Below are 144179 nucleotides of genomic sequence, written 5' to 3'. Positions count from 1 at the left end.
CTTAATTCAACACTATTTATTTTGTTTGTTTAGATGTACTTGTTATGTCTTGCATCCAACACTTCTTTTCCAGTTCAAGATATGTTCATAGGCCCCTGAAATCTCTTGAGGCCTAGACTCGTACCTAAGTGTCTGACAGATAAAATGAGTCTCTGTTGCCCCAACTCTAAGATTCCAGTAAGGGACTGAATATACAAAGAGACAGTGGCCAGACTGTATATGACAATGGAATTCAGAGCCACAACCTCCACAGCAACAATCTCAGAACAGTCATGACTTGGTCATTGACGGCTGGTTTCTCACTGCCCTGTCTTTTCCAATCAGATGTGCCTAAAGCCTTCTCTTTTTTTCCACTATGTAATTTTCTTACTTCCTTACCTGCCTTTAAGTCTCTGCCAAATGCAAGGGACAGTGGCCTATTGATTTCTTTGCTATAGCAAGCTCTGAATAAATAGCCTCTGCATGTTCTTACTGGAGTAGCCTTCCTTGATTCCCAGACAGTGAAGAAATAGTGTAAAGGGGCTGGGGAGTGAATCTACATCCAACTTCAAATGGTATCTCTCATTCCTGCTTGCATTTATGTTTTTAAAAAAAGTCTAGGTGATATTATACAATCAATGAAGGAGGAATAAACCAGTGGTTTCCACTGTATGGACTGAAGAATTTGTTGACTTTATGCCATAGAAATTAATATTGTTTTAATTGATAAAAAACTAAATGCATTTTAAGATAATAAGGTTCTTACCAATCAGATTTGGAAACAGATTAACCCATAAAGAAGTGGCTCATATATAACAAGCTAGATAAGCCCTGCCCAAAGGTAAGAACAATTTAGGATCATCTAAATCCAACTAGTAGTAGCAACACAAGGGGAAATGGCTGTCAATGAACTGAAGGTCAAAATCGTTTTTATTTGACAATTTGAAAAAAAAATCCTTAAAGCCATAATAGTTTATATTAATGAACATAATTAAGTGAAACTAGTCTAATGTTAACCCATTTATTATCTTACCTTTATTTACTGCCTTTCACTATATTATCATTCTCAATCCACTGCTAACTCTATGAGTATACTATAGGAAGTCAGCAATTATCCATTACCTGAAAAGATAATAATGAAGCTGTTGTAATTTATACACGGAAATTTACTTGTCTGTAAAAGAAAACCTATTTCTGTCCAACAGACTATCATTTTACATAACTAGCAAATAAATGGATATACGGAAAGCATTTGGAACAATGGTTGAGTCACAAATTCTACATGAATAACAAATACAATAATAATGTGGATTTAATACCAAAAGAAAAAAATTACTACCTAATGGAAAACTTCTCAGAGGTGTAAAGTCAAAAGTCTCAAAACCTGAGAACAAGTAATTTTCATATATTATTTTGTAGCTGGATGTTAAACCTACCCTTTCCTATGAAAAAAAAGAGTTTTAGAATCAGAAAGATTCTAACTGGGGCCTAATGCTATCCTTCTTAGATGGCTCAACAAAACCATTCATTGTTAATCAGGTGACTCCTTTGAGTTAAACCCGTCTTTGGAAGGAATCAACAGCTCTTAATCCAACAATGCCAGGGTTGTTAATGCACAAACTGTAGGGTCAACTTTATCTTAACGGAAGGATATGCTTTTCTTATATGAGACCAGAATGTGTTTTCAGATACAACAGCCTTCTTAGTAACTAGGGAGAATGTTAAACCTAACTTATCTTCCTCACTGGCCCAAAGGCTATGCCTCATTAGCATTTAGCAGAAGACCAAGGAATTTTTTTTTCACTTTTAAAACTAACATTGTTCAATGTGCTTTTTTTTTTTTTTTGCAAGTCTATTGGTAATAGTATTATCTCTTCTTTAAAAAATCTTTTTTCTTAATTTTTCAGAAAAAAAAACTAGAATTTCGAACATGAGAGCTTCAAAATCGTCATTTCAGGAACAGGAGCTATGAAAAGGGACCATTTCAAGCTGCAACAACTTCAAATGATTAGCCTTTTGAGACAGCAGGTGTTAGATTCAGCAAGGTCCTAATGCCAGGAACACATTTACATTCAAATTAAACTGAATGTAATTAGAAGTTATTTCTTCAAAGTAGGAACCCCTTTGTGTAAGAAAATAATTGCAACTCCCACTTCTGCAAAATTCGAATTAAATTTTTACACTTAAAACACCCATCTTGGCCATACTAATAAGGATGTCAAAAATTGGCTCAATATTTTTCCCTTTTGTTACTACCTACTATGTATTTAACCTTCTGTTAACATTCTTATCATTTACTTTGAATACCAATGTGAAAAACCAAAAGCATACGTCCATAAGTAAGACAGTGACTAAAAATCTAGTTTTCATTATGATTGTCAAAGTTATTTGAAACTTTTTGAGACAAGGAGACATAAGCTTATGTGGCTCAAGTAAAACTCATCTTCCTGCCAGCAGCCACTATCCATACCTCTACTGAAACAGGTAAACTTCCGCAAGTGTGAAGTCTGATGGCAATTTGTGTGAACTAATCTCTTTGCAGTATTGTCCTGTGATCCCCTCCTTAGAAAATCTCTTTCATGTTTTACTGTCTGCTCTTTCTTCTATTTCTCTTCTTCTATTTCTATCTATTCCAGTCCAGTCATCTTGGCTGGCTTCTCTTTTCTTTATTGCCTGTACTTTGAGTCCTTCCCAGAGCTCTGTCCCCAGTTGATGTCTCTTTCCAACCTTCACCTACAATCTCACACCACAACTTTGACTCTCATTTCTGCTGGTCACTTTCACCTTTCTGTCTTCTAGGACATTCTAATTAGCTTACATGCTCTACTTTCCTTTTCTTGACCAGCAGATGTCTAGGGTGATTATTTTTGAAGGTACATCTGCTGCTCATTTATAACTCAATGTCCCACAAAAACTTAAATTCAGCCTATTAACACTGATCTCATTTTCATATTCTACCTTTATCATCTTCTCATCACAAGAGCCTGTTTCAATAAATTATGCTGCCATTCACCTAGTTAATAAATATTCGAGTCTTCTATGCTTCCTTTTGTCTTCACTCTCATGACAAGTCCAGTCTAGTATTCTACTGCTAGTGTTTCTTTAAGCTGCTCTTTTTTGGCGACTACAACTTCCTTTGGGTTGTCATCATTTCTTACCAAGATTCTGTATTAATTTCCAAACTGAAGTCCCTGTCTTCCAACTATGTGTCATGGTGGGCAGAACAGTGACCCTTCAAAGATGTCCGAGGCCTAATCTCTTTTATTTGTGGATACATTACCTTTTTGGCAAAGGGACTTTGCATATGTGATTAAGGTCAAAGGCCTTGGGTTGAGAGGTCATCTGGGATTTGTGAGCTATGCTCAATCAAATCACACAAGCAATTAAAAACAGGACATTTCCAGGATATAGCCAAAGAGAGAGATGTAATGACAGAAGAAGAGTCAGAGAGATGCAACGTTACTGTCTTTAGAGATGGAGAAAAGGGCCAGAAACCAAGGAATCCAGCTTCTCTTCAAAAGCTGGAAAAGCCAAGGAAACAGGTTCTTCTCTAGAGCCTCCAGAAAGAAATGCAATCTGCTGATGCTTTGATTTTAGTCAAAAATCACAGTTTTTAGTCCTGTGTCCATTTTCTGGCCTATAGAAGTGGAAAATAATAGATTAGTGAAGATAATAGATTGATAATAGTTTGTGGTCATTTGTTAAGGCAGCGGAGGAAACTAACACCTATCTCTCTGAATTATTTTTTTTTACCCCACTATCGAAGAATCTTTCTAAAATGCCAATATGCTCATATAAACACGTGTGTTGATTTTATATGCTGTGTAACAACCACAAACAGCTGCTAGAAAACAACACACATATATTATGTCAGTTTCCGTAGATGAGGCCAGACTTAGCTGAGTTCTCTGCTCCAGGTGTCATCAGAGTTGGGACCTCATTGAAAGCTCTATTCATCTCCCAAACTCACTAATCTCAGTTCTTATGGTTGCAGAATGGAGGCCTTTAACTTCTAGAAGCTTTGGGAAGTTTCCTGCCAGGGACTCTTTCTACATACCACAGATTGTTCAGGTCAACAAGAGAACAGCTATTATTGTTTCCCTTTTCTGTGACCTCAAGATATTTTCTTAAAGGGCCCCCCTGATTAGGTTAAACCCACCCAGAAATCTTTTCCTTTTGTGCGCATGGGGGTTTTGTTTGTTTCCGGCTTCAAACAACACAAATTTATTTATCTCACAGTTTCTATGGGTCAAAGATCTGGGGACAAGTTAGCCAAATCCTCTGCTCAGGGTGTCACTAGACTGCAATCAAAGTGTTGACAGGGTCTGTAATATCAACTGAGGCTCAAGATCCTCTTCCCAGCTCATAAGGCTGTTAGTAGCTGTGTAGCTGATGTCCCCATTTTCTTGCTGTCATGGAATGGAATGGAAAACTACAAGAACCAGAAAAAAGACAGAATGATAGAGAATTCAGATCATTTGGGAAAGAAAGATTGGATCACTCCACCAAGTAAGGAACCAAGAACAGTTGGAGTTCTGGCTGTAGGCAAGGGAAACATGGAATAGATAGTTGAAGGTAGAAACTACATATATCAACCATGGCTTCATGACCAATTACAGAAACCATGACCAATTACCAGGGCTCTGGTAGTTTTGCATATTTTGTCTTTGCTTGTTAGATATGTGTGTTTATTTTTTCCAGCTTTATTGAGATATAATTAACATGAAGCATTGTGTAAGTTTAAGATGTTCAACATATTTACATGAGGTTGCAAAATGACATCACAATATGGTTAGTTAACACCTCCATCACTTTGCATAATTATCATTTTATGTGTGTATATGTGTTTGCATAGTGAGCAATTAAAGGTTTTCTCTTTTAGCAACTTTCAAGTATATCATACAGTATGGTTAACTATAACCACTGTGCAGTACATTAGATCCCCAGAAGTGATTCTCCCTATAAGTAGAAGCTTGTATCCTATAACTAATATCTCTCTAACCCCTGACAACCACCATTCTAATCTCTGTTTTTATATAATGAGGCTCTCAGGGGGACCAGGCAGGTCTCCCTAGCTAGTGTGCCATGGCTTCAGGGAGCAAGACAGGTAGATTGGTTTGGAATTTTTATTGTGTTTAGGAGTTGAAGCCAGGCTGAGGGACCCCACATGCAGGCAGGAGCTAATGGGGCTTGAATTTTCCACCAGTGACAAAGCAAGAAGAATCCAGGTTTTCCTAACTTCCACGGATATAGAGAAGAAAATCAGCAATTAAATGTCAAAACCACAGAGTCCAATCATTTGTTGCAAAGGAATTTGGAAGATTTAAGGAGATTGCCAAAATATGATCCTAGAGATGCATTTGCAGAGAGATACTATAAAGACATATATCTGAATTATTACATGCACCATATCTAGTTTTGCATTACCTACTCAACTCCCAAGGCACACAGGAACACAAGTAATTGCCTATTTAACATGCATATTTCTCAGCACTAGACTTTGAATAACCTTAGGGCAAAAGGATCATATTTTATGTGTCTTGGTATTTCCAGGTTCTAGCATAATGTCTGGCATATAGTTAATGTTCAATAAATGTTTATAGAATAAATGAGTCTATCAATTCTCATACGCTATAACATTTATTTTTAAAATACTTGAGCATAATTAGTGTGGTGGTTGGTCTAACAGTTCAGCCTATGGGCAATTTGATAAAATGCACAATATTTTAATCAGGATTACATACTCTAAAGTGGTTAGTTAGCATTTTAAACACTCTTATCAGGAGTTTTCATTCCAGAGGCAGCTTCTACAAAAGCTTTAAGTATCTTTATTTTATCATAAGCACTTAAAGGGTGGCATAATGGATTTTAAAATCTTTAATTAGTTGAGTCCACAAAATGTAGATTGACTAGAAACACATCATAGGCCCCTCAGTCATGGCATGAATGTGGTATAGAATCTAATACACCCAGTAGCCTGTGATGTTTATTACTTAAGGCTCTGATCAGCCTTCTGCTTAAAAATGTACAGAAGAGGGACACCTAGGTGGCACAGTTGGTTATGCATCTGCCTTGGGCACAGGTCAGGATCCCAGAGTCACAGGATCAAGCCCCACATCCGGCTTCCCGCTCAGCAGGGAGTCTGCTTCTCCCTCTGACCCTCCCCCCTCTTGTGCTCTCTCTCCCTCTCTCTCTCTCTCTCTGATAAATAAATAAAATCTTTTTTAAAAATGTACAGAAGAATCTGCACCTCAGGGCTCCTGGGTATATTCTTAGGTGGCTGGCTGAAGCCCAAAGACTCAGAGCTAGGGTCTCATGGAGCTTAAAAGAACAACATAAATGACTGCTTTGGGGTCTGCTCTCTAAAATATGCCTTTAAATATGCAAAGTTTTGTCTGTCACTTGCTTTGCTTTAATATACAAACACATAGTGAGATTGTGTGGGAGCCTACGACCATCAGCTGCTTCTAATAATTAAAGGCTACTGGTATCAGCAGAAGGAAATACAATACATAAACCACCAAACTGGCTTAGCTAAGTTCATAAACATCCCATCTCTAAAATATCCTACTTTATCATAATAAAAAGGAACATTCCTTAAGACCCTGTCAGACTCATAATTAAGAAATATTTCATGAGGAGGGTCTATATTAATTTCCTGGTGCTGTTGTAACAAAGTAATACAAACTGTATGACTTAAAACAATAGAAATTTATTGATTCACAGTTCTTGTTGCTAGAAGTCCAAAATCAAGGTGTTGGGACTCCCTCTGAAACTTATACAGGAGCCTTTCCATGCTTCTTCCTAACATCTAGGCTTGCTGGCAACCTTTGACATTCTTTGGCCTGTAAATGCATCACTCTGGTCCCCAGGCATTACATGGCTGTTATCCTGCATCTTTGTTTTCCCATGCTGTCTTCTTACAAAGACACCAGTTGTATTGGAGTTAGGACCCACCCCCTACTCCAATATGACGTCTTCTAAACTTAACCAATTACTTCTGTAATAATCCTACTTCCATAATAATCCTACTTTTAAATAAGGTCATATCCTCAGGTACAAGAACTCAGGATTTCAATATACTTTTGTGGGAGGGGACACAACTCAACCCCTAGTAGACTCTGTGAACTTGCCATCTGAGTTTCAGTTCCCAAAAGAGAGCTGATTTTTAATTTTTAATCAGGGGACATTTTTTTTTAGTTTTTCTTATGTAACAGAACTAAAATCTTAGTCCTTGTTTTTAATGAGTTGTTAGTCTCATGATAAGGCAAACATGTAAGCAAGTGAATACTGCAAAGGCACTGTTCCAGTGAAGGAATATGCCTCATTATAATGACACATAAAATTTGAGAGTTGAAAATAATTATAACAGATTGTGTTATCCCTTTATTGAAAGTTTTAAAACACACACACATACATACACACACATACACACACACACATTGCCCTGAATTCTAAAATGCTCTAAACACCTATTAAGAATTTTCATTTCCCCTGAAAAGAAAGTAAGACTTTTTTAATATCTTATCTCAGAGAGAATAAGGCTAATAGCATAGTAAGATGATTCAGCAATTTAGAAAGTAGTTTTGAATGCAGAAACCCAGCATCAGTTTATCAGCTCCCACCTTGCTTGTGTTATAGGAAATAATCAGCACTGTCAGCCTCAAAGAGGAAAATACGACAATAGTATTTTTGTTTTCCCTGACAGGTCAAATCATGTTCCAAGCCCTTCACCAACAAAGAAAGCCTTTCCTTTGAAATATAATTTCTAATAAGTTGAATGCTTGTATAACCCCTATTTACCATGCACTTAACATCAGAAAGTCAGGCCAACACATTCATCTCCTATGAAGAAAAAATGAAAACAGTAATAACAACAAGAAAATCTCAATTTTGCTTCTCAGTAGCATGGATGAGTTGGGTCTCAAAAGGGATTTCAGAAAAGATCCTAACTCCAGGCTTTGGCCAGGGGTGGCAAAGCACAGAATGCTCCAAAGACAGGAATCAGGAGCTCACTCACTGAGGTCCCTCAACAGGTGAGCAGCCTGGTTTTCCTGCCTACAGCCTCCTAGGCCCTTCCCAACTCCCTCCCTCTCCCCCTGAGACTCCTAAACCTTTTCTCTCTATCCTCCCTCCCAGTTATCTCCTCTCCTCAGCCTTAGAGCCAAGGGCCCAAGTATTTCTTTTCAGCAGCTTTATTTTCTTTGATGCTGAAAAGGACTGTAGAACCCTTTGCCTGGTGGCATTTTTTTCCCCTGCAATATGCTGAAAATGCCTGTGTCTGTCTTTGTTTTGAATTGTATTGGATTGATGGGAGCTCTCTCTTCCCTTAGTATTCTTAACCTGGGAAATATCTGGACCCAGAATTGGAATTAGCAAGTACCCTTCCCCAGTTACAAGGGAAAAGGAGAGAAAAATTCTTCCACACTCAATTTTGGGGAAAAATTTAATGTTGTATTCAACTTAGGCAGGTGCACATAGAGATTCCAACCATGTCCTTTTACACTATAATTTTTGTGTATATGTGTCACAGGAAGAGGCTCTGTGAACAAAGGAGAGAAGGAAGAAGGATGAAGGGAAGAGGAAGAGAGGAGGAGAAAAGCAAGGAAAGAGGGGGGAAAATAGAAATTATCATTTAAGAATATAACAAAAAGGTTTTTACTAATATTGACATTTTGGGAGATGGGATGAAGGACAGGCATTTCCATTATGAAATTAAGATATGAAAGACTAATATGCCAATGCTGACCATCTTTCCCCCTTTGCATCATTCATGGAAAAGTTAATATGCATCACTTTTTAACAGTAATATTGGATATATTCCATTTATTTTTAAGTAAAACAAAAACTCATGTTAATGATTTTTTCAACCTTATGAATATCTTCTAATATCCTAAATGTCTTAATAGTCTAAATATTTTCTCTTTTTTTAAGATTTTATTTATTTATTTGAGAGAAAGCACAAGCAAGGGGAGGAGTAGAGGGAGGAGCAGAGGAAAAGGGAGAAGGAGACTCCCTGTTGAATAGGGAGTCCAACACTGTGGGGCTCCATCCCAGCACCCCAGGATCATGACCTGAGCCTAAGGCAGACGCTTAATCAATTGAGCCTCCCAGGAGCTCCTGTTCTACATATCTTCCCATTCTAAGAAGTGTTAAAAAAAATTCAATTCTCTCTTCCACTTTCACCTTAAATAATTTTTCTGAGCAACTATAAGTTAATAGTAAATAGTCTTTACACCCCAAGACTAGTTTGTGCAGAAAATGTCAAATGGTGTGATATAATTATCACATATGATTATAAAGCAACTGCTCCGAGCCTGATGAATATTAATTAACAGGGAGTTGTCCCATGCATATGGTGCTTGGATGAAAGGATTTATCCCCTAGCAGGATCCTTGCTGGTAAGTTTTTACATTCTCAATGGTCCATTTGCTACCCACAGATACAAAAAGGTTTAAGTGATCAGATTTACTCAAGCTTTCATCATAAAAGATATCTATTGAATTGCACCACTCTGTGAGTAAGATACTTCACTGGCATACATAAAGATCATAACCATTTTCCAAGATATGTTCTAAAATGTATTTTTTACTTCAATATGAACTTGGTAAGCAAAATAATGCCCCCCCCCCAAAGAGGCTATATTCTGCTTCTCAGAACCTGCAAATATATTCTTTTACATGGCAAAGAGGACCTTGAAGGTGTGACTAAAGTAAGGCTCTTTCACTGGAACATCACAAGGTCTTTATAAGATGGAAGCAGAAGGGTCAGGTGGGAGGAAAAACATCGATAGGAATGCACCATAGGCTCTGGAGAGTGGAAAAGGCAAAGAATGGATTCTCTTCTTCAGCCTCCAGAAGGAATTCAGCCATTGATTTTAATCCCTAGACCCCATTTCAGACTTCTAACCTCCAAACTACAAGGCAATAAATTTGTGTTGTTTTAATCCACTAAATTTGTAGTGATTTGTTACACTTGGCATTAGGAAACTAATACAATGGATTTTATCATTTGACATAAAAGAATCAATAAAGTATAGTATTTGAGAACTGAGGCTTTGAATTCACACAGGCCTAGTTAGAATATGCTGCTCCTGCCATGTACTACTAGGCTCATTAATTAATATCCTCAAGCCTAAATATTTCTCATTTGTAAGATGGGTATTAAAAACGAAGTTTTTGAGAAGATTAAAGGAAGTATTTGTAAAGCACTTTAAATAATTCTAATTCTTAACAAGGCCCTGCTATAAATACTAGCCACTGTAATCATACACTATGAATATATTATATTTACTATTTTTTACTGTTGTCAGGTGAACCCGGGAACCACCTTGTCTTAGGTAACTGTTATTATCTCCTTGTTGCTGTAAAGGAAATAAAACTGCAAAACAGAATTGAACCAAGTTATCCAGAGCCACTCTCAGAATTTTATGGTTAAATATGAAGCAAAGATAGAAGTGCTGAATCTGGGAAATATGATCCATCTATAATATTGCAAAATGGAGGGAAGAATAGAAGATTAAATTGTAACTTGGATCACATTTTTTTTTTGAATATTCTTTTTCGGAAACAAAAGCATAATCAGGCAATTTGTAGTCAGCTTTCTATTATAGATACCAAACCATACTCTTGGAAAACTTGAAGGTAATTGACTTTTTATTCATTTTTAAATACCTGGAGTCATAACTTTAACCTACCTTATAAAACAAATGTGGCTTTTTATTTTCACATCAGGATATTTTTAAAAGGTTAGTGTGAAGTGCCTATAAATATGCAAAGATTTCAACAGCTAAGACAAACATCTCAGTAAATAACTTAATTGAGCTGTGAATATTTAGTGATTGAAATCCGATTACTTTGTGGCGTAATTTGTGTACTGCTTGACTGCTCTGCAGTTTCAGGCAATTTAACAATGTAGACAGTATATGAAGATGGAATGTTAAATAGTGACTGAGGCATTCTAAGTAAAAATGTCTGTGTTGTGTTCATTTTTTTAAGCATACCACTGAGTAGGATGCAAGCTCAATTCAAAGATTCCAAGTAGACAGAATATATAAGTCATGGAAGACACAGATTCTCTTCCCCCACATCTTTGGATAATTAGTTTTACCTTCCTGTTGAATTTTGGCGATCATTAGACTCATAAAGATTAATAGCATAGCACACAAAATCACCTTCACTCCTGTAAAATATAGTTCTCTCTATGGTGGAAAACACATCAGGTCAGTGAGTTTTTGTGATGACCTAATGCTTTCAGAAGACATATAGAGCTACAGAGATTGGGGAGATTTCTTGTTGTTCTTAAACCCAGCTAAGTGAGTTTCTGATATTTTACAAGACTGTGTACCCAGCCATTGAATTTTAAAAGATTGATAATAAATTAGGTCAATAAAGAGAGCAAATTTGGACACGGCATGTCAAACAAACCGAGTCTTTTTCCTCAGTTTGTCTTTTTATAAACAAGTTCCAGAATATGGCTTCTATCATCAGTTCATTTTATTCTTTCTTCAACATAAAGCTGTAAGTTCTGTCCATCTCCACCCTCGGCATTCTACATAAGCCATGTGGGTTAATGCAAGAATTCCAGTTTTCTGCACCAATCTCCTGTCCCCTTTAGTTCATTCTTTTCACGGAAGCCAAATGATCTTTTCAAAAACCAATTATGTTATGACCACCTCAAAACCTGTCAATATCTTCTCATTAAGCAGTTAGGAAAAATTCCAAAGTCTTTACTATAAGCCTCAGGGCTCTGCTGCCCACCATCTTTATTTACTCAATATATCCACTTATCATTATTTTGACATGTAATAATTTCACAATATCAATAAAATATTTCATCTTCCTTTTGTCATAAGAACTCTCCAAAAACTAGATCATTACTCTTTTTTTAAAAAATGATTTTATTTATTTATTCATGAGAGACACAGAGAGAGAGGCAGAGTCATAGGCAGAGAGAGAGAGAGAGGCAGACTCCCCACAGGGAGCCCGATGTGGGATTCGATCCCAGGACCCCGGGATCCCAACCTGAGCCAAAGGCAGACAGTCAACCAGTAAACCACCCAGGTGCCCTTGGATCAGCACTCCTAATTCAAGTTGGCCACATCTCTACTACTTAATAGCCACATGTGACACTCATGCTGGATCGCAGAGTTTCAGAGAACCAACTAGTTGATGTCAATGAGTGAACCAGATGAGAAACCTAAGTCATCAAATACATGGTTTCCAGGCAGCTTGGGTGGCTCAGTGGTTTAGCGCCACTTTCAGCCCAGGGTGTGATCCTGGAGAGCCGGGATCGAGTCCTACGTTGGGCTCCCTGCATGGAGCCTGCTTCTTTCTCTGCCTCTCTCTCTACTTCTCTCATAAATAAATAAAATCTTCTAAAAAAATACATTGTTTCCTTCACAAGCAAGAAAATACTTTTCCAGAGTCAAAGAAAATGCCTAAGAAGTAAAATCTTCTCTCCAAACTATTAAGTATTCATTTCTAAGCTAAATTATTTTATGTCAAATAAATTACAATTAACCATCCAATACATTCTAATACCTTACATTTAATAGTTGTTCCTTTTTTGAGTATTAACTTTCGCTTTGTAATGATTACATATTAATATAACAATGAAGTTTCAATATAACTACCTTACACTAAATGTCTTTACCAACAAAGAAGATTTCATTCAAACCATTTTGGCATTTATAATCAAATTAAAGCCACAGCAAGCACAACAAGTTCATAATTACTGTGATAAATATGGACTGATTGAAGGGACTAATAACATCCATCCTTAATATATTGTAACACTGCTATAAAGGGAACTTCAAATTAATTTAAACACTTTCTCATTTCTAATTTCAATCATTTTAAAAGACTGAAAACTACGAAAATGGATTGCAATGTGCACAAAACTACATTCAATTCATTCTGCCCTGAGTTCACTTTTTGTCTGGTTGATTAAACTTTTTTGGCTTTTATAGCACTGAGAACTCAGCAATTGTTCAGACGTGAAAGGCCATTTAAATTTGGTGGTTTTAAATGGTCGTTTGGACTTACTAAATAAAATTATGAATGCCAGTATCTAAATCGCAGTGATCATTTAATAAGTAATGGATCATCTCTTTCTATAGCAGAAAAAAAAAACCACTTCTTCAAATTAATAAATGTTCACAGGCATAGCCAGAATAGAATTTTAAGTATAACTTCAGCTAAACCATCTATATCTCAAACACAGAATTAATATGAATCATTGACACCCTGAAATGAGAAGCTATTGTTGGCAACTTACTAGGATGGAGCCCAGTTATAAGGATTTGGCAAACTTTGTGTTCTCCATACTAACATGTTTTAGCTCCAGCCTGAGCAGGCTGGTTTTTGAGTTCTTGATATAAACAAGGTTTCCTTGTCTGTCAGTCAGATGTAATTTCAGGCTTCACATAGAGATTGCTTTCTTAAAAGCCACCTGCAACCCCAAGCTGCATGAAATTATAAATGGAGTCCCATACACTCCTCTGCCTTGGGGCTCCATCCTAGGTACAATTTCATTGTCATTCTTCCAGCTTTATCTGGTTTGATTCTAATCTTTCCAACTTTCTTTTCAGTCTCTTAGGTCTTCAGATGATGTTTCCAGATTCTCTACCATTTCCACCTTCTATCTTCATTCACACTTCCTTTCCAGTGATTATATTAGCCCTAAATTTCTGCCTATGATCAGTATTCCTCTCTCAGTAAGTTTTTGTAGTAGATAAGAATAACCTTCCCAAGATCGATAAGTACACCTACATATTCATGAGGAAACCTGTTACCTTGTTGAAACAGGTGTCCCGGTTGTCTTTAGATTTTGCAGAAGAAACAGAAGTTTCTCCAACAGAATGTGAGGAAGAAACATACACTGGTGTCTGTAAAACAGCACTTCTTAACCTCGGCTGTATGTAGGAATCACATGCTGGGACTGGGGTGTACCTCAGAGATTCTGATTTAAGTGGCCCCAGGGTGAGGCCCAAGCATCTGTATTTCTGAAAGTGATTATAATGTGTTCAAGGGTAAAAATCCACCCTCAAGGGTCAGATTGCAGCACTCTGGGAAAAAAAAAAAAAAAAGCCTTAAGTAAGGAAAGTACTACAGATTTAGACATCATGGAGAGAAAAAAAAGGTGCAGAGGACAGATGACGTGCCAGAGACTTGCCTAAGAGCAGCACACTGAGAATAACAAGTGATGCTGGCAACCAGAGAATGCAGGAAGACTGTCCATGTTAGGACTTATGAGCCCTTGCTGAGCAATTTATACTCAGAATTAAACCAGAATTGTTAATAGAAAGATGCCAGGGAGGTATTTAGTGACTTAAACCAGAAGCAGAGTATAAGCCAAACTAATGCGTCAGGCCAGAATAATTAAAAATGTATCTCATCATAGGTTCAAGAAGAATAATTAACTCAGAGATACGCTCAAAATTAATGTGCAAACAAGTCGACAAAAAAAAAAATTCTTTCTCTGGACCTGTGACTGCTTCCACCAATTTGCCTTTTCTTCCTCCCACAGCCCGGCCAGCATCTCAGAAATATTGTCCTACTTCATAGCCTCCAATTCACTCATCCATTCACTGGGATGCTAAAGCCACTTTCACCAAGGTTATCAGTGAACTTTTTATTGGTAAACCCCATGGATCTCATTCAATAATCTTACAGAGCCTCGAACAGGTTCGGACAGAGTTGACTACTCTCTTCAATTCCTCTCTCTTTCGTTGTCTTTTGTGATGCTACTATCTTGATGATCATCCTCATCTACCTTGGAAAAGTCTTCCAATGTTTTCCTAGGTTAACCCGTCCCTTGGTGTCCTGTTCTTAACGTTGTCATGTATTCAGGATTCTGTCTTTGGCCACACCTTACAAACCACACTTTCCTGAGGCATTTTCACCAACACTTATGGTTTCAACCACTCTCAAGAGGCTGATGGCACACTCAGCTTTGTCTCCTGCCCAAACATCAAGGCCAGCCTCTAGAACTTGCATGTTGACTCTGTCGTTCTCAGCCACTTTACACTCTACATGTTCAAAAATGAATTTACGATCTTTCTCCAAGTTTTCATTACCAAACTCTTAGTCATCCTAGTTGGAATTTAGCAACCGTTCTTGACTTAAGTACAATTTCATCATCATACATATATATATGTATGTATATATATGTGTGTGTGTGTGTGTGTATATATATGTATATATATATATATATATATATATATATATTCTTGCTCAACAAAGTATGCTTTAAGGATTAAAAGCTTTGACATCATCTGAGAGTTTGTCAGATGTGCAGATTCTCAGCCCGCACCCCAAACCTGCTAAATCAGAATTTCCTTTTTTTCCCCCAATATTTTCTGTTTATTCTCCACACAGAAAAGTTTAAGGGGCACTGCTCTATAATATATGCCTTAGAAACTCTCTGATTCAACTTCCATGTCTGCTACTACTATTATAATCTCATAATCCGGACCCTGATTCTGAAAATTAGCTGCATGTTATGATCACTTGGATATATTTTTTTAATATCCATGCCAGATTCTATCCCTGGAGATTCTGACTTAATTAATCTACAGTGGAGCCCAGGAATCAGTAATTTTGAAAAATTCATCAGGTTATTTTACTATGTTGCCAATGCTGAGAACCACTCATTAAGGCCACAATCACCCTTCAACGAGATTATTACAATAGTCTCAACTGGTGTCTCAGTCTTCAGTGTTTCCAATTTTCCTTCTTTCTAATAGAATGATATTTCTTAAAATCTAGGTTTAGAGCCTCTCAGTGGCTAATGTTGACTACATGTTAAGCACACACACTAAAGGTGGACACTCATGGCCCTTCATCATCTGTCCCCTGTTTATTCATTCAAAGCCATTTCTCATCTTGACCTTCCTTCTCCTTGTGTCCTGCATCACAAAGTGAATTGTTTGCAGTTTACCAAATGGGCCATGGTGTTTTTGCCTCTGTTTCCTGCTTTTTTAAAAAACACATTTATTGAGATATAAATGATCTACAAAGAACTATACATATTCAATCTGTACAATTTGATGAGTTTGGACATATGCGAACACCCATGATACCATCACCACAATCAATGTAATAGACATTAACAGATATAGCCAACATCTTTCAGAGTAGCCTTGTGTCCCTTTGTTTTTATGTATATGTTTTTTTGGCTATCTGTGTGTTTTTGTATGAGTGGCAATAACACTTCACATGAGATCTACCCTCTCAAAAAATGTTAAAGTACACAACTTTCAACAATTTCTAAACCTCACTGTGCTCACTTATAGTGAAAAGACTGTTATCATAATAACACAAAGTAAAATGAACTATTTTGATGCAGTGTTTAATTTTGGTAATAATAAATTTCTAGTTTCCTCAACTAGTCTCTAAGAACTGTACCCGTTGTGACCTCCCTATCCAAAGGAGACACCATTAATCAATTGATGGACACTATCTGAAATAGAACTTGGAAAACTTAAATATCTAAGCTATATTAAAAGGAGGAAATGATGTAACATAACAAAATTTTGTTACAATGCATTTATTAAATATTTATTGAGGACTTCCCTATGTTAGGCACTGTAGAAGACGCTAAACGAGTTCCTGACATTAAAGATGTTAATATGCAGGGAAAATAAAAAGTGCATGCAACAACATGTAATATCAACTTAATACTTTATGTTAGTGTATATAACCCTCATTTTAACTCTAGAAGACAGATATGATTAAAACCTTTGTATTATATATGAAGACAGCAAAGTTTCTTAATTTTCTCAAGGGTACCAACTAATAAATGCGGGAGGTCAAATTCAAACCAAGTACCATCTGATTCCCAAGGCCCCACTCTTATGCACAGCCCTCTGCTAATTCTTTATGATCACGAGATGATGGCTAAATGTCATCTGAGTGCTGCATGCATTGGCAGTATAATAATCTCCCAATCTTACAGTCAAACAAGAAGCTAATTATCCTAAGATAAAAATTCACTCAGTCTTTCGATGCTGAAAATTTTGATACTTGGACACATCTGGTTGATTCGCAGAACTTTTACTTTTTATCCAGATTGCTTGTCATTATAAATGCTGTAACATAAACACAACCAAACTTGAACTGCTCAAGCTTTTCTAAATGGACCTCAAAGCACTCATTGCTCTTTCAGAAGTGTAATGTTGATTTTGATGCACTATCAGCTTCTGAGTGATATCCTATAATTAAAAACTTACAATGCCTCATTACGAGGATAGTAATGAAACAAACCAGACAATAGAAAGTCGTTGATGAGAAATCTTAACATTTCGTTCTTTCTGAAGAGTCTAGGAAAATGAGGAACATCACTGGTGTTGCAGTCACCTCCATGGACTGAAGAGGTGTTATATTCAATACCTCATGCTCTAAATAAGATGAATGGAGGTCCAGACTCCTAACACTGAAGGCAAAACACAGCAAAAGAAAAGTTATGGCAAAAAAAAAAAAAAAAAAAAAAGAAAGAAAAGAAAAGAAAGAAGTTATGGCAACAAAATCTACCCACTAGGCAGAAAATAAGACAGGAAAGTTACAGGATTAAGAACCTTTTTTTTTCCCCAAAAAAGGACCGAACATGTTGTGTCCAGGGTGTATATAAAGTATAGAGCAACCTGGTTCAGTAATGGCACCGCCCTGTTATTTCACAAGGTCTGTTCCTGGGTAAGACATCTTAGAGTACAGATGCTAGCATTAAACTTTTGCTTGAAGAATATCCTAACGAGTCAGATTTTTCCTTTGTGTGGAGCCTCCCACACACCCTATTCTACTACTTTGATAGTTTCACTGCTTTTCCTTCCTAAGAAAGGTTTTGGCTATTTGTATAACTATTTGCCTAGTAGGTATTGTTACTCATACACTTATATGTTCTTGTTTTATTTTTTTTGGGGGGGGAGGATGTTGAGTTTCAAAAGCTCTTTTTATATTTTGGATACTAACCCTTTATCAGCTAAGTCCTTTGCAAATACTTCTCTAATTCTGTAGATTGTCTTTTAGTTTTATTGATGTTTCCTTTGCTGTGCAGAAGCTTTTAGTTGTTGTTGTTGTTGTTGTTGTTGTCCCAGTAGTTTATTTTTGCTTCCACTGCCCTTGCTTCAAAAGACGTGTCTAGAAAAAATGTTGCCAAAGCCTGTGTCAGAGACCTCACTGCCTGTGTTCTCTTCTGATATTTTTATGGTTTCAGATCTAACCTTTAGGTCTTTAATCCATTTTGAATTTATTTTGTGTATGATGTAAGAAAGCGCCCCAGTTTCATTCTTTTGCATGTAGCTGACCAATTTTTTGAACACCATTTGTTGAAGAGACTGTCTTTTTATGATTGGACATTCTTTCTTGCTGCATCAAAGATTAATTCACCATATAACTGTAGGCTTATTTCTGTGCTTCTTTATTCTGTTCTATTGGTTTATATGTCTGTTTTTGTGCCAGTACCATACTTTATAGATCACTAGAGCTTTGTAATATAATTTGAAATCTGGGATTTTGAGAAATATGTATCCTAATTACAATTTGTACATTGGTATCAATATGTACATTGATGTTAACCTTTAACTCAACTACCTTTATTAGGTATACATGAAATTCAACCATATGATTCCATTTATTTTCGATTACTTCTGGTTTTCTTCTCTTTATTGAGATTTTTAATGAGACCATTGTAGATTCACAGATAGTTGTAAGAACCCTTGTACACTTTTCATTTTCTCTGGAATAAATTCTTATGAGTACAGTTGCTGAGTCATATAGTAGCTGCATGTTGGTTTTATAAGAAACTATCAAAGTATTTTTCATAGTTTTATTTCACTTTTTGTTTTAACCATTCTGATAGATATGTAGTGATATCTTGTGGTTTTAATTTTCATTACCTTGATGTATAATCACATTAAATGTCTTTTCTTTGCTTTTGTCATCCATTTTATCTTCTTTGTTAAAATATCTATTAATGTCCTTTGCTCATTTTCTAATTGTGTTGTTTGGTTTTATACTGTTGAATTGTGAGTGCTTTTTTATATACTCTAAATACTAGTCCTTTGTTGGAGATGAAATTTGGCAATATTTTCTCCCAGTCATAGTTTGTCCTTTTTCCAATTCCCATGGGCTTTCCTCAGAGGAAAAAGTTTACATTTTAGTGAGTACCAATTTATCAACTTCAATTGTGCTTTTAGAATTCTTTGTCTAGCCCTAGATGCCAAAGATTTTCTCCTATGTTTTTTTTCTAAAAACTTTATAGCTTTACATTTTACATTTAACTCTATGATTTATTTTTTAGTTAATCTTTGTATAAGGTTTGCATCTAGGTCAAGGGTCTTTTGGTTTGGTTTCTGCTTTTGTTCATATTTTCCCCATGCATATTCAACTGTTCAGGCAGCATTTGTCGAAAGGCCATTTTTCCTTCATTTAATTGGTTTCTTGCCTTTGTCAAAAATCAACTGGGTGTATTCCTGTGGGTGTATCTCTGATGTTCTATTCTGACCCATTAATCTCTATGCCTGTTCTTCCACCAATGCCACATTGTCTTCATTGCTATAGCCATATAGTAACACTTAATACCAAGTAGAATAATTCTTCCCACTTTAGTTCTCTTTGTCAAAATTGTTTTAACAGCTTTAGGCCTATGCCTTGCCAAAAGAAATTTCAGAATGAGTATGCCTGCCTCACACACACACACACACACACACACACACACACACAAATCTTGCTGAAGTTTTTTGATATGATTTGCTTCATTTTGCTTTTATAATACTAAGAGCTATTTTAGTTATTACTAAAAACTGGTTTTTAAAAAAGACAGGTTCATACATAGATGCAGGTATCTTGATGAATGCACTCTCATTCAGATGTTCCACAGATTATACAAGGGTATGGCTAGGCTTTGTTAGAGTAGTAGGAGAATAGGTCACGATGTTATACATCAGGTAATTCAGTAATCAGTATTTTTTTTTACTTTCATACAGACAGCCATGATATAAAAACAAGATGAGCTTTATTGTTCTTCAGACATACATGTTGTGAAAAGGGAATAGTAAACCTGTCTATGTTTATACTCTCATAGAACTAAGATTAGGATGAATTTATCTGTTCTCTTCTTTGGAAAAAGGAACTGGCATCTTAGCTAATAGTCATTATTTTACAGTGATTAATTTTAAGCGCTTATTCACATTCATCATAATTAAAATCAGAATTCTATGTGAGGTACTAGTAGCCTCCTTTAGAAAATCAAATGGATTGCAATTAGGAATTGATGAGAGCTTTGGCAGAACCATGGAGCCTTCTGGGTCACTTTTGGCATGTTCTTTGTGAAGAGCCATCCACATGAAGCAGCTGGAGTTCCAAAAGAACATTTGACTGGTAAATTGACTTGATTGATTCAAATTTGATTACATACCAGAAACACATTTAGTTCAAGTTAAGCACATTAATATATATCAGTTAGAATAAAGACCCAATTGCTTCTTTGTTATTCATTAATGAAACTTAATGACTTCAACAAAACATTAATGAAGAAAAAATATTGGCTTGCATAATTCATTTGGAAAAATTAATTAATTGTTGTATTAAGGGCAGCCTGTTCCACAAAGTAATTACGGAGGCTTTGATGGAGAATTGCTTTATGTTATTTATTTAGCAAGCTGTTGTTTACCTTTTTCATTTTATATTGATTAGTTATGCACATAGTTTTTTTCCCCTACAGAAGCAAATAAAGTCAATTTACAGTGATGATGTAACTATGTTCTTATAACTGATAAGGTGACCAGTATTTTACTATGTCTACTAAACTCAACAGGCATTACAAAGATGGTAATGTTCTACCCAACCAGATTTTCAACAGTAATATCTTGCAAATAATATCCTAATTAAGTAGGTGACTAGAAGGCAGAAATGGCATAAAATAAACTTTAGCCAGTTAGCATTATGGCTCTTTTTTTGATTAGGCAAAGCCATTGTTTGTTAATATTGTAACATAAAAGTGCCAGAAATAAATATTTAATAAGAAAATCGCAATATTTAAAGTTTTCTGAAATGTAATATCAAGGGCCATATGAATGAATAATTAAACATAAGGCTGAATCAATAGTTTAGAATTCTATTTTTTTCACTTCTGTTTCCCTCTATGACTTTGATCTATGCACTAAAACTCATCATATCTACTTATGTAAAATAGAAATACTAATAGAAAAATTGTCCCTAAGTATAGACTGACTGACTAATGACTTTAATTGGTTGGACAATTAATACAAGAGTAAGAATTAATATTATTAAGATTAATCCTTAATATAATGCTCATTAAGTAATTTTTTCATTAGATACAACTAGGAAAGAGCAAGTAATTTGTTTTAAATTAGAAACAGGTGATCAAAAGCTACCCTTCTTTTAGAAGATAATTCATTATCTGCTGTGAATAAATGAAAGTATTTCTATATTGAATTGCCTCAAAGAGACTTCCATTCCATCACAGGGTAGATTATTTTTCAGGTAATAGCAAGACCACTTGCATAATGGCACCATGTTTCATTAAGATAAAAAAAGATAAAACCTGAAGTAGTCGCATTCCAAAATAAATCAGCCCAGCTCTCTGCTGATCCGCTTTAGCTTTTTCATTACTATATGGATATGATGGATATTTTTCAAAACCTAGTTTAGACAAACTGTTCAGAAAGGAATGAGTTCTCCTGATCAAATGAAAATTAAGGTGAAAATAGATGTTCTTCCTTCCTCCCCTTCCCCCCCCCCCGTGGAAATATTCACGAATAAGAAACAATTATTTCTCTGAACTGTTAAGTCCTCTCAGGACTTTTCTCCTTCATACATTATGCAGCAACTATTTTAAACTCATCCCATCTCAGAGGGATGAAAGACAGAGAAAATAAATGAAGGAATGCCACTGAATATCATTCTTTCCAGAGACAGGGCACAGGTCTGCTCCTGTCCCTTAGTCCTGTTTTTCCCTCCTGTCGCTCATTCCTGTTATTCCATAGAAGCAAACAGCTCAAATCTTTTTTTTAAACATGGGATCTTCCCCACTTCATTCATTTCTCAAGTAACCACCGGATGGCAGCATAGGACGATAAATCAAAATTGATCGCTTCATTCAAAGCCATCCACCAGAGGTTATTAATCAGACGTGAATCGTTTTGGTGCCTAACACATGGAACTGGTAACAAATTCATTCGTGGGGAAAACGTGTGTGATATTTAGCCCACCCGTGTGTGGTTGCAGTGACCCCTCACCAAGTAAGTTCTCAATTGAGTCCAGCAGAAAACAGAACAGCATCTATCTTTCATGCTGCAGCGTCTTGTAGGGTCACGGCGTTATCAGTGTGAACACGAATTTGTGGTGAGAAGTATTAGAGCTTCAAGCAATGTTAAATATCTGTCGTACAGCCTGCTTTTGAGAAACCGATACCCAGTCTGCTGCCCCTGGTGCCACTCCGCCTCATAAGAAAGAAACCCAAATGTTCAAAAATCCATTCCGATTAGGTCACGTTCTTTCGCCTCATTAACGCAGGATTTTTAATATTCCCACTATCTTCTTGCAGACGGGATATAATTTATCTTCGAGCCGGATGAACTAGCCAATGAATCTGAAGTTTAAAAATTGCTATATTTTCAAAAATTAGTTTAGATGTAATCCCCCTACATTCTACATTTTGTTACTTCACATGTGTTTCCTATTTCCTTCACATGCCTACAATCACTTCTTTTCTTTTTTTTAATTTTTTTTTTATTTATGATAGTCACAGAGAGAGAGAGAGAGAGAGAGAGAGAGAGGGCAGAGACATAGGCAGAGGGAGAAGCAGGCTCCATGCACCGGGAGCCCGACGTGGGATTCGATCCTGGGTCTCCAGGATCGCGCCCTGGGCCAAAGGCAGGTGCCAAACCGCTGTGCCACCCAGGGATCCCCAATCACTTCTAATCATATTAGTTGTCACGTTTAGAACTCTTTCCTCAGAACCCCATTTTCCCTCGGATGCTAAATACTAATCTGTAAGGAAATGTTTCATAAAAAAATGTTCCACTCTAAGGAATTCTACAGACTTTTCCTTTTGAGGAAAGGAATACATATAAACATATTAAATCTCTGAAAAGTCTTACTAAGAAGAATTAGTTTATCTTGTATGAATCCAGCTTTTAATCCCTGCTACTATCATGTACTAATAAATGCTAATTTAAAAAAAAAAGAACTCAAAACATTAAGATTACACTTCAAGACCCATAATATGATTCAAAACTGGCATTTGACATCACAAATACTGACCATCCAATCCACTTGGTTGTCCGCCCAAAATATATAACCTTGAAAATTTCATCAATTCTAAAATTCCTGAGACAATTTTAACTCTACTTCAAAAATTTCTCATCTATATTAAAATAATATAAATAATTTAGCTTATCTAAAATAAAATTTAGAAAATGAAATTAATTTTTATGTGAAAATTGTGCACTATGTAATAACTTGGACTTACCTTGAAAAATAACTTATCAACATATGTTGCCATCTAGTGGCCATTTCTGAAATCATAGTTTGGACTAAATGGAGCGGACATTTGGCTCAAAGGTATCAGGCAGCGATTATATCCAGAAATAGAATTTTAGAGTAGATCCTCATTGAACTCCAATTAATTTATAATCTGAATTAAATTACTATGAGAATTTTATTCCAGAAACCTTCTATTCAGTTATTTCATTTGTCAATTTTCTAAATATATTGAGTGCCACTTTAGTGTAAAGAAGTTTACTATTTCAAGGAGGTTGGATGTTAAACTGATTTTGATCTGCTTGTTCATACATATTTCTACTTATATGCATTTAATCTACAAGTTTGCCAATCACACCAAGTTAGTGATTGTCACATTGCCTTTCAGAAGAAATGATGTCAGAATATATCAGCTGTGAAAATTAAATGTGTTCAGTTCCTCAAGTGATGGAATGTGCCTATCTTAAACCTTAAAAAATAATTACAATTTCATTCATTCAACAAATACTTTTTAAATACTAATTTTATGCTTTTTAATATGTTAGTTAGTAGAAATAAAGAATGAACAGGATATACTCAATCTCTGCCTTATGGGCCTTTACAGGAGAAAGCATGCTTTTAGTGATGATAATGCATAGAAAGTACTTACTTAGAATTTGACCAAAGAATCAGTTCCATCTACTCAATAGCCACCTTCCTGAGTATATTGAGGCAGAAGGGGTTTTCACACATCCACCTATTTGTGTACCAGTAGCTATTTCTCTGCCTCTATTCCCTGCTGGTCACAGCGTGTATCATCCACTATCACTCAATATGGTGTTGCTGTCAACTACAGGACTTAATCAATGTGGGATAGCCCACTCTCCTTCACTGGTTTCCATATATATATATATATATATATATATATATATATATATAGAGAGAGAGAGAGAGAGAGAGAGAGAGAGATAGGTATATATAGATACATATAGATGTCTCAGAACAGACCTTTCTGGGGTTAGACCCAAGTTTCTAGAAATGCCATTCTGTCCTCAGGTTCATGTTCTTCTCAGACACCTCCTGACTTTGCAAACTCTTACACAAACCCGTATTGTCTTTAGGAAAATCTCACACTCTATCATCAGGGGTTGGTCTTCTCTAAGACCCCTTAACATCCAGCCAGGAACTGTAACTCTCCAGCAAGACACCCAAAACTGTTTAGAGTGGATGACCCCCTCCCCCCGCCCAAAGTCAGTTCCTACTGAAACCTGTCCACAGGGAGGCGTTCCGAGGTACTTTGTTCTTCTAGGCATCCACCGGCTGGTGATGAATCCAACACAGGCTTCCCAGTACACAAGCATACACACGCACTAACTCTCAGGGCAGTACAGCCTGAATTTACAATACGAAAAAGACATCTTTTCCTAAAGCAATCCCTCAGTTGCCCTACAGTACAGGCAAAATTTTATGTATGCCAAAGAACAATGGCAGTTCCCTTTTGGTTTTTCTTTCCTTTTTTCTAAGCTACGTCCCAGAGCCTCCTACTGTGTAAGACAAACAAATAATAAATTGAGTCCATTATAGGACCAAACACCCTTTGATGGCTATCTTTTAGATACATAGAGACACAGAAGACATTTTGAAACTAGATTTATTGGGAGCTTTTCCCTTTTATATGCCAGATCAGGTTTATGAACAATGCATCCTCTGGCCATTTGTTTAGGTAAAAGGAAATAAAAACTACTTCTTCCTCTACCCACTCTTCTACCTAAGCAACACGTAGAGGTAGGTGCTAGTTAGTGATAGTGATGATGGTCGTATGGTAGGGAATAGTGGGTGAATATCCTCCTGTTACACAGTTAGAATAAGCATTAATGGGGATATCTAATCCAATATTAAACATTTGGAGGACCATAACATTTAAGATTCTTGAATAATTAATAGAAATTAGTTTGAATAAAGGGGATCAGATTTGTAAGGGAATGGGAATTCTAAATAGACCAAAAAGCATATTCAAAGGCCTCAGTGTAAAAGGAGCATCAGTTAGTAATAAGTACACATCGCCATCCTTAGCAGTATTATGATTACTTCAACTTTTTTTGGAATATGTATTTCTTCCAGGGAATTGTATTGACTATGTTATGTTACATCTCTTTGTGTTACTAAAATTCGGGCTTGGTTATACTCCAATGGTATCTACTCCCCATGTTCCTCAGACAAAGCACACTAAACTACTCAATCCACCCCTGAAAGTACAGAAATGAGAGTCCAGTTGCAACCACATATCCACTGCACCAGAAGCCTGCTTGGAGATTCAGGTGCTGGGGACATTGTGGAGCAGAAATCCTCATGAGATAAGCATTGTGGTGTAGCCTTAAGTCATTGCAGGCTGTTCATCCCACTCAGCTATTGGACATGAAGTGCAAGTTTTCTTGGGGCAAGTGATGTGACACTTCCACTTACATGGGAACAGGACAGTTGACAGTTGAGGGCTCTTGATATAATTGTATGACCTCTCTACTCACACTGTTCATAGCTAGCATCTAAGAGTCTCTCCCACAAACAGCAAAAGGTCAGCTTCCAAGGCTGACAGTGGCGTCACTCAAAATGAAGCTGACGCACTCTGGATGGGTTCATCTTGCCCTAGACAGTCACCCTCCCTTCAAGAATAGACTAAATATCTTTCTTCACTACAGCCAGAGTGTAGGAAAGTTCTCATAGCTTGTTCACCCGGAAAGAAGTCCAAAAGTAGTTGATAAGCATCAATTAGCAAGTAAGAAAGTAAAAAAGTTAGATATGTAATAAAATTATGATAGGAAATGATGCGAGGCACCTGATTTTGGCTCAGGGTCATGAGATCAAGCCCCATTGGGCTCCATGCTCAGTGTAAAGTTGGCTTCAGATTTTGTCCCTCTCCCTCTGCTCCTCATGCTTGTGCTCTCTCTCTAAAATAAAAGATAAATAAATCCTTTTAAAAAATGATACATAACAATGGTAATATGACCACTGACTGAAGTTTAAGACAGTTGGCCTATGAAACAGTGCAATGAAAGGGAAAATGAGAGACAGAGACAGATTGTTATTTTCAAAGTGATTATTCTTAATCCTTATCCAACAGAGTTTCAAATTTTCAAAACTTGGCTAAAATTATAGGAGTGTCCCCATTTGTTTCAAATACTTTAATCTTTGGAAGTTTTTTTAATCTTATTTTATTGTGGTAAGAACCCTTAACACAAAATCTACCCTCTTAACATTTTAAGCGTACAGTACAGTATTGTTGACTATAGTGTCAGAGTTGTACAGATCTCTAAAACTTTATCATCTTGCATGACTGAAACACTACACTCACTAAACCGCAACTCCTCATTTCTTCCTCCCCTAGTCCCTGGACACGACCATTACACTCTTTGTTTCTCTAAATTCAACTATTTTAGACAACTCATATAAGGAGAATTACACAATATTTTTCTATGACTGGGTTATTTCACTTAGAATAATGTCCTCATTGTTCATGTATACTGTTGCATATTGCAGAATTTCCTTCTCTTTTAAGGGGAAATAATAAATATTCCAGTGAATATATGTAGTACATTTTCTTTATCCATCTGTCAGTGGAACCTTGGGTTTTTCTACATCTTAGCTATTGTGACTAGTGCTGCAATAAAATAGGACTGCTACTATGTCTTTGAGATCCTGATTTCATTTTTTAATAAATACCCATAAGTGGGTTTGCTAAATCATAGGGTAATTCTATCTTTAATTTACTGAGGAACCTCCACACTGTTTTCTATAGTAACTATAATTTTACATTCTTATTAACAGTGTAGAGGAGTTCTAATTTCTCCACATCCCAGCTTATTGTTGTTTTTGTGATAATGGTCATCCTGAGAAGTGTGAAGTAATATTCACTGTGATTTTGATTCACATTTCCCTGATGACCAATGACACTGAGCATTTTTCATATACCTATTGGCCATTTGTATGGCTTCCTGAGAGAAGTATCTATTCAAGTCTTTTGTCCATTTTTATATCAGGTTATTAGGGATTATTTATTATTGAGTTGTAGGAGTTCCTTGTATATTTAGGGGATTAACCCCCTGCCAGATATATAGTTTGTAAATATTATCTCTCATTCTGTAGGTTACTTTTTTATTTCATTGTTTTCTTTTTCCCTCTGCTGTAAATCTCTGGAATCCTAAACTAAGATATTTGGAAGCTATCAGACTCCCAGCCTGCCAACAAAAAAAGTGAAGTGCTTTTTCAATGTACATACTAAAAACTTAATACAACTGAATAAAAGTAGGTAAAAAGAAAATATCTATTCTTGAATAACAAATTATCCCAAAACTCAATGGCTTAAAAGGACACATACGTATTATCTCACAGTTTTGTTTTTTTTTTTTAAGAAATCCAGGACAGCTCAGCTGGCTGTTATGCTTTCAAGTCTCTCACATGTTGCAGTCAAGGTGCCAGCTTGGCTGTAATCATTACAAGGCTCCAATGGGCAAAGATATGTTCCCCAAGTTCACAAGGGTGTAGGTAGAGTTCAGTTACTCATGAACTATTAGAATGTGGGCCTTGGTTCCCTTCTGGATATGGGCATCTCCAACATGGAGGCTTGCTTCATCAAAAAGTGCAAAAAGTACAAGAAGGCAATAGAATCTTCAAGCAAGATGGAAGCCACAATATTTTGTAACCAAATTATAGAAGTAACATCTCATCAACTTTGTTGTACTGTATTGGTTAGAATCAAGTCACTATGTCCAGTGCATACCCAAGGATGTGAATACTAGGTTATGGGTGTTATTGGGAACCATTCTATGAATCTTCCTACCACAGATGGGATGAAGCTTCTTGATGAGGTTTATGGTCATCCTGAAGACCTGTTTTAGTCTCTTACTATATATATTCATACACACAAGAGACTGGAATCTGCCCTTCTAACTGGAATGATGCATCTACCATGTCTTTGAGGCCTGAGAAAATGTCTTAAGTCTCATTCCAAAGGAAAAGTAAGGATGTGTCTCAGCAATTGGATAATATGCAATCCACGCACACTAGTGATATCTGCCGATGTGCACATGTCAGCAGCCGGCCTCAGAAGTTTCAGAACCACCTAAAGTCAAGCCAGTATTGAACTTTATCAATATTTAATCACACTGATTCAATCACCAGTAATATTAGAAGTTTGGACTCATCATTGAATAGGGGGCTGTATGCGTCAGGGTTTAGGGAAAACAATACATTTAAGCTAGTTTTAGCAAAAGAAATAAGGGAGTTAAGTGCTTACAGATTTGTGAAGCCTGAGGAAACAGATTGATTGAATTGAACTGCACCGAACAGTTTGAATATGTAGGAAATAACAGAGAGCCAAACTGAAGAACAAAGGTACCATGGGAGCTGCTTCTACAGTGCCTGCCTGGCTCTGAGAATAAGCCACCACTGCCACATTTATGAAATTACCACTATCAGGACAAAGCCACAGTCAAGAAGCATCAATTATCAGGAAGTTGTCAGAAGAAAATGAGACACCTCTAAAAGACTTATTTTCAGAAGAAAACCATGGAAGAAACAGAAACCAGGCCTCTTCCTGCCTTCTACCTTTCAGCATCTGTGCAAAAGTATCTGATGAATGGGAACCTAAATTGTAGCCAAAACCCAAAATGCAGTAGGGGCTGAGAAATGTAGCTTTTATTTTTCTAGCTTGTACACTATAGGACAGTGTAACAGAAGGCAGAGGGAATGGATGTTTTGAGTGGTTCTGGGTCAATATGAGTGACAGCTTGTCAGGCCTTTGAATCTGACCCAAAGGAATTCCTGGCACCATCAGATGAAAGACTATAGCCACATGTCTCTTTGCTATCATTGTATCAGCTTCTGGCTTCCCTTCCCTGTTTGTGTTCCAGGAGCAGATGCTAGATCATCCATATCTACATAGTAAATAGTAAGAAAGAGAACTAAAAAATGCAATAAACTGAGATCCATGTCCACTTACTATACACTGTATTTTGGCTGTAACCAGTGTGCTTCAGGTTAAGAGTTTTTAAGCCATCACATTTGAAGTCAAAGGTGGTTGCAATTGTTACATTTACTTTTAGTAAACTATTTAGAAGCAAGAGAAAACCCATGTGATATGGAGAAGAGTTCATGGTCATACATAAAGATATAGACCTTATCCTTTAGCAGCCAAGATAGAAATTGAAGAAGCATTCACAATCAGTATTACATGATGGGGTCCAGAGTACACACCCTGATCTGATTTGTTGACTAGATTAATTTCAGTTTCCTCTTGATAACCAGCACTACCTAATATCTTGCCACTGGACTGTAGACTTTTCCCCAAAATTTGATTTTATGACAGTTGCACCTTCCTCCCACTCTTCCTTCCTTCCATCCTTCCTTCCTCCCACTCTTTCTTCCTTCCTTCCTTCCTTCCTTCCTTCCTTCCTTCCTTCCTTTTTCCTGCGGTTCTACATGCATTGCTGTTTTGAGTACATAGCCACATCAACACGTGAGTCCAAACTCACGGTTTTAAATTAGCTAGCTGGTTCACCTGATATATTTTTTTAATTATAGCTGGCAATTTCCATCTCCCTCCCCTATTTTTTCTTTTTGCTCTCTTTATGAAAATTTCTTTCCCTTTGGGCCTCAGTAAAACCAACAATATTTTTTTAAAAAACAGAAACACAAAAGTATAATGAGATAATCAGAGATACTTACAAACTATATGCACAAGAGGTTTATCATGATACTAAGTAGTGATTAACTCATTGGGGCATCAACAACTTGACACACTTCTATATGCCATCAAAATCATAAAGCAACTCAACTCTCTCCAGTGTTTATTCCTTGTTTCATCATTTAATCCTTTAAAGTTGTCTGGTTGGCCATTCTCTCAAAATGACCCCTTTATTCTCAAAGTCATATTTGTACAAATTTTTATCCATGAAGCACTTGTAAGTTAATTGAAAAGGTAATTGAAAACAAAACCAACTTTGAAGCCTACTTGTGAAGACATCTTATAATTACAACATTAATTGAGTTGATAAAATCAACACAATTCTGAAAACTATCTTCACAAAGATAGTCCCCATGTTCAAGTATTATGGTTTCACTTTCAGAGAGAAAGTGCTCTTTAAAAAGAGAAATATAAGAAATCTCCAAAAACAGAAAAAAGAGATTTTAAACATGAAGGCAATACTACTAGATATACTAAATATTTTAAATTGTATTTTAAAAAAGAGAAATAGGGGCACCTGGGTGACTCAGTTGGTTGAGCGTCTGACTCTCGATTTCAGCTCAGGTCCTGACCTCGGGATCCTAGGATCAAGCCCCTAAGCTGGGCTCCAACTCTTCGGGGAGTCTGCTTAAGGATTCTCTCTCTCTGTTGCCTTCTGTCTTCCCCCCCACTCATGTGCACGTACTTTCTCAATCTCAAATACATAAATAAATAAATAAATAAATAAATAATCTTTTTTCAAAGAAAAAAGAGAGAAGTAATTATTCCTTCTTTTAAATTGAAAGCAAAAATGAGGCACTTGGGTGGCTCGGTTCCTTAAGGATATGACTCGGTCATAACATTGAGCTCAGTGTTGGGCTCCATGCTCAGGAGGGAGTGTGCTTGAGATTTTGTCCCTCCCTCTTCCTCGTCCCTCCCACTCATGCTTTCTCTCTCATAAATACATAAATAAATAGTAAATTGAAAGCAAATAATGTTATGACTTGAAATAAAATGTAAGCAATATATGAAGTTCATATTAAAGCATTTGAAATATAAAGATACTTACCAACTCTATGGGAAATCACATGCAGCATCATAAGATGTTTTACATAAATATTACACAAATCAGAAAACATTTTATAAATAATTTCTGTGGAAAAATGCTATCATTGCACCTGAATCATTAGGACTTACTATTTTACTTTTAGCACAATAGAGAAAAAGCTATTCTTTTGCACAATAAACCATACATCCTTTGATTTTGTTTTTATTCCCAAGCTCATCTTTCCACATATGAAATGCCAGAAAATAGGAAGAAACATGAAAAAAAAAACTGGAATTATTTGGGTAGCTAAAAACCCTTACAGAATCCAACATCAGCAAAATGGCAGATTAAGATGGTCCTAATTTTCCTTCTCACAGAAAACATTGATAAAACAACCCATAGCTACCTAAGTCAATTTTTTAAGAGCTCTGGAAACAAAGGATTGCTACCTAGCAAACCCCCAGTCAAGAGAGAACAAATTCCAAAATGGCGGGGAAGTTTTATATTTTTATTTTCCCTCACCCACCACTTCCCTGGTCTTGGGCAGCAATAGCCCAATTCTCAGATACCCTAATCCTTGGACATGATTGTGTATGTCTATGCTAATAAGGCTGCAGGATATCTGTATAACTGACTTGTTAGTCTGTCTCCTGTAACTTGGAATGTAGGCATGAAAAAGTGGCAAACACTCCTCATAAAAGCTACAAGGGGACTATCCACCCATGATATCTAGATTATGGGCAAAGACATATAATAGATTGATCAAAAACCTAAATGTAGAGTGAAAACTATAAAATGCTTAGAAAAAAATATAGAAAAAAATCTTTGTGACTTTGTGATTTGGCAATGAGTGCTTAAAAATAAGACCAAAACTATAAGCTACAACATAAAAAATAGATAAATTGTACGTCATCAAAACTAAAAATGTTTGTATTTCAAAGAATACTATCAGGGATGCCTGCCTGACTGGCTCAGTCAGTAGAGCATGTGACTCTTGATCTTGGGGTTGTGAGTTCAAACCCCATAATGGGTGAGCAGATTGCTTAAAAAAACAAAATCTTTGAAGAAATAAAAAACAAAAAAGAACTGTATCAAGAAAGTTAAAAGGCTATCCATAAAATGAAAGAAAATACTTGCAAATTACATTTATGATGTGTATCCAGAATATGTAAAGAATACTTTGAACTCAATAATAAAAAGAAAACTTACTTTAAAAATGAACAAGGGATGTGAATAGATATGTCTCCAAGGAAGATATACAAATGGACAATAAACACATGAATTAGATGCTTAACATTATTAGACAAATAAAAACCACAATGAGATATGATTTCACATCCTCTAAGATGGCTACAATGAGACACATAATAAACATTACTAAGGATGTGGAGAAAGCACAGCTCTCACCCACCGTTTGTGGGAATGTAAAATGGTACAGCTGCTTTGGAAAACATTTTAACTGTTTCTTGAAAACTTAAACATAGAATTACCATGTGATTCAGTAATTTCACTCCTAGCTATATACCCAAGAGAAATGAAAACATATCCACACAGAAATTTGTACATACATATTCATGGAAGCATTATCCATAACAGCCAAAAAATGGGAAAAAATCATAATGTCCATCAGCTGATGAATGAAAGAACAAAATGTGTATATCCAGACAGTGGGGTGTTTTCAGCCATAAAAGGAATGAAGTAATGATACCTGCTACAATCTTGATAAACCTTTAAAATATTATACCAAGTTGAAGAAACTAGTTACAAAGGACCATGTATTATATGGTTCCATTGAAATAAAATGTGCAGAATAGGCAAATCTGTAGAATAGTCGGCTAGTGCATAAGGCCAGAGGTACTGGAGATTTATAACTAATGGATATGAGGTTTCTTTTGGGGGTGATGAAAATTTATTTAAGTTGATTGTAATGGTGGTTGCACAACATTGACTATAGAGTAAACTATTCAATTAATTGCACATTACAAATGCATGAACTGTATGATAGTGAATTTCTTATCAAAAAGCTATATAAACAAACAAATATATATATTTGAGCCAAAAGCAGACATTCAACCACTGAGTCACCCAGGTGCCCCATAATGAAACAATGTTTAAAACCTGAATTAATTAGGAGTGCTGTGTGGCTCAGTTGATTTCAGCTCAGGTCATGATCTCAGGGCCAAGAGATCAAGCCCCATTTCTGGCTCCACACTGAGGTGGAGCCTGCTTGGAGTCTGTCTCTCTCCCTCTCCCTCTGCTCCCCACCCCCTACTCATGCACTCTTTCTCTCTCTCACAAAATCAAATCTAATCAAATATTTTAAAAACTTAAAACTGAATTAATTAAAATGAAATCATGGAAAAGGAATAAGGTAACAAACAACAGACAGGATAAAGAGAAAACAGCAAAATGGTAGACTAAAACTCAATTATAAAATATTTGATTGTATTAAATGTGAATGAATTAAACACTCCTATTAAAATATAAGAATTTTCATTTAATATGAGATCAAACTACATGTTATATGTAAGAAATACACTTTAAATAGAGACACAGGTGTGATGAAAATAAAGGAGAAATGCCATACAGTTAGCAAAAGAAAGTTGATATAGCTACATTGCTACTACACAAATTAGAATTTAAGGCAGAAAAATATTACAAGGATAAAAAGAAACATTTCATAATGGCCAAATGATCAATTCAACAGGAAGATATAAAAATTCCAAATTCATATGAAACCATCAAAGACATGAAAAAGACAAATCCATAATGACAGTAGGAGATTTTAACATCCTTACCTCCCCCAGTACAGACATGTGATAGAGTGAGCAGACAAAATATGTGGAAAGAAAATACAATATTTGGACAACTTGATTACCCATATGGACCTAAATGACATTCACAAAAAGCCAGCTATGGCAACCTCAGGATGTGCATGTTTTCCAATTCTGAGAAGCAGTAGAATACCCCATTTTTGAACAATGTCAAATAATGAAATGCTGACTGTACTGATCTGAGAAGTTTCCAGTATGACTTACAGCATCGTAACCACTTAGGAACGAAAAATAGGGTAGAAACTGAAGAAGCATCCTAGGGAGAGAGATGGAGGTTTGAACTTGAGCTACTCCAGTCCCATGCTCTTCCTCAACTATTTCTCTGGCTTGGGGCCAGTTCCTTAACCTCTGACCTTAGGCTTCTTCATCTAGAAAATAAATATAACAACATGTCTGAATTAAATTCTAAGCTATCCAACATGTACTCAATGATACTAGTTTTCTTCCTTCCTTACCTCTTCCCAATCATCCTAAACATGATGGATGCAAATTATAATCTTATGCATCTAGAAGGAACAGCTACAACAGAAAAATGCCATGTGTTTGGTACATAGATGTAAGATGTTACATACCCAAAATATGTCCTATAGAAATATGGCTAAAGAAATTGTATCCCTCAATAAATCATTAAAACTTCTAGCAATGGGCTTTCAGGGTTTTTTTGTATATTTTTTTTTCCTAGAGCTTGATATGCCAACATATAGTATAGCACCCAACGCTCATCCCATTAACTGCCCCCCTCAGTGCCCATTACCCAGTCACCCCATCCCCCTGCCCACCTCCCCTTCCACTACCTCTTGTTCATTTCCCAGAGTTAAGAGTCTCTCATGTTCTGTCTCCCTCTCTGATTTTTCCCATTCATTTTCTCTCCTTTCCCTTTAATCCCTTTTACTACCTTTTATATTCCCTGTATGAATGAGACCATAAAATGTTTGTCCTTCTCCAATTGACTTACTTCAGCTCAGCATAATACCCTCCAGTTCCAACCACATTGAAGCAAATGGTGGGTATTTGTCAGTTTCTAATGGCTGAGTAATATCAACGGGCTTTCAGTATAAACATAAGAGATCTGTTTTTTAATTGTGTCAATGCATCTTTATTTTGACTTGATTATTTTTTCTTTTTTTCATATTTTCATTTAAATCCTAGTTAGCATATAGTCTAATATTGGCTTCAAGAGCGGAATTTAATGATTCATCACTTATGTATAAGCCCCAGTGTTCATCATAACAAGTGCCCTCCTTAATACTCATCAACCATCTAGCCCATCCCCCACTCACCTCCCTAAACATAAAGATCTGTCAGTGGTTTTCTACCGTTTCCTTTCGGAATTCATAAGACAGCAGTAAGAAACACTGAAAACAAAGCAGAATAGACATAAAACCTTAAAGCTCCATTTTCATTGAGACCAGGAGACAGGATGTGGTGACAGACCCGGAAGTAACCCCCTGTGATTTGCTAGTGTCTACGCCTTTGTGTCATTCCCCCTCTCTGCATGCAGATTAGACTTGTGATTTGCATCTAGCCCATAGAGTATGGCAAAGATCATGGCATGTCACTGCCATGAGTAGGATGGTTTTATGTAAGTCTCCTACTTAGACTGGAGGGAGAGACAAGCAAGCAGCTGTGTGGAGGAAGCCCCCAAGGCAAGGAAATGGAGTGGCTTTGAGCACTTGCATGGCCTGAAGAATCTGAGGGCAACCTATAAAGACAGTAGTGAGTCAAAAGTGGAGACCCTCAATTCTACAGCTACAAGGAAATGAATTCCACCAAACACCTGAAGGAGCTTGGAAGCAATTCTTCCATAGTAAGCCTCCAGAAGAGCCCATCACCCAGCTAATATCTTGATTTCAACTTCATGAGACCCTGAAACACAGGACCTACCTATGCTGGGCTCACACTCCTGCCCCCATGGGTTCAAGAAAACAAATGTGTGCTGTGTTAAGCTGCTAAATTTGTGGTAATTTGTTACATGACATCAGAAAATGAATATACAAAAACAATTCTCAGACAACAAAATATATACCTGGACTAGTAAAATCAGTGGATCAGTGAATTAGGACTAGTGGAATCAAGTAGAAATCTCCTGAGGAATAAAGAAGTAGTGTTTTGAAAAGTGAGGGTAGTGAGAACCTCAGAAAGTGCCAATAATAACACATTCTTTGAAAGTAAGAGCTAAAAAAATAAATAAATAAATAAACCGAGAGCTCATGCTAAGGTACAAAAAGAGCTTTAGAACTTGTTCTCAAATATTGTGTAGGATCTGGAGTAAGTAGTTACCATTGAGGACCTAGGTTAGTTTATAGATAAGTGCAAAGAATGCAGGATTATGGATGCCCCATAACTGCAAGAAGCTGAAGAAATAGAGAGGGTCTTCAATTGAGGATGTGACTGTGCCCTCTCCTTCCAGATAAGCTCCTCAACTAGCTGGCTTAATAAATCATGTCTTCTCTAATGCTAGTGGAATTTACTCTTCCAAGAGTGGAAAAAACATCATGAATTGCATTGAAAGGGGCAGGGATATTTTAGGTTAATAGAAGGAACTTGATCAAGGATCACTGCAGGGTGTAAACTATATGATGAAGAGTATAACATTACTATTTAACATATAGCATCTTAACCCTTGTGCCAAGCCATTCAGGTGATTAATCATCAAATAGGCTTTTTGTTTGTTTAGGCTCTTGGACCACTATGGATATGATGCCAAATAGTGATGAAGGTTAAGCTTCTAAATGTAACCTGTTAGTTTATAACCCTCAAAGTATTTTTTGTTTTTAAGAGAGCACAGGAGGGACAGAGGGAGAGAGAAACTCAAGCAGACTCCATGCTGAGCACGGAGCCTGATGCAGGACTTGATCTCGTGACCTTGAGATCGTGACCTGAGCTGAAATCAAGAATAGGACACTTAACTGACTTCACCATCCAGGCATCCCGACCATCAATATGTTTTTCATAGGGTCCAGATACTCAGTTTACTGTGAGGACCTTCACAGTATCATAGATGAAGGAGTCTAATAAGGATGAAGCTGGGAATTCAAACCCAATTCTGCCCCTACACCTGGTAATACTAAATAGCCAAACAAATGCTCACATTTACTGAATGCTCACTCCAGTCTAGGCAATGTGCTAAGTAGAGTTTATGTATGGCTGGATTAATCTTCAGAGCAATCCAATGAGGTGGGTACTGGGATCACAACTGACTTCTATCCTCTGATTCAAAGCCACCAGCAGACTCAGGGTGAAATCTGACAAAAAATGTAAGAGTTGTATGTCACTTCCAAAAAACTACTTCACAAAAATTCTTGAGAAATTTCAAAGTCTGGAAATTATGCCAACTTTATGTGTAGTGTTGTTATTAAAGAATAGAAAGAGACCTGCCAGTTAAAACTGCCTCGCATAAAGAATAAAGTAATATATTTGGTACCATTGTCCATTATCTCTGTCTTAAAGGTCATAGTGAAATTAGTGAAATACACAACTCTGCTTGGGGAAAAAACTCAAAATACAGGGATTCTGAAACTTCTCTGATATTGAAAAAAAAATTTTAAAGTCATCTTACCAATAGAGGTATAAGTGGACAACATATACATATTTATATATGTATGTATACATAATTTTATACATATTTTTAAGTGGAAAATAATACTCACTAAATAATACCAATATATTGATCTCTATCCTGAATTTTTAACCACAATAATTTTAAAATATAATTTTAGAAAAATAGCCAATAATCCAAAACTGGGATTTTCATCTAATGTTGGCAAGGTATGAAAAATAAATTATTTTCTCACTGAAACCACCTCAAGTACATTTATTTGATTCATTTTTGGTATAAGCAGCAGCAACAGGAAAAAAGCACTTACAAATATCTATCCACCACACATGAATTGCACTGAGCTTTTATGGTGTGTGAAATAAACCATTTGATTTTAAAGAAAGAAGAAAAAAAGAAAAAGAAAAGAAAACCAAATTAACTGTGAGCTTGGGTACCACTGATGTAATCATTAATAGATAAAATGCATTAATAATCATTGGATCAGACACTAGTCACATTGATGCTTTCCTAAAATATCCAAAACATATTATTTGGACATATAAATAAATCCAAAAGGAAAATTAGCTCTCTAGTAAAACAATTTGACAAGTATCATTTCTTCTTATATAAAGGGAATGTCAGTAAACACAATGGAGATGATTTTTAATTTATAATAAATTTAGATATATTGCCAAATTTTATCTCCTTGAGATCTTTGCAGATTAAAATCTGTTTAATCATGAGAAGACTGTTCTGTATATTTATTTGGTAGGCTCCTGGGAGCATGAATATTTACATCTTTTACCCTTCTTACCAGCACATAAAATTACAGAGCTGCTGCTGCAGAGATGAACAGAAATCAACAGTGGAATATAAAGGGCCCATGTCATGATGTAAGATTAGGAAGGACAGGAAGGCTCTGTTTAAAGGGGCATTTTTCAAGCACCAAAGCCAGAGTGGATTGACTTGAGGTGGAGACAAAACATCAAGGGTAATGTAAATTAGCCAGAAGGCAAACACCAGATCTGAAATCCGACCAGGCTCCTAGCTGTAAAGACATGTCAGAAGGCAAGTCAGATTCCCATTGTCAGAAGAAGAACAAGAGGCCAAATGCTGATACTAGCTGTTTAGGTTCTCAAAAAGACTTGCTAGGTCATGCCTATCTATTTCTCCTCTGCAATATTCCAAAGTCACTCACATGGGCACCACCCCCGTGACACACAAATAAGGGAATCTGCCAAGCAGGAAAGCTAGGATGCAAACTCAGTTCTAATTCTGGAAGGCAGTAACTATAAGACAAAAAGGAGTGGGGAAAAAAAAAGGAAAAGGAGGGGAAGGTGGTGGAATAGGAGGAGAAGAAGAAATGAATAAAAGAAACTGAAGAAGAAAAGAAAATTTTGAAAAGAGAACAAGGTGGCGGAAAAGAGGAGGAGGAAGAGGACAAAGAAAGTCTTTTATACAAACTAACTCATTTCACCTGTAGCACAGAGATTGTTATAACTCATGCCCTCTAACAGGCTCTTCCCTTATTCAGAGTAAGGTCCCAGACCCTCACAACCACAGAACCCTAGGCAACAGGGCTCCCACTGCCCTCCCTGCCTCACCTCCTCTCATTCTTCCTCTCCTCCTCCCCAGTTCAGCTGTACTAGCTCTACGAATATACCGAGCAAAGTACTACTTCAGGGCCTTTGTGTGAGCTTTTTCCTTTCTCCAGAATGTTCTCTCCCCTCATGACAACATGATTTGCTTCTCTTCCTTCAGGTTTTTTGCTCAAATGCCACCTCACCAGGACTTTCTGTAACTACTCTTAATAAAATAAAAACCTCCCATAATTCTCTTATTCTGTTTTTTCTTAGTATCATTTACTACAGCATGACATTATACACATATTTGTACATTTATTGTCTGCCTTCCCTCCTTTCCTGGGATGCAATTGTTGCAAAAAGACAGACTTTGGCTATTTTATTCACTGCTGCATCTTTCTTTCTTTCTTTCTTTCTTTCTTTCTTTCTTTCTTTCTTTCTTTCTTCTTCTTTCTTCTTCCTTTCTTTCCTTCTTTCTTTCTTTCTTTCTTTCTTTCTTTCTTTCTTCTTTCTTTCTTCTTTCTTTCTTTCCTTTTCTTTCTTTTTCTTTCTTTCTTTCTTCTTTATCTCCCTTCCTTTCTCTCAATCTTTTTCTTGTGATACTCCATTATTGAATACCTAATACGCTTTGGGATCAGAACTTAGTCTTTAAAGAAAACAGTATGAGTGTTTGATCCCAAGAAATGTATGATACAGTTGGAGAACCAATTAAGTACACACACAATAATAAGTCAACTTTCTTTCTTTCTTTCTTTCTTTCTTTCTTTCTTTCTTTCTTTTCTTTCTTCTTCTCTCTTCCTTCTCTTCCTTCTTCTTCTTCTCTTCCTTCCTTCCTTCCTTCCTTCTTCTTCTTTCTTTCTTTCTTTCTTTCTTTCTTTCTTTCTTTCTTTTTTCTTTCAAGTGGTGGGAGGGGTAAAGGGAGAGGGAGAGAATCTCAGGAAGTCTCCATGCCCAGAGCAGAGCCAAACGTGGGGTTCAATCCCATAATCCTGAGATCATGACCTGAGCCAAAATCAAGAGTTGGATGCTTAACCGATCGAGCCACCCAAGCACCCCCCACTGCTGTGTCTTCAGCATCAAGAAATAGGCTCATCATGTGCTTAAGTGACCAAGAAATAATTGTCCACGACTGATTAACTCACTGACTGGCCAACTCACTGAAGAGCCTTGCTTTAGACAATAAATTGAAGCACAGAAAGACTACCGAGCTTCTCCAGGTTACTTGGCAGGTTAAATACTTTTCCCTGCCAAGCCCAACAAATCTTGTGCCTCTTTAGAACAGAAATTCCATTCAAATTTGAAAGTTCTGGTTGTGTTATCCGTGGGTTTTTTCTGTTTTGGTTTGTTTCATTGTTCTTCTCTTTAAAGCATTGTTCTTATGTTGTCTTAGCCCCATCTATCAAGATAATAGTCTTATTCTATTATTATATGCTTGGTATGTGTGTTGGTGTGTAGACTGGAGATACAAAATTAGACTAATTGGCTGAGATAATACTCTGATTCAATAATTTGAATTGATTCAAATTCTTAGATTACTTGGTAAATCTGGTCAGAAAGATGGGCTTGAGGAGCATACAAGTTTTTCAAGAGTCAGCAAATACCATTAAAAAAGTTGAGGGGGGGGGAACCTTGGTTCTCAAGATCTCAGGAATAGAAACCCTGCACTCTGATCCCCAATTACTATAAGTGGTATAAACTCTCTGAAACTCAGACATAATCCAAGAATAGAGACTGAGGGAAAACCTTAAGTTTAAGCTGACTGATTTAATTTAGATTTTTAAAAATATCTTATTTATTTATTCATGAAAGACAGAGAGAAAAAAGCAGAGGCATAGGCAGAGGGAGAAGCAGGCTCCCTACGGGGAGCCTGATGCAGGAATCGATCCCAGGATCCTGGAATCACAACCTGAGCCAAAGGCAGATGCTCAATCACTGAGCCACCCAGGTGCCCCAGAAATTTACTTTTTTATTTCATTTTTGCCACCCAGCTGAATGGGGGGTGATTGAGGATGTCAAGACAAAGACAAATTAAGTTATGAAAAAAATATTGACATTTTCTTAATCTGATTTTGTGATCATGGATATAATTTATAGCCTAAGTAAACACATATATAACAGAATTCCTCAGAAATGATATATAATCTTTCTGAATCAAGAGAGTGTGAGGAAGTGAGGGCCTCTTGTAAAGAATACAGTGTTTTGAAAACTGGACTAGAAATGGTATTTTTGCTTCACTCTGAGACACATTGTCCTGGTGGATCAGATGCATCCAGCCTCACCAAGTTAGAATCACAGAACAGAAATGTGACTAACCTGGTTTGATTCCAATAAAATTCACATCACTTTTTTTTTTCTACTTTTTGCTCTCCCTTTGCCTAACATACTTGAGGCCATACTTGCCTCTCCCCAAGTAACCTTATATGATTATATATTTGCTTTAACTTGTCTGTGATGATCCATATTGAGAAAAAAAAAAAACAACAAATTTCAGTGAGAAATTGAAATTAGGAATTTCTGTGAAATGCCCTTTAGCTTGGAACCTGTCACATCCTGTCAGAGAAAACTTGCATAGTCTATGAGCCAGAATGCCAGTCTCAGCAGAACTCTACAGCCAGTATGCACTTTAACTCCACAGATTCAGGTTTACTTCTACACAGGAAGTGAATCTATTAAAGTTCAAATGTAAATCGATCTTTTATTTTATTTTATTTTTAAATCGATCTTTTAATAAATGAAATGTAAATACACTAACATCACGCAGCATATATTTCCCTTAATGTACATTGAAAAGAAAACAAGGAACTCAATACAAATTATGTGGGAATTTAACAGTTTAGTAATTTATTCAGGTGTCTGCGGGCATCATATTGTATCTGTTCGCTTCCAGGGATGTGAACTACTGGCTCATCGTGCTCACAGTGCAGATTAACCTCCCACTGTGGGAGGCTGCACAGTACACAGGAGACAGAGAACGATTGTGGACGAGATAGGCTGCAGGTATTTCTGCCAATGTTGGGCTTTTTTCAAACTGGCTTCCAAAGATCCTTCTGCTCTTGGAGTCACATGAACAACGGCAGTGCCAGAGCCTGGCACTGGCCACATGTTTGTGCAGCGCCGGTGTCTCTACCTGCTCACGCTCAAGCACAGCTTAAGGGCGCGTCCTCCACGCTCCTCCACGCGAAGGCAGCAAGGCACTGGGAGCTGGGGAGGTGCAGGCAAGGGCACCCAGCCCCTCCCACCTCGAGGACTTCTGGCAACGCCCAAAGAACACTGCAAAACCAGTTTATCTTGAAGGGAACTATTTTCCTTTTATTGGTGTTATTTTCCATTGTGGTGAAACACACTTAACCTGAGACCTGCTCTTAACCAAGGTTGGCGCGTCCAGGACGGTGTTGTTAACCATAAGCACGGCGTCGCCTTCTCATCGTACATGACAAACTATCCATATGGAACAGTGACTCCCCGGTTCCCCCCACCCAGCCCCTGGCAACCACCATTCTCCTGCCTGCTGATTAGTGGTTGCCAAGAGCGAAGGGAGTGGGGAAAGGGGAAAGGCAGCTTAAAAGGTTTGCTTTTTGGAAACTGAAGGATAAAAATGTTCTGCTTGCACAGCATTCCGAATGAATGTCACTGAACTGTACACTTTCAAATGGTTCAAGTAGAGGCACCTGGCTGGCTGGGTCCCCGCAGCAATGTGACTCTTGATCTCAGGGTTGTATATTTGAGCCCCACGTTGGGTAGAGATTACTTAAAAATCGAATTGTTAAAATGGCTTGAGCAGGTGAATTTTATGCTATGTGAATTTTACCATAATTGAAGGGAAAACAGCAGGAAAGAGGAAACAAAAATTCTGAGGCTCAAATTGATGGCATCAAAATAAGCAATCGGAATAGCGAGACCTGCAAACTTAATCTGGATCCTATTCATTTAAGTCACTGGCCATCTTGTTTTCTGTCCACGCAGCCAACCTTAATCCTAATACAAGAGCCATAAAGAAATTGTCTGGAGCCTGGATTAACCCTTAAAAATTTTTAAAATGTTATCACTGCTCATCATAGAAAAAGAATACAAAATACAAATCTACCATAATTCCATTATCTGAAAAGAATCTGTTCAGATCTTTATATATATATACTTATATATATATATATATATGCATAAACTCTTCCCTAAAGACAGATTAGATGTTACAGTATATTCAACTACATGATTTTATTGCCTATATACCTGAAACATATCTTTTACTATGTACAGGCAGTATTCTATGTGCTATAAATATAGTAACTCACTTAATCATGCCAACTATCCCTTGAGGTTGGTACTGTTATTTAATTTTAAAGATGGAAAAATTCAGACTAAGAAGGGTAATAAGTAGCCTTTCTAAAGTCACACAGATAGTAAGTGGCCGAGCCAGGATTCAAACGCAAACAGTCTGACTCTAGACTAGACCGTTTCCCTTCTCAACCGCTATGAGCCAATATTTAACCAAGTCAATTCTCCTGGATGCTTGGAATTTTCTGAATTGTTTGATATCAGAAACAAAATGTCAATAAACATTTTTTAAAACAAATATTTACACATAAAAATAATAATCACAATAAAAGTTCCTGAAATTGAGATTGTTGTTCAAGTTACACTACAGTGTAAAGCTTTTGATACGCATCTATTTTTAAATGGGTCAGCAGCCTTACCTTTGTGGGAAAGCACTCACACACCCAGGGAAAAGATTCACTGTGAAATACACAGCACCATAATTTGGTTGTGAACACAGTTAAAAGGTCATATATTCTGTAAGTGACAGAACAAAGACTTGAATACCTCTTGCCCTTTTTTTTGTTGTTGTTAACTCCTAATGTTTCCCCTTGAATATGCTGCTCCAAGTAAGAATGCTATGACAGCATTTTATTTCTGGAACACTCTACAATTACAACTACCTTCCAATACTTCTTTACCCAATAAAAATCAGACAGAGAGAGAGGTACAGATTTTTGATATAATTTGGAAAGCTGTGCCCCAAATAGTGATATCCCCCCACACATAGTTTAATATACAGATAATGCTGACAACTTGGTAATGATTCATTCTCTAAAATATTCCCCAGGAATATAAGGAAGACATTATCAAGGATCTATTTTCCTGCCAGTCTTAAGCACAATTTTATAACAGTTCATCTTGGAATCATTTAATCATTAAAGATAGCAAAGACAAGATACGGAGTTAACAGTTTTATTACATCCTGCATCTGCATCTATTACTTTACACATCCCCTTTTTACTTATTTTAACCTGCCAGGTTTCTTTAAAAGCAAAGTAACTTCTCTTAATAGCATACTTAAAGTTCTATTAAAAATGCTGCAAACCAAACCTCACTGCATTTTAGACATTTAACTGCTTCCTTATAAAAATATGAAAAAACAATCTGTACATTTACATTAAAAATTCAAGAATATTCACTGGAAAAAAATGAAAGCTATTTTCACACTGAAATAACATAATTTCCCCCTTACACATAAAAGGAAAGAATACCACATGTTAAAAATGTTTACATTAAACATAAGACTTTAAAAGGAAAAGCACCCTTTTAAAAGCCTAGGTCTGAAAATCTAGATTTCAGGGGGAAAATTAGAAAACAGGAAATGTGGCATCAGGTAAACAATTTAGATACACACTTAACTGAACACCTTCTATCTCAGTGCCCAGAGGACTGCATAAGGAAGAAAGTATTCCCCATGAATGCCTTGATTGTTCTGCACAGCCAGTTCGGGCCCATCCTGTAAATGCCTGCAGATGCATCACGCAGTCATGTAAGCCCTTCCCTTGATTCCACACTCCAAATAAGGTGAGGTATGGAGAAAGGGTTGGTGATATTCCCCTAAATTCAAATGGGAGCTGCCTTTGGCCTGAGAAAAGCAGCAAAAGGGAGGGTCTGGCCTAAGAAAACTTAAGTAGCAGTGTTGTCTTTACTATCAGTGTCCCTTTGTTGGCTCTCTACTTGCCCTTCAAGGCCTGGGTTTTCATGTTGCTGACTGTCCAAATATCCTACTTGGGCTTGCACTCTCCCTAAGCTCCCTGTGTTCTCAAATGATGACTAAGTTTTTTCTTTCCTGTATTCAAAATGCTTGTTTCTTCTATTAACTTGAAAAATCCTTGTAAGAAAGAAATCGCATAAAAATTAAGTCAAACTATAGGGTGATTGACAGCCTGGAGCATTTGCCACCTAAGTGTTACTGGCAACACTGGGAGAGAGGTTAAAGAATGGGGACTGATGGGAGGGCTAGATGTCTGATTCACTACGCCAGTTTAAAACAGGGAAGTGAGTGGGGAAATGGCATTTTACAATTTCCAGGCTCAAATTAGAACACAGCAAATGGCAAGGAGTCTTAGGATGGTCATGCCCCTCTTGGTCCCTTCAGTAAGATTTGTGCTCTCACCCTGTTCCCTTTATCCCCTAAAATCTGACCAGCGGAATATGGCTATTTGGCTCTGAAGTTTTAAAATGTTGGTAGAAAAGAGAGAAAAAGAAAATGGTGATAGAATCCTTTTTCCAGAATTGGTTTTTAAAAAGCTTTCAGTATTAGCTCCAAGAAAAGCACTGCATCTCTGGAACTTTGCCACTGGAAGTCAGGCAGCCCTAGCTCTAACAGCTTTTGCCAGTTTGTGCATGCAGAACCAAACTGCAAAGCAAAGCTACTGTTCCACCTACTTGCCTCCTTCCTTTCCACTGAAACCAGAGAAGGTTAATTAGCTGTATACGATTTTAAAGAAATTATGCAAATGTACGTGAACTATCTTCTGATATGCTCAGCTCTGCAGCACAGACCAAAGGCTAAGAGGCTCTCTTTTTAAAATCCTGGATTCCTACTGTAGGACACACCTACCTTATTTTATCAGATTCCCCTTTGGTTTTCATTTTATTTTAAACGTTGCACTAATAGTTTTATATAAATATATATTTATCTATTTGTGTGCATGTGTGTGTGTGTTTACCCTTATAGCATTTCTATGAAAACTTTCTAAGCCAAAATGGCAGAGAGCAAAGAAACAATCACCATTCATTTATATGGAAATCTTTTTAGTGTTGTCAGATCCAAAAATTAACCGTTCTTCGGCTTTTCTGATACCTTAGGACACATTTTACTAAGGGATGCACAAAATAAATGGAGATCAAGCACAGACGCTTGCAGATGCCATTCAAAGCCCTGGCAGTGGATGCTGAGAAACAGTACAGTTCCTGGGGAAGGCGCTTGGCAAGGCGGCTCTCTGCTCTGGGTGCACGCTTGCCTCCCTAAGGCTCACTGCAAGACAAGCCCTAAATGCTATTTTCACTTTTTGCCTTTATTCATATAAGTGCAAATCTTCTTCAGGTATCATTAGGTTAGCAAAAACAGTTGCTAATGTAGGTCTTTGTGAAACACAAACTTTTGAAAAGCAGGGGATACCACTGTCTCTCCTCTCTCTCTCTCTCTCTATATATATAGAGAGAGAGAGAGAGAGAAAGAGAAAGAAAAAAAAAGAAAAAGAAAAAGAAAAAGAAAAAGAAAAAGAAAAAGAAAAAGAAAAAGAAAAAGAAAAAGTCAGGTAAGCCTATATTCATATTGAACATTGCCCCCCATTCTTTATTTGACTGTGAGGCTCACTTTGTGAGTTAGCCCATGTAGTGGCAATGTACCAATTCGTCACAGCTGCAAAATTTTTAAGTTAATTTAGTTTTGTTTCTCTTCCAAAATTTTCTTCAATTGGTGATACATAATATTTCTTCTCTATTTTTTAAGCTAACGCATGAAGTGAGTATACAACAATGTGATATGAGATTCTGCAAAAGATTAGGTGTTAATTATTTTAAGTTTAAACACCCTCTCTTTAGAGTTTTTTTGCAAGTCCTTTGCAGGGGCTCTATCACATGAACAAAGCTGAGCAGCACAAAATTTTAAGCAACAGTTTGAAAGATATTAAAATGCTCCGAGGGGTTCTTTTGATTGTTTATAGCATTTTAAAATGTTTATCTGCTTTAATAAGGAACAATTTATGTGAAAATGATAGTGAAAGGAAATGCACACTCAGCCCTCATTGCTACGCATAACTATGACAAGGTCTGTTTCTTCAGAATGTGTGGTGCGGCATACTCTGTCTAAGGAGAACATATTCTAATTGCAAATAACTACTATTGAAAGAAAATAAAAAGCCAGATGTGCTAAACTTGCAAATAAAATCATGAAAGTACGATATTAAAAAGAAGAAAAACAACTTTTTTCTCAGCATAATGTTCATCACTGCACATTACCAATAGTAGTCCTGAATCTCAGGGAAAAAGATGTTAAGACTTGTGATTACAATCTCAATAGGTCTTTGGTATTTTTCATTAAAAATATGATTACAGTGTAGTCTAACATCATATTTTTTAAGACCTTATTGGGGCAGTCAAGTAGATAGACCTGCTCTTCATGATCTAGTTGCTAGCCAGAAGGAAAATGAAATTCTAGCACTCTCTGGAGCTACCAGCTTGGTGGTACTGATTCTTTAAAGAGCTAAAAAATGCAATATAATTTAACAAAATGTTTGATATAATCCTATTCGACTTAAATCTAAATCTGGAAAAAGAACAGAATTTCTAGCCCACATAGCTATTCTATATTCAATCAAGTACAGCTTAGCTATCATTGGACTAATATTAACCTAACACATTTATTGGTAAAGTGTCTATGAAGAATGGCAGGTCCTTTATAGACCTTAATTCAAATGCTACAGCATGAGATCTACTAGCTGTCTATTTACTTGGCAGTAAAGAAGACAAGAGACATTTTAACATTTCAAATTCCTTGGAAAACATTAGCAACAAATTGCTATAAAAATACAACTTGGTAAATAGTACAATCCAAAATTTAGAAAGTTATATATTCTTTTCTAATGTATAGATATATTAGAAATATATCTATATGTATCTTTATATATATTAGAAATTGAAATTGAACTTTACAATATCCCTTTGCTTTTGGAAACCTCCAGAATATTTGGCAAATACACGTCTAATTGTAGCACTTTAACATTATCTCTTTGTGCATGTCTCTGCTAATGTAGTAAATTTGGCTCCCAAATTATTTAAAAAGTCAAGGCCATCTTCTTCCTGTTTTTCACTGCAGCAACCCACAGAACCAGCTGGAGATCCTCTTCCTTCATAGTTATATGTAAGGACATAATCTTGAGATGGCACGTGGTCTTCATTCTGGTTACACAGATGCAATTTCTATAAAATAAAAAAAAAAGGATTCTATTATTGTTTTAAACACTCTTAAACATATGAACATAAAATTTATTTTTTTATTTACCTTTTATGTTTAATTTCTAACCAGTGTGTCCTCTAATGGAGTCCTACATACAAAAAATGCACATGATTGGTTGATATCACAACCGTACCATAAAGTCAGTATATTTTACATTTCTAATAATCAATATAAATTTTAAAAATTACATATATACAAATGTTATATTTAAGTACATTTAAATCACCATTAAATGCTTAATCTAAATTTTGTACCGAGAGGGGAGGCTAACCCACAAAATGGTGACAGTATGCATGGCAGGCAGTTAAGAATTTGATTCTGGATATTTTAACAGTCCTGACTCTGAGTCATATCTCTGCTTAATCACTATGTATATGACTTTGGGCAAGTTACTACACATCTTGAAGTCTTACTTCTAACTCTCCTTATGTCTAAAACAGGAATATACACAGTGACTATCTCACAATACGGATGAAATAGAATTTTGCCCAGCACATAGTAAATATTCAATAAACGTGCAATTAATAAAGTAGGCAAGAATTACCACATTGGGTTCAGAATCAAGTTTCCAAGACAGCCCAAACGTGACAAAAGTAGAGAGATGCACAAAGCATTTTAGTGAAATTACAAAGAATCAACATCACCCACATTGCAAAAACCAGGCCTTGGGAATGGAGCAGACAAGCATTCAGCTACAGCCATCCTCACTGGCTGCTACCTGCCTCCTTGCCCTATTGAACTCCTTTGGCTCCTTCCTCCTCACTCCCTCCCTAACTACAGTTTCTTTCTTTGGCTTATGTTACCAAGTGCTTTTCTTCACAACCATTCCAGCCTCATATCCCATTATCTGCTGTGCACATTAAAGGACACCCTTAAGAGCACTTCTTAGGCTCCACTATTTCCCAACCTGACCTTACATGAATATTGAATAGAAACTTTTAGAAAAGAGATGAACACTTGAATTTGACGGGGAAAAAAAATGCTATGGACATGTGATAAGCTACAGCTGCAGCACAGAATGATGCTATCTGCAGTCCATTAAAGGATTAAGGGTTCTGGTCCACTGTAGGTGTTACAATAGTATCAGTAAACTCTGATAAAAAGAAAATTTAGTCCCAGATAGAATATTTAATCCAGTGCTTTCTCTACCCAGGTGGTACATGTGCATCACCTGAGGAGCTTTAAAAATAACAATAATAATAAAAAGCCAAACCAATTAAATGCAAATCTTTCAAGGTGGAGCATTTAAAAGCTTCCCAGGGGATTTTGATGTGTTGCCAGGACAAAATCCATGATTTAATCCCTCTTTTCTTTTATATCCTTGCTTTCCTCTGAATAAAAACACTTTATATTTGAATAGTGCTTTTTACATTAAGTATAGTTCCTATAACTCACATTACTTAACATACCCCCTAGAATTGTGTACAGACGTTTTGTTTTCAGAGAGAAATGCAGAGTTGATTGGGGGAGTTTTGTGATTAGAGGGAATGAGATTTTTTTTCACATTTCTCTATATTAAAATAGTTCAGGAGGTAAACAACATCTATAAACAGCATGCAACTTTAGTGGGGATATTAGAAATTTCCAATTCTCATGAGATTTTAGAAATTAAAAGAAATGGGACAGATGGGATTAGATCTCTCTTATGTTAAACAATGTGACAACATCGAAGCACGGTTGGTGGGGGCCATGCAGGGAATGACCAGAGAGTGGAAGAGAAAGGATACATTGAAAAATATGCAAAAACATCTGTGGAAACTCTATGTTAACTTCAATTTCCTATTGTTCATTTAAATTGCAGATGCAAAACATTCAGGAAAACTCACTTCACCAAGACGGGGCTGAGTGAAACTATGCCACTCGGAGTAGGTGTATCTGCAGTTGTCCACCTCTGTGGGTCCTCCTCTGCAGGAATCCAGGGTGTGATGATGCCCGGTCCCCCGGCACGATTCCAGTGTCTGGTGTCCGCCTTTCACCATTTCAATGGTCTCCTGACCTCCATTTTTCACTCCTGATCCCATAGTACCGCAAAAGCCTTGGCCAGAGTTGTTGACTGTCTGGGTCATAAACCCATTGGCAGAACACTGAAATGAAATAAAATAAGACCATTTGTATCGAGGAAACAGATTCCAAATAAAGTTGTAAGAAGACAAGGGAGAGAGGATGTTTATTTAGCCTTTTATTAATTCATCCATTCATTAACAGACATTTTTGTTTTCTAATTATGTGCCCAGTGTAGGATGCAAAGATGGACATGATACCTCAGTGGCTCCAAGAAGTTCTTATTCCAATGAGGCAGAAAAACAGATAATTACTTTAAATATACACACACACACACACAAACACAGAGTGCTATAGGAACATAGAAGAAGAGCCTTAAAATCCAAGCCCCGGGCAGCCCAGGTGGCTCAGCAGTTTAGTGCTACCTTCAGCTCAGGGTGTGATCCTGGAGACCGGGGATTGAGTCCCACATTGGGCTCCCTGCATGGAGCCTGGTTCTCCCTCTGCCTGTGTCTCTGCCTCTCTCTCTCTCTGTGTCTCTCTCTGGTCTCTCATGAACAAATAAATAAAATCTTTAAAAAAAAAAATCCAAGCCCAGAGAGAATAAGTGGAGAAGACTAGAAAATACTACACTGAGGGACTTCTGGACTCCTACTTGAGAAATGGGAAAAAGAAAGCACTACCTGCAGGAAGGCCTACACGTAAAGGCAATGGAGTACTTTGGGGGCCTTCAACTTTCAGCCTGTTGAGAATGGCTACCACATAGAGTTCACAGTGAGAGAGAAAGTGGAGAGGTCACAAAAGGCCAGAGAACATAAAGATCCATATGCCATGCAAAAAAAACTTAGACTATCATGAAGATCATGGGGACTCAAAGAAGGATTTTAATAACAGGTAAGGGACATATTTTTTACAATAATTCTGGGCAATAATTTAAAAGACAAATAAAAAGACAAGTTGAATATCATGGATACTAGAGAGGTTTCACTAGGTGAAACATGATAAGGACCTAAGCCAAAGTAGAAGCAATGATGATTCAAAGTAGTTGGATCCCATACAAAGTTTACTGGTGGTCAGATGGATGAAACAGCAAAGGGAAGAGTCAGGAGTTATTCCTGAGTGCTCTGCTTGCTTGTGCAACTAGATAGATGGTATAAATCACTATACCATCTAGTGATGAAGGATGCACTCATGGGTGAGAGGAGGGTGAACAATTCAGTTTTATACATAATTACTTTAAGAAATTTGAGAAACCTATGGATGCCCAAAATAACTACATGGATATGAATTGATGAATATGTGAGCCTGGAGTTCAGGTGGGGGAGCTGAGCTGGAGCTATAACACTGGAAGTCATCACCATTTAAGAGGTAGTTGAAGCCATGGGAATAAATTATAACTCCCAGAGAAAATGGTAGACTAAACAAAAAGAAGGCTAAGAATAGAACCACAATCATGAAATGGGCAAAAGACATGAACAGAAATTTCACAGAGGAAGACATAGACATGGCCAACAAGCACATGAGGAAATGCTCCACTTCACTGGCCATCAGGGAAACACAAACAAAACCACACTGAGATACCACCTCACACCAGTGAGAATTGGGAAAATTAACAAGACAGGAAATCACAAATGTTGGAGAGGATGTGGAGAAAGGGGAACCCTCATGCACTGCTGGTGGGAATGTGACCTGGTGCCACTCTGGAAAACTGTGTGGAGGTTCCTCAAAGAGTTAAAAATAGATCTGCCCTACGACCCAGCAATTGCACTGCTGGGGATTTACCCCAAAGCTACAGATGCAGCGAAACACCAGGACACCTGCACCCCAATGTTTCTAGCAGCAATGTCCACAATAGCCAAACTGTGGAAGGAGCCTCGGTGTCCATCAAAAGTTGAATGGATAAAGAAGCTGTGGTCTATGTATACAATGGAATATTACTCAGCCATTAGAAACGACAAATACCCACCATTTGCTTCGAGGTGGATGGACCTGGAGGGTATTATGGTGAGTGAAGTAAGTCAATCAGAAAAGGACAAACATTATATGGTCTCATTCATTTGGGGAATATAAAAATTAGTGAAAGGGAATAAAGGGAAATGAGAGAAAATGAGTGAAAATATCAGAAAGGGTGACAAAACATGAGAGACTCCTAACTCTGGGAAATGAACAAGGGATAGTAGAAGGGGAGGTCGGCAGGGGGTTGGGGTGACTGGGTGATGGGCGCTGAGGGAGGCACTTGGCAGGATGAGCACTGGGTGTTACACGGTATGTTGGCAAATTGAACTCTAATAAAAATTTTTTTAAAAAGAATAGAACCACAAGGAAAACAAAACAAAACAAAACAAACAAAAAAAAAACATGTTTTAAGGGTGGATAAGGGAATTAGAGGACAGAACTGATCTGAAATAGCTATTGAGAGAACAGAGGAACCCAAGAGGCACAACTCTGAAGTCATGCCGAGAGGATTAGTGTAAGGAGAAAACATCAAAGTAGTTTAAGAACTGGTTCAAATAAAGTAATCCACCTATTAGATTCAAGTAAAAAGGTGGCCATTGGTGACCTCTGTCAAAAGAATTTCCAAGAAGTGCTGAATGAACAGGAAGTAATGCCATGGACAAATCAAGTATAATCTCTCAAAAAGCTGTTTCAAAGAAAAAGAGATAAGGAGGGAACTAGAGGAGAACAGAGTCAAGGGAATGTTTGAAGATAAAAAGACTTGGCTAAGCATTGACGAAGGCCGGAACCTTATATGGAACTCTGGGCTGTAGGTGGGAAGTCTAGTTAGAGCGGTAACCTCAAGCATGTCAATTTTAATTATAAACTGTTACTTTCAGACAAGACCTCCATTAAAATCAGGCTCCATTGTGCCATCTTCTTACCAATTTGCTTTTCTTCTATTTAATATGCAGAGTCTCTAACTAAACTGGAAGATTTTCAAGTTCAGATGATTTGGAGTTTTGGATATTTCAGAACCTGAAATGTCCCTATAAATGTCATACATAGTGTCTCACTGCCTTAGAAAATTATACCAGAGAAGAGAACTGAAAGTAGCCATTTGGTGGCACTGCTACCCCATATTTTTTGCTTGGATTGCTCCTACAGTGAAATTCTATTACACAAGAAAAAAAAATAATCCTGATTATCAAATCTCCTTGATGGTATAGTTTTTGTCATTATACATACATGCTCAGAGATCATGCAAGCTAATACCAGGAGAATTCAAACTAAACTAAAACCAAGGCCTAGCCCACAATGCCATGTTTCACATTCTATTTTCTGTTCCTTCCTGTCACCATGTACATTCTCACAGGGTATCATATACTCCTTTTCCACACCCATGATTTCCAGATTTAACTTCTCTAGTCCTGACTTTTCAACCAGCGCCTAACCTCTTCTGAACCCCTTTGACTTCAACTTAAGTCCAGAACTAAAGTCATCACCTGTACTCACTGTACTAAAATGAGCTTACACATTCACTATGACATTCTGTTACATTTTGTAAAAATATACCTAAATTAAACTGCAGTATAAATTAATAATTCTGAGAATTTTGAAAAGTGTTCCTAACAGAGAACAGGCAAAGGTAGGTCTGAGTATGTTATGGTGAAATTGCCAATTAATGCCAGCAGCTCTAGTATCGATTGGCAAAGAACAAGTATTACAAATATCTCCATCATTCCCTTCTCAGGTATAAGATAAGAATTTACTAGGAGTTAAAGAGTATCAAGGGACTCAATGTATTTTCTGAATGGAGAAATAATTACAAGGTTCCACATGGAGGCATGTCAAGCATAGTGGGCTATGATTTTACGTGATGGTGGAAGGAGGTGAAAGAGGCAAAGTCGTTAAGAAAGGTATCCTAACACAGAGATACAGAAAAGGCTTGAAAGGCTTAATGTAAAGTCCTTGTCCTTGGTTATGGCCTCTGTTGCTTTGACTTCATTTTTTATTTTGTTACTCAAAAGCTAACAACCTTATCATTTACACATTTAAAATATTTATTATCCTTATTTTAATTTTCCAGTGACCATTATCCATTCTCGTAGAGTTACCTCCTGCTTCAACTACTGAAAGATTCTAATCCTTTCTCTTCCCTATCCCTAATATCTTCCTATTCTCACTGATCATCCTACTGACTCAGCATCACACTGCTCCCATTATGCCACTTCTGTGCAGAAAAACCATCACCTGCTCTTCCTTACCAAGAGAATAAATCCCAAGTCCTTAACAACAGCCCCATATCCTACTCCTCTCTTCCAAATGCCTAACGAGTTTCAAGCTTCTACTGCAAAACAGCATTTCTTCCATTTCAAATCGATTTCTTTACTATTTGTTGAAGAATCCCTAAACTTTGTCATCTCCTTTTTTATTCATAAGGCTGTTTTCCACCTCTATAGCTATTCCCACCATCTTTCTACTTTCAAACCCTTCCTATTCTTTAAGTTACCAAGGCTTTCACCAAGCCTTTCCAGTTGATCCAGACAACACGAATGCACCTAAGTATCACAAGCACCTTTGAAAGACAACAGTTTTCTATCATATTGGTGCTAATAGTTTACTGGCATGTTCCTACTTATTTTTCCCATAAAAATAGATTCCATTTCTCATCAATACTTTGAAATCTTTTTGAGGGAAGAACATGCCTTGTAAGAACTTTTTAAATATACATCTCCCCAGACAAGAAGCCTAGTACAAAACACCTCAGCGGTCTCAAGAAATCTATACGGAAAGAAAGTGGCAATAATCTTCCAAGTAATCTATCCTCCCCCCACATACTTTTATTAAAAATATGTATCTCTTTGGTATTTTCTTAGTTGATCTTGAAAACTTTTAGTAAGTTTTTTTTTCCCTATTATCAGTGGTCAAGAGTCAGAAAAACAAATAATATCTGGAAATGTACATTGTGGAGAACAGCTAGAAGATTGGTATTATAATAATTTCACAACATCAAAGAGCAAGTTTTAAATCATAACACTAGAGAGTGGAAGAATAAGAATGAAAACAACGCATCTGATTTAAGAAGTTCAATAAATGCCACCTACATAAATATTTGAATATTGACAGATAAAATACTTATGCCTACAAAATCTGACCAAACTAAAAATATAAATATTAACTCCTAAATTACAAAATAACTTCATGAGAATCAGTAAAAGAAATTAAGGGAGATACTCAGAGATAAATACTCATTTTAAAAAATTACTTACCACCTTATCATCTCCAGGAGCTTCTGTGTTTGATATAATTAAGTTTTGCTGTGCTAAATCTTCAGGAAAACCTTTTCTTTTTTTGGCACCAACAACTCCACATACCAAAGTTAGCAATACAGCTGCATTGAAAAAAAAGTTTAACAAAATAATCATCTCTTATTTTTTATTACCTCAGCTACACAGGAGGAAAACCAAGCCAGTAAACATGGTCCTGTGAATTACCTTGGCCTTTCTAAATTAATAGGCTGTGATTTAGCTTAGACTTTCAAATCTGAATTATATGTATATTTTTATTATAGCTCTTTTTAAGAGTTTGAATTCAATCCGTAATTTTAAAATATTTACAATTGTAAGTTAAGTCATACATTTTCAAAAAATTCAATGACATTTATTTAAGACAGAGACTTTAAAGAGATTTACTGATTCCCAAAACACTGATTTGCCTATATGAAAACATGACAGACTTTTCTCCCCAGAACAGATTTATCTCCAAGTATCTTCATTAAAACTACTCTGTATCTTGTCTATTCAAAATTTTCTTTCTAAAAAGAAAATTCAGCATACCTGTGGGAGTTTTAAATATGTGATAATTAAATTAGCAGTAATAATAACGACAGTTCTCACAATGTCCTACAAGCCCCTCTATCAAGGGTGGCCAAACTACAGCCCCAAATCCAGCCCACCACATGTTTTTGTATCATTCATGAGTTATGGTTTTTAAAATCAAAAGAATAGAAGTTCAGTGCATGTGGAAATAATACGTCATTCAAATTTTAGCCTCCATAACATTCTACCGGAGCCCAGCCATGCCCATCACTGAAATGTTTTCTATGGCTACTTTCCTACTAGAAGGGTAGATTTCATTGGTTACAAGTGAAATCACAGGGTCTGCAAAATATAAAATATATACTAACTAGCGCTTGACAGAAAAAGGGTGCCAATCCCCGCCTCCTCTATGTGGTCCCTTGTTACCTTTCTGGTTCCATGTCCAACCCCACTCTCCTGATCCACTCCAGTCCAGCCACACTGGCATCCCTGCCATGCCTTGACTTCTCCAGCCTCCCTTTCACCTAAGAGCCTTCGAGCTGATTTTCCCCTCTGAATGAAAACCTTTCCCCCAAGTACTGTACTTGGCTCTTTCACCTTTCCCCCAAATCGTCAGACAGCCTTGTCAGTTAGCCCTGACCAAACCATCCGCAGACAGCTGCTGTCACTTGCACTGATCCCTCATACTCACTCACACGTGCTCCACAGCACTACAGCTCCTAATTCTTTTGCTCTATTTTTCCCTCCACGGCATTTCATTTATTTATTAGTTCACTGTCACAAGGCACACTGTTTGTGTTTGGTTTTGTCTGTTTTGTTCTCTGATGACTCCCAACACCTAGCCAGTTTCTGGCATATAGTGGCATATTTATTTTGTTGACTTGCAGAAAAATATTGAACACTGTACTATTCTAAGCTCTTTACATGCGTTAAAGCAATTAATGCTCAGTGCTGCCCCCTAACGTAGGCTACTCCAATTATTCCCTCTTATAGTTGAGGAAACTGAAGCACCATTAATTAAGTAACTCGCCCCAGGGTGCATGGGTTGCAAATGGTAGAGCAGGGTTACAAATCCAGATAATTTGGTTCCAGAGTCTTGCTCTTAACCCTAGGGCTATCACAGAACAAAGAAACCATGGCTCATCTAGACTGTAGGAGTAGATGGAAATAGAGGGGAAAATATGGTGCCATTGGGAACTACACAACTGGCAAGGAGAGGGTTAAAAGAATTCAAAACAGACAAGATACACGCAAGATGGGATATTGCTGTGATCTGGGTGATTCCCAGAAGCCCTGGGCTGAATGGCGAGAAGAGGTCACAGTGGCTCATAGTGGACTTTTATATTGCAAAAGTTTTGATTGTTTTATTTAGCCCTAATAGGGGTAGTACCAGGACCAAGAAATGAAAACTATATATTGACAGATTTGGTACGGTCTAAGGAATTTTAACCAGCTCTGTCCAAGTATGAAATCATATCTCAAAAAGGATCTAGCTTCTCCCTCTCCCCAAAAATATTCCATCAGAACTCAGGTAACACAAAATCAATTTATAAAGAGGACACTCCTGATGGATAGTTGGACAAGATTACTTTTTAAAGAACTTTTCCTGCACTCACATATTTATGATCTATTTTAACTTTCAGTAAGTAAAAGGACTTACAAAATAGTAATGCTATACCCAGCAGTATTGCTAGGATCGCCCATTTTCCGAGTATTACTCCTGCACTCCTTCGAGCTGCCCGACATTGACTTGGATGAGTACAATCACACAGATTAACTGTCAGGATTTTTGTTGTAGATTGACCTTCTCTATCCTTTACAGTAATAGGAACACTATATTCCTGAGATTCAGCATTTTTCCAATATGAAAGACGGGCAGCTGTATCTGAAAGAAAATGAAAGAATTATATCTTTAATGGACTTGTATTTCTCTCTTACCATTTGTTTTGCCACACTTGCTTCTAAACATATTATTCTCAAGGAACCACCTGCCACATGAAAATGAATAAAAATGGACAACTGCCTACAACCTTTTCAGCAAGAACACTACCATGTATGTGTTGTCCATTGTAACTTTTTGCACGAAAGGATTAAAGACATAATTCGACATTGGAGTGACCCAGTAGCATTTCAGTAATATTTTTATTCCTTTACTTTTCCCTTATCTGCAAACCAATGATGCTAGATTGGCCCCTGACATGCACTTCAAACATTTTTCTACAGTACCAGTTTTTGGTATTCATAAAGAATTAATGCCAATTGTTAGGCACAAAGTATGTCTTCAGTTGACCTTCTCTTATCTATTTACTTTCTGGTATCTGTCCATTATTTTTTTTTAACAATTTTATTTATTTATTCATGAGAGATACACACAGAGAGAGGCAGAGACACAGGCAGAGGGAGAAGCAAGCTCCATGCAGGGAGCCCGACGTGGGACTCGATCCCGGGACTCCAGGATCACACCCTGGGCCGAAGGCAGGTGCTAAACTGCTGAGCCATCCAGGGATCCCCCCATTATCTTTACATATAAAGTAAATTTTCAAAATACAATAGACCCTTTGTTATTATGCCTTCCCTACAGAAGTGATCTCAATACCAGAAAGCTAATTAATGTCACCCAGGCTAGGTATAAGGTTTACATAAAAACAAATGTATCTGTATCATAAAAAAAAACATTTTTATCAACTATATTTCCCCAATAGTCTTGATACCTATTTTAATGACTTGATTATCAACTTACCAAAAGCTCTGCCCACTTTTAATGCCAATTACAGCCTTCTGAGTCTTGCAGTAAGTGAAATGACAAAGTAGCACAATGCATACCCTGGAAGTCATCTGTAACTTTTAAGCCTTTCTTAAATGTACTGTTACAACTGATGAGAACTTCAAAGACTTTTGGCTGCACTTCAAATGCAAAGCTCCCTGGAGGAATGTGGATTACTACTAAGGTTTAGATGGAACCCTCCCAGATCATATTGTGGTTAAGGTAAAATCCTTCAAATTCCTCTCTTCCCTCAAGACATGCTCAGCTCTGGTCACATCTTGTTTGTTCATACAAGTGCAGCAGCCTCTGATGACCCTGCCACTCAACTCTTGCCCTCCTCAATCCTGTCACCAGTGTCACCTTGTTAAGACACAAATCTGGGCACAGCATCCCTTACTGGCACACTCCCAGTGCACACCTGCTGTCACCTACTGAATATAAGTCAGTCTCTTCAGTCATAGATAGGCCCTGCATCCCCAAACTCCACCCATTGTCCCACCCAGTCTCTCAGCAGTTCTGCTAAAACCTGAACTCTAACAGCACCAGTTTACTTATTCTTCTAGAATTTTCCTTCTTTGTGCAAATATACTAATCGATTACTGATTAAACAAACACTTATTAAGCAGTTAGTATCAACTAAGCTCTAGGCTATGTGCTGGAAATACACAGAAGAATCACAAATATACTGAGAAACTCATATATTGGAGGAGAAAGGTAAACAGATGATAATACAACATGAAAGGAGCTATAATAAAGGTAGAAAAGGTCATGGTGCTACTCCTTCTATTTTGAAAAAGCTTCATTGACGTGAGCAACAGAGCTGCAGTCATGTCTGTCTTGTTAATCTCTACATACATACCCAGGGTTAGAACAATGCATGATAGATGGCAGGTGCTCCCCAAGTATCATGAATTAGTATCGAACTATGAAATGGGAAAAGTATTCAGAGCAGAAGGGTCAGCATACACAAAATTCCACTTACATGAAAGAGCATAATACAGTAACAAAACAGCAGTGAATGGTGGCTAAAATATAGAATATTCTATTTCCCCAGGAACCACTATCATAGGAGGCTGTCCTGATTGCTCCAATGCTATATCCCTGTCCATACTCCAATATGTTTCCTTCCAGAATACTATTGAGTCCTTGTCTCATACAACCAGATTCCTCATTTCCAGTTTTCTTATACTAAAATTTAAACTAAAATTTATACTAGAATTTAAACTGTCCATCTCTGTTCTCCCCTCACCTCACTGGAGTCACTTTAAAAATACATCAGGGGAACCTGGGTGGCTTAGTGAATTACATTGGACTCTGGATTTTAGCTCAGGTCATGATCTCAGGGTCATGAGAGGCCCACATTGGGCTCCATGCTGGGCTACACACTGGGCATGGAGTCTGCTTAAGATTCTCTCCTTCCCTCTACCCCTACCCCATCCTCTTTCTCTTAAAAAAAATAATAATAATACACCAAAAACAATTTATCTTAATGATAAGCTGCCCAATATTTTAACAAAGCTTTGTCTTTGTTGTAAATGGAAGTTTGCCTTAATAAAAATTATTTTTTTTCATTTTATATGCAATAAATAACACAGACCACATACAGTATTTGTAAAAGACTGAGTTAGTCTTCTAAAATATATTAATGAGACTATTACACTAAACAACAAAATCTACTCTCAGTTATTTTAGAGCATATAAAGCATTACTTTTTATTAAATACTTCAGTGTGCCTGGGTGGCTCAGTTAAGTATCCGACTCTTGGTTTCAGCTCACGTCATGATCTCACGGGTCGTGAGATCCAGCTCTATGTGAGGGCTCTGTGCTCAGTGGGGAATCTGCTTAAAGATTCTCTCCCTCTGACCCTCCCCTCACCTACACACATGTGTGCTCTCTCCCTCTCAGCTCTCTCTGAAAGAAAGAAAGAAAGAAAGAAAGAAAGAAAGAAAGAAAGAAAGATAGAAAGAAAGAAAGAAATCTTTAAAAATAAATAAATACCATTAACTTTGGTGAGGGTCCATATTTTGTTCGTTTCTGGAGAAGTGTTTGCCAAGCTGAAATAAAATGGAGCACCATGGATAGGTTCATCAGGATCAACAGCTGAAATGTCTGTATACTTCATCTTGGGTTTGCAAACTGTTACATAACTTTGAAGTACTTCTGGTGGATTATCATTCATATCTTCAATGCTAACAGCAAGTGTTCCAGTACATGATTTACCATCTATGAAAGAAGGAAAAAAAGCTTAGCATAGTTTTTTGCATTCTCTTACAGTTTTCCAATAAAATTAACTACATTCTACATAAGATATATGTTTTCTTAAATAAGCTGATTACTACAGAAAATAGGATGTAAGAATGTAGAAGGATAAGTGAAACCTGCAGATCATCTAAAATGAGTACGTCATGGACAATATCAGCTACAACTGCCAATAAACCCAATAAAACTTACGCCAGGATTATTATCAAATAATAAAAATCAATGTGTGAATTTCAAGCTCTGTATTTTGGGGGAGTTCCTTCTGGTGCAGATGTTAATGAGCAGTAAAGAGGCTACAAAGAGTTATTCCAATCCCGATACATATTTAGGGAGTATTTAGGGGTATGATGGATACACTTAGGGAGATTTTCAAAATATATGATGCTCAAGTCCCCAATCTAGGATTCTGATTCAGTGTGTCTAAGTCACATCTACAAAATGATTTTTTAAGTGCCCCAAATTAATTATTATTCTAATCATTAATTATTCTAATAATAATATGAAGCCTGAGTAGAACCCCTGGGTTGTTTTAAGGAACAGAATTCAAGGAAAGGACCACTTTGCCCTAATAATCAGCTGAGTTATTTAAAGATTCTATTTTAAGTGTAATAAAGAGATGTAGAAGAGCCTGGTGAGAACATTTCATCTGATCCCAAACTTAAGTTTCATCTTTGCCCTCTAACATAGGCATCTATAGGCATTTGACGTTCCCCCATACTGCGGATATAAAGATAAATATGACATGGCTTCTTGTTGCTGTGAAAGTTCACCTTGTTAGACAATCAAGAGAAATAGGTAGTCTCCAAAATAATTCCTAACAATTCCAAATACTTATCATAAAAAATTCTGCACAATAATAAATGCAGTTTATTTTCCAATTCCTTTCTAAAATATCATATTAAAACTTAAAAAAAAAAGTTGTTTTTTTCTTTTTACCTTGGTCTATTGCTAGGACTGTAATATTATATAACTCATTTCTTGGAGCCATGGCCTCCCGGTCCAGGATTTTGGAAGTTATGATCGACCCTGAAATCTCATCAATGGTGATCCATCCTTTAGGATCATTCAATTTTTTGTACCTATTAATATAAAATGAAAAGTCTTTAGCGATACAAAATGTATAAAAATAAATTACTATCTCAACTATCACAAATACATTATCTGTATGTGGTTACAGACTTCTCCGTACCTTAAGTGGTTGCTACTTTTAGTTTCAGGGTCATACGCCTTATAGCCATTGATCTTTGACCCCACTGCTGCATTTTCTGTAATCCGTATGTATTGGGCTGCAGGGCTGCATTCAGGTCCTTCATCCTGATCTCTCACGTGAACTGTCACCAAGGCTCTATTCATGGTTGTCATTCTGAGTGCGACATCTCTGGTAAACGGAGCTTCGTTGCCTACTCCAATTTCCAGAATCACCTGATGGTTTTCTTCATAATTCAGTGGCTTTTTAAAGAAGCACATGTATAACAGTATCAGTGTAAAATACATTTGGCATTTCAAATAGCAAGGGACCTTCTTTTTTATGGGGGGGGGACCTTCTTTAAATAAGAACAGTGCTTCATGAGTTCTCTCTTCCTTTTCAATCAGTACTGACTTCAACAGAGAGATGATTCTTCACTAAGCCTTTAGCAAGAGTGATCTGAAAGTTTCTGCAGGTGGTTTTATGGAGTTGCAGAAAACAATTCCTAAAATATTTCTATAGTTCATTCTTACTGAGGAAAATTATTCTGAATCTGGAGATAATGCAAAAAGATAACAGTGTTTTTACGGCCCTGTCTTATAGCACTGAAGGACCAGCCTGAGGGGCATCTAACTCCAAATGAATCCAACTTTGTTTGACTTACTACTTCCTATTGACTATGTCCATTTCCTCAACCACTGTACTATAATCCCTCTGCTACACAATTCTACTTAAATGATTCATCAGCCTCCAAAAATATTTAAGTGAATCCTTTGATTGTAATTGATTTTCAGACAACAAATCAAGCAAAACCCATAAAGACATTATTTCACACTGTACTGCAAATTGGAAGCATTTTTTTCCTTGATTCTCTTCCTGCTTATCAAAATCATCATTGGCTGACCATTGAACGAAATGAAAACAGATGAGTAAAAATTTTACTTTAAACCTTTCCCCATACCTAGCTATTATCAAGCTGAGATATAGTATCATGAGTCCATTAAGGAGTGAATCATAGAATCCACAAAATGTCTGTGAAATTCTTTTTTAGTTTATATAAATATTCCTGAAAATGGAGGGTCAAGGGGGTAAATGAATTAATATCTGTTTATCTATTGCTAATGAACACTACCTCACAAATTACATGTGTTGGTATGAACATGTAGAGAATGAGAGTATCCACTGGCAATGAGCCATGGATGGAAATTCACAAAACAGCTGCTGCTCTGGAGGAGGTGCAGTTATTCCATCCAGGACCACTTGCTAAAAAGCCTTAGAATTTCTTTATGTAATTTTTCAAGGCTTATACTGGATATTGTTTTAGAGGCTTAAAACTCCACAAGACTGAAAATCTGGTGGGATGTGAAATGAATGATTAATGAAAAAACAAGAATTCTCTTCCACCATAGGGTAAGCTTTATGTTTTAATTATTTTTTTTTAAAAAGTGCAAAAATATCCTATATCTGCACTGAGATGCTATGAACTCCCTAGAAGATGAAGTGCTGCTTTGTGGTGGACCTTCTACATTGAGAATGATCAACAACAATATCTTCTTCACTCAAACCAATGTGCACTACTGCTGCTGCTCAAATGGAAATGAAATGTAGGGATGGAAAGATCACTCAGGATTGAGCTACTAAAGACTGTATCAGCTCATGCTCTACAGTTCCAGAAAAGCTATCCAATATAGAAAGGTGTAACACTAGCCCCACACACATGTAAGACTTCTAAAAATATAATAATAATATCCTATAGTTTACCAAGTGTTTTCATTTTCATTGTTATAATTGAATAGCTATTAGGGAGACAGAGAGAAGTATTTATGATTTATAGATAATACAGAGGCTAACTTTCCATCACATAACTATGCAAAGCAATTTAACATGGTGCTTAAGAGCGTGGTACTTGGAATAAAAGAGATCTAGGTTCAGATCCTGTCCTACTGCATCCTAGCTGCATCACTTTGGGTAAGTGTCTTAATCTCTCTGAAATTCAGTTTTGTCTTCTGCACAACTGTTACAAGAACAAGATTTAATATTGTAAGCCCATAGTGAGTGTTTTATACTATAGGATATAATAATCTCTCAGGCTGCCACATAAACAATTGAAAGAAAACAGTGACATTTTTTGTTAACAGCCAATTTAATGCAATAATAGGAGACATCAACTAGCAAGGCAATGTTTGGAAGCTTTGTTCAGATAAAAGAAGTACATATAAGCAATCTTTGGTTTAACTTCTGATTCTTTAACTCTTTTTGGTATAAAGGAATAAAAAAAGTTCATTCCCAGCCATCATTATGTAAGTAGCCTACTGAAAGAATGATGGATTTCAAAATGCCTTGATTATACAGTGTTTGATTTTAAAATAAAAGATGCCTCATCAAGGTTAGAAAGTACTTAAAGATAGAACTTAGGTACACAAACACAAATCTTGAGCACGGAAAAGGATTAAGATATCTTTAAAGACCAGTGTGGCTACCAAAGGAGCTATGTGATGAATTCAAGTTTTCTCAGGGTTTGCATAAAATATAGAAAAGAAAGTATACCATGGAAAACGCACATTTTATTGACCAACATGGTAGAGACTATTATGAATGGCTCAAAGAAAGAGAGATGGTAAAATTCTGAGAGGAGCTAATAAGGAGAGATGAAGAGAGGAAGGAGATAACAAGAAATAAATACATAGAAATAGAAATTAATTCAAGTTTAAAAAAAAGACCCCCTTGTGCAAGTCATGGTTTTATCAAGCTAAGTAACCCACATATGGAAAAGAGGAGAGAGAAAGGGAATGTGACCCAAGAGTCTCCAGCTGGAAGAGCAGTACAGTGGTTGTGAGGAAGGGTTCTTCTTCAGGAATGTCTGAGTTGGCATCTTGGTTCTATCACTTCCTATCTATGTGAACTGGGGCAGGTGACTTCACTTCTTTCTACTTAGCCTCCTCATCTGGAAATGGGAAGAATGAGAGGAACAACCACACGGTTGTTAGAAAGGTTAAAAATAAATCTTTTGAATCTAGCATTTTTTGTTTTGTTTACAATTTCAGAATGTGGGAAAAGAAACAAAATAAATTATTTTTATAAGCCAAGTCAAATACCAATATAAAAACTTAATAGGAATTGTGCAAAAGAAGAAAATTATAAGTATCTTTATAAGTTGTAAAATGGGGATAATAATAATATCTTATCCTAAAGAGGATGCAACAATTAGTTATAAACTACATAAGGTACTTATGTCATTCCCTTGACATGAAAGGTGATCAGTACTTGATAATTGCTTTTAAAATTCTGAAAAAATTTCCTAGATATAAGAACTAGGATGTAATTATAAAATATAAGTGCAACTATCTTCTGTTTAAAGATAATGGGAATAAATGTACATAAATTTTATGGTGGGGATTTTCTTTATTCTTCATATGTGAAATTAACTTAAGCTGAACCAAAGACAAAAAAGTAAAGTATCACCATATAATTGCTCTCCCTACTGGGGAATCCTGAGATGGTAACCAGAAGTTGTTCATCAAAAATAAAACAGATTGCGGGGGGGAGGGGCAGCCCGGGTGGCTCAGCGGTTTAGTGCCGCCTTTGGCCCAGGGCCTGATCCTGGAGACCCAGGATCGAGTCCCAAGTCGGGTTCCCTGCATGGGGCCTGCTTCTCCCTCCGCCTGTGTCTCTGCCTCTCTCTCCTCTCTCTGTGTCTCTCATGAATAAATAAATAAAATCTTTAAAAAATAATAATAAAAATAAAACATGTTTATTAGTCACCCAGAGTGGGAAATATTCTAGGATATTATAGGCTATAATTTCTGAAAATATTTGGAAACATTTTTCTTAATGTGATCAACATTCTTTGAGGGAAAAAAATCCACTCTGAATATGAAAAAATGGAATGTACTACATTTTTTTAGAATATATTCTTTTGAGAAAGTTTATTAAAATTCATTTTGTATTGCTTTAAAAAAACTCAAAAAATTTAATTCCCAGTGTTACTTAAATTTTGCCTTCCAAAGCAAGATGAAATCACTGAGATTTAAAAAATAATAATAATAGGACTTTAATAATGGACTTGAATGAGAGAGAAGTGAGGATTAGTCTTCTAATCAAGCAGCAGATACAGAACGCTCTAAAAGGTCTGAGCTTGGGTCTTTGACTTGAGCTACTGCAGTTGGCATAATCTTTCCATCTTAGAATTCAAACTACTCCTTTGACTTCCTTCTAGAAAGAAGTTAAGATGGCGGTGAGGGGGGCAAAAGAGGTGTCCAGGAGAAATCTTTTACAGAGTATCTGTTGCCAAACACATCAAAATTGATGCCTGACTACATAGGTATGCCTAACTTTGCAAATTGATGCATAGCTGCACTTTTCATAAGAATTATACACCACAGACCTTTAGCCTACCCAACTTCAGCTGCAGCTTGGTGGACACTCCCCCATTTATGCTGATAGACTCACATCTCAAGCACACAAAGATTCAGCTCTCCACATTCAAAGTCTCTCCAAAGCCAGAGTGCTCTCCCCCTAGCAGACACAGCCAAGCCAGAAGTGCAGGAAGAGCTGAGGTTCCCTTAAGGCAGCCTTCCACCAATGAGGCATGGGTATCAATGGAGTTGATGGATAAATGTTCCAGGTACCACTTTTCGAGGAGATAATTCCGAAGTACATTCTACGTGGTTTATTGTATGACTGAACACCAGAGGGGACTAGGTCAATAATGCAGACTTGATTGGCTTTTCATTCTTTCCTGTCTTCCTTTTCCATTTTTACTCTGGCTTCCTGGAATCCACTTCCTAAATAATTCCTTTCATTGAGGTACTTGTCTTGGGTTCTGCTTTCTGGAGAGTCCAAATAAGACTGGATTGAGGTGTACCAATGAAGAGGAACAATGATCAGTATCATCTGCTTATTTCTTTTCCTACTATTATCAGTTAAAAGTTTCATTTTTCTTAAGTAGTTGGTTTTAGTATTCAATTTGAGCATATCATATTAGAGAAAACTGAAATAGAAGTTTAATGTTGAGAGTAATTGGAACAAATACATTTGACTATTCACATCCAAGTAGAACTTGCCAAGTCTTATTATGTAATCTCTGGAAATTTTTACAGAGCAAATAATTATAACTAGATATTTATGTATCAAAGTCTCCACATTGTTGTTGGCAGGAAAACTTCCTTTATTCAATGGATGACTGCTTCACCTGTCCATAGGACATTTCCTCTCTTATTCTGGGTTACGTAGTAAAACCAAGGGTCCTTCCCAAATAGGGCCTTTTCTGCCCTCATAACCTGGACCCTAGAATAAAACAATGCAACCAAAAATATAATATACGGGATAAAGAGTCAGCTCCTTCAGTGCTGTCTGATATAACACTATATTTCACCCTCAATTATCACCTATAAAAGATCAGATACAACCAGGCATATATTCCAGAGAAAGAGAGAGAGAGAAAGAGAGAGAAGATTATGGGCTTCTAAATTATGTCATGCAAGGAATAAAGGAATTAGGAATATTTATCCTAGAGAAGATAAGTTTCAAATGAAAATAGCAATCTTTTCAAACGAATTCTAGTTCTTCCATTAGCGATGGAACCTAGACCATTAAAGGCAGAATCCAGCCATGGAATATATATATGGAGAATAATTTGGGGAATATATATATATGGAGAATAATTTGGGCACGGTAGAAATAAGGACTTGTGAGAATGAGAGCTCTCCAAATATGGAATCAGCTGCCAATGGAGATACAGAGATCCTTAGAACTAAGAATGTTCAAGCATAAGCTAGGTGACTAATGACTGGCAGCAAAATTATAGAAGAAAGACTGCATTAGATGGGAACAATTGGACTTAAACAAAGCTCTATTCCAACTTGTGGAGTCTTTGATCTGAAACTATTTAGTTGATTAAACCATTAGGTGAACAGAACTTGTTAGCTTGCCAAGTTGTCAATTATTCATTATTACTGTACCTTTACAACATACAAGACACCTTCATTAGTCTCTTTGTCTGTGCTGATTTTGAAATGTTCATTTTCATTGCCCTTCAAAATGGTAAAATTGGCTCTCCAATTGGCAGTGTTAATTAAATCCTTATCTTCTATAGGTATTCGTAAGATCTCCACATTGTACGCATTTTCCTCTACTGATGCTTCATACTGAAACAGAAAGAACTCATTAAAAACTTACTTTATAAAGAGAACCTCTACAAAGAAAGCAAAATATTTTTTCCACTCCAAGAGTATTGGTTCTTACACTTTTTATCTAGTTTATTTTAAAGCCATAAATCACAAGTACTGTCTCATTAAGGGTTATCTTTGAAATGAAAGAACTTCATTATAAATGAGGGCAAATGTTGTTTGTCTTTAACAAGAAGGAGATAATATAAATACTACAATGAATAAGTAAAAGAAATTTCTATGTCAGCCATTTAATTTTATTTATAAAATAAACATACATACCTCAAAGTATGGGATGTATTTTATTAATTCATATTAAATAACCAATCCTGGTTAACAAGAGATAGATTTTGAAACTGTGCACTTACAGTATTTTGTTTGAAAGTAGGTGCGTTGTCATTTGAATCTTTTACCGTTATGATGCAAGTTGATGTACCCACCAATCCAAAATTCTGACCATCCATGTCTTGTACTTTCATTATCAGTGAGTACTTATCTACAGTCTGAAAACAAAACAAGTATTTAATTAGTCTCAAAAACATTTGCTTTGACTCACAAATGAATTTTTTTAAGATTTTATTTATCTATTAATGAAAGGCACAGAGAGAGAGAGAGAGAGAGAGAAGCACAGACACAGGCTGAGAGAGAAGCAGGCTCCATGCAGGGAGCCTGATGTGAGACTCAATCCTTGACTCCAGGATCACGCCCTGAGCCAATGGCAGGTGCTAAACCGCTGAGCCACCCAGGGATCTCCACAAATGAAATTTCAATTGTACCCTCTTCTATTTATGTGTATCCATGCTTTTATTTGATTCTATATTTGCATACTATTTTAAGAATTTGGTAGACAGGGAGAAGCCAAAATGGTAAACAGGTTAAATTACAAAGAACCATACTAAGAATTTAGATTTATATGTTAAGTAGCAGGTAATAAGGAAAAGTTTTATGGGAGTCATGGGGGGGGGGCAGAAAATAAGAACACCTAAGTGTTAAAAAGAAGTTTCTTAAAGAAGATTTACCATAATTTGCAGTAAACTGAGCTGAAAGTCAAAGAAATCAGTTAAAGAACTCTTGAAATGGTGTGAGACAGGTGATGCAAATCTGACACAATGGCCATGAGGACACAGAGAAAGGGTAACAGGCAAGTTCCCTGGGCGTTAACATTTAATAAGATATGATGGTAGATTCTATATAAAATGTAAGAGAAATGACAGAGCTGAGAATGATGCTTAGCCATCCTATTTGAATAGGCAGAGGATGTATTATCAATCATTGCAGCAAATGCAGAAGGAGAGCTAGTTCTCTGAGGAAGTGAACACTAGCAAAATTAGGAAGCAGGGCCAAAAGGAATGACTTGTGTTTTGGATATACTGGATTGTATGTGCCCATGGCAAATCTAAGGAGAAAGGTTCAGAAGGCACTTGGATGTTTGGCCCCATACTACAAGAGAGTTCATAGCCAGAAATACCAATCTGGGGGTCATTAGTATGTAGATGGTGGTTGAAATTACAGCAGGAATCAGATTATCTAGAAGAGGTTAAAGGATGAGGAGAGCTGAAGATTTAAGAACAGCAGCATTTCAAGCATGGGGAAGTAAGACTAGGAAACGACACAAAAAAAAAGAAAGACCAGAGAAACAGGAACAGAACCAAGGAAGAGATGAGTTTTAGTTAAGTGCCAACAATAGACAGAGGCTTCAGGCAACAGGTGAATGTGGCAATTAAGAGGTCACTATTGACTTCAGTGAAGAGAGTTTTTGCAAATGGTAGAGTGATGATGAAATGAACTCATTATGTTATGACACAATTACCTGTGTTGCCCTTCTCTTCTATTTTTTAAGCCACTCCTTTTGTTTTTGCTTTTTTTACTTTTCTCCATTTTCAACTTCCTATTTCTTCCTCCAGCGTTCATTTTCCCCATCCCCCTTCCACATTGGCAACAAATATTCCCACCCTGAAATGCTCCTCTTTTAGGCTCACTCACTGATATCTTTCTTTCTCTTCCTCTAAATACACTGAGTGTTTTGTTTTGCTTTTTTATCTCCCTTGTTCATTTATTTCCTGTGTTGTCCCCACAACACATTTTGTGGTTGTTCCTTGAAAAATCCTGTTGACTTTTTTTGATCAGGAAAACAGACATGGGGACACCTGAGTGGCTCAGTGGTTGAGCATCTGCTTTCTGCTCAGGGCATGATCCTGGAGTCCTGGGATCAAGTCCCATATCGTGCTCCCCATGCGGATGGGGAGCTTCTCCCTCTGCTTGTGTCTCTGCCCCTCTCTCTCTGTATCTCTCATGAATAAAAGGAATAAAATCTTAAAAAAAAGAAAAAAAGAAAAGAGATGTGGGTCTGACCACAAATCTGTACAAGTTGTGTATTCTCAAAGTATTTAATTTTTCTAAGCCTCATTTGTCAGTGTGTAAAAAATGAGGGAAAATGCTTGTTTTCATTTGATTAACTACATACTCTACCTATTGCACATATACAAAAACATGCTCATACAGGCCCTCTCCTCAACCTCTGCCATTTATTATTACCATCATGTGCTTTCTCACCTAAAATATCCTGACCACACAAATAAAAAAAATGACAAATAAAACCTTTGTACAAATTTTTATCCCTTTTTATGGGTTCTCATCATCTTTTCCTTTTCTTTGGCATCAAATTCCATGGATTTCTTCTGTACATTATTTCTCCAAGTCATATTGATCCCTTTATTTGTGTTATTCTAGTTGCAGTGGGAACCACTGAAGTGTTCTAAAAGAGCTATTTTGTACACATGAAATTGATTAATCTGCCTCAGTCAATAGTTCAGGGCTCTGAGTTAAACATAGGCTGACAAAAAAGAGCAACAATAATAAAAATTAGGAGATTCAGTGCATTAATTTGACTTAGGTGAGTCAATCAATCTTTCTGTCATGTTTGTCCTCTATAGATTGGATGGAATACCCATCTAGTCAAACGAGGAAATTATATAGACCAAATACAATTATGCATAAAGAATTTGAACATACCTGACAATATTCTAGTACTATCATCCAAACAGTGTTATAGATTTTGTAATAATTCATCAACTCATTCATTCCTGATAAAAAACACATATCAATAATAACTAAATAGGGATCAGGGTATGATCTGAACTCTGAAACAAGGAAATTAATTGTCCTACATGAGAACTGAAGCCTTTACTGAACTGGAATCAACTAGCCACATGTAAGAATAGAATAATATTTAACAATAGCAACTTTCATAAGAAATATATATTGTTCCCATTCCTTCTAAACACCAATCTTTAAAAAATAATAATAAAATAAAAAATAAATTATTTTTTTTAAAAAACAATAGGTAATATTACCAGAAGTCTTATTGTCTTACATCTAAATAAAATAAAGTAAAATAGAAATGCCTAAGATTAAAGGAGAGCAAACTACAGTAAATGGGGTATGGGTCTCAGCTCCAGAAAAATGATGTTCTATGGAATGGAAAGCTACCTCTCTGTCCAAATAATGAGTGACTGTGGTGATGACACCTGTGCTGGGATGCACAGAGAAGAGCCCAGGGGATCTAGGGGTCTGCTCCAAAATGCTGTACTTCAGGCGTGTATGCATCGTGTCCGGTTCATCTCTGTCTGTGGCACAAACCACTCCCACTGTAGTACCTACATGTTTAAAAAAAAAAAAAAAAGAGTCTTTAATTTCCAGAAGTGCAAAACACAGTTAGGAGTATTACATTTTACAAATTTTAAAAGATTTTATTTATTTATTCATGAGAGACACATAGAGAGAAGCAGAGACATAGGCAGAGAGAGAAGTAGGCTCCCTGCAGAGAGCCTGATGTGAGACTTGATCCCAGAACCTCAGGGTCACAACCTGAGCCAAAGGTAGACACTCAACCACTGAGCCTCCCAGGCACCCCTATTTTTCAAATTTTAACAATGACAGTGGCAATATAATTTTAAATGTTATTTCTTCTCAGAGGTGTTCCATCTTTAGATAGCATCAATGAAGAAGACTTCAAATTTATAATTTAAAACACTATGATACTGGGAATCAAGGTACACCTTTACTTTGCTCACTGTTAAGAATGTCTGATACTGGGGCACCTGGGTGGCTTAGTTGGCTAAGCATCTGCCTTCAGCTCAGGTCCTAATCCTAGGGTCCTGGGATGGAGCCCTTTGTCAGGCTCCCTGCTTAGCAGGGAGCATGCTTCTCCCTCTCCCTCTGCCCCTCTCTGCTCATGTAAGCACTCTCTCTCTCTCTCTCTCTCTCTCTCTATCTCTCTGTCAAATAAATAGATAAACAAATAAATAAGTCCTTAAAAAATGTTTGATAGTAAATCCTAAAAACTTATTTAAATGGCAATCAAGAATAATTACAATACATATTTCCAGACACAAACTACAATAACAAACCTAGCTGGTTCCTAAGTAAATCAGATTTTTTAACTTAATTTCTGATTAATAGGTAAATCAAGACTGAGTTGGGGTATAACTGAATAAATGATCAAGTTGACCTTTCGTAGTCTAGTCTCCACTCTCTAATGGTTTTTGCTAGTCTCTCTTTCACCCACTTAGTATCCATACCCCACTGCTCTCAGCCCCACTTAATCCTCAAGAAAAGTTTTCAGACGATTCACCCTCCAGGGAGAATTTAAGTCAGCTGTTTCTTCAGGTGAAACTATTAATATTTGTCATCTGTATGGAATATAAGATCATTGCTCTGGTAAAGGATTATAGGTATCAAAGAGTACAAATAGGTGGTATTATATAGTGTAAGGACAATGTTCCAGTGCCCATGAAAATGTCATCCATAGATCCACTTTGCCTATGGCCCTGTAAGGCCAGCCTGAGAAGCAACACATATACAAACTCACACACACATATGTTTATATATTTGTTGAAATACTGTATTTAAAGGAAATAAAAACCAATTAATGCAAGAAAATATTAGTTTTAAATAATTTTTCACCATAACATGTCTTTAATATATGTATATATGTATGTGTGTAAATAAATGAATATATGTACACACATATATATAAAAAGAAAGAGAGAATGTCCAATTAGATATTTATAACTAATGACAAGATTTTTGCAGACATGAATATGAAGACATGAAGACATGAAGACATGAATATGAAGACATGAAGTAATCATGTAATGGTAAGAAAACAAATGATATTCATCTATGTTCGCATAAAAAAAGTTACCGATCTTTGTAAGGCAGAGTATCTTCTTTCTGAAATTTTACCAACAGGACACAAACATTATTTTAAATCTCTGGATAAGAATGGCTTTACTTATCACAGAAAATCTTCCTAAAATCTTGACTTCAGAACCTTTTATGAGTGCTATACTTAAATGTTAGTTGAGCACCCTTTGTCCAAACTTCTGTGTGTGAGTTATGGCAAATTCAAGCACACCTAGTAGTCCAGAGTATCACAGCCCAAACTGGTCTGAACCTTCTTACATGGAATGCTTCCAGTGCCTCCGGTTAGTCAGGCCATCAAAGTATTTGCCCTGGATTATTGTCTGTCACGATCACAGAGAACAGAATCCTCAAGAAAGACTTTAAAACCAATGATCTCTCTTTGAAAAAAAGAAAAGTTGTACAAGAGTCATAGTCGCTGTGAAGCTAAAAATATTATAGGTCATCTAATGCAATTAACTCCTTTTACAGGCCAGGGAACTCAAAGGGACTGCCACCATTTCCCACAGTGAATTAATAACAGACCCCGAATCAAAAACTAGGTTTCTTAAACTCCAAATGCACAACTTTTATTTTTTTAATTGTACCATATGAGTAATAAAGAGGCTAACATCTCTCACATCAAATCATCAATGTCAAATATAAAGGGGAATAGCAGATATTAAAATCTAGTGAAGATCTAAGTAACTACTAGAAACTTTAATAAGCAAGTGACCAAAACCATCCTTTATGAATGAGTTCACATTCTTTCAACTTTATGTGAATGGTTATTTTCCATTTTTTTAAGTCTTAGAAGACATCATGTATGCCACCATTTTAAGGGCCAACTAACCTGAACACTTGGTTTTCCAAGTGTCTGAACAAGTGTGATGTTCCTAAATTTATCCCTGTATTCATTCTAAATTGGAAGCAGTAAAGTGGTAGTTTTAAGAAAAAAAAAATAATACAAATAAGAGCTTTAAAAAAATTACGTTTTCAGTAATTTTGTTTAATACCTCTCTAAAGAAAACCTAATAAAAATATCAGTATTGATTTTAATTTTATTGTAATTCTATTCTGTATGTCCTCTCTAAGAGATGAGAACAGTGACAAACCCACAAAATGATAGAGTATATAAACTAAATATAATTCAAAGCTTGAAAACCTGTTACCTGCTTGTATAATTAATTGGTATCATATTGACAACACCAAATTCCTGTAATAATCTGTAGGTTATATTCTGTTTGGACATGATAGGATAAGTGTATTCTGGTAAATAAATACTGACTGGTTCAATATCATCAGGATAATCTGGTCTTAGGCATAAAAAGTCCAATGTCTCAAAAAATGTACATAAACATACTTACCATAATACATTTTATTTTTGAAAGTTTCCTTACCATAAAGTATGAAAGGAAAAGGCCTCTATGAGTCTAGTAAGGATAGATTTAACTAAATGGAAGTTCTGAGCTTCTTTACCTCAAAAAGTAGCTTTAAGAAAACTGAAAAGTGACAATACACTGTGAAAATATTTGCAGTGTGACAACAAGTTAGTATCCTTAATATGTAAAAAGCATTTTTTAAGTAGATTTTAAAAAAACCAGTTAAGAGCAAGATAAACACCAAGGAAAGTGAAAACAAAGGAAATGAATATACATTTCCTAGAAGAAAAAATACAAATAACAAAAAAAAGGAAAACACATGCAAAAAAGTTCAATTTAAAAAAATGGTCTTACCAAGTTTGCTACTTTCTGGAACTTCAAAATTATAAATAGCTTCTGTGAAAATAGGGTGGTTGTCATTTTCATCCTCCACTCTGATGGGCAGTGGAAGAGGTAAGTCTGCTGAATACCCATCTGCAGTTGAGGCATAAGCAATCAACTGGAAAACAGGAAAAAGCAAGACCAGTAGTCAATTGATATTAGATTTTAGCAAGAGGGAACTCTGTGTTTCATCTGCTACCCTCTTTGAAAATCTTTTCAGTAATCGACCACTTAAAATTTCTATTCAATTATTTTTAATCATCAAAGCATCAAATTGAAAAATACTGAAAACACAGTAAGAGGCATCCAGCATTTGGTAGAAATGGCTACACTTCAAATAAAACTCCAGAGTACAGTAAAGTCAGAGACAACTCTGTCCATTAGACTCAGATTATAGACTTATTCTCTCCATAATCAGAAAGCTATATTGGGGAGAATAATTAAACTCACTGCAATTGGAAAGATCCCTACTACATCATCTACTTAGAGCCATGATTCTCCATCCTGTAACTAACAAGCCCTTTTAATTGTTTTACCTCATAGATCACATATTTGTAAGAGATTTTTCTAACAAAACACGTTTACCAGTTTCTGCATTGCCAATTAATCAAAGGGCAATGTAATGGCAAATAGAATGTACTTCTATTCAGCATGTGATTACAACACCAAGTTGAAAATTTTCCACTCAAAATCAATGAAATGTCATGTGGTAAACATCAGTCACATTTGCTGACCAGCATTTTTTCCTTCTTCTAAGAAGAGAATCCCTCTTTCTTATGGAGAAACATCACCCCCCTGTACCACTGGGATGACCACATGACCCCAGAGAATCTACCATATTACACTGAAAACTGAGTTACTCCTCATTGACCATAAGCTAGCTTATCCATTTCAGAAGGCTGGCTTATTGACCTTGTTTGGGTTTGGTCTCCCACTTTTGTTTCCTTATTTAGTTCTCAGACATGATCAGAGGATCACACAAATGGAAGGAAGAACAACAACAAAAACAACAAAAATTAAAGAAAAAACCCAGAGCAGAAGAGGGAAGAAGACCCATCTAATCAATGGTGGCTACATCCTGGAAAAAAATATAGCATGACCAGAGAGAGAAAGTACCTCATAAACAAAACTAACTCCTGGAAATGTACTAGAATTTACATACAAATGCAAATAAACCTCTCTGCTTCATTTTAGGCGTATCTAACAGAAGTTAAGATAAAGAGCAGATCAAATATTCCAAAATAGCACAATCTATTTCCTTTGAGTCTAAGAAAAGAATGTAAGAATATAGGAAAGAGTACATGGAGTAGCAAAGGAAACATAGCTTAATCATTTAAAATCATGTATATCAATAAAGCTCCTACATCAAAAACATCATATTCTTCACGGTCCACAGGCCGGGTACAATACAGATTTCCAGTGTCTCTTTCTATGAAAAATAAATTTAAAGGTTCTTGGTCAACTCCACGCCCACTTATTGAGTAGAAGATAGTATAGTTCTGTGCTGCATCAGATTGAACCTAAAAGGAAAAGAATATATATGTAAAAATTTTAAGTTAAAATCTGTTAAAATGCTATTTTTTTAAAATGTAGCTTATGCATTTATAGTTTTTTTTAAATTTTACTAAAGAGCCTTTAGTAAAATTACAATCACATTTATCACTTCATCAACACCCAAAACAATAAGGAGCATTTGGCAAAAGATTTTTTTAAACTGCTCAGATTTAAAGAAAATATGTTCAACAGAAAGAGTAACCAAAGGAAATGTAATTAAAAACAATAAACCATAATTTCCCATCTAGAGATTTGGCAAAGATACAAAAGAACAATAATACCCATTGTTAGCAGGACCCATGTCATGTGGGACTCTCATATACTGGTAAAGGAAATACTAATTTGAATGTTCCTTAGGGAGGAAAACTGGCAAAAATTAAAAGAATGACACAGAAGAATAAACAAGGAAGGCTCTTCCTGGCCTAGGAAACAAAGTTTTGCCTGGAGTGTTCAAGGAGCAGTAAAGAGGCCACTGTGGTTGGAGCAGAGAAAGCTAGCAGGCAAGAAGTAGGAGATGAGGCCACATCATGTAAGTGATTCCAATGGTGTTGACTATTCCCTGTAGTCAGGTGGGAATCCATTGAAAATTGAGACAAGAGTAATATATGTAACTGATATTTTAAAATGATAATACTTGGTGTTTTGTTAAGACTAAAAATGGGTGGATGGGTAAGCAAAATGCAGAAGACCATTAGTTACTGCAAGAATTCATGGCAGCAGTAGAGGTGCTGAGAAATGCTTAGATTCTGGATATAATTTGAAGGTACAGCCAACAGGATTTGCTGATGGGTTGGATGTGTGCTATGAAGATGACATTATGTCAGAGAGTGCGAGTATCTCCTAATATCTACTCTTCCCATGTTCCTTTGTATTAGAATTTATAGCTGAGTGCATGATTGCCCAAAAGAAAGACATTTCTCAGGTTCCTTTACAATTAGGTATGGCACATGAAAAGACCGGGTCAATGGGATATGAGCAAAAATTATATATGCAAGATCTAGACTGTACCCTGGAAAGTGAAGGAATGTGTTCCTCCATTTGGACACAACAATGAGCCATCTTAAACCTGCAGAGATGGCTAAACTAAAAAAGAAAGAAGTCTAGGTCCTTGGTGATTTTTCAAATTAGAATCTCTTTACCAGCTCCTACTTTCACAGAACATAAATAAATCTCTTGTCATGCTTAAGCCACTCAGTGGCACTTTGGTTACTAATGAATTAGTGGCTACCCCATCATGGAGAAAACATGTCCCTTGGTTATGGATTCTGGAGCGTAGCCTGGATTCACTCTTGAAAGTTCAACTAAAGTTTGTTTCTTCAGTCCCTCCAACAATTCTGTAAACTACTTATACACTGTAATAATAATCTCCATCTGTTAACTACTTACAAGTATGTTCTCCACAAGCAAAACCTTACCTAACAAACTCTAATACTCCACAACTGAAAGAATGGAGGTGTCATTAACTGGGACAGGAGGATGTGTTTAAGAGAAAATCCACAAACTTTTGGTGCTGCGTATGTCAAGTTTGAAATGTCCATTAAGTTTCCAAGTAGAAATATTAATTAGGAAGTCTGTTCCAGAAATATGAGGTCTTAAGTCTCCAACAGACAACAGTACTTAAAGCTATGAGACTGGATGCAATTACCACTAGAGTGAATATAAATAAACAAGAGACAAGATTCATGGGCTGAGCCCAGAACTCTGTCCAAAGTTTGGAGGGGGTAGGCACATAGCAATGAGGAAGAGCCAGCAAAACAGCCTACAAGTGGCCAGTGAGGTAAGCAGAAAACTAGGTGAGTGGCGTCTTACAAGCCAGTGAAGAAAGTATTGGGAGAAGGAGGGAAGGGTCAGCTATGTCAAATGTACACATGTCAAGGAAGTAAGGACTGAGATATAGTGACTGGCTTAGCAAGGCACAGGCTAAAATTAGTTATGATCCATACAACTCCGGAAATCGGGAATCGTTTCTTAATATGCCTCCAGAGTGGTTAAAGTACAAAATTTGAAAAGAAGAAAAAAGTATACCACTGAAGTATGAAAGTATGAAATATGAAAGAAACTGAAAGGATAGTTAAAAACATTAACAAGAAGGGGTCAGTCACACCACTGGAATGAAACCTCAAGTACAGTGATAGAAAAAGGCAAGCAAGCAACCAGAGCCCTACCTCAACAACTGCTTTCAGTGTCTATGTTCCATTTAGATCTTTATGCAAAGTAAACCTGACCTGGTTAAAAATTTCTCCTGGTTTTTAGGAAACAGTTAAATTCTCTAACAGGACACACATGGCCCGTTATGGTTTGACCTCTACTTGCCTCTTGTGCCTCATCTCCCTGCCCCAACCCCCATCATACCCAGGAGGACTAAGCTACCCAGGGGGGCTGCTAAGGTGTTCGCCTTCACCTCTGTACCTCCCTCTTCTTCTTATACAATTATCTACATGAACAACACTTCGCCATCCTTTAGGTCCTAGCTCAGATGTCTCCTCCTCAAAGTCTTTTCTTGATTTGTACCACACTTCATCCCAGAACTTGGTGCTGATCCCATGAATTCTCAGATCACCCAAATCATCTCTAATACAGCACCTATCTCTCAGTATCAGAACTGTGTGCCTACCTCTGTCTTCCTTACTAGGCTGATGACGTACATGAGAGTCAGGGTATGGCTAAATTTATTTCTAGTGTTGTACTTTGAGCAGTGCCTCTGATGGGACATAGTAGGTGCTCAATAGCCAGCTGCTAAATGAATGAATAAAGTCATAAAGATAATTTAAAGGATAATTTCCTTCTCAAATTATTAGTAGTAGTTTTTTAGTGATTTTCTCATTTTACTCACTTTTATTATACTTCCTGAATATCTTCAATCAAATCTCTTTCTTTTTAAATGTCTAAAGAGTTATGAAACCTGGACAAAAACAAAATCTAGGAATTAAAACACACCCAATCAAAAGAAAGATTGTAAAACCTACTTGTTGAAGAAATAATGGGAATGGGCCCAATGAATTCTCTAGCATTGAGCAGGGAATAGGAGCCCATCTCCTCTTGGAACGCCTGAGAACGGCTTCTTTAGTATGTCTTTTCCTCAGCACCTGAATTTAGAGAAAGAAAATTAAATAAATAAAAGCACCCCAGCAGACTTTATCTGAAAAGAAGTGGACAGTCCATAAAGCTCATGCCTCCCTGGAGGCTCAGTCTGGGGAGTTTCCACACTGAAGCTACAGGCCAAATAATAAGGTCTTTTTGATTAGATGGGGAAGAAAGAATGTAGTCACATTTTAAAGGTTTCATACTGAAGAATTTCATTTTGTATACCTTTCTAACCTGACCAAAATTTCAGGTGAGGAAAATCATCACTGCACTCTTAGATTTTCTTCTTTCCTTCATAGAGATAGGGAACACGTCCTCTTTAGAACACTCTAAAGACAGCCTGTTCTTTCTACTAAAACCTCATGCTCTCAGGAGAACCAGAGCAAGAAAAGGCATGTTCTTCATTCCCTTAACACTCGCATCTGTGCTCTCCAACATGGTAGCTCTAGACATATGTGACTATTTAAACTTAAAATGATTATAATTAAATAAAATATAAAGTACCACCCTTCGTTTGTAGTAGCCACATGTCTAGTGCTCATTAACCATTAATATTAGGCTATCATATCAGGTAGTGCAGATTACAGAACACTTCCATTCCCACAAAAAAGTCCCATTGGACTTTTCAGCGATTTCCATCTTATTTCATGGTGTTGCAAGAAAGCCGCTTTATTTCCTGACAATTAATCAATAAATAATTTTCTTGAATATTTATTAATGGGCTAAATAGTCATTTAAATTAATTTTGTCATGAATTCACTTAGCATCCATTCATTGTAATCCAGCCTAAATATTTAATCATTTTTGTGACTACTTTCCTAATGGCATTCCTTATGGACTCAAGATGTAGAATCTAGAACTGCCATGAATGACAGCCAATACTATGCCAAATATACGTTCATTCATACTTATCCACACTTCAGGATTTTAACATCACAGTCACTGTGACACTTGAAATCAACCTCTTAGGCACTGGAAACCCTGTTCTTAACATTAACATATACCTACTGACTTGAGTTAGGTATTACTGGGGCTATAAGCACAAAAGGGATCAATCAATTCATGCCCTGACATAACAATAGATAAATTGTTTGCACAAATTTAAAAAATCCAAATGCTTATAAAAGAGGGGTAACCAAACTGACAATGACACACAAAAGCAATTAGTTAGACTCAGGGGGTTGAAGACCCAAAGAAGGTGCCATTTAGATTTAACAAAGCAAAACCCACAGCCAATGTTTAGCCAGTGTTGGTGGGGTAGATGGGGGAGACGGAGGAAGGGAAAGCAAACTGAACGGGAAGGAAAAGAAGAGGATAAAAACTGATTTATCCCTCTGTCCTCTTGGCAATTTTTAATGAAAGTATTTAAAATGAGGGGCACCTGGATGGTTCAGTGGTTGAGCGTCTGCCTTTAGCTCAGGTAGTGATCTGGGGTCCCAGGATCGAGTCCCACATTGGGTTCCCGCATGGAGCCTGCTTCTCCCTCTGCCTATGTCTCTGCCTCTCTCTGTGTGTCTCTCATGAATACATAAATAAAATCTTTTTTTAAAAGTATTTAAATGAAAAGAAAAACATGCCTAGAAATATCACTGTATTTTGAATACCTTCTTCTGATGTTCCAGGAGCACCTTAATCTCTTTCTGTGTCTGTGTCTTAGTGTCAGAAAGCCATATGGTGAAGGATCTTTTCTCATCAGACAACACCACAGGGCTGGCTGTGTAGACTGATCCATCATCTAGAACTCTGAAATCAGGGTCACCCGACTGGATGAGGTCTGCAGACCTGAGACACTCTTTCAAATTCACTGCAAGCAAAAGTTTCCAAGCAGTAAAGTAGAAACACAAGCAAAAAAGAAAAAAGAAGTGTGAAAACAATGTATACATTTTCTTCAAAATCATGAAGTAGAATAAAATAAACCAAGTCCTCTGCATTCACCAAATATCTGAACCCATTTCTTTACATGTATAAAAAAATGATTAACTGGGACATCTGAGTAGCTCAGTGGTTGAGAGCATCTGCCTTTGGCTCAGGGTGTGATTCCAAGGTCCTGGGATCGAGTCCCACATTGAGCTCCCTTTGGGGAGCCTGCTTCTCCCTCTGCCTATGTCTCCGCTCTGTGTGTTTCTCATGAATAAATAATAAAATCTTTAAAAAATAATAAAATAGAGATCCCTGGGTGGGGCAGCAGTTTGGCGCCTGCCTTTGGCCCAGGGCGCGATCCTGGAGACCCGGGATCGAATTCCACGTCAGGCTCCCGGTGCATGGAGCCCGCTTCTCCCTCTGCCTATGTCTCTGCCTCTCTCTCTCTCTCTCTCTCTGACTATCATAAATAAATAAAAATTAAAAAAAATAAAATAAAGAAATAAATAAATGATAATTGTCTTTCAGTTAAAAAATAATTCTTGACTTTATACAAAGTCAAGAGTATTGAGTAAGGTGTTTTTATACCTTTATATGCTTCTAAAAGTTAATGAAATGATGTCCCTATCACAAAGGCGTGTGTGTTGCAATCATGACAAAGCTGTGCTACCCCCCACGCACAGCTGAATAAACAAACAGAGTAGTTTTCCTTAACACTATAGTCTGAGTCCTTTAGGACTCAACCAGAAGTTACAGACATGAGCCCAAAGAGGAACAGAGGGTATGAATTTGGCAAATAGTCCAATAAGAAAAGTCTATCACTGAAATCTTCCCACTGGCACTTTTCTGTTACAGGCCTCCTGCCAGTCATCAGCTCCCCTTCCACCCACAGTTCTGTGTGTTCCTATTCCTGACCTTCCAGGACCCCTCACTCAAACTCTAGCGTGTGTCTTCTCTCCTTGGAGTTTTCCCTAGCAAAAATAATACAACATAAATATCAATTTAAGCAGTTCAAAACTCCTATCAAGAGTATCAAATTCATCTCATTCTTCAACATTCAGTTTTAACAACAACCAAACTGATACATGAATGCTCACTTAATAACCTCTCAAGGGATTATGGTTACCCATGTAAAGCCTTGTCACTTTAATCCCAATCTGTCACAGATGGAAACATTGGATCAAAAAGAAGTGAACATCTTTAGGAATGATGACATATTTCTCTCATCTTCCCATGTTTAGCATAATGTGAACCTCTTGGTCTCTCCCTGTCCTCTTTTTTACATCCTCTTTTTTCTTCCTTCCCATAGGAATTAAAGTGACCTTTGCTTAATAAAAATCAAATGAGACACTTAACCAGAAAATGGGACACTTTGCTGAAAAGGTGAATTTGGTATGTCTGGGATAAGCTATATCCTTTTAAATAAAACAAAACAAGATGCTTTCCTCTTACATTCCCTACATCACATGTAAAGTCCACCCAGGTAGAGTTTCCCAGCTGTTGGGAAAGTTTATAAAGTTCTCTAATTTCTCCATGTTGAAATGGTTGATTAAGTTCAGTTTTGAATGGAATGGCTCATCTTGTGACATTCCTCAATGCAGCATTAGTACTGATAAAAAAAAAAAAAAAGTAAACAAAACCTGCTGATTTTCTCAGCAACTTATCTCTACTTCTCTAATGCTTAGAATACTAGGATAATGAAAGGGTTATGTTCTACATTTTAATTTTTTTATAGATTTTATTTATTTATTTATTTATTTACTTACTTATTTACAGCATGGGTGAGTGGAGGGAGGGGCAGAGGAAGAGAGGGAATCCCAAGCAGATCCTACAGCCAGCACAGAGACCAATGTGGGGCTAGATCTCAGGACCCCAGGATCACGACCTGAGCCACCCAGGTGCCCCCTACATGTAACTCTTTATGTAATCCTTAAGCTATTAAAACATAAACAACTACAAAAATGTAGATTAGAACATTTGGAGCAGGATTCAATGGACTTATAAAGAACAGGATAGAATTTAAAACTATCTTGAATTGTATTTAAGAATAAATAGATTAAGGGTAAAACCAAAAGGCAAAAATTGGATAACATGCACTCTTCTGCATAAGTAAACTAAACTTCTGTTTTAAAAACACTTATTTTGAAATTTCTCACCTCTGCCAACTATTTTGTCTGCCTCTAGCTTGGGAGGTACATTAAATATCACCTTTTTGCAGGCATCACAAGCAAAACTGAAGACCTAGAATTAAAAAAAAAAAGTCACATTAATATAGTATAAAATAAACAAGAAAAATAAGTCCTAGAGATCTATGTAGCATACTGCCTATAGTTAACAATACTATATTATATACTTAAAATTTTTGCTAACAGGGTAGATCCTATGTTAGGTGCTCTTATCATAAGAAAATAATACAAATAAATAAAAAGGATGAAAGGAAACTTTTAGACATGATGGATAGATTTGTCATAGATCGTGGTGATGATTTCACAGATGTATACTTACTCATACTCATCAAGTTGTATATGTTAAATATGTACAGCTTTTTGTATGTCAATCTTACTTCAATAAAGTGGTTTTTAAAAAAATAATAATAAAGAACAAAACACATGATTATCTCAATAGATGCAAGCAATTAACAAAATCTAACCTCTATTTACAATTAAAAGCCATCAACAAGCTAGGAATAGAAAGGAACTTGGTCAACATGATAAAGGGCATCTATGAAAAACTTACAAGCAACATCATACTTAATGGAGAAAGACTGAATGCTTTCCTTGGACATCAGGAACAAAACAATGATGCCCTCTCTCACCAGTTCAATTCAACATTATACAGGGGCTTCTAGACAGGGCAATTGCACATGTGCACACACAAACTAAAGGTTTCTAGATTGGGAAGGAAGGAGCAAGAGTCTCTATTTGTAGATGATTTGATCTTGTACATAGAAAATCCTAAGGAATCCACAAAGAGAACTATCAAAAATAAATGAATTCAGTAAGGTTCCAAGATACAAGATCAACATACAAAAGCCAAATGCATCTCTATATACCAGTAATAAAAAAAAAAAAATCTGAAAACAACAGTAAGCAACTATTTCCATTCATAATAGATGTACCATCTTCATGGATCAGAAGATAAATTTCCAAAATTCACCAGAGTCAATGTAATCTCTATTAAAATCCCAAAAAGCTTTTTCTCAGAAATTAAAAACTAATCCTTATAGAAATGCAAGGGACCTAAAGACCCACATAAACTTGAAAAGCAACAAAGTTGTAGGACTTACATTTCCCAATTTCAAAATTTACCAAAGATACAACAATCAAGACAGAGTGGACTGGCATAAGGATAAACATATATAGGACTGAAATCCCATAAATTAGCCTTTACATTTGTGGCTAGCCAATTTTGAGCAGACTTCAGAAAGTTCCAAGAGAAATAAATAGTCTTTTCAAGGGTACTGAGACAATTAAATATCCTCAATAAAAAATGAATTTGTACCCTTACCTCATACCTCATATTATATAAGATTAATTCAAAGTGGATCACAGACCTAAGGAACTAAAACTATTTATAGGAAAACTGTAGAATAAATCTTCATGATCTTGGGTCAGGCAATGATGTCTTCTAACACCAAAAGCATAAATGATGAAAGAAAAATTAATGTAACTTACTAATCAAATTTAAAACTTTTGCTCTTTAAAAAATACCATACAGAAAATGAAATTACAGCCTACATAATGAGAGAAAATATTTTCTAATCACATAATAAGGACTTATACCAAAAAAAATTAAAAACATTTAAAACTCAATAATAAAAAGACAAACACCAGAAAAAAAAGGGGGCAAAGGATTTGAATAGATGTTATCCAAAGAAAATACATAAATAGTCAATAAGTGGATGAAAAGATGCCAAACATCATTAGGCACTATAGTCATGCAAACTTAAATCACAATGAGATACCCACTAGGATGGCCAAAATAAACAAGATAGAAAAATAACAAGTGTTGCCAAGGATGTAAGAAAACTGGAACCTTCATGCACTACTAGTGGAAACATAAAATGGTGCAGCAAATTTGGAACATAGTTGGGCAGTTTCTTAAAAAGCTAATCACATAATTAACATATAATCCAGAAATTTCACTCCTACTGACAGGAAATGAAAACCTACATCTACACAAAAACTAAGACATGAATATTCACAGTAACATTATTTACAGTAGCAAAAGAGTGAAAACAATGCACGGGGCTATCTTTTTACAAATAGATAGAATGTGCACATTCAAATGCAATATTATTTAGCCATAAAAAGAGAAAAGGAACTGATGCAATGCTACAACACAAATAAACCTTAAAAACGTGCTCATTGAAAGAAATGACACAAACGAGTACATATTGTATGATTTTGTTTATATTAAATGTCCAAAAAAAGCAAATATATAGAAACAGACTAGAGTAGTTGCATAGCGCTGGGGTAGGACTGGCAAGTGACTGTACATGAGCATGAAGTTTCTTTTTAAGGTGATAGAAATATTCTAAAATTAGATTGTGGTAATGATTGCACAGTTTGTAAATTTGTGAAAAGCTATTAAACTGTTTACAATATAGGTAAGTCCTTTGGAATATAAAGTATAGCATCAAAAACAGTTTTAAAAAATGGATTACATTGTCATTGATATAAAAAGCATTCTTTGCACGCCCACCTCTACAAATTGGCAGTGAGAAGCACTTTCAAATTTACAAATTTGCATAATTTCAGCAAGACAAAATTGGATAATAACTACAAATTATTTCATTTCTGATATAATCAAATATAAAACAAATTCCTTTTCAAAATTAAAAGACTTTAAGTCATGGTGGTAACAAACTGTAAATATATATGCATATACATACGCATAACCAAATCTTTACTAATATGTGCTCTAAATGTTACTGCAATGTAAGATCTATCTTATTCCTGCTTGAATTAGTTAAGGAAAACAACTCAAAAATAGATTCAACATATAACAGTGTCATTTAATTTAAATATAACAAAAAAGTCACCTTCACAGAGTCATAATCAGATTGCTGGGAAAATAAAGCAGTAAGTTATATGCTGTTAAAAATAACTCAAACATATTATAAATGTTCAATTGAATATTATCCCTAAGAATATAGTTGTCACCATAGGTGAAAAATGGTTTTATTTAATAATGCACCTATTGATCCAACTATGTGTGAACTCTATAGTTGGTATTTCAGACTATCAAAAGAAAGCCATGTTCAATATATTTTAATCACAACTCTTTAAAAAGTATTTGAGGGACACCTGGGTGGCTCAGTGGTTGAGTGTCTGCCTTAGGCTCAGGTCATGATCCCGGGGTCCTGGGATTGAGTCCTGCATCAGGCTCCCCATGGGAAGCCTGCTTCTCCCTCTGCCTATCTCTCTGCCTCTCTTCTCTGTGTCTCTCATGAATAAATAAAATAAAATCTTTTAAAAAAAGGAATTTGAAGTTAAATATGAAATATTTAAGTCAAATAGAACATACTATAATAAATGTGCATGTATTTATTTAGATTTTTTAATTAATATTTTGCAATTTTTGCTTCATTTTTTTTTTGTTTTTGTTTGTTGTTTTTAGTAAACTCTACATCCAACATGGGGCTCAAACTCATGACCCCGAGATCAAGTGTTTCATGCTCTTCCAACAGAGCCATCCAGGTGCCTTTTTGCTTCATTTTTTAAATTAAAATGTACACATATGGCTATGTTCTACTCCATTTCCATTTCTCTCTCTTAAGGAAGAGTTTTTTCTAATTTGGCATTTATACTTCCTCTGTAAGTTTTTGTACTTATTATTATATATATGTGTGCTTATAAAATATAAGGTGATAAGTGTCTTTATGCATCCTTTTGCAACTTGCATTTTTCACTCAACAATGAATTTGTTCACTCAACAATGAATACTCACTCAACAATGTATTTAAGATTTTTCTGTGACTATACCAGTTTATTGTGCTCATTCCCCTATGACAGTCATTTAGATTGTATTCTTATTTTCCATTTTCTCTATTACAAATGACACTGCAATAAACAGCTTTGCAGGTACAGAATATTAAATTAGAAATATATTACTACAATTCCATTAACTATTGCCAAATTGCTGTCCAAATCACTAACATCAATTTATATTACTATCCCCCAGAATATTAGACCCTTCTATTTCTCACATCCTCCACTACAATTAATTATACTTGGCTTTTCTATTTTTTGCCCATTCTATAGGTATCAATTTAATGTGCACTTTCTTAATTTCTAGTGAGATTATAATTTCCTGTGTTAATTTGCCTTTTACCTTCTGTAAATTATCCAATCCTCTCATTTAATCATTTCATGTATTATTCGTCTATTTTTATTACACTTTACTTGTAAGATATGTAGGTTGCTTTTTTATTCTTTTAGTGGTATCTTTCTGATAAACAGTGCTTCACTTTTAAGGTAGTCAAATTTATTAAGTATTTCCTTCAGTTTTTTTAAGATTTTATTTATTTATTTGAGAAAGAGAGAGAGAGAGCACAAGAGGGGTAGAGGGAGAGAATCTTCAAGCAGACACATACATGCCCCCCTATCCCCACCTCCCTGCTGAGCCCCACTGAGCCCAACTCGGAGCTTGAGCTCAAAACCCATGAGATCATCATCTGTGCCAAAACCAAGAGTTGGGACATTCAACCCACTGAGACACCCAGCACCCCTCCTTTAGTTTTTTAAAGTAGTCAATTTTATTAAACACTTCTCCTAGCTTATACTTTTTGTATTAATATCTCCCCCCTACCCTGTCATAAATATATTATCTAGTATTTTCTTTAAAAATTTTTAAAGTTACTTCCAACATTTTAATATTTTACTCATCAAGAGTGTGATGCACTGTAGATATCTAATCTTCTCTTTTGCCATATGGTAGACAACTATCTAGAACCATCACTGAGCAATTCTTTCGTTCTTAACTCACAATAATAATGCTGCATACATCATATGCATGGACATCAATTACAGAATCTTTTTCTGTACCCTCTGAATTATTTCATCAATATATATGTTTATCTCTACATCAACTATCTATATAGTTTTCATTAATATAGCTTTATTATAAACTTTAGTGTTTGTTATGGTGACCCCAATCCCTATTATCTCCTTTAAATTATGTTTGCTTTTGTTAGCCTCCTACTCTTTAAAAAAATTCTTATGATCAGCTAATTCCATAAAAAATCTTTCTATGTTTTTTATCCAGGAAACTTGTTTACTTTTACTAATTCCAGTAGTCTGTCAAGATAGTGTAGGATCTCCCATGTAGCCAATCCTATAGCTGGCAAGATGGCAATCAGATTTCTTTCTTTAAATCCTTAACCTCTTTCATTATTACTATTACATATTTTATCTGATATATGTGCTTATCAGGACCTCCAGTAGAATACTGAATAGGAACAGCTATAATGGGCATTGTGGATTTTTTTCTAACATTAAAGATAATGCTTTTACCATTTCACTATTCATTATGACTTCCTTCCTTCTAACCTTCCTTCCCTTTCCTCTTCTTTTCCATTCTTTCTTCCTGTCTTTTTTCATTAATTAATTTTTGTTAGGCATACTTTAATGTGTTAAAAAAAAGTTCATTCCCTTACATTCCCAGTCTGCTAAGAATATTTTATAGCAATTAATATAGTTTCCCACTTTTTTGAAACATAGTTTTTCTCTCTGAATATGTTATGTTAAAATACAACAATGGTTTTCTAAGGCACCTGGTGGATCAGTCAGTTAAGTGACCGACTCGATTTCCACTCAGCTCATGATCTCAGGGTGGCGAGATCGAGATGCACTGGGCTCTATGCTGGGCATGTCACCTGCTTAGGATTCTCTCTCTCCCTCTCTACCCCTCCTCCCACTCATACGTGCACACACACACATGATTGGTCTCTCTCTCTCTCTCTCTCTCTCTCTCTCAAAAATAAACAAAAAACAAAAAAATCAATAATAGATTTTGTAATATGAAACCATCTTCCCATTCCTGAGACAAATCTTACATGGACACGATAGCTTTTTAAATACACTATTGGTTTGGTTTGCTATTTATTTTATTATTTCAAATATATGTCCATAAGTGAAATCAGGCTACTACTTTTCAATATCATACAATCCCTGTAAAATGTTAAAGACAATTCTACTTTTTTCTGTTCTTGGAAACAATTTATATACGGTAGAGATTATCTGTTCCATATAATTATGGAAGAATTTACCTATCACAGTACTGAGCTTGATGGATATGAAGGTGTCTGTGTTTCAAGATATTGAACTTTCAGTTCAATTGTCTTTAACGGTTTTGAGTCTATTTAGGTTTTGTATATCTCCTTGAGTCAGTTAGTAATTTCTTTTTTGCAGGAAATTTCTCATTCTGTCTGTTCAAATTAATTGAAATAACACATTTAAATTATTTATCTAAAACATCTGTCCTCTCTCTGACTATGCCTCCTTTTATTCCTAATATTGCTTTATCTTTGCCTTCTCTATTTTTTACTTGTTCAACCACAGCAGAGTTTATGTATTGTTTCAAAGAATAGCTTTTGGTTTGTTGATCCTCTGTGTTGCTTGTTTCTTTTAACGTTCTTTGTAAGATATAAATACAAAAGGCTATATATATAGCATATAAGCATGTTTTAAAAAATAATAAAATGAACACTAACATGCTCACCTTCAAAGTTAAGAAATAAAAAATTATCACTATTTTCAAAGTTTCTATACACTTCTCCTCAGGTGCATTTTCTTCCTTCCCACTACCCCTATAACACAGATAATCGTTAATGGCTGATTTTTGTGTTAATCAAAGAATTGAAAATTCTTACCAGCTCAAAGGTAAATCAAAAGATTGACTTCTCTGTACTCTCAGTACTTAGATCACACTAATAAATTTCTTTCTAACCTCTTTGTAAGACAGGAATTCTAGTTAAATAGAAAGCATGATTAACTGCAGGTGACCACAGATTCCATATATGGAATGCTAGCTGCCAAGGGGATTACAATAGGACCAAAAAATGTGCATAGGCTTACATATATTTAGTGATTCAGAAAGTGTTTCAGGATCTAGCTGTATCTCAATATGAACATCAACGATTTCCTTTTAAAAAGCTAGGTGTCAATGCACCCATCAAATATATATCAAAACTCTGACTCTCTTAGAATCGTGGTTTTAAAATAAACTAGTTCTCATTTATTCCCTTTGTTGGCCTTAGCCTTTTTGTCACTAATGCAAAAGTTAATAGAAATTCTTGTACTCTTATTTTAGAAGACGAATATGTCAAATGTTATCAAGAACAACAACAAAGAAGTCTGCTAAAGGAGGCACGTTATTCTTGTTAATTAATGCTATAAAATCTGAAAAGATAGGATGCCTATTTGTCAGCATAGGTGGCAGGTAGGGAAAACTATGCTATGCTAGAAAGGAAAACATTTTTCATTCTTTTTCAAGAGTCCTTATAGCAAAATGAAAGGTTCACTATGCCCAAGAATGTACCATTTAAAATACATAATAAATAACAATTCCCAAAGTGGATTTGATACAGTGAACAATATTAGACACATATTTGAAAGGAACTCGGTATCTGTAGTGTGGCAGGACAGCTGAACAACTGAGCTAATGGAAATTCATTTCAATTTTTGTTACATTCAGAGGATAAACATTTTAAGAGATATTCAGTATTTTCAACTGTTGTGGGACAGACTGACATGTTTATTTTCTAGTCCTGGCCCCACAGCTCTTCTTTTTTTCTTCCTTTTATTTTTTTTTTCTTCTTGTGTGTATGGTGGGAGCAGTCATTAGGAATGTATTTTGTAGCAGTAGTTTAGAGTGTAAGGATAGAGAGGGATGCAGGAGATGCAGGAGGAGGGTACGAATGAGAAGATTCCTCAGCTTATGGGACATCCGAATGGGAAGGCTAACCTGTTAAAAGCCTCAATTTTGTGTTAAAGACCTGCTTTGAAGAGGTCTCACTTCAAACAAGGAATTGTTTTTCAGAGATCCATGAAAGTATCTATAAAATGAGAAAAGTGTCTCTAAAGTGTTATGCCATTAATACTATGCTGAGAAAGCCGAGAGCCCTATGAGTCAAAAGGAAATGCAAACAGAAGATGGTCAATAGAGGTCTACGGAGGCAGAAAACTGAAGGTATTTGTAGACTGGGGATTTTGGATGAAAGTAATTATTCTACGTACACTCTCCAGTACTCAAGTCTCCAGATATCCCAGTTGGTCTAACCTTTAGGCAATTCCTTTTTAAAATAATCCTAAATGAATATGTCAAATAGTAGAGGTGACGCGATCTCCATTTAGATTAACACGCACTTTCTTGCCTTGCCACACCCTAACACCTGCACCATTCCCGTCCCCCAGACAGCTCCTTGAATTCCACACCCTCCCCTCCAGCGAATGCACAGGAAGTCTTGGGAACACAGGCCCTCTGCAGTTTCTTCTCCCCATTCCCCAATCCCTTTCGCAGAGACGACACAAAACAGGAAAGCCACGCTTTTAAACATAAAAACTGGAAACTCTTCCAAATTCATCACAAAAGGGCACACTTTGAGGGCAGTTCCCACTAGTCAAGAGTCGTTTCATCAGCTGGATTGGAACAGCTGCCCTGCAGATCACCGCGCTCCTCCGTACCATTCACCGTCCATAAATACCCACCCAATACGTATAACTCGCTGATTCAAGGACAAGGCAAAGTTTTGATCGGCTCGTCCTGCTGGGGCAGAGGAGGAGCAGGGACCCGGGCGGCCAGAGCCAAGCTCCTCCCGACTTGGGTCCGCTGGGCCCCGGCCGACCCCACGCCCATGCCTGGCTGCGGGCACGCGGTCTGCGGCTCCTCTCCTCTTCCCGAGAGCAACCCTGGTGCAGTCTGAAGCTCCGCGCCTAATCGCGCCATCAGAGTTCCGGATTTTTCGCCGAATGTCTCCCCAAATTCTCGGAGAACTGTCCCCAGTCTCCTCTCCAGGAGAATCTCGTCCTGAATCGCGGGTTTCCCTGGGCCCCGGGCTCGCGTGGTCCTTCCCGGGGCCGGACAATCTACCCCCCAAACCCACGCCTACCCCCCTCCACCCACAGGGTGCCCCACCCCTGCAGCCCCCCTCGCCGCATCACACCGGTAACCCCAACCCCAGCCCCGATCCAGCCTTCGCACGCCCTCGTGCTCGAGGCCCACGTCGCCCCGGGGCCAGGAGGCTCGCGCGGGGGGCTCTGAATAACCTTCAGCAGAGGCAAAATCCGGAAGCCGGTTTTCAGAGTGAATTCCACGCGGGGACCCTGGGGCACCGCTCCAGCCCCTCCACGCACTAAGTAAGGTCCCCATCCCAGGCGACCCTGGGGTGGAGCAGCCTCTAGAACCTCATCTCACGTCTGTTTTGCTCACTCTCACTCGGGGATCCCGAAATACCTGCCCCGGTACTGCTCGTCCCCCTCCACCCCGCCGCGCCCCAGATGCCATCACGGCCCCGGGCGCCCGCGGAGGCTCAGAGGGCGCAGCCACGCCGCGGCGCCCCCCGTGCCTCCAGCACTCGGACGCGGCGTCCCAAACGCAAACCGCAGTCCCGAGTCGTCCCTCCAAGGCTGGTTTTCCGCCCTCACCCGCCCGGGCCCGAATGTGGCTGGTCCCGCCCGGAGGACTGAGCGGAGCCGCGGCCCCCAGCTGTGGGTCCGCCCCGCGGGCGCCCACTCACCGCGACGGTCAGCAGCAGCGCGCGCAGCGCTCGGCGCCCGGGGACCCGGGGCTCGGCCGTGGCCATCGGGGCGCCGCGCGGGAGGCGGGAGGCGGGAGGCGGGAGCCCACGGGGTGCGGCGGCGCGCGCGGGTGCGGGGTGCCTCGCCGCCACTCCTCTTTAAGTCTCCCTGGGCCTCTGTCGCGCTCGCCTGCCCGGGAGCGTGTGCGCTCCCCGGACGGGATTGGACCCGGGAGACGCCGAGCCGCCCCTCCTGCTTATTGCCCAAGTTTTATCACGCGGGGAGCCGGGGAGCTGCCCGAGCCTGCCCTCCGCTCCCCGGCGGCCGCGCCGAGCGCTGGCTCGCGAGAAAGCGCTCCCAGCCCCCGCCCCCGCCCCCGCCCCCCTCCCCGCCCGCCGGCTTTCCCACGCCCCCCGCCCGCCCGCGGCGCCGCGCCCCGCCCCGCCCCGCCCCGCCCCGCCCCGCCCCGCCCTCCGCGCGCCTCGGCCGCCAGGTTGCTCCGCGCTCAGTCCCGCTGCGGGACCCGAATCGCGGGCGCCCGGGGGGCGGGAACGCTTCTGTGATCCGATCACCGGATCCTCCCTGGAGCGCCCATCAAATGCCGGGCAGTGTCTCCTGGTTAATACAGCATTTATATACCCTTTCCGAATTGGACTACCCTGGGAAGATAAACAAGGGCGGGGGGGGGGGTGGAGTTGGGGGGTATCCCAAGTGGCGCGAGTAAACTGGCATGTGGTATACCAGAAATTAAAACCAAGTAGAAGAAACTCTGATATCTGACCGTTTTAAGTACCTAAAATTCGAGTGATTGCATTCAGAGCCTTCTTTAAAGAAAAAAAAAATTTGTTTTAAATATATATATATATTCATGAGCAACAGAGAGAGAGAGAATGAGAGAGAGAGGCAGGTTAGGCTCCCTGTGGGGAGCCTGATGTGAGTCTTGGTCCCAGCACCCCGGGGATCAGGACCTGAGCTGAAGGCAGCCGCTGAACCACTGAGCCACCCAGGGGCCCCCAGAGCTTGCTTTATTGCCAATTTTGTGACCTTACATGAACCTTCTAAGAAAGAATTTGTGCTTATATGTAAATATTTGATTTAGTGATTATGTGGTAGTTGTACTAAGGTGCCATTTTTCAGTTTGCAGTAAAAGGAAAGTATCACAGGAACCCTCTGTTCTAAAATGAGGCTTGCAATGCAGTATCACTCGACAAACATGTATCAGGGCTCAAGACTGGTCAGGCATTGAGTGAAGGGCTAGAGGAAGAGAATATAGAAAACCCAGTTCCTGCCCAGAGTAACCCAAATTCTAGAAGAGAGTAAAGGCAAGCATCCTAGCCCAAAATGGTAAATGTTTTAATAGAGAGGTCACTTATAACACATAGGCACGTTGCTTTCTCTCTAGATGAAATTTTATGTTCTTGAAGCCCCTTGCTGATTCAGCCTTAGAAGATTCAGAAAGAACTTCTTAGATCGATGTACCGAGTTCCAACATCAGAATCCTCAGATAGTCCAGATTAATCATGGAAAATGCCACCACCTTCATTCATCCGGCTCTGGTCTTCCCAGTAGGCTTGTGGACTGAAGTCTGGGGCTTCCCTGAAACTCATAGGCTCTTAGGATTTAGACGGTTACTTCAGCATCCAGTCCCATCTCTGAGGCATCCAGGGCACACATCAGAAATCCTGTCTCACCTCTGGAAGCCTCTGTATGACAGAGAGGCCTCTGTCTCAAAGAAAGGTCTCCAAACTTCTCTCTGCTTCAGTCATTTTCACCCCACCCAAGTCCTCAGGGAAGGTCTATGGGAGATTCCTCTGGCCCCAGCCAGCCTTTAGAAACACATGAATCATGGCTTTCCTGTAATGTAGATGATGCCATGGATTGAACTGTGTCCCTTCAAAATTCATGTGTTGAAGATCTAACCTCTGTATGACTGCATTTCGAGATAGAGCCTATAAGGAAGTAACATTAACAAGGTTCTGATGGTGGGGCCCCGATCCGATGGAATTAGGGTCCCTATGAGAAGAGCTCCCTTTCTCTATCTCTCTCCATCTCCGTCTCTATCTCTCTGTCTCTCTCTATCTCTCTCTATGTGTGACACAGTGAGAAGGTGGCTGTCTACAAACCAGAGAGTTCTCATTAGAAATCAAATAGGAAAAAAAAAATCAAATAGGCCAGCACTTTAATTTTGGACCTTCAGCCTCCAGAACTGAGAACTAATGCTTGAGATAAGAATCAACAGAGAAAAGGAGAGGGCAGGAGCATGTTGCAGCACTAGAAGAATCTTCTAAGCCCTTCTAAACAGCCTTCTCCAGCATGGAAACCAAAAGGGAGTTTTTTCAGAACCCCTGGATTTCAGAAGAAGTCCTATGACCGGGAATTAGGTTAGAAAGATAGGCTTAAAACAAACCAGGCTGAGGAGTTGAATCTCATCCTGGAAAAGATGAAGGACACAATCTGCAAAATGGTTACTAACTACAATTATGGAATCATCATTTTTGGTGAGTGAATGAACTGGTTAACTTCATCTGTAATCTGTTGTGTCTTCCTATAGCTTTCCCTTAATTCATACAGAATAAAAGTCTTTGAAATGTTTTTCTTTATTCTAAGTAGCCCTACTTTTCAATGATTTTGATTTTGTCGTCTAGAATGAATCTAACCGTTTTTTTACTGTCATCCAAACGACTAAAACCATAAGATAGCTATTAACTGGTTGTTTCAGCTATACTGTGTAGTTGAGGAGATTGCTAAGCCTCCTGACTATGGAACAGTTACTCTGAGCTTCCATTTTTAGCTTCTACAAAATAAAAGTCATAGGCGTCTGTTCCAGAAATACTGCAAGAAAGCATATTGGGGATGTTTTCAATTTATGTGGCAAATTTGAGGTGCAATAAGAGTACTTTATAACTGGAGTCCTGTTTTGCTCTAGCATGTGCTTGTCCATCATAAGTAGATTAGACTAAGTTCTAATGAAAAATATATTTTTATAGATTGGAAGAATCATTGTAGGCAGTTATAATTAAAACATAGATGTGACTTGAGGATAAATTAAAATTGCTTTTATTTTTCCTATGTAAATTATAATATAAAATGAGTTTGTTGAAAATCTATTTAAAATACGAGCCTTGGTTTGAATATAGTGAGAACTGGATCTTCTATGATGAAGTTAACTTTAAGTCATCATGAGACATCATGAAGCATAAAGAGTGATTCTGAAATGTCTTTATTTTAATATCCCATTTCCCAAACTACCAAAACAGTTGGAAGCCACTCCTAAAAGGATAATGTACAAAAATGGAAAAGAAATGTATTATTTTCCCTTGTTACTTTCTCAGTTTGAAGGGTAAGAGCAGGAATAATAAAGAATCAAAAAGGGAAGTGATTTTAGGCTGAAATACAAAACTTCAAGAATCCATTCTGGTAAATTCTATCTTCTACAATTTTCAGTAAATTCTAAAATTTTCAGAAGAAAGCAAATTTAAGATTATTAAGAAGCGTTGTGTATACTTAGGAGGAATCTCTGGCCACAGAAAGGGTAATGACCTTAAGAGGTGGGAGCTGACCCCTGGCCCACTGAGAAGCCTGCCTTGCAACAACTCCATGCCAACAGGTGCTGGTCTCACACACCTACTCACCTCTGTGGCTTACATAGGCGGTGACATAGCCAGTGTGGGTCTCCTCAAACCTGCCTATAAAATACAACCAAGGCCACTATATGATGTTTGGAATGAACTTGCTAGTAGGGAAAGAGAAATGGTGAAAAGCTTAAATTAAAACCAAGTAAAAGATTAATCTTGAACAGTCCTTCTTAAGACATAAAATCAATTCTGCATGATACAGTAGCTCAGAAGCACTTTGAGAATACTGCTTAAAATAAATGGTCATAGTAATAAACAGTAATTGAACAAATGACTTGTTGGATCAGCTGTGAGGGATACTGTGTTAAATGTGTACTCAAATGCCAGGAGCTCTCGCAGACTTTATTTTTGGGAGTTAGCCCTCCTTCATCTATCCACTTACTCTTTCAGAGAGACTCCCTCCTCATACTTGGGAAACAAGTGGTCTTTTTCCTCCAAGAGTAACCATCTCTGCTACAGCCACTCAGGTTCCAAGAGAAGACACTGCTTTTTCTGTATCATCTTTCCAAAGTGTGACTAGGGCTCCCCACTAATTTCCCAGAACACCACTGAGAACAGCCTTGACTTTTGGGTCATTTCAAAAAACTACTAGAGACTTGAGGATAATAGACAACTGAAGTTAAGAATAACCTATAAAATTGAAGAAGGAGAAGGAGGAGGAAGAGGATGGGGTGAGAGGGTGGAGGGAGGCAGAGAAGGAGAAGAAGAACCTCTAATGCTGCACTGCTGCCCAGGATAAGAGCCATCCCAGAATCCCTGTCTGCCTCCCTCCCTTCCTGTCTTCCCCTGGCAAGTACACCTCCCAGCAATCTCTCCCTCCCCATGGAAATGCTCCAGGCAACTAAGAGAACCTCAAGTCTAGATCAAAATGACTCTGGCCTTACAGGGCAAAGAAGTGTCCACTTCCTCTTTTCTATGTTGCGTCTGTCAGGTCCTTGGTTGATACTCTAGGATTAATTTCTACCCAGAGTGATTGACAGAGGGACTGTACATTCCCTTCAGGAGAAAACTCACTCCTGTCCACAGAGGTGTGGCTTCTCACTATAATCTCAGCAGCAATCGTACAAAATTCAGACATTTGTACATTTCCCCAATTCCGAATTATCCAATATAAGTAACACCATAACAATCATCCAATCCAAATAGAATGTGCCAGGCTCAGAAAGACTCCTTGTAATCTTTCCTTATTAATTAATGATTCAAGAACTAGTATAATGGATTTACTCTTCTTCCACTAAAATCTTCAGACACCCTTACAAATTTCTTTTACAAACAGTCCTTTTTAAGGCAGGCAAGTGGTCTTCTAGTGACTTCTCACTGGACTGGAAAGAATGGTGATTTCTACACGGAAAACAAAATGCCATTGTATGGCTGATAACTTCTCCCAGGAACCGGCCCAAAGCAGTATAACAAAGCCCTGACACAGGGTGAAATATTAGTCCCTCTCATTGTGGAATTATCCCATAATTCTTCGCTTCAGGCTCTTTCAGAATGGAAATCTCCTCCCACTGGGCGAGGCTGTAGTTTCTCCTGGACATTCTCATGTCCCCGGGAGCTCATTGTATGCATCTGTCTGTTCAAAGGCCATTGCTCAAGCATGAAGGTTTACAGGTGTGAGTGGGCTGACTTCCAGATCCCATGTGTCATTTATCTCCACGTCATCCTCTGATTCACTGGCCCATCAGCCTTCTTTTCTCCCACGTGTTTAGGAGGACTGTCCCTCAACACCAGCTTGGGGAAGCAGCATATCCCCCAGATCAGATGCCTGTCAACTAGCTCAGGACTAGAAAAGTAGCTTTTCCCACCAGTTCCCTGTAGGCAGTAAATTATTTACTTCAACCTTTATTGATGTATTGCTATTAACTCTTTTTATTGATTATCAATTACCTATTCATTATTTTTACTTACTCACAATTTATTATTCTTGATTTGTCTTTTCTTTTCAGGCTGCCCAGTTTCCCAAGCCTTTCTGTCACTAGACAACGTTTTCCATCAATAAGTTATTTTGTGTTTACTAAATTATTTAGCCAATGCCACAACAATAATTGGTTCTTTTCCTGAACTTTTTCAAGTGTCATATTTGTGTTTGTCCTTCACTGTTACAAGCTACTCACTTTCCTAACTGGTAAGCTGTAGTCTTAACTTGCACATAAGGTTATGCCAGATTCTTACTCCTCTAAACAACTCTAATGCAAGGATCCCACCTGAACATTTACAAGAACAAAAACACAGAAACTGAAGAACTAGTAATATTCATAGTAGGCATATAGTCAGGTACCAGGAAAGCTATTTTGTTGTCACTTTCTACGAACTTTGTTTTTTAAATTCATTCATTAATTCATTCATTCATTCATTCATTCATTTATGTAGGCTCTACACCCAACGTGGGGCTTAAACTCAGGATTCCAAGATGAAGGGTCACATGGTCTTCCAACCGAGCCATCTAAGCACCCCCCCACTTTCTACTAACTTTGTAGTTAGTGTTCTCAACATGTTCAATAAAAGTGACTGTTTCTCACAGGTTCCAAGTTCTGTTCAGATGGTGGTCAGAGGAAGGTCTAATCTTAACTATAATACTTTACTTTTAAAATGAGAATCTTGGGCCAAAATCTTCTTGCCAGGCTCCCAAAGTAATAAATATTATTGATTAGTGTCAGAATAAGTGATTCCAAACTCAGAGGCATCCATAAGAACTTCTTTATTTCCTCTTCAAGAGAACATTAAGTAGCAATTGGGTATTATCTGGGGCAGCTTTTCAACCATCTAATGATGAATTATCTGGGGCAGCTTTTCAACCATCTAATAATGAATTATCTGATCTCAACTGCTGTAATGTTCCAAAGGTCTAGGCAGAGACTGGACATCACTGTCTCCCACGCTCCTCTCATCCAGGATGGGTGGACAAAAAAAAAAGTTGGGAAGGGACAAGCACTATGCATGTGGCTATGCCATCTTTTCTCCTTTATTGTGACCTTCCTTTCTGTAACATTTCCAAGATAATGGACACCAATGTTACCCAATCTCAGCTTTTCCTTTCTCACTCAGTGAATAGAGAGTCAGGTTTTCTCTCTACAGAGATACTGGAAAGTGATAAGCACACACAAATTCTTATGACATAATGGAAGACATAGGACATTTTACTTTCTGCCCTATTCCTTTGTTGTAACATATAAATGATTCCCTGAGGATAAGGTGGTCTGAGCCTTGCTCTACCAGGCTCTCCTGTGACAGTTTTCCAAATTCATCTATTCACAGAAGAAAGTATTGTGGCAATTGGCCAGGAATATGCTAAGGCTTTTTCCCCAAGTTTGACCAAAGGCCTCTGGTTCATTCTTTCCCTTAATTTCCTTTTTTAATGTTGAACAAATGGGGACAATGTTCTTAAATTCACAATAAATCTTTGTACTTGGCTATTGTGGAGGCAAAATGAAAGAGATTGTTTTGGCAGCAATACAATATGAGTAAAATGAAGAACACCACTTCAAAAATAACAAGAATTCAAAGGGTGCCTGACTGGATTAGTCAGTAGAGCATGTGACTCTTGACTTCAGGGTTGTGAGGTTGTGGCCCAAGTTGGGCAAAGAGATTACTTAAAACAAAACAAAACAAAACAAACAAAACAAAACAAAAAACAGTGAACAAAACAAAAAGAACAATCAAAGGCTATATTTCAGTGTCGTGTAGCTGGTTCTGAGGTCAGGCAATTGTTGGAGGTAGGAAGGAATTAACTAACCTGAACCAGAATTTTCCACTCCCACCACCACAAGGGAGAAGCAGAAGGCATTCCAAAACCTCACCATTTCACTTTTTAAGTAGTGAATGTGAATGTTTGATGGTCTATGCATTCAATGTCCCAATGGTGAAAAAAGAATTCAATGCAGAATCTAATATACATCACATCTCAAATAGAAAATTTATGTCAAGGGACTATTCGATAGTTTGCTAGGAATCAAATAACTTAATTTGTAATCTTCCTCCTTTTTCCTTTGTGATGTGGGCAATACAATTTGACTCACCAGAATGTACCGATGGACCAGAGTTTGATGTGCATACAAATGGGAACACTTTTCCTTGTCTTCAATAAGCTTCCCATATGAAAAGAACACACACACACACACACACACACAGGCACATGCACTTACACATGCATATACACACATGACTATACACCTATAAGTGAAAATTTTGTAAAATTTTGTGTGTTTAGAGCAAATGTGCCCTAGACACATAAATGTCATGTAGCTAGAAGAGATGGTTTTTGAACTAAATCTTTTAAAAAGTCATATTTTTTCAAGAAGGAAGTGGATAATGAGTAGACACTGCAAAAGCAGGCCTTATTATGAGCAAGGCACAAAACAGAGTATGTGTGTGGGGGGCAAGGGAAGACTGGTATTTGAGTGTGATTTGCATTTCAAATTTATCCTCTAAAATCACAGAAGGCCCTATGCAGGGGAATGCCATGATCATATTTGTTCTTTGGCAACAGGTGAAAGGATGGAAGAGGGAAGAGTTTGGAGGTACAACCACTGTTGGAGCTGAGTGATGCTGAGGATCTGAGCAAGGATACTGTGGAAGAAACATATGAAGAGGAATGGAGGACAATAAAGGTAGGGTACTCATGCTCATGAACACTGGACTTGGGAGTAATGGAAACAACTTGACTCACTAGAATAGTAAAGTTCTTTTGCATCATCTGGAATTTTCTTTACTTGTATTGAGCACTTACCATGTGCCAAGTATCATGCGATGTGTTTTACAAGCATTGGACCATTCCATATTCACATCCACTCAAAACTACATTGTACCACGTCTTGCAGTAAAGTGTGTGGGTGGGAAGAGTAGCTAATTCATCTTGTACCTTGTCATACCAGCACAATCTGTGTTACAAAGGCCTCATATGGCTGTACTGGGAAGGCATTAAATGACCATATATAAATGAATGAATAAATAAACTTGTATTTAAAATTCTCAGAAAGTTCAGCAGTTGGGGCAACAAACAGAATGTGCTATGCAAACAAGATAAAAAAGGAATCGAGTTTTATGATGTCTGCATGGGGTCTTGGAGCTTCAATTATTCAAGGTAGTTATAAGTATGATGGCTGTAGACACACACAAAAAAAATATTGGATTTCCAGTACGTTGCTGCCTAAGGGGTTGACCAGGGCAAAGTCTGGTGTCAAGACTTCAATGTGGAACCCAAGAAAAGCTGGAGATGGAGACTAAAAGGGAGGCCTATACTCAAAGTCAGATTCTGCACAACACAATCAGGAACAAGATAAAAAAATATCTTTAAGATAGGGGATCCAAAAAATAAAGCAGAAAATGATTTCAGGGATAACCCAAATACAGACTAAATTGAACTAACAATACAGCTCTGTTGCCTTCCACCTGTTGAAGTAGCCCTTCCCATTTCTTAGGGGAAATCTCTCAAGGAGGCAAAATCTGATTACTAGAAATTTTATCTGTTTTTCATTTAAGTCTCAAGACCTATCACACTGATTTGTGGTCTATGGATAAGATGTAGCTTTCTGAATACCAAGAATGAGAGATCTAGAAACAATTATGAGCCATGAAGTTCCCAAAGGCCATCACAGGTAAAATACAAGTCACGCTTCTGGGAAAGATGAATGGGAATATGATGGCAAAATGTCAGCTGTAAGGCACAATGCAACTTGAGACTGAAGCTATGATTATCCCAACTAAGGCATTTTCTTCTCTTATGATAATAATAGCAGCTAATGTATATTGAGTGCTCCTTCTGCACCAATTCTTTCCATGAATTAACTCTTTTAACTCTGACAACAAAACTATAGAATAGACTTCTACAATCCCTTCAAATATAGATCATATAGTAGAGGAAATTAGACTCAAAGTTAAGTGACTACTCAAATCCCACAATTAGTAAGGGTGGAGTTGGGATTCGCATCAAGGCACTCTCTGGAGTCTTTGTACTTTTAGGGTTACTATGGTGACTGCCAACTGCCTTAAATTCCCTGGCAAGCAACTGCTTGTCTCAGAGACAAGGAATCTCTCTAGCTAGAAGTGAAGCCCAGAAAGGGCATGACAGGAAGAGTCTTAAGAATATGTAAGTTTTATAGGGTTTTAGAATTAGTGCCCATTTTTAAGAAGTAGATGTTCTCCTTTCCATCCAATTTAAACTAAATAGTTTCATAGTATTTCAAATTAAGCAATCCTTCTCAGATGCTTCAGAAATCTTTGCAATATATGATCTGAACCACTGGATCTATAAGACCCTGTCATGAGGTAATCATAACGAAGAGACATATTCTCAAATTAACAGACATTCTAAAGTAAAGCAAAGCAACTTTCAATTACCCTATTTTAGTTGATTTTTGTTAATATGAATCAGGATGTACATGTGACATATTTTAATCATTTAGTATTATAGGAGTGCCTTTTAGGTGGACCACTCTATATGAATTTCATGCTTAAAAGCTATTTTTTATTCCAATGTCTTACAGTCACCCTAGGAAAGGAATTATATTACCATCCCCCATTTTATGATGAAATTTTGAAAAAAAACACACAGACACAGAGAAACTATGTAACCAATATCCCGTAGCATCACAACCTTTAGAATAGCAAAATTATATACATTTGGTGATAACAATGGACCAGTGATCTCTCCACATCAAACTCTAAAATTCTAAAAAATGTAGAACACGATTCTAAAGAACAGACTCATTTCTCAAAGTAAAACAAATGCAATCTTATAAGGTCATATCAGACACATGATTAACAAACTCACACTAATATTTTAAAACTACTTGATTTACTTTCTCATAACTAGTAATACACACATTGTGGACATGATTTATTTAAAACTTTGAGAAATAGTATTTTGACCGAACAATAATAAAACTATTAAAAAGATAAATTGATAATGGAAAATTACCCAGTGTTAACCTTTAAAAATAATTGTTACAAGCCAAACTTGTGAATTTTAGATAGGCACATTATTAACAATTGTAACTATCAGAAATACATTTAAAATGTCCATGGAGTTAGTATACGTAAAAAATTCATTAGCTGAAATCAGCTGTGAAACATGGTCTGAAATTTGGTTGGCTGTTAAGTTTAATTTTGTCTTATTGTTTCAAAATATAAATAGATTGGCCCATACTACATTTGTTAAAAACTGTAATCTTAAAATATGAAACAAAAAAACTCTGATAGATATGACTAGGTAGTTCATCTAAAAAGTTGTAAAATACTTATTCCTGGAGAACTTTCACAATCCCTGTACCTCAAAGCTTATTTCAAAACCATCATTATTTCTCATTTAAAAACTATACCCTTGCATTGAAGATATAAACTGTAAATATGCTATTATATACTAACCGCACATATGCTAATTTTAAATACCCTTTTGTTAACATAGAATATTGCATCTAATAAAAGCATGACTTATTTTTACATTTTCAATGGCAAAGTTAAAGTTCTTTTGTTGAGGAAATAATGAAGCAATGACCAAGATATCTGAAACAATAACGTCAACATTATAACATTACTCCGATAAACAGAGAATACTACACTTACATAAAACACAAACAGAATCACTCACTTTAGAAGAGAAGAGAGATGGCTTTTTAAAATACTAGACTCTCCAACCCAAGTAGAAATTTAAAAAATAAAGAGAAGAGAAAGATAGTGAGAGAGAGAGAGAGAGGAGTACACACACACACACACACACACACATATATATATATAGAGAGAGAGAGAGATATCAAGGACCAAAACCATGCAGAAGTAAAAATACATTCTAGCAGTTTTTAAACTTAAATTTTGCTGACAAGAGAGGTTAAGAAAGAAACATAGACTCAGTGCAGGATTTTATATAGAATAAAACATAGAAACTAAACTCCACCAAAATGGAATTGTATTAATAGTTAATGCCTGCCTGGGACTCTCTCTTTGCATTAAAAAGAAAGGTAATGTTGTAAGAAGAAAACATTATCAAGAATGCAATATACATTTTATAATGTTTAGGAGAATGGCAGTTTTCAAGCACCACACGATTAACTAATTAGGTAAGTGAAAATAATATTAAAGCAAGTTCTTGACAATTTTCATTAGGTCATACTTTAAGTAGTGTATGACATACACTTGAATTCATTACATTTTATTGCACTATAAAGTGGTTATTATCATTAGACTCAAATGTAAACAATAATGCAGACTTCCTTAATTTTCCTATCTGTAGGTCTCCTTGGATGGAAGACACTAATAAATAACTTTGTAAAACTTGGGAAATTTGGATACATATTTATAGCATTATCTTGTAAACATGCATTTGGCTAAAGAGATCCCATCAAAATAAAGAGGGGAAAACCCAAAACATAACATCTTGTATTTTTTTTTTTTAAATCTGGCTGGTAATGAAAAAAGTGGTGGTTGGAAGGAGATAAAGTCACTGGATTTTGTAGATTTATCAGAATACACTCATCTCTTGATGCATGCTTCTGCTAGTGTCCTAAATTTGGGTTCCAAATGATCCAAAAATTCAAGCCCATCTTCTTCTTGTCGTTCACTGCAACAACCTATAGAACCAGCCACGGATCCTTTTCCTTCATAGTTATATGTAAGGACATAGTCTTGAGCATGCTTATGCTTGTCATCTTGATTACACAGTTGCACCTTCTGCCAGGGGAGAAACACAATATATTTTATTATTATTATTTTAAACACCAAAACTTACTAACATAAAAATAATTGCTTTGATTTACCTTTCATTGTTTAATTTTTAATCAGAGTGTGTCCTCTAATGGATTCCTACATATAAAAAATGCACATGATTGGTCTATATCATAAATCATCTCTAAATTCACTATACAGCATGCTTCTAAAAACTCACACGCGGCAACAAGTATACAAGGATTCATATTAAGTAATCATTAGTTTCCCTTTCAAAATCATGTCTAAAGTGAAATGCACCCATTAAACTGAACCCAAGTTGATATGAGCCCAATAGGCTTAGTGACCATAAGGCTTTAATTGCCTCGTACCACATTTCTGGTTTCTGTGATATGATTTGTCATGTGGGAAATAGTATTACAAAGTCATGGAAAAAAATAATTTAAGTATCATCCCACAGATAGCTTCTATATTTTAAAAATAAAAACATATAAACTGGGATAAAGATTCTTTTCAATTGTTCTTATACCAAATAAATATGACATTTCATGTCCAATACATAAATAAATAAATATCTAACACTATTTTGTAAGAATTAAACACCAAACAAAATAAGAGGAAAAATAAATACCCACTTAATATCTGAGCATTACTAAATTGAAATTAAGGAAAAACAATTTTACAATTAATAGATTTAATATTTAATGGAAAATAAAGGTCAGGCCACTAAATTGTAGTAATTTAGAAAGTTGAAGAGAAATGAAAATAAATTCGTAGGACACTCAGGGAAACTCAAACTCACTTCACCAAGGCGGGGCTGAGTGAAATTATGCCATTCGGAGTAGGTGTATCTGCAGGTGTCCACCTCCACATGTCCTCCCCTACAGGAATCCAGGGTGTGATGATGCCCAGTCCCCCGGCATGATTCCAGGGTCTGATGTCCACCTTTCACCATTTCAATGCTCTCCTGCCCTCCATTTTTCACTCCTGATCCCATGGTGCCACACACTCCCTGAGCCGAACTGCCCACAGTATGGGTTGTAAAGCCATCCGTGGAACACTGAAATGAAAACAATTTGTGTACAAATTGTAAAACGAACAACAATAACATGCAGATAATGTCATACATTTTTGTGTTAGAAGGTAGGCTCTCTGAGAGCAAGAACTAAATCTTGCTCTCTTCACAATCCTGAGTCTCACCCAGGACTTGATGCAGTATCCAATGCATCTGCAAACTGCAGATATCAAGCGGTCTAAACCTTGAAACAAATCAGAAAGCTGAATATATATTCCTTCTTTAAATATTTCTTAGAATACTGTACATTGTTGTTTGTTAAATCCTTCCAAAATCTCAAGGCTCAAAATGAGGATTCCAGTATCAATGCCTCACATATATTTACCCTGTTTGTTTTAAATTCACTCCTTCACCTGACTAGAGCAGAAACAGAAATGATGATGAGTATTCTTATTCAGTGTCTAATCTCATTTCCCTTGACTAGAACAAAAATACAGGAAAAAGAGTTGCCATAAAAATCTTAGCTTCAGTATTAAACCCTTGTGATCTCAATAAATACAAATAAATCAGCAGGGAAAATAAGAACACCAACGTTCTGGTCACTAATTTTCTATGCTGTGCTTTTGTAGGAAAGTCTAAGGTGTTTTTTTCCAATACTTTATTAAATGTCAACACACTTTTGCTTTCTAAATCTTTCCTGTTCTTATCATTATGCCTTTTGTAAAAAATTTACATGTTCCTCATCCACGTAGTAGGCTAGAAATCAAAGTTGGAGCTCTGTAGTCATTTGCTAGCAATGCTGTTTCATATATTTGATCTCAGGCTTCTTTCTAACCATATTAGAACCAGGAAGACTCCATTAAAGTTCTTCCCACACTGATCAAAGCTTGTAGTCATTTTTATTGCTGCTGCCAGAAAAAAAAATAAAATAAAATAATTATGCTGATGACCTGTGAATAATTAAATGAAATATTTTTACAGCACAAACAGTAGTTTCAATATTTAAAAAAGACTGGATTTAAAGTTGAAATCATGAAACATTTTAAGTAGAAATAATAATGATGTGCTAAAGGATTTTTACTATTAAGGAACACTATATGACCACATTGAAAGGCCACACACCACCATGAGAATCAAGGTCATTTTATCTATTCCATAGGGCTGATGAAATTTTACATATTCTAAGTCACCTGATCAAAAGGACTTCTCTCAGAAAAGAATTGATTAAACCAAGTTTGTCCTTTGTATTTATTTTAAAAAGAACAAACTACTTACTATTTTGTCATCTCCTGGAGCTTCTGTATTTGACACAATGAGGTTCTGCTGGGCTAAATCATCAGGAAATACTTTGGGCTGTTTAGCTGCCCCAGTACCCCCACAGACTAAGGTAAATAGGATACCTGGAGGATGAAAGAAGTTATTTCAGTTTATCATAAAACAATGTGGAGTTGTAATTCAGGATGACTAATACAAAGATGATTTTCCAGAAAACATAAATACGATGGCTTGTGGAGAAGTAGCACACAACAGGAAAGTCTTCCCTAACCAGGTATCCCACGAAGACGTGCTAAATGCCGTATTTCTGCACTAAATTTTACGTCTATGCTGAGATAACACTAGAACAGTACTTTCAGTATATAAATTAAATGTGTTGTGTTGAAGCATCTGGGTGGCTCAGTCAGTTAAGCATCTGCCTTTAACTCAGGTCATGATCCTGGGTCCTGGGACCCAGCCCCACCTGCTTCTCTCTCTCCCTGGCCCTGCTCATGTTCCCTCTCTCTCTCACATAAACAAAATCTTTAAAAAAAAAACAAAAACAAATATGTTGTATTAAATAGAAATAGAACTATATACAAATGAACAGCTACAGATAGCAGTGCTGATTCTAAGAATGTGTCTCGAAAGTTATTTCAAAGGCTCTTATTTGAGTTGGTGAAGGAACTTACAAAAGAGCAACGCTATGCCCAACAATATTGCAAGGATGGCCCACTTTCCAAGTCTCACATCTCCGCCACCAGTCCTCGCATCTGTGCGAAGCGTGCAGTCATTTTCAGTAACACAGTCACATAAAAGTACTTTTAACGGAGTGATGAGTGACCGGCCATGTCTATCGGCAACTCTGACAGATATTCGATATGTTCCAAATGGAAGGTCCTTCTCATAGAAAAGACGAGCTGCCGTATCTGAAAGAAAATGAAACGGAGTGATAGAGAATGTCACTAATCCCTCCTAGTGGTAGGATATTCACCCTATTTCCCAACAAATGTATCTTCCTGATGGGAAGGCACAATTGCTACAGGATTGAGAAGATGAGTGGACTGGAAGTTCTAATCTAGAGCAACGGTAAACATACTACGTATATAAGTTTCTCTCTTCTCCCTCTTACATGAATGTCCTTTGACTTTTATAGTAATACATCTTTCTGTCCATAAATAGACCTTCTATCATAAGTAATAGGCTTGTTAAGACATTGGTTTTGGGATGCCTGGATGGCTCAGTGGTTGAGCATCTGCCTTCGGCTCAGGACATGATCCCAGGGTCCTAGAGTCCTGGGATCAAGTCCCACATCAGGCTCCCTGCAGGGAGTCTTCTTCTCTCTCTGCCTATGTCTTTGCCTCCCTCTCTGTGTCTCTCATAAATAAATAAATAAAATCTTCAGAAAAAAAAAAAAGACTGGTCTTTACCACATCTTTGAAAATATTTGCCTTCAGTGCAATTTTCTTTTATACATGGCTCATCACAGGGTAATAGTCTGAAATTCTGGATGTTTCCCCTTACTTCGTTTTCATATATTGTGCCAAACAAACATAAAAAACAGTTGTGGCTTACTGTCAGCCTGATTCTGACAACTCAGAACATGGCTAACCTTGAACATACTGGCAGACATGAGTTGTCCTGCTGCTGTACCATCTCATCATTCTATAAGACCCTGGAACCAACTGTCTAGTTTTTAGTTTTGATGTATTTTTTTTGGTCAAGGATAGAAAATATCCAGGTCAATCTCTAATTCAGTCTTGGGTACAGATCTAAAGATATAATACTATTCTGAATATAAATGCTGCATGCCAATGCCTAAGAATAATCTCTCCTCACTTAACTGGCCTAGTGTGACAGTCCTATTTATTTTTAGGGTGTTTGAAGCTCTAAATATAAATTTGGGGGTTCGGGCAAAGAAATCAGTGAATAAGTCCATTTTAAAAGAAAGCATGGTTAAGTTGGTAAGTCTATGTGTAAAAAATAAGACTAACAAAACCAAAATTTAGGATGCATAATGTGTCATGGGCTGATGCATTATATCTTGTTTACTCCCCCAAATAATCCCATTTTACAGATGAGTAAATTAAGGCCCAAAGAGAATAAATAGCACGGTAATATTTATATCACTAATAAACAGTGGAGCCGGCATTTAACATAGCCTATCTTGACTTCAAAGCCTCTTTAGGATTCATTATTCGTAACTTGATGTTTCCCAGACTTTTGTGTTATTTCACAGATGAGTAGAACTTTAAAGTCACAAAGTTTTGACCAACATAATCTTACCAATGTTTTACTGTATGAAGTAGGAACAATAAATAAATAAATAAATAAATAAATAAATAAATAAATAACTTCTTTCAAATGATCTAAAAAGAAATGATGTTATGACTACCCAATCAGTAGAAAGCAGGAAATCTAAAAATAAAGTTAGTTCTTCTCAAGAAAGTTGATAACCTTACATACACACACACACACAAACACACACACACACAAACACACACACACCAGAATATTGTTAAAAATACTGAAAATGTTATCCATTCACAGAGCAGGATTTGGGACATGGGGCCGTAACTTGTCACCGTGGCTTCTATGCATCCTCGATTTTCTTCTCCCTTCCCGTTCTTCTTCCCCTGGCTTGCAACTTAGTTTTCTAATTTGTCTTAAGAGAAAATGGAGGAATATTCATCGGAAGCCTGGGGTTAAAATTCGCATTCAAGGACACTTTAAAGGCAAACCCCCTCAGTTTACAGCAGATCTGAAAGTTGTGAACGCTGGAGTGCTGGGGGACCAGGACTTCAGGGCCAGTGCGTAGGACAGTCAGGACATGTGGAAGACACTAAAGAGTTTACAGCTGATGGAGGGAGTGGTGCAGCTAAATGGATAGGGGGCCCCTCCATTTTTTCCTGTCACCATAGTTCCTCTCATGGTTAAAGTCAGAAGTACAGACTAAGAGCTAAGTTGGTATTAATGATATTTACATACCGTTAATTTTTGTTAATCTCCATGTTCTTTCTATGTCTGAATCAGGAATATTCTCCAATCTGAAGTCAAAGGGTGGGCCATTGATAGGCTCATCAGGGTCTATAGCAACAATGTCCGCAGATGGTGACAAGACGGTTTTGCAGATTACCACTGTGTGTTTTGGTATTGATGGGCCATTATCGTTCACATCTTGAAGTATGATTCCCAGTGTCCCAGTACATGATCTCCCATCTGAAAAATTGGACATAATAATATAATTATTTTTAATGTTCTGAGTTTTCACTGGGAAGTTATACATTGAAAAAATAGTTTTAAAAATGAATGTGGCACTTGTAACCTAGAAATGGCAGTGACAAAGACAGTCACAGGCTACTCCCTTAAGGAATGTTTAAAAAAAAATGATCACTTTCAATAGGTTGTGCTGTTTGACATAACTGCTATTAGATTTGTCCTTCATGAAGAGTCCTAACTCTGGGAAACAAACTAGGGGTGGTGGAAGGGGAGGAGGGTGGGGGGTGGCGGTGAATGGGTGACGGGCACTGAGGGGGGCACTTGACGGGATGAGCACTGGGTGTTATTCTGTATGTTGGCAAATTGAACACCAATAAAAAATAAATTTATTATTAAAAAAGATTTGTCCTTCATTCACTAAATAGTTGCAACAGACATGGAAACTTTTATGGAGGTTGATTTTTGACTGATTTTTGAAAGGAGAAAATGTGAACAAGGGCACTTCTGGTACTTTAAAAGCACAGAGAAATCTGAGGAGGTGGAAAATCCCAAGGTACATATCCATGTTCTAGACATAATGAAGGGGAAGGCAGAGTGGTTAGAACTGACATGGCAGAGAAGAGCCAAGAGTCCCTGAACACCAACCTAGGAACCTGGAATTTCATATGCATATAGAAAGTGCATAAGGCTTTGGAGCAGGGGAACTGAAAGGTAGAAGATACGGATATGGAAGATGAGAACAAAATAGTACACAGAAACATCTGAAGGGGAGCCCCTGGGTGGCTCCGTGGTGAGCATCTGCCTTTGGCTCAGGTCGTGATCCTAGAGTCCTGGGATCGGAGCCTGCTTCTCCCCTTGCCTGTGTCTCTGCCTCTCTGTGTGTCTCTCATGAATAAATAAATAAATAAAATCTTTTAAAAAAAGAAGAAATGTTTGAAGGGTGAAAAGACTCCAGAAGTGGAAAATCACTTGTAAACCAAACTAACCACAATGGCTGTAGCCTAAGGAGAGCATCTGTCTATATATTTAATAAGAATTTACTGAATAACTACTTTGTACTGGGCACCATACTGGAAAATCTAGGGGATTCAAAGATGAATCAGACATGGGTCCAGGCCATAAATCACTCACACAGTGGTGAAGTCTGAAGCTGAACACAAATCCTGGACTTTTGTCTCTAAATTGCTGCTTCTTTTTGCTTAATCAGGATGCCTTGAGACATCAAGGATGGACAAGAGGATAAATGGACTTGCTGCTGCTGGCTGGGGCTGTGTCTTATGTGAAGCTGCCAGCCTAGGAAAACGGAAACCCCAGGCGCAGCCCTGCAGTCACAACCTCAACCAAGACAACAGGATCTGTGATACTCATAGTGTCACTGATGGACAGGAGAACTGGTTCTGAAATGTGGGCCACAGAAAAGGACAAGGTGGAGGCAGCAATAAGACTGCATGACGTTGGGCAGCCCGGGAGACTCAGCGGTTTAGCACCGCCTTCAGCCTGATCCTGAAGACCCAGGATGGAGTTCCATGTCAGGCTCCCTGCATGGAGCCTGCTTCTCCCTCTGCCTGTGTCTCTGCCTCTCTCTCTGTGTCTCTCATGAATAAATAAATAAAATCTTAAAAAAAAAAAAAAAGACTGCATGGGATGAAGTGAGAGAGAGGAATGAATAAAACCAGAAAGCAAACCGAACGCCTCCTAGGGAACAGAAGCCTGCAGATGGAAATTCCAGAATGAGCAAGATCAATGTTAAAAGGAAAACCAACAAAACCACCCTCAGAAGATGAATTCTCTCTCTGCAAGACATTTCTGAAACCTGTATATTTAGTATCTCCAAAGACATAACAAAATGGTACCTGTGTAGACAACAATGAAATTATAGCTTAAATTCCAGTAACAGTAAGACAGCAGCATTCCTCTAATAGGGACTCTAGAAGAAGAGGATAAATAGAATGGCAGGGAAGCACTCTTCAAAGAGATAATTGCTGAGAATATCCCAGAATTAAAGAGAAGCATGGATTTTTTTTAATATATTCTGACTGCAGTGCTACCTACACACAAATAAACTCACATCATAAAGATTGTATTAAAACTATAGAAGACAACCTAGAGAGCCAAAAAAGGTGCCTAGACATATCACCTACAAATGGGCAATCACAAGATTGGCAGTAGAATAAACCCCAGTGGCAGGAGATACCAGGAGATAATGGAGGACAACCTGAGCAGTGCTGAGGGAAAAAAAAAAAAAAAAAAACTTAAAGCTTTACATCAAGTCAAATGCTCAAATCAGGCATGAGAATGATGTTACAATATTTTCCAGAATAAGATGCTTAGGGTTTATCACCCACACCACACCATCTGAAGAACTTAGTAAAAGACGTAGACCAGCAAAAAGAAAAGGGAACTAGAAGAAATGAGATGTAAGAAAAATACAACCATCTCAACCATTTAAAAGAAGAGAGATGAGCAGGGGGATGTGTATTTTCTCCAGCTGGCATACTTTTCATAGGGCAAAACAATTTCACCTCTCAAAATCTCTTGTTCTCAGACTACACGCTGTTTTCTTGATCTCTCTGAAAACCGGGGCTGTGGAACATCCTGAACATACATCTCTTCCCATTGGAATCCACCCACAGAGTTGAAAGCACATGGCTCACTGACTGAATCCGGTTAATTGCATTGTCTTTAAAAACTGACCTCCACGATGTCTGCTCTTCTACCGTTGTGCTAAATGCCTGAACTTCCCTTCCATTAAACGTTTAGAGTCGTGCAATACACTCTATTTTTTTTTTGGCACGTTGTGATTAGTATTGGTGTACAATATTTAAACCAAAGCTCTTAGGCATCAAATTCAGTTTCACGGCTCTGTTTCTCATGTTAGTTAAATAAATCACACTCTTATTCACTGGAGTGTATGCATGCCATGCTCACTCTCTAATATTAATGCGATTCTATGTGAGTAATTACTAATTCTGAATATGAAGTCATGGAGAATGAACTACACATGGTTTCATGATTTTTTGTGGCTGGTACACTCCTACTCAATGTTTCAAATATTTTGAAAGCACACTCCTCCTCTCCAAAGCAGGAATAACACAACAACACAGACACCTAAAACTGAGTTATATAGAAGAGATATCTGAGTGACACTGCCAAGAGAATTTAATTTGAGAAGATACTGAAAAGAAGAGAGAAACTGAACCCAAAGCTGAAGAAATCGCTCTGCTCAGGTGAGTGGAAAGTACTACCAGAAAGCACAGGGGGGATCCCTGGGTGGCGCAGTGGTTTAGCACCTGCCTTTGGCCCAGGGCGCGATCCTGGAGACCCAGGATCGAATCCCACGTCGGGCTCCCGGTGCATGGAGCCTGCTTCTCCCTCTGCCTATGTCTCTGCCTCTCTCTCTCTCTCTCTGTGACTATCATAAATAAGTAAAAATTTAAAAAAAAAAAAAAAAGAAAGAAAGCACAGGGACGAGAGAGGAAAGCGTGGAAACCTGTACACAAACAAACCTTGCAAAAGGGTTTTAGAAAGAGGAAGCAAGTGCTGCAGAAAAGCAGGAGGATGGAGAGTGAGAATAGGCCCGAATTCAGTGCTCACAAGACAGCATCTTTCATTAAGAGCAGTAGGGAGGGTCCAAATGAAATTAGCCAGTGTAGATTTTAGAAAAGATAAAAACAAGGTCCCATGACATATTTATTACATTCTACAATGATGATTAGCTCATCTAAACTCCATACAAATATTTGATCTCTCAAGTATTTTATTTCCTCTGCAACAAAGGAAAATGTAGAATAAAATTATATCCCAAATCTCTAATTCCAGACAGTAATTTTATCTGACCTACCAACAAGCTATTTGTCATGTGCTGTTAAAAACATAAGAAGATGGGATCCCTGGGTGGCTCAGCAGTTTGGCGCCTGCCTTTGGCCCAGGGCGCGATCCTGGCGTCCCGGGATTGAGTCCTACATCAGGCTCCCGGCATGAAGCCTGCTTCTCCCTCCTCCTGTGTCTCTGCCTCTCTCTCTCTCTCTCTCTCTCTCTCTCTATGTCTATCATAAATAAATAAATCTTAGAAAAAAAATGTAACAAGAACAGATTTGATTTTCATCTGCCTTTGACCAAAAAGCATGTCCTGACAAAGGGATAAAGGAAGCTGAGGCCTTAAGGGACAGTCTTTAATGAATCAAAGTTGAATTAATAATAATCACACCCTTACCAATTCAGTCAATGGATATAAACCATTTCTCACTTTAGAGAGCACTGAAATACCTAAAACATCTTCCAAAATCACTTCTAGACTCTAATGTTGTAAGCTATAGTGTAATAACTGATGTTTACTGTAGTCAACATATTTAGTTTATGGATGCACAAAGGCCAAATGTAACTCATACACTAAATGGATCTCATAACCACTGTGTTCACATTTCTCTCCATTTTGTAGCACTCATAGAACATTTTACACTTTATATGGTTTTATGGATTCACAGTGTTTAATTTTATAAGGTACTGTTAATCATGACTATGATTATTTTTATATAATGTTCTTAATCAGAATTCTAACCTCCACGTACACTGATAGTTCCCTGTAAAAAGACAAAAACAGTTTTCTAGGAATGCGCTATGGGGCAATAAGTATGTGCTCCCTGCAACGAACTTTCCTGCCAAAGTGAGTATTTTAAAAGATACGACTAGATAAATTGAAGCTAATTTTACTAGAGTAACTTTCTCACTTTTCAATGATTGTTTACTTTTAATAAATTATGGTTTCCAGTATTTCTATTACTAAATTTTATAATTACATAAAACTGAGCGTGTTATTAGGAAACATCCATGTGTTAATAAACTACATCAAACCTTTCAATTGCTCCATGTCTTCCAGGGAGAAATATATTTCGAGAATACATGGAGCTGACTTAAAATCAATGTGGTTGGCTTAAGAACTGAGGATGAAAGTAGGGGGAAACTGATGTAGCTGGCTTAGAAACAAAGTTCTTACCTTTGTCTGATGCAAGAATTGTAATATTATATATACCACCTCTGATCATCTCTGCCTCTCGATCCAGGTTTCTGAAAATTGTAATGGATCCTGTGTTTTCATTTATTCTGACCCACTCTTTTGGATCACTTAATTTCTTGTACCTGTTAATAACGAAGTAAAATAACAACTGTATCATAGGCCCAATTATAATTTTGGCAGCAAATTATGAATTTTAAAAACATGGTAAATTTGGAGTTAACTAAAACAGGATACCTTATGCCACTGCTACTTCTTGTTTCGGGGTCATACGCTTTGTATCCTTGAATCTCTGTCCCCACTGGCACATTTTCTTTAGTTTGAATGGTTTGTACTCGAGGGCTACACTCAGGGCCCTCATCTTGATTTTTTACATTAACAGTAACTGTTGCTGTGCTCATGGTAGATCGTAAGCTACCCTCTTTCGAGTATGGAGCTTCATTAACTACAACAATCTGTAGGTCCACCTGTTTTCTTTCTTCATAATTCAGGGGCTACAAGAAAAAAAAATTGTGTGGAAAATGAGCTCAAGACAGCTAATATTTGGCAATGCTAACTGGCATGCATAACTAATCTTGAGAATAGTCAGGAGAATATTAAATATATACCCAGAAACGCGGAGGTGATTGAAGGAGGGGAATCCAACTGATTCAGGATTTGGGTGGAACCAGAAAAACCAAACCAAACCAAACCAAACCAAAACTGTTCCTCAACTGCCAGTTATGTCAGAGGTCCTGATAATGAATTAAAAAACTATTTAATAAAAAGGTGTTTCAAGGTTAACCCTTGAGAGATAACTTCACACACTACATACCCTAACCAAAAGTTATTTACTATACATTCATTTTGGGACAGCTTATCCTATCCTTCTGAAATGAATAAAATTATTTGTACCTGGTTTGGAGTAGAAAATGTAGGCCAAATTTTATCAAATGTTTTTCAGAGAGAAAAAATAGAAAGCTTATGGACATTACACTCTCCTTTTTCAGCTCTTCCATCTCAGTTACTTTTCAAAGAACTGGCAGTACCAAATTTAATGGAAGGTTTTTATTTTATCTTGCCTGATATGTAGTTGTAATGAGAATAGGTAAAAGGCATTTCCTGCAAGACAGAAATCCTGTGAGGTCTTGGACTTCACAGAGATAAAATTGTTTCTTAGGATATGAAGGGTTAGGGCAGGAGTTAGGTGAGGAAAGAGATAGGATTCAAAGGATATTTCTTTGCTGTTCTGAAACAGAGAAATGAACCCACAAACTGCAGTTAATTTTCATCATTACAATTTCTTACAAGAAAAAGAATTTGTCATTTTTAGTTCATGTTCTTTGTGAATAGGTACAAAAGGGAAACTGCATGAACCCAGGATAGAATCATGTTCTAGTTAAAGATTTATTTTATTTTTATTTATTAATGATAGTCACAGAGAGAGAGAGAGAGAGAGGCAGAGACACAGGCAGAGGGAGAAGCAGGCTCCATGCACCAGGAGCCCGATGTGGGACTCGATCCCGGGTCTCCAGGATCGCGCCCTGGGCCAAAGGCAGGCACCAAACCACTGCACCACCCAGGGATCCCTAGTTAAAGATTTAGCAGAAATAAGACTATGACTGTGTCCAAAGCAAAAGGAGCTCAGGTGGCTTTAGGGGCTAACTGGCTCCTAAATTAGCAATGGGATCTTCTGAGATGTTGCAGAATAGTATTAGAAGGAGGTTTTACAAATATTTGCAACTTTGAATGGTTGAGGATTCCCATTCTCAACCCAGAAGCTAAGGCTGTAATGTATGCTAGGTATAGATGAACAGATCTACAAATGTTGCCCCTCTGGGTCTCACCAGGAATAACTCACCATTTGGGAAATTCAATAAATAAGTGGAGGCACCCTGACCCAGCTACAGAAAGAATGGGCTGCAGAAATTTGGCACTGTCCCATGGGCATCAAAGCTATGCCCATTTTTTAATTAAGAGATGTTGGTTTCAAAGTGGATACTATTGGACACACATACATAATATTATCTTAAATATCATTAGTTTATAAAAGGTTCTCCAATTTGAATATACTCATCTCAATATAGATATGGAGAACATAGCATTTATATTTACCTGTATATCTATTTTATTTCTCTATTTACCAGAATTCCCTTTTTTTTTTATTAAGCTCTATTATGCTTATCTATGAGATTATAAGATACAAAGAACTAATTTACTAATTTATTCTTACCTTAACCACACACAGAATTCCTTCATTGGTTTTCGGGTCTGTTACTATTTTAAAATTCTCATTTTCATTACCCTTTAAAATGGTATAATTAGCTCTCCAATTCGCAGTATTCATTAAATCCTTATCCTCAACAGTAACACGGAGGATTTCGACATCAACAGTATTTTCTTCCACTGATGTCACATACTGAAATAATAAAAACAACAAAAGAGCCTTAATTAGTAACTATTACAAATAGAACACTCTAGGAAACAAACTCAGTCTTTCTAATTTCCAAGGCCTATGTTTACATGATTGTAACTGTCACGTGGTTGGGGATACTGCATTTGAAATCATGGGATGTGGATGGAGTTATGAATATTTAACAATTAACACTGGGTCATACATTTTTCTTTTATTACTGTCATGTACTTACAGAAGTACGGGTAAATGTTGGCAAGTTGTCATTTACATCATCAATATTAATGATGCAAATTGAAGTTGTCTGCAAACCGAAATATTGACCATCCATATCTTGTACTTTTATTTTCAACTGGTATTTATCAATTAGCTGAAAAGAGAGAATTTCATTACTGAGTGAAAGCAACATTATAAATGAAATCTTAATTTACACTCTGTAATTTTTCTTGCATTAAAAATGTAAGAAGTACACCATTAAATTTCATAGTTTTCAGGTACTGGCAAAAGAATAATTTCCTCACACTAGTCATTTTCTATTAATTTATGAAAATAGATTAGTTTTTCAAATTTAAAGTGCTACTCTATATAGAATATAGAAAAATTGGTTTTGGTTTTACTCTTTCTGGTGAGTAAATGAGCACATTTTAAAGTGCCTAGCAGTTAACCAAAATCTTTATTTCCTATCCAAAATACATTCTCATGTTGAAAACTACATAGCAGTGACTCTCATACCAGTCTTTTAATAATGAGGTAAAATACTCTCTCATAAAAAGGGCAGATTTTAAGTATTTACATTTATAGAAAGATGAACTGTAATTTCTTTTCTCTCTATGGAAAACGTAATCTGGTTCTTAGGGTTTTATATTCATCAGGAATTGTGGAAGTCTCATTGCTAATGAAAAAAAAAATAGTTTCTCCTCATAATGGTTTCATTTATCCTAAGTAAGGCATGAAAGGATTAAAAGCAACTCTAATAATAAAGCCCTCTGGACGAATTTAGAAGCTTTGGGTTCTTTTCCTAACTCTAAAAATAACAAATGTAATCTTTCTGGCAGTTGGAAAAGTCTTTTTAAGCTAGATTTTCTCTTCTATAAAATGATGATGCTAATACCTTTCCCATATAATTCATCTCTTTTCAAAGGACAAAATAATATGTAAAAAACCATCCTACCCTTCTACCAAGAACGTTTACCTTTCTCTTAATTTCATCACTTCTTAAACTTTCTTATCCCTTATGTCTTACCTAAAATAAAACTAAAATTTCTCTATGTCTATGCTTTTGACACATAATTTTCCTGATTTACTCTTCTCTCATAATCACATCTGCAGAGTTGAAAAATACTGGCCTCATTTAAAAACTCATGCTAGTATACTTTAGGAGAAAATACATATTTTTTTTAATTAAGATTTACTCAAAATAATCAACTGGCTGATAAAAAAGCGAAAGAAATGAAGTGTGGGACATAAATATTCACTTGCAAGATCTTCAGATGGAAGAAAAATTGTGACACTTAAAGCGCTTAAGGGATTGAAGTGAAGAGATGAAAGCTGGAATCCTGGCATCAGTATGTGTCTCCAGAGCACTCTTAAGTAAAAACACCGCAAGATTCCTTCATTAGTCCAATGTTTTCAACTGACTTATTAGAAAGGGATATTCAAGACTTGATAATAAAAGAGGACTTGGTCTATATTCTGCTTTTCCTAAGCACATAAATTCTATGAAGAATCTGTATAGTTCCTGGAGCTACAATACAGAGCAATTCATTCATTCATTTATTCTGTAAATGATACTATATTCGTCACTGGCACATACAGTAAAAATAAATGAATTTATAAATAAAATACAATTACAATAAAATAAAATAAAATTTACTTAGAAATGTCCTTGTAGATGCAGTGAAAAATTATAATTTTATTAAATTTTATTAAATTTCAACCCATTAGTCTAGGGAAGAAATGGGAGGTATGAATAAAGCAGTTCTGCTACATAACATAGCATGATGTTCTTCTCAAGGGAAGTACTTGTGTGGTTATTTATGAGCTGAACTAGCCATTGTTTTGGGGTTCTTATTCCATAAAATACCACTTTTACATAAAAGACATCTATCATTATTCAGACTAGTATATTTGGAAGACATTTTTTTAAGATTTTATTTATTCATGAGAGACACATACACAGAGAGAGGCAGAGACATAGGCAGAGAGAGAGAAGCAGGCTCCATGCAGGGAGCCCAATGTGGGACTCGATCCCAGGGCTCCAGGATCACGCCCTGGGCCAAAGGCAGGCACTCAACTGCTGAGCCACCCAGGCTGCCCTGGAAGACATTCTGTTACACATAAAGTGAATCTGTCACTTCAAGGAAAAAAACTATTTGTTCCCAATTATAAATTGGAGTTTCAAACAAAAATGAGACTTCTTGAAAATTTTTATCAGCCATTGTAGTATCAATAGAGGTGACAAGGTGACTTTTTTCCTATATTGCTTAATGGAATGTGTCAATATATGGAAGATCTACATAACTCAGTGAAACTATTTTACAAATGGTCAACACATGATGTTACAAAATCATACATGGGTAAATTGTCGACTCAGAGTACAAGATAGACCCATGGATTTTAATGTAACAAATTATGAAAGCTCATTGACAACAGGCTTCAGAATGCCCACTGCAAAAGACACATTTATGAAACTAGCATTTACAAAACAAAACTTGTCAAGTTTTGGTGTAGTATCAAAAGAGTAGCCACAATGATGTGAAATTACTATTAAAATACTCCTCTTTTGGGGTGCCTGGGTGGCCCAATGGTTGAGTGCCTGCCTTTGGCTCAGATCATGATCCCAGAGTCCTGGGATTGAGTCCTGAATCAGGCTCCCTGCAGGGAGCCTGCTTCTCCCTCTGCCTCTGCCTCTCTATGTCTCTTATGAATAACAAAAAAATACTCCTTTCTTTTCTAACTTTGTATCACGTTGGGTTTTCTTTATATATTTTAGCTAAAGCTACATATTATAACAAACTGAATACAGAAAGAGATAAGAGAATCCACCAGTCTTATATTAAGTCAGGTATTAAAGATACTTGGAAAAATGCATTATAGCTTCAGTCTTATCAGTAAATTATTTACTGTTTTGGAAAATGTAATTTTTTTATAAAAATGTTATTTATGATAGCATGTAATATATTTATGATTTTTAAAATGGATGAATAAAGACATATTTTAAACTTGTGTCAGCTTTAAATGCTAATGGAGTAAATATCAATAAATATTAACTCACATAAACAAAAGATCTTTGGAATCTTCCATAAGACTGTAAAAGGTCCTGAGATCAGAAAATTTGAGGACCACTACTCTAATCTATGAGGATAAAGGAGAGGAAAATGAAATGAATCTGGTATGAAGTTTTAGGAATCAAGGAAATACCTGACAAACATGTATTACTATAGTTTAAGGATTATAAATGTAATAAGTAGGCCAGATAAACTGCTATAAGAATTCAGATCAATAAATGCTTGGTGAAGAGGCAAAAGTTGAATAACCATGTGAATGACTCACTACATTAGGATAGTTACAGTGGAAATGGACAGAATATAAACAAAGACAATTTTGGAAGTAAGTGATCTGATCAAGGGAACAAGAGGAATCATCAAATACAATTTTGAGAATGTAAATTCAAGGTGTCAATATAAAAATTATCAACAAGAAAAGAATGTATTAATGTCTTTTTAACTAGAAAGCATAGCAAGGAGAAAATATGTTTAGAAGGAAAAAAAGAGTTCGATTTTACATGAGTTGCAGCTTTGGTACCTGTAAACATCCAAATAAGGATTTCAAATAGTCAGTTGAAAATGGTAAACTAGCGATAAAAGGGAAATAAATTTACTTTTAATCAAATATATAAGGGGAAGAATATAGATGAGATTGTTGGGGAAGGGATGACACAGGCAAAACAAAAGAAACATTGTTATCTGTAAATAACAAATTTCTGCACATTTTCAAAAGTTTCTCTTTTCACATTTGATGTTTCTTGTTTTTACTACTATACTATAAAAATGTTAATATTGGGAAACTTGACTTTGTAAAACATACATATTTCAAGAGAGAACAAATTAGCAGTTCAAAATTGGCACATTGCAAAATTAATGACCTCCATCTGCATACTTAAAATATAACTTTTCTAAAATTAGATTTACAACATGCTTTTCACAAACAAATCCACAGGTGCTCTACAGAGATATACAGATATAATTAAATGGCGATGTGATAATCAGGTTTTGGCTGCTAATATTTATGTTACCTCTCTGTCTAGCTGAGATGAGGACGTGGTGATCACGCCTGTAGTTGGATGCATGGAAAATAGTGTGGGATACGCTGGCAACTGCTCGATGATGGAGTATTTGAGACGTGTGTGCATCGTATCAGGTTCATCTTTGTCAGTTGCACACACCTGTCCCACCGTAGAACCTACATATGGGAAAAATCCTTTTCAATTTCCAAAACTTTTACCTTTCCAACTCTCCTTTTATTTCACTCCTTTCCATTTACCTCAAAAAGCTTTTGGGCCATCTGCAGACTTCTATATGAAGTATTATTTTTAAAAACTATCCCAGCATTGTAACATTTTTGAATTTGGGGACCATATCTGTATTTATTGTATTTAATGTATGATTTTTATAAATGTTGATAATATCCCTCCATTGCCTTTGTATCTGTAGACAAAAGAATTCTAACTACTCTTTACCCTTTTGCTATTTGTAGGTCTGCCCTTAATTTGATCAAATGGTCAAAAATTTGTCCAAAACTCTTAATTTAGTTAGATCTTTCTGGGAGACTCAAAAATGGCATTCTGACTTCCAGCTGTTACGGTCCATTGACATAAGCTTAAGAAAACATTTGTATTATTTTCAATGATCTTTATGATAATGCTCAGAATATTGTCAATCACTTAACCAGTACAGAATATCAATAGATCTCTTCAAGGCTAAGACTTCAATTGCACAAAGACGTTCTGTTCAGAGTGTGTGCTCTTAAAAGTATTTATCTCACACAGAAAGGCAAAATAACATGTATCAAGTAATTTCTCTAGTTTTCGGGCACTAAGCTTGGCATTTCAGGTTTATGATGTGTCATTAATCTTCATAACAATCTTGCATATCAATAACCCATTTTACAGATAAGGAAATAAGGCTTGTCAAGACCAGGAAACTTGACCAGTGTTACAGAACACAGCTAGTGAAAGGCAGAGCAAATTCCACCCACAGCAGCCCTGATTGGCAAGTCCCTTATTCTTGCCAGCAGGATATGCTTCCTCCCAATAGCCAAAGTGAAATTCAACTTATGAATTAAAACACTAACTTGCACACATTGTTAAGGTAGATACGCACCAACTCTGCAATTTTCAGAAATTGTAAAAACATAAGTTTTTTCTGTAAAAATGGGGTAGTTGTCATTTTCATCCTCAATTCTGATTACCAGTGGCAGTGGAAGTTCTGGAGTGTATCCGTCTGGAGTTGTGGCAAAGGCAATTAGCTGTGAAGAGTTAAATAAGGAAAAAAAGCAAAATCAAAATATGGTTCCAACTACCTTTGGCTTTAATTTGGAGACTGTTCAGCACTGCAGTCTGAGTTTCACCATTTGTTATTGTCTGGGGATGTGGACATAACCTTAATGTCACAGGAGGTAGTTAATCTCATGGTGTACAATAGCATTTTGTTTAAGTTTATCCAATATAATAACATAGGCAATTCTGGTTTCTTTACTAGTGCTGTACTGTTGATGAGTGTTAAAGCTTTTATTATTATTTTCCCAGAACAGTCTTAAAGATTATTTTGTGGGTTTTTTGCTTTGTTTTATTAAATTTCTTATTTTAACTCCATTGTTAACATAGTGTGATATCAATTTCAGGTGGACTATAGTCATTCAACACTTCCATACAAACACCCAGTGCTCATCACAAGTGCCCTCCTAATCTCCATTACTTATTTCACCTCCCACCCACCTGTAACCGTCAGTTTATTCTCTAGTTAAGTCTGTTTCTTGATTTGCCTCTCTTTTATTTTTCCCTTTGCATGCTTGTTTTGTTTCTTATTTGTTTAAATATTTCATCCATTTATTCATGAGAGACACAGAGAGAGCAAGAGGCAGAGACACAGGCAGAGGGAGAAGCAGGCTCCATGCAGGAGCCCGACGTGGAACTTGATCCCGGGACTCCAGAATCACCCCCTGGGCCGAAGGCAGGCGCCAAACCGCTGAGCCACCCAGGGATCTCCAGATATGTCTCTATTTTTATGCCAATACTATATTGTTCTGATTAGGATAACTTTGTTTATTTTTAAAGATTTTTTTAAGTAATCTCTACACCCAGCATCAGCTTAACCTCACAACCCTGAGATCAAGTCACATGTTTCACCAAATGAGGCAGCCAGGTGCCCCGATTAGTACAGCATTGTAATATAACTTGAAATCTGGATTTTTTTTTTCTTTTTCAAGACTGCTTTAACTATTCAAGGTCTTTGGTTGTTCTATAAAAATTTTCGGACTGTTTGTTCTAGTTCTGTGAAAAATGCTGCTGGTGTTTTGATAGTGACTGCATTAAATCTATAGATTGCTTTGCATAGTATAGACATTTTAACAATATTTGTTCTTCCAACGCATGACCCTGAAATCTTTCCATTTCTCTATTATTTTGTTTTGTTTTAAAGTTTCAGGTGCATAGTTGTTTTTTTTTTTTTTTTTTTTTTTTTTTGGTGCATAGATTTTCAATATCACTTTCTGGATCTTTGTTAACTTTGGATTCTTAGAACTCCAAACTCCCCAGGTACAGTTAACTAGAATATTATCTTATTACTTACTATATTATCTTACTATTCTTAGTAAGTAGAATTTTATGCATATTGGTAGTTATATTTAGATAATTCTCTTCATGAGGATTTTTTAATTTAAAAAGGGAAAGTCAGAGGATTTTTTTAATTTAAAAAGGGAAAGTCAGAAATAGAATAAATGCACAGCTATAAATTCTGCGTGGAATGCAATTTCTTTCTCTTAATTTTATAATATGAATTTCAATTCCAATTTTTCTCATAACAGTTCTCAGAGAAAGCAGAATATCTCAAGTACTTAGAAGGCCATCTTGTAGCAATTCTAAACTAAATGTTCAATTCTAGGGGTGCCTCAGTGGCTCAGTTGGTTAGCATTTGACTCTTGGTTTCAGCTCAGGTCATGATCTCAGGGTTGTAAGGTTGTGAGGTTGTGAGATTGAGTCTTGTGTAGGGCACTGTGCTCAGTGTGGAGTCTGTATGTGATTCTTTCCCTCTCCCTCTGCTCCCCCCTCCCTACTCAGGATCTCTCTCTCTCTCTCTCTTTCTCTCTTTCTCTCTAAAATAAATAAATAAATAAAATATTTTTTAAAAAGTAACATTACCATACCAAGATCAATCTAAGAAACTAATGGTATTTCTTTTTGTTTCAAATTTGTGCTATCAGATGTAACCAGAGCATAGACAACAAACTCAGAGAATAGAAAAAGGTAAATAAATTGAGAATGAGAGATTAAATAGCCAAGCTTAACAATCATTAATACAATATGTAAACTTCAGACTTACCTCAAAGGATTCATATTCCTCACGATCTACAGGACGAGTACAAAACAGATTTCCAGTATCTCTCTCTACATAAAATAAATTCTTAGGTTCTCGGTCTACCCCAGGTCCTCTTATGGAATAGAATATAGTGTAGTTTTGTGCGGTGTCAGATTGAATCTAAAAAGTAGATATTATATGCATAAGAGACAAATTTTTATTTCAGCAAAACTTTCATCTATATATATTTCTCCAATCATGTCGCCATGTTTGTTGCAATAAGTAACTGTCCCCTTTATTATCATGTATGAGTAAGAAATAGCAATAAAATAAGGAAGACTCATAACTGAGAAATTTCAAGAGCAAGGCATGAGGACAACAATGTAGTAGTGTCTTAGTTTTCCAGAATAACTGAGAAATGCTTTAAAGGCTAAATGGATCCTATGTGGACCAAACATTTAAGACTTTAACTGTCAGAGAAAAAGTATTCTGAGCGTGAAAAATTACCCTTTTGTCAATTTTTTAAGCTTGAGTTTTTATTATACATAACATCTGAGACGCTCAGTTTAAAGTTACTGTCTACAGGACAAAAACATGGGAAATGCCTTCCTTAATTCGTTTCTGTTATTTGTCAGCATCTTTTTTACTAAAGAAGCTGAGGTGAAAGAAGGGGTGGAAATGGATATGAGTGAGAATAGAAATGACATAATATTCTGGTAAGTGTTATATTCTGGTAAAAGCCAATATTTCCCCTCGTTCTTTTGATCCTCTTAGTAAGATCTTAACTGCATGTCAGGATGACTAACAATTATTTTCAAATTATTTCTTTCCCAAATTTAATATGCTCTTCTCTCAGCTACATTAAATTTGTTGGTAGGAAATAAAGAAGAGTTCTCTCTCAAATTTCAAGAACTGAGAAAAAAGAAACCTAAGTCAAAGATTGAATGGTAGTGGCTGTGGATATTGGAAGAAGGCAAGATTTGCTGAGGTTGCTTCTAAAAGTTAAAAGAGAGAGAAAATATGGATCCAGTATGATTTAAGTAGTGGACTTGAGGAAAAACAATAGAAAGGATGTATGTGTCTTTTCCCCTTCATGGCATTTGTCTTTGTGTCAGCAATTTCATCTATTATGGAATATGGGGGTTGCTAGACTATGTCCAGGCAACACGCTTGCTAACATGAAAATTCATTAAGGAACCATGTGTTTGAGAGTGCTAGACGGGTTTTACAATTTCATAAATGGTCTTTGCATGACTAAACTACAAAAAACTGTATGCTAGTATAAAAATATATATTTATATCCATTTATTGAAACATATAATACACATACTCATGTATTCATATGCAACTGTTTTTAAAATAACTGCATATTCATTGTCCACATTAAAAAAAAAAAAAAAAGGAAATCACTGACTTTCACAATGAAAGGATAGTAAATTGTACCTGCTGAAGAAAAAGTGGGAAAGGACCCAAAGAATTCTCCTGCATTGAACAAGGAATAGGAGCCCATCTTCTCTTGGCACGTCTTAGAACTTTTTCTTTAGAATGTCTTTTCTTTAGTACCTCAATTTAGAACACAGGAAAAAAAAATAAAGTCAATGATTACTTTATTCACAAACGTTGGAATTCTGACACATCTCTCATGAGGATTAACTGGGAAGGTGTAAGACCATGGTCGTGCTTGAAAACCAAACTAAATATCAACACTGCAAAAAGGTAACAAAAAAATAATAACTGTTATTACATCAATCCTCTTGAGAAAATAACTTGGTACAAATATGGAAGAAAAAGAGATGGAATTGGAAGCCTAGAAGCAAATTTTAAAAACAAAACAAAACAAAACCAATGTTACTGCTGCCATACTGCATACATGCAAAACCATGGGAGGAGAGAGATGCAAGAGAAAGGAATATACAGTTGAATGACCTTCTAAATCCAGCATATGCACCTTCCACTCACCAGCAGCTAGGAAGAGCCACAGGCCAAAAGAGAGATCTGTGTCAGAATGAGGAGAAAAAAAAGGGTGATAACTCTCAAGCTGCTGCAGTGAATAATGGCCAATGGTTGAACAGAAGTCATCTGGATCTCTAGTACCAGAATACAGAAAGCATGTGTGAGGTCTTGACCTCAAACTAACACAGCCATTTACTGTTTAAGACTACAGATTATGCTGTCTGAGACACAGAAGACCTCCAGAGATAGTTTCAAAACTTGTGTTTTGAAAGGAAAGATCAAGCAATGTGTCTTTGTACCTGATCTCAAGTTCTCATGCTGCAGCATCCCCATTTCTCCATTCATGTCCCAAATGAAAAGGAATTACAACCTAGAATAACTGATGTGGTGACTTTTCCATCATTTGAACACTTTTAAAGTGCATGATGGTTTCAATTCTTCACCAAGCTGAGCTATCCCACATCTTCTCTGATTCCACATCTTCCCTGGTAATGCTACAGCTGCAGAAAACAATTCATTATACTTCATTCCTTATAGTGTGGCATACCTTAGTTTGATGCTGTAACAGAACAAGTATTTTCTTTTCTTCTTGGTTCTCAGTGTTGGAAAGTAATATGCTAAAACTTCTCTCCTCTGAAGACAAAACAGCATTTGTTGTATAGACTGAACCATCTTCTAAAATTTGGAAATCAGGATCACTCGAATGAATCAGATTTGCAGACTGAAAGCACTCCTTCAGGTTAACTGTAGAAAATATACACAGCAATCATTTGTAAGGAAAAACAAAACAATATATGGTATTAACAGTAATCTATGCATTTGTGGGGGGGGGGCAAAAACTTAAAATTCATTACACTGATTCTTGTAAATGTTGCATTTTTAAAAGCACATATGAAACTATATGGTTAATTAAACTGTGCATAAACACATACATCACTTCTAATACCTACTTTACATCCTTCAAAAAAAAAAAAGATATTTGTCCTGAAATAAAGGCATGTAAGGTCCAGTTTTTGAATATGTAAACCAAACCAAAAAGTTTTTCTTTATTAACTGAAATTAACTATAGAGTCACACATGTGAGAACTTAAAGGGAATCTAGAGACTTAATCAGTAGTTTTTAAACTAACTCTTTGTAACTACTGTTAGTCATTATATTCTGTGTTCTCACTGGTCTGCTCTTTCCTTGTACATTTTGAGTTTTGTGAAAAAACTAATTGATAAGGGGTGGCTCATTTGGTTAAATGTGGGACTCGACTTCAGCTCAGGTCATGATCTCAGGGTCGTGGGGTCCAGCCCAGTGTCAAGGCCCTCTGCCTAGGATACTCTCTCCCTCTGCCTCTGTCCCTCCCCTGCACTGTGTGCATGCACTCTTTCTCTCTCTCTCCTTTTCTCTCTCTTGTGCACACACAAAAAAAAAATGATATAAAGCTATATGTGGAAATACATATCGGTGAGAAGCCAAAATGTTTTATGATTAAATCCAAAAACAACACTTTTAAACTCAAGAAATAGTTTCAATACTATTTCCCAGCTTCATAGAAGAATGTTATCACGTATACTGTACTTTGCATCTAGTATAAATATTAATAATTATTTATTACTCAAACTAAATCTTTTTATCTACTTCATATAATCATGTTTTTCAAAAAAAGGAATATTCCTTTTATTGAAATGACACCAAATGTATTACAAATGATAATGTATTATGTTAGTTTTAACTATGAATTCCAATAGTTATCCTTCTAAAAATTACATTAATTTTACAATATCATATCAAGTAAGATTTATTACACATTTAATCAGTTTCTTACCTCTACCGACAAATTTCTCAGCATCTAGTTTGGAGGGGACATGTAGTATGACTTTTTTGCAGGCATCACAGGTAAATGTTAAGATCTAAAATATCAAATCAATATTATGCATTTAAAAAATATCCTTTTAATGTGCATATAGTTTACATAAATTAGAAATTGGTGTAATTATAAATTAGTTTATACAATGAGAAAAATAAAATTTAAAAACATAACACTGGGAACGCCTGGGTGGCTCAGCGGTTGAGGGAGAGCCTTGGGCTCAGGGCATGATTCCGGGATCTCGGATCGAGTCCCACATCAGGCTCCCAGCATGGAGCCTGCTTCTCCCTCTGCCTATGTCTCTGCCTCTCTGTGTGTCTCTCATGAATAAATAAATAAAATATTTAAAAAAACAAAACATAACACTGTAGTAGAAATCAGGACAAAATTGTATGGAAACAAAGAATAAAACAATAGACCAAGGGATGCCTCAGTGGCTCAGCGGTTGAGCGTCTGCCTTTGGCTCAGGGCATGATCCCGGGTCATGGCTCCCTCCTTCACAAAGCATGTAAAATCCAGGAATTCCGGGACGCCTGGGTGGCTCCGTGGTTGAGCATCTGCCTTCGACTCAGGGCGTGATCCCGGGGTCCTGGGATCGAGTCCCACATCGGGCTCGCTGTGAGGAGCCTGCTTCTCCCTCTGCCTGTGTCTGCCTCTCTCTGTGTGTGTCTCTCATGAATAAATAAATAAATCTTAAAAAAAAAAAAATTCCAGGAATTCCTTACCCTCTTGGGTTTTGTTTCTTATTCTGTAAAAAAGAATTAATAGTAAATTCACTGACTAATTTAGTGAGTATATCCAGGAACGAATGACACCCTGTGTGAGAGAATAGTAACAATTCAGAAAGGCAGCACAGGTATGCGAATAGGAAGGAGAAACAAAAACAAATTTCCAGAGTCAGCAAAGTGTTTCAATTGTCAATTGCCTATGAGCTATGGTACCAAATCAATAATATCTTAAACAAAACCCAATGCTTTACAGAGAAGCATGAACTCATTATCACAGAGCAACTTGGAGATTATTTATCTATGACCCCATACAAACAAGCACATAACTTTGAAATATGAATTTATTTTGGAGGCACATCTTCTCATAAATGATCAGTAAGGTCATTTTATAAAACATTCCACTTAAAATTTTTTAAATGAGTTAGTGATTTATGGCAACCAATTCCAATACTATATGTATTTGAACACACTGAAATTTAATTCTGTTCTAAAACTGTATAATGCACACTTCTGAAAGATTCACAATTCTATAGTTTTGCAAAGGCTTTTGGCCAAAAGCAAGATAGCTGACTAGCACTGCCACTGTATTTACAAAGTCTATAAACACAAATTTAAAATTTGGATTAAAATATTTACGTCTAAGACACGTTTTATTTCCATGACACATGCCATATACATTTAATTATCCAAGTTAAATTATATAGGAAGTGATTATATGTCATTTGGAAATTAATGGATGGACACAGTGAGGAGCCTACTTGGAAATTAAAAGTTGAGAAAAGTGTTTGTTTGTTGGCTGTATCATCTTAGAACAGGAATAAAAGGAGATGTGTGAAGAGTCCAACTCAAGGTGGTTGAAAGCATGTATCTACTTATTCATTCAACCCCCATTTACTGGTTGCTTACTAGGTGCAAGGCAATGCTCAGCAGTGAACAAAGCAAAGTCCTTGACCTCACAGAGACTACCTTATATTGATTGAGAGACAAAAAAATAAATACACAAAGGTCATATAATGCCAAAAGATAAACATTAAAGCAGGGAGAAAAGGTGATAAAGGGAAAACCAGAAGCCTGAATGAAATAAGGAAGCAAACCAGTTCACTAAATAGGGAAAAGTCTTCCAGGTGGAAGAAAAACCAGAACAAAGACCCCAGAAGAGGATTTTACCTGGTGTGTTAAAAGAACAAAAAGGCAGTCATGGAAGGAATGCACAGTGAGGGAAGAGTGATACAAGATGATATTAAAGGGACAATCAAAAAAAAAAAAAAAGGGACAATCATGGACATATTATGTGGGATCTAAAAGGCCATAATGGGAGTGCAGATTTTATTCTGAGTGCAAAGAGAAGCAGCCATAGGTTTAGAAGCTATAGAGTGGCATAATGTGGTGAGCATTTACAAAGACTCATTCTGGTGGCCCCATGAGAATGGACTACAGAGAAGCAAGAGTAGAAGCAAGAAGACCAGTTGGGAGGTTCCAACAGAAATCTAAGACAGGGGAGATCCCTAGGTGGTTCAGCGGTTTAGCACCTGCCTTTGGCCCAGGGTGCGATCTTGGAGACCCGGGATCAAGTGCCGCGTGGGGCTCCCGGCATGGAGCCTGCTTCTCCCTCTGCCTGTGTCTCTCCCTCTCTCTCTCTCTCTATGTCTATAATAAATAAATAAATAAATAAATAAATAAATAAATAAATAAATAAATCTTGAAAAAAGAAATCTAAGAGAGGGAGAATGGTGACTTAGACTAAGATAAAAAGAGCAGACAGAGAAGGTGAGAAATGTCAGATTATGTCAATACTTTAGAGAACAGTATCCTGGACATCCATTCATTTATGCATTTAACTAATATTTACTAACGTTACTGAATGTCTACTATGTATCAGACACAGAGCAATAAACCCAATCTTCATGAAACATGGAGTTCAAGGATAAAATATAGTTGTAATTTCAATAAAGGAGGATAAATGCTCTAAGAAAGAGATATAGGATGCTATAGGATAGCAGGGGAACTAGCCTCATCTAAGAGCCAGAGGAGGTCACCAGAAGAGGGGCTATATATTAGCCATGCCAAGAGCTTATATGTTCCAAACACAGAAATGGAATACGTGAAGCCCAGAAATGACACAGATCTTCTTTTATGGGCCATTTTTATTACTTTATGGCACCTTCTCACATCCATGCTCATGCTGGACTATTTAATTTATGAGAGCTCTTTATATACTTGTAGATAAGCCTTTTAAAATATGATCTGCATTTTTTTTTCCAATTTGAGTTACCTTTGACTTTGCTTTTAATACTTTGGTTTGGTTTGGGTTTTTTTTTTTTTTTTGCCATGGACAAGTGTGTATATGTCTTAATATAATCGATTTATATTATTAATAATATATTTACATTAATTATTATAACAATATAATTGCTTTTCTCGATATTAATAAATGGCTTTTGAAATCTAAGCCATGTGAACCATAGATAGGCCTTCTTGAGCTCCAACTTAAATAGGAATTCACCATGTCTCCTATTATCTGTATGGTATCATATGTTACATACAAATCTTTCATCTGTTTGGACTTCTTCTGTGGTGCTCTACATGAGGTATGGGTTCAACACACAACTTTATTCACTGTGACATTATTTGTAATGGCAAAAAGTAATAGCAGAGGTGATGTATAGAAGCAGAGATATCCACAAGGTAACTCTGAATGTAGATTTAATGGGACTTAATGATGGATTTGGGGAGGGGAGCAGTGAAGAAGGAAAAACAAACAGCTTCCAAACTTCCTACCTGAGCAACAAGGTGTATGGTAGTGTCATTCACTGAAATACAGGACTCAAGAAAAGCAGCATTGTTTGAGAAGATAATAACTGCTGCGTCACACATCATATTAGGTAGACATAGACTTATTGTTCGAGGAAGACATCCCAACTAACAAATTTAGTATAAGGAGGCACCTATACTACTTATACTAAGTCCTATTAGTATAAGGCACCTATACTACTTATACTACTTATACTAAGTCCTATTCAAGGACAGGACCTAGAATAGAGATTCTGATTCTGAGTAGTCAGAAACAGGAAGGTCAAAAGAAAAAAGGGAGTGAGTTTCAATAAAGGCACAATCTACACAGTGGAAACCTATAAGGAATGGTTTATATTTAGCAAGGGAGATCCCTATGACCTTAGAAAGCAAGCAGCCTAATTCGGTGTTTAGGTAGAAACCAGAGTTCAAATGGTTAAGACATGTGTGAGGTAAAAACAATATCAGGAAGCAGGAGAAGCCCATTCGTGGAATAGTGAAGGACTAATTGGGTACTTGGAGAGAAGGAAATGTAAAGGGTGTTTCTCCAGTGAATAGGAATTATTCACTCTTATTTAATAATATCTTCTACTCAAATGCTCTTTACACATCTATCATACTTGAGGCTCCCAACCACAAGAACCGTCTGAGGCTGGCAGGACTTTGCCCAGATATGCACACGAACACCAGAACAACCTGAAGAACTCACACCACACCTTCCAGCTAGAATGTAGCAGGATAAGGGGTGTACCCAGAGCCAGCGCTTTTTTTCTATCTATCCCACTTCTGGCTAAACCAGCTTTGAAGCTAAGAAAAGCCAAGGAATGAGGATTAGGAATAAATTAGGAATAAGCCAAGGAATGAGGAAAGAATCCCCTTTCGTTTACATACTTTATTGTTTTTCTTCTCAAAAGGATCTGAGATCACACAGAGAAAGTTTTGTGCGTAAGCATATGTGAAGCAATGCTATTTATCGCCCATACGTATTATTGTCCAAGCTTAATTACTCCTTTTCCTTCAAAGAATGATGGCCAGTGGTTTAAAAAGAAGTGGCAACTTTATTAGGGATCTAACCAAAGTTGTTTCTTTGTCATTGACTACATATTTTGCGACCGTTATTTATTCCATTCTTAGTTTTCTGAACGGTAAAATATTAATTGCTATGCACCTGGCGCTTTCTATGATACCAATGTGCCCTGGAAACTTAATAAAGGGTTTGAGTCCATAGGATTCCTAGAGAAAGACATTAATGATAGTAAAACAACGACAATTTCGGGACTTAAAAAATTTAAAGAATTCACCGTCAGCTAAGAGCAGTTGAGAAGTGAAATAATTCGAGTATTTCCTCCCCCCTGTTCCAGCACTCCCAGAAGGAATCTTCCTGCTGTCTGTTCTTCAGGTGTGTCCCCTTGTCCTTCAGGGAACTTTTTTTTTTATTAAGATTTTATTTATTTATTCATGAGAGACACAGAGACATAGGCAGAGGGAGAAGCAAGCTCCCTGCATGGAACCTGATGTGGGACTTGACTCCAGGATCCAGGGATCAGGACCTGAGTCACCCGGGTGCCCCTCCTTCCGGGAACTTGAGCTCGAACGCTTGAGGCTCAACAGGAAAGGGCACTACCGGGTTGAGCACTCTTTGGCACCTGGTCTATTTAATTTTTCTCTTCCTAGGGGACTCAGGAAATCCAGTCTGGGAAACCTCTGATCCCAAACTCTCTCAGGGGCTGTCCATCGGCTTTGAATTCCCCTACCTTCTGCCTCCCTCTCACTCCCCCTGCCCTGGCCCTGCCCTGAGATCCCAGTCTCTTCTGCCAGGGAGGGGGACTGTCCCTCCCCAAATAAAACCACCCCTTCTCGCTCCGAAGATTGGGTGCGTGGAGTCACTGCTACAGTGTTCTTTAACATGGGAAAGAAGTTAGAGCCAGAGGGCCTAGGAAAAGAATCTCGATGCCTCTGTGCACAAGAAATCCGGACGAACATTTCCCTAAAAGATGAAGGTGGGGCAGCCGGGGTGGCTCAAGGGTTTAGCGCCGCCTTCAGCCCAGAGCCTGATCCTGGGGTCCCAGGATCGAGTCCCACCTCGGGCTCCCTGCATGGAGCCTGCTTCTCCCTCTGCCTGTGTCTCTGCCTCTCTCTCTGTGTCTCTCATGAATAAATAAAATCTTAAATTAAAAAAAAAAAAAAGGTCCAGGTGAAGGCAATCGCAGTGGGCGACGAACAACGGGACCATAGAAAGGGTCACCTAGGGCCCGCCCCTCCACCGTTTCCCGGCGCAGAGGGTCGAGACCACTCCTGCGCGCGCACACCGCACACCGCACACCGCACACACGCGCGCACACGCGCACACACGCGCGCACTCCCACTGCGAGCCGCCCCTGGATGGAAGGGCGCCCCGCCCTCCCTCGGACCCCAGGCGAGCGCTTTCCGCCGGGTCCTCCGCGCCTCCCCCGCCGACGGCAGGCGCCCCCCGAGCCGCGCGGCCCGCTCCTACCCAGAGGCCACGGTCTGGGAAGGGCGTCTGCGGCTGCGGCTGCGCCTCCCGCCGCCCGCGCCGACTACCTCTGCGGCCGACACCCTCCTCCCCGCCTCCGCGATCGCGGCGCAGGCCGCCCGCCTCGAGCTGGCCACCTGCCCCGTCTCCACCGCGCCCCGGGTGCAGCCAGCCGGCGGCCCAGTAACCCCGGCCGCCCCCCGCCCCCCCGCGCGCCCCAGGCGGCCGCGGCCACTCACCGCGAGGGTCAGCAGCAGTTGCGGGCGGAGGGCTCCGCTGGCGGGGCGGGTGGCGCGGGCTGGCGCCATGGGACCCCGCGGGGCCCGGCGAGCTAGCCCTGCGGAGGCGGAGGCGGAGGCCAAAGGCCGCGGCCGGAGCGCGGAGGAGTGCGAGCCCCGCCGGCGGCGCGCGGGGACGGGCGCTTTCCCCCCGGGTTCTCCGAGCGCCCGCCGCGCAGCCAAGGGCCTTTTCCTCTGGCCGAGGGTGGGGCTCCAGGCGCGGCCGAAGGACACCGATCGGCCCCTCCTTGCTATTCTCTCAAGTGTTCATCTGGAAGAGCGCAACAGGCGGGAACTCCCTGTCGCCTCCAGCCAGTCACCTGCGCTAGGTGTTCTCAGCCCCGGTCGCCACCTATATGCCCCATCACCGCCCCCCCCGCCCCGGTGTCCGCCTGGGAGATCAGCCGCCGGCCCTGCCCAGCCGGAGCCCTGACTGCAGCAGGACTCACTCCCCGGGCGCTCCCGGCCCCGCCCCGCCCCGCGCCGCCCCGCGCCGCGCGCTGCCCTCTCGGCCCCGCGGCTGCGAGCTCGGGGGCCGCGATCTCCGATGCGCCGCAGCCGGAGGCCTCCCAGCTGGAGCCACGTCCTGCAGACGCCCACAGTGCGGTCCAGGAGAGAGGGTTTTCTTCTGTGGCACGCCTTTCTTTGGGGCCCTTGTTTTTGGTTTTAGAAATTGCACGGCCGATAGAGCAGAGATGCAAGAAAATTACCATAAATTAAAGACGTTAATTAATTACTTAAGGGATTCCAGGCTACAAAAAAAAAAAAAAAAAAAAAAAAAGTAACAAAATCAAGAAAACGCATCTCTCCAGATCCTAGATGTTGACTAAATGTGTGCTATGGCTCTACTCCAAGACCTTCCCTTGTGCCAAGGCAAAGCCACCCACTGACCTTGTATCTGTCCCCTAAACTGAACTGCTGGACATCTAACTGGATATTTCACTCTTCCTTTCCTACCACCAAAACCAGAATTTGCAGTGAGAAAAGAAATAGAATGGGACACAATTTATGTTTGGTTTGCAGTTTACTTAAATTTCTGCAGTCCTTAACCTAGACGATTAAAATATGAAAGCAATACGCTTGTGCCCTCCAGAAAACAATGACAGGGCGTTGTGACTCACCTTCCTGCACCTCTTTTCAACTACTGGCTTAAACCAGGAAGCCTGACCACAAGGAGAAACCTGTCCGTTCCATTTCATTTGGTTCCTCTCCCCTGGGATGTTTGGAGAAACCTGTTTGAAATGCCTACCATGTCACTCACACCATTTCCATTCCTAAAAACAGGTACCATCCTATACCATTATTCACAGAGCCAAAACTATTATAATACTGACAGATAGCTAAACTCAAAAGTAATGTCAAGCACTACATGGCTTACATTCTATGTATTAGTCCCATGCTCTTTTCTATTAATGAATGACACATAGTGAGCTATTCTGTTATTTCCATAGCCACAAAATATGTCACTGAACTTTTGCTAATAAAATAGGCCTGGGTCATCGGCATGAGTCTATAGTTGACACGCTTCTGTTTCCATGTTTTTTAACCCTCGTGTTTGACCGGCAATGATTTCATAAACACACCTCATCCTATTAGTGACATCATGATCTCTAGCATGAAGCTTTCCAAAGGATAGAGAAGCAAGCTAGTTTCAGGTTCTAGAAATCTACTCAGTCTATCATCATAGGACTTGACAATAGAACATTTCCAAACTCTTCCCTACCTTTCAACCCCTAATGCCTTGAGGGTAGCTTGTGTTTTTCCTCATTCCAGAAAAGGGTGGAAGAGCAATCTGAAAAGAATTCATCTTAGATACTTATTTTCATCTTTCACACCAAGTGCCTAATCGAAGGTATTAAAATGGTGATGGGGGGGGGGGGTGAGAGTGTATTGTGACCTTTTTTTAAACAAACCAATTAAATACAACGGACTTACTATAAACGAGTGGCCCAATTTATTTAAGGATTTCGATTAGATCATATGGTCACTGAAATGGATTCCTCTATAATACAATTTTGAAATAACAGGTATAAATTTGAAGAGACAATGAAATGGGTGTAGAGGAATTTTTTTTAAGAATGTCTTTTGGTCTTTTGGAGGGTTCCCGAGTGGCTCAGTTGGTTAAGCCTCTGCTTTCTGCTCAAGTCATGATCTCAGGGTCCTGGGATCCAGCCCCATATCTTTGAGCTCCCAGCTTCTTTCTCTACTCTTCCCTGCTGCTTGCTGCTTATGCTCACAGTCTCTCTCTTTCTCAAATAAATAAATAAATAAATAAATAATCTTTTATGTTTTTAAAGGAAAAGAATGTCTTTTGGCTGAGAAGAGAACTCTGTTATCTTGAACTGGATTCCCAAAGTGCAGCAGCAAAGCGTGCACCAGACCAAAAGTCAGAAATAACCTAAAGGGAGTCGCAGAGAGATGAGATCATTAAAGTAATACCGGCTGCTATCTATAGCATCCCCTTGTAAAATTAAACTACTTAGACTTCCTGTGGCTGCTTTCTTGAAAAGCTTAGCTGGAAATGGATGCTGATACATTCTACATGGAAAGTCAGAATCAGAGTAGTCCTTCGAGAGAAGAACAAACAGCAACCCCAGATCCCTGGGGGCACATCTATGGCACCCAGCTTCATAGTTTTCTAATTTCAGAAACCAGCAAGTATGCACATTAATGGTGACAAAAACATCTCAGTTACTCACTGAAGTGAGTAACATAGAGATAGCTCTTCCTGAGTTTTATGATTTCTGCCAGTCTTCCCGCTACTGGAAGCTGGGGAGGAGGGTCCACATGCATAGGTGACCCTCAGGGCAAATCTATCTGGGGGTGGTGTAGGGCCCAGAATGGAACCCAAAAAGTAAAGTAATCACAGACTTCCTGAGAAAAGAAAAAAGAATAAAGGACATCTCTTGTTACTTTAGAGTGTGGGTACAGAGGGAAACAACTGATAACCTCAGTAAAATGAGTACAGTTAGAGCATTTACCTCCCAGAGTTGTTGCAAAATTAAAGGACTTGAAAGGCATGCAGAGCGTGCTGGGGTGGCTCAGTTAGTTAAGCGTTTGCCTTCAGCTCAGGTCATGATCCTGGGGTCCTGGGATTGAGTCTGAGCAGGGATCCTGATGTGGGGACTCTGCTTCTCCCTCTGTCCTTCCCCTCTGCTCATGCTCCCTCTCTCTCTCTCTGCCTCAAATAAATAAATAAAACACTTTTTTTAAAGGAAGAAAGAAAGACCTCTAGAATAAAATCTGGCATGTGCTAAGCATTCCCTAAGTGTTAGTTTGGTATCCCTCCTGGGCTACTTTACCTTTACAACCCCCTCGTACCCCCACCCAACCTCATCTCTACCGCAGCTCCCCGGTTCCTGTTCTTCCAGGACCCACCTCAGATCCAGGTCTAGGGCTAACCCCCAGGGTCAAGTCACTCACTGACTCAAACTCTTCAACCGCCATCCCCTCAACATGACCCCCAGACTTTGCTCCAAATGGATCAAGTATGCAATACCAAGATGAGATGCCACAATGTGCTGCTGTGTACTTTCTGAAAATTTAGACCATTTTTTTTCCTAAAAAGAATCCTTTTATGTAATGGGAGAAATGTTTTTAAAATGTTGTTTTTTGTCCAGTAAATCAAATTTTCATTTTGTCAATGCTGCCCATATTTATTTGAAGTTCTCTTTTCAAAACTGGCCTGAATAAAGCATGGTGTACTAATCAAACTCAATTTCCATGGCATTTCAAAGTATATTTTTGAACTAATTAGAGTGTGAAATAAATTATAAATCAATTCTTATTACAGTACTTTTGACTTAATAGACCCTCCATAAAAACAAGGCAGTGAATTTTGAGGCAGTTGTGTTGAACATGACCAGAGATGGTTCATGACACCTGCTCCACCTTTACTAGATGCCACTTGTATTTGGCCCCCAGAAGTGCTATGAACAAAATTACAAAAGTAATTTTGCAGTAAAACCGCAAAACTTTCATTTGTTTGCCCTACTAACTCATTTGACAAGTATTTATTGACAACCTACTATGTCTCAGGCATAGTTCTTGGCATTGGGAATGCTCTGGTGAGCAAGACAGGGGCCATGCTCAAGGGAAACACGTAGGGAAAAATAAAATAACCCAGTAGGATAAAAAGTACCATCTGAGATAAACATCCTGCTGACTCTTTTGTAAAAAGAAAAGAGAAGGTTACTCTCAAGTTAAGTACAAAAAGATATATATACAGCACTCTACAAAGATGAAAAAATCTCCAATATAAACATCATGTATCAAATCTGTTCATGGATTATGAACTGTTGCCCTCTTCCTCAAAGGACCTAGAGACAAGAAATGCACTGCTTTGTGAGATAGTCTAGCCTGGAGCATACTTGCTCTTGGCTTCTTTGACAGTATGTCCTGTTTCCTCTTCCCTTGCTGGCTGTGCTTCTACATTCTCGTTGGCTAGCTCCTTCTGCTCTGACTCCTAAATATCGACACACAAACATATCTGCATTTTTCAGACCTTTGCACTCAGGCCCTTTCTATCACAGGTGCTTTGTACATGCTCTTTCCTCTACCTGGAACTTTCTTCCATCTCTCTAGGCTGGTTACCTCCTGTCCATCCTACAAATATTACCTTTTATTTTACCTCTCTTCTACAAGGTCAAATTCTCTGTATGAAGTCAAGCCTTCCTCACTAAACAGCAACTCTCATTTAGAGTACTTGTCACAATTACAACATTAAGTTTGTTTGAATCATTATTTGACTAATGTTTGTTTCTCATCAAAGACTCCACGGTTTCATGATTTCAGTGACTTGCTTTTTCTCACTCAACCTTCTGTCTCCAGCTCTATCCATCATGAATCCTGACCCATAGACACCTAATGTTTTTTGAATGAGTGAGTAAATGAATGAATAAATGAGTAATGCCTGAGCACTTTTTTGATCAGTAGTTCTTTGTTTTTTCTTTCTCTATTTTAATATTTATTGGCCTATAAAAGTGATGTCTTGGATCAAATTTAGCAAGGTGAGAGTTCCTAATCTGATCTCATATATTATGAACATGTATTAGCATATTTGTTAACATGTGAGATGGACTTATCAAGAATTTCTAGTTTTTTGTTGTTTTGTTTTGTTTTGTTTTGCACAAGAACAAATAAGCTAATGAATTTTAACTTAGAAAGAGACCAATGCATAACTGGGAACTTAATATCTGATAAAATGGGGACAGCACATACTATTGAGAAGAGGAAAGATTATTTAGTGGTGACATTAGGAAAACTGAATTGTTATTGGAGAAAAACGTAATTGATTCCCTACTAAATACCACATACAAAGTGGCCTCCAGGTGGGTTAAACTTTCCTGTGGTGACAAAGACACAAAATCCATGGAAAATGGATATAGGAGAATATGTGATGCAAAGGTAGAGAAAGATTTTTGAAATGATACTCCAAAAACATGTATCATATAAGAATAGTAATAAAATAAGATATATTCAATTACATTAAAGTCAGGCTTTCTAGTCAACAAAGGACACCATGAATAAAGTTAAGACACCGATGACAGAATGGGAAAGATATTAATTATGATTAAAACCAACAAGGGAGTGATGTCTAGAACATGCAAGGAACTCCCACACATCGATGGGAACATGACAGAAACCTCAATAGAAAAACAATGGGCAGATATGGCCAAGCATTTTACAATAGGAGAATCTCAAAGCCTGCAAAGTATATTTTTAAAAATTAGGGAATCCATGTTAAAATCATAAAATATTCCTTTATACCTGTTGAACTGACAAAGTCAGAAGCTGATTGTCCCTTATCAAAGTTACTTCCCAATTAAATTGAACTCCCCAGCTTTCCAGCGACTGCATACTCACCACCGAATGTGGCTGAAGATGAACTCACACACAATTCAAGAGTTTCACGTTACGGTCGTGATCAGTGTCTTAAGCTGCAGTTAATATTGCCCACAGCCTTACCCTACCTGCCTTGTCCACCCACTCCCCCATTTTCCTTGGCAATTTTTTTTCAAAACCTCCTTTTCTCTACTCCAACCTCCTATATACCCCCTCGATTCTCACTTTTTATTCGGACTTAGTTTTCCATGTCACAGAGAAAAAAGGAACTGTCAAGAACTTCTGCGAGCTGCCCCACACCCACCACCTGCCTGCATCTGTACCATCCACGTGGCCTTTTCTTCTGTGCTATGGATGAACTACCTCTGTTCACAGCTAAGGTCACCTTCTCCCTCTGTGCATTCATTCCCATCACCTCCCACCTACTCAAGGGCTTTGTTCGCGTAGTTCTGCTCCTTGTCTCCAACATCACCAACTTAATCCATCACTATATAAACTAAACTAAACAAAATAAAACAAAACAAAAACAGCAGCAACAACAACCAAAATACCAGAAATCCCTACCTTTCAAAGTCCTATCTCTCCATCCAGCTAACATGCCCCATTTCTCAGCTCTTCTTTTACAGAAAAGAACTCTAGGAAAAGATGTTTTATGTTCACTGTCTTCAATTTCTTTCCTCCCTCTCTCTTGCACTCTTTCTAATCAGATTTTCTCACCTATTGTTTCACTAAAAGTGTTTTGACAAAGAGTTGCAGAAACTTCATGTTGCTCTAAGAGACCTTTTCAGCTTCACATTATTGTCTTAATTACGGAGAGTTTGCACACTGTCCTTGAAACACATTCTTCACTTGTTTCTCTTTTCCCTTCTGTGCCTCACTGATTGATTCTTCCTCCCCTCCATGATCTCTAATGATCAAGTGCCCCAGGACTCAGTGATCTGACCTTCTGGTTCCATCCCTGCTCACTCCCTGTTGATCTCACCAAGGTTGCTGACTGGGAACACCATCTCCATGCTGATTGGCAAACAAATCTCTCTACCCCACCTTTCCCTGAAACTCCCAGCTCCAGCTGTCCATGTGACATTTTAGCGTAAATGTCCAGAGGCACTGCAAAGTTAATCTTTCCAATTCTGAGTCCCTCTTCTCCCCCATTGACGATGCCCACCCCTCAGTCCCTTCTCTTTCAATAAATGGCAACTGCATCCTTCCACTTGTTTCCATCAAAACTTCTTACAGACTTCCTCTTTTTCTCTTCTACTCGAAATCCATTCCTTCCATAAATCCTATGAACTCTACCTTTAAAACATACTCAGAATCCCCCCTTTCCCACCATGTCCATCCACATCCAGATCACTGTTGTCTCCCACCCAGGTTATTGAAAAAAAAATCACCTAATTGGTCTTTCTGCTTCCAGGATGCCTCACTTCAGTCTGTTTTCAATCCAGCAGCCAGACTGTCACTGGGGATAAATAGGTCAGATCATGACATTTCTCTACCCAAACTCCTCCAAAATGATTGCAAAGGTAAAAGATTAAAAAAAAAAAAATTCCTCAGAGGCTTCTCATCTTGTTTAGATCAAATCCAGAGTTTGGCCAGTGGTCCACAGGACCTTACACATTCCACACACAACACTCCTCCCTCAGATGGCCACATTATTCCCTCTCTCACCGCCTTCAGCTTCTGACTCTCATGCTCCCTTCTC

General features: G+C 37.5%; 2 protein-coding genes across 6 annotated transcripts; both read right to left on the bottom strand.

Annotated features, from left to right (window-relative positions):
• Positions 1–44393: 44393 nt before the first annotated feature.
• Positions 44394–94143, bottom strand: DSC3 (desmocollin 3). Of its 2 annotated transcripts, XM_025429250.3 has the most exons (17): positions 93779–94143; positions 84195–84279; positions 81783–81982; positions 80061–80180; positions 76905–77060; positions 75514–75658; positions 72083–72249; positions 68962–69096; positions 68387–68572; positions 62430–62689; positions 62177–62319; positions 60980–61204; positions 57878–58102; positions 55669–55790; positions 50287–50544; positions 48506–48548; positions 48286–48423 (listed from the first exon to the last, which is right to left on the bottom strand). In XM_025429250.3, the coding sequence occupies exons 1-16, from the start codon at positions 93842–93844 to the stop codon at positions 48522–48524; spliced, it is 2520 nt and encodes an 839-aa protein (XP_025285035.1). In that variant the 5' UTR covers positions 93845–94143; the 3' UTR covers positions 48286–48423; positions 48506–48521. The 2 variants fall into 2 exon arrangements, with proteins under 2 accessions (XP_025285034.1, XP_025285035.1); XM_025429249.3 differs by lacking the exon at positions 48506–48548 and having other exon boundaries at positions 44394–48423.
• A 9708-nt stretch (positions 94144–103851) lies between these two features.
• On the bottom strand, positions 103852–137033 carry DSC2 (desmocollin 2). 4 transcript variants are annotated; one of them, XM_025429248.3, is made up of 16 exons: positions 136595–137033; positions 130302–130386; positions 129035–129231; positions 127978–128097; positions 126559–126714; positions 124342–124486; positions 123255–123421; positions 119196–119330; positions 118781–118966; positions 116806–117062; positions 116551–116693; positions 111327–111557; positions 109031–109267; positions 108360–108484; positions 106872–107129; positions 103852–106075 (listed from the first exon to the last, which is right to left on the bottom strand). In XM_025429248.3, the coding sequence occupies exons 1-16, from the start codon at positions 136661–136663 to the stop codon at positions 105878–105880; spliced, it is 2709 nt and encodes a 902-aa protein (XP_025285033.1). In that variant the 5' UTR covers positions 136664–137033; the 3' UTR covers positions 103852–105877. The 4 variants fall into 4 exon arrangements, with proteins under 4 accessions (XP_025285033.1, XP_025285028.1, XP_048968765.1 ...); XM_025429243.3 differs by having other exon boundaries at positions 127978–128088; XM_049112808.1 differs by lacking the exon at positions 103852–106075 and adding an exon at positions 106162–106207 and having other exon boundaries at positions 136595–137032.
• Between the last annotated feature and the right edge of the window lie 7146 nt (positions 137034–144179).

The sequence above is a fragment of the Canis lupus genome, chromosome 7, assembly GCF_003254725.2.
Source record: "Canis lupus dingo isolate Sandy chromosome 7, ASM325472v2, whole genome shotgun sequence".
NCBI classification, from domain to species: Eukaryota; Metazoa; Chordata; class Mammalia; order Carnivora; family Canidae; genus Canis; species Canis lupus.
Note: the sequence above shows the minus strand (reverse complement) of the source record. Positions and strands in the feature narration are given on the sequence as shown.

Bases quoted from the DNA above. Each gene is read 5' to 3' on its own strand.
- DSC3 (XM_025429249.3), bottom strand. From the start codon at position 93,844: ATGGCCACGGCCGAGCCCCGGGTCCCCGGGCGCCGAGCGCTGCGCGCG. The intron at 80,181-81,782 runs GTATTCAAAATA...CTCTAAATTCAG, and splicing joins TCCTGGAACATCAGAAGAAG to GTGCTGAGGAAAAGACATAC. The intron at 75,659-76,904 runs GTAGGAGCTTTA...CCTGTTTTCCAG, and splicing joins AAGAATATGATGTTTTTGAT to TTGATTGCTTATGCCTCAAC.
- DSC2 (XM_025429248.3), bottom strand. From the start codon at position 136,663: ATGGCGCCAGCCCGCGCCACCCGCCCCGCCAGCGGAGCCCTCCGCCCG. The intron at 124,487-126,558 runs GTAAGTCTGAAG...AACTCTTCACAG, and splicing joins AGGAATATGAATCCTTTGAG to CTAATTGCCTTTGCCACAAC. The intron at 123,422-124,341 runs GTGCGTATCTAC...TCCCATATGTAG, and splicing joins TTCTGAAAATTGCAGAGTTG to GTTCTACGGTGGGACAGGTG.